Source organism: Eretmochelys imbricata, chromosome 13 (assembly GCF_965152235.1).
Source record: "Eretmochelys imbricata isolate rEreImb1 chromosome 13, rEreImb1.hap1, whole genome shotgun sequence".
Taxonomy (NCBI): Eukaryota; Metazoa; Chordata; order Testudines; family Cheloniidae; genus Eretmochelys; species Eretmochelys imbricata.
Genome location: NC_135584.1, coordinates 31,818,518 through 31,962,696, shown reverse-complemented (window position 1 = coordinate 31,962,696; position 144,179 = coordinate 31,818,518). Strand labels below are relative to the sequence as shown.

Below are 144,179 nucleotides of genomic sequence, written 5' to 3'. Positions count from 1 at the left end.
TTCCATGTGAGGAGAGTTTTAAAAGGCTGGGACTGTTCAGCTTGGAAAAGAGATGACTAAGGGGGGCTATGAGAGAGGTCTATAAAATCGTGACGGGTTTGGAGACAGTGAAAAAGGACATGTAATTTACCTTCACATAACATAAGAACCAGGGATCACCCAATGAAATGAATAGGCAGCAGGTTTAAAACAAACAAAAGGAAGTTCTTCTTCACACAATGCGCAGCCAACCTGTGGAACTCTTTGCCAGGGAGGTTGTGAAGGCCAAAACTATAATTGGGTTTGAAAAAGAATTAGATAAGTTCATGGAGGATAGACCTATCTAGCCAAGATGGTCAGGGATGCAACTCCCTGCTCTGGGTATCCCTAAACTTTTGAGTGCCAGAAGCTGGGACTGGACGACAGGGGGTGGGTCACTCAGTGATTGCCTGTTCTGTTCATTTGAAGCACCTGCCATTGGCGACTGTCAGAAGACAGGATACTGGGCTAGATGGACCATTGGTCTGACCCCGTATGGCCACTCTTATGATGCTTGCTCCAAAGTGCTGTGTAGACATACCCAAAAGATCAAGGCACCTGGGTTCTATAGAGAAGAGGGACCGAGTAAGAGGGAGACTCAGAGAGTCCCGGTGAGAATCAATCAGGAGATTGGTGAGGGTCTCTGAGGAAAGCTGTAGAGAGCAGATAACTCTGTGCAGGCCCTCCTTTGAAAGAGGGAGGAATTGGCCATGAGACTGTATGTATGGGATCTGGAAGAAGGCTGAAGGCAGAGAGCATCTAGAGAGAGCTGCCTGCTGGCACTAAGCTGGAGAGCTGGCACCAAAGGCTGAAGGCCGGGGAGCAGTGGAGGAGCTTACCTATTGACATCTCCAGGGCCAGAGAGCTGGATCTAGAGGAGTTGTGAGAGGGCCAGAGGGAGTGAAGGATGCTCCCTGGCAAGGATAGCCCTAGCAGAGAGGCTGTGGAGGTTCCCCCTAGGAAGAGTTGGGTTGTATTCCAGCTGGAAGAGCTGCAGAGGCTATGCTGGTAAAAGGACAGGAGAGGACTGTGCTGGAGAGCCAGAGCATCGTGAGGGAAGCCAGGACTGTGCTGGAGAGTTGGGCCATGGGGAGGGATGGCAGGGATGCATGTTACATGTACTTGTGGGACTATGCTCGGGGATTTTTACTCCTAGGGGAACTCTGTGCCCCTGCGGGGGCGCAGAATTCATACCTTCCACAGATTTCTTGGCTCCCCCACAGAAAAATGGGGGAGCCAAGAAATCTGTGGGGAACACACACCCCAGGCCCGGGCACGTCTGCTGGGAGCAGCCAGCAGCAGAGAGCAAATCACCGTCGGGGGGGAAGAGAGAGGCTGGGTATGCGTGTGTGCATCCCTGGAGAGACGTTAAGGGGCTGGGGCTGGGCGGGTGCCTGTGTGCGAACGGGTGAGAAGACTCACTCCGTCCCTCTTGCTCGCTGTTGCTGCATCCCGGACTTGGAGGGGTAGGGCTTTGTGAAGCAGGCTCTGTCCCTGAGGCAGAGCAGAAATGTATCAGCTAAGCAGGCAGGCTGCTAATGTTCCCATTAAAACAACAAGGAGTCTGGTGGCACCTTAAAGACTAACAGATTTATTAGGGCATAAGCTTTCGTGGGTAAAACACCACTTCTTCAGATGTTCCCATTGTTAATTAATTGTTCCCATTCTTAGTCATTTAAGGCTCTTTTACCTTGCCAGAGTGCTGGTGTAAAGGGCCTTATTGTAAATGACTGTAACGGACTCCTCAGCTAGGAAGGGCTGTGTGCTTTCTCGCTTTTTTTCCTGTGCCAAAGAGGCTCAGTGGGGTTAGATGACAGCTCAAGATCTATTTTACTTATCCATTTAAAAGAAATGCAGGAAATGATTAGCAAAACTGTCTGACTTTCATGTGTGAAAGTCTGAGCAATTTAAAGCGACCTTCTACTTTACAGAACACCAAACACCAAAATAAAAGTGATGTAATTTAAATGAAAATCCAGGATTACAACTGGTATGCAGGGTATTGGTTACCAAGTATTTGTCACTTAACTTTCATGTATTTAGGACATGCTGAACAGTTATTGTGATTATTTTTTTCTGTATGGTAGTTTAAATAAATTACCAAAATAAGTGAAACTGGTGTGATTATATTGCATTATTTTGACAAAATATGCAGAATTTTAGATTTTTTGGTGCCAAATTCTCCCAGGAGTAGATTTTGGACAAAAGTTGTGGGACTTTTGTGATATTTATGTGCATGGGACTCTTGTAATAAATGAACCCCACCAGGGCTGTTTGCCCTCAGAAAGGCTCTGTGAACTATTCCTGGGGATTCTGAAGGAGGGAAGCTGAGGCAGGTGTGTGTCATGCTGTGGCCTGCAGCAGGAGAGCTCTCATGTGGGGTCTCCAATGGCAGAAACTGAACCAAAAGAAATGCTAGGGAAAATCTGAGGCCAGCCTCTGACAAAATGAAAAGTCTGGATAGTCATATGGGGGAACTTTTAAAAGAGGGCACCTGGAGTGGTCTCACAGTCTTGGATGAAAGAGGATAGGAGCCCTAAACTGGATAAACCTTGGGAGGGACTCTATACAGTACGGACACAAAGAAATGAAGGATAGGATACAGCGGGGTCCCAGGGCTAAACCCAACATTATCCATAAGGACCATTTGTAAAGATATCAGGGGGACAGAATTTCAGTTTGACTGCCCCTGAATCTGAGGTTGTGTCTACACTACCGCCTATCTCGGCAAAATGAATAAACCACCCCCCTGAGCGACATCAGTTACACCGATATAAGCGCTAGTGTGCGCAGCGCTGTCAGCGGGAGAGCTTCTCGCGCCGACATAGCTTCTGCGGCTCGCAGGGCTGGGTTTTTACGCCAGCGGGGGAGTTCTCTCCTGTCAGCGTAAAGCGGCTTCACCAGACGTGCTGCAGTGGCGCAGCTGCATCAGGGCAGCTGCAGCGCTGCATATGTAGATGTGGCCTGAGAAAGTATCTGTGGAAGTTGAGGCTGCAAAAGTTGGTCCAGAGGTGTTTTCCCCATTGGAACAAAATGGGCAGGGTCTGAGCCAGCCAGCAATTCCCTCAGAAATAATAGATGCACCTCAGGAGCACACTGGATGGAAATCCAGTGAGAGAAAAGCCCCAATGAGATTTGGATAGAAATAAAGTTCTTTTGGGTTGGTGATATGAAAACATCTTAACAGAAAGACCCTGTATATATGTCAATAGTTAACCTTGTGTCCCTTTACATTTGTGAAACTATTTCTTTTCCTTTCTGTCTGGGTTGGGTTAGTGGTTGTCACCATTTTAGGCCTCATCAGGACCATGAGTAAAGCTGAGGTGTTGCTATGAGTTGGGGGGAACCTTGTTATGGGCTGAGTTAAGCCCCCACCTAAAACAAAAGTGTGTGAACCTGCCCTGGAGCTTTTGGCTGAGCATTGTTTAGGGTAGGTGTCAAGGGACGGGGAGGCAGAACAGAAAAGTGGGAAACAGCCTAAAGCAGCAGCTGAAAGCACAGAGGCTGACCCTGGAAGAAACCTGAGGAGAGGTTTTTGCATGAAAGGAGGAGGCTGAAAAGACTGCTCTTGGTGCTGAGAACAAAAGAAGCTGTTTCCTACTATTTGATTCCTTCTGCATTCAGTGACACGGGGCTTTGTACATTCTGTGTAAAGAAACAAAACTGCATCAAATTAAGTACCCGACTCCATCAATTCCTGCTTCCAGCTGAAACATCACCAGGGCCCCAAAACTTTCAGTAGCTGCTTGGGTCAAAAAGGGTCAACGATATGTTAGGATTAATGGTCATTTTTGCCACTATTCTTCACAAATGAAAGTTTCTTTTTCTGAAGAATGGTGTTCTACAGAAAATTCCATGAAGAACTATCCTCTTGCAAAATGGCTGCCATCTCCCATTATTCTCAATATGAATGAAACTGCCCTTAGCAACGATGCCTTCTTCAAAATGGCCACTGTTTCCAATTTATTTCCAAATGGGAATGAAGTCAAGCTGCTCTCAGGAAAGATGGTAGCCCCTGACAGCATAGTCAACCTCTTTCTTCCCTGAGGGCAGATTGGTTTCACTCCCACAGTGAGGTGGTGGCTATTTTGGAAGAGGGCACCTTAGCTATTAGTAGACTGTAGCCTTACTCCCATTTATTGAGAGTTCTAGAATCTGGAAATCTGGCCAGAACCTCTGACTGCTTTGTGCTGTTCCAGAAAGGTGTAAAATGGCCAGAATGTACCGGTGTATCTGGCTGTAAAAGTTAATATAAAAATATTTAAGGTTGCTACTTCATAGGTAACTTATTTGGATTTTTCATTTCATATATGAAATTTTCAATCATTAAAAAAATGTACAAGGAACATAATTTAAAAATATACAGATAAAATCTATGCTAAACAGGACTTAAGGTTGAGAATACATATCAGTATTTTAAGGGTAAAATCATTACAGGAATGTTATAATTATCCCAAAACCAAGCATTACAAACCTAGGGAATTCAGAGTTAAGGTTAAAGATAAAAGACATACAAATATGTTAAGGTATGGAAAAGTCATTTTAGGCACCCAAACAACCTTAACTCAGCCATAGAATGAGACCATAAAGAAAGAAAAACCCTACTATGTCTTTAAAAATAAGCTTAATCTAATCTGGGACTACAAATGCTAAAATGCATTTATTATCTTTGTATGTTAATTGCATGGCATCACTAAAGGGCAGAGTAAAGGTTTTCTTTTAAGTCTAACTTCAACTCTGCACTTCCTTGATTTGCAATGCTGTTTTGGGGAATAAGGAGAACATCCTTATGATGCTTTTTCCCTTAAATGACTCATCCTTAATTTTTATTTGGGAACACGCTTTGGACTGTTGAATGGCCTCAGTGGTGGTGGTGTAGAATATATACTATCATACAGACTTTTTACTGATGTATTGTATCTGCCATAAAGGGGTATCTGGAGCAGATCTAAGTCTCCATAATTGATTATCAGATATTTTCTGAATGGTTATGGATCATTGAAGTCTGCAGTATTATCTGCTTTTCTGAAGGTAATTCCTGTATTCCTTATATGTCTAAAGTTTTGGGAGCAAAGTAGAACCACTTCCAAAGTGAGTTGTCCATTAAATCTTTTTTGAATTTCATAACATTTTTAGTATATTTCTGTTCACAATTGTAAATCTTGCCAGGGTTTCTCATAAAAATGTGCAGTTTGAGATATTTGGAGCTAGAACAGAAACAGACATATTCCAGGCTCAAAAGTACCATTAACAGTGGCCCTCTCTCTAACTACTACAAATAATAATTATCACAGAAAAACTCAAAAATACAGTCCAGGTGGACTTCATTCAGCCAACTTCCTTTCTGAATGCAGAGGGTCAGCTCTAGGGCACCAATGTGGGAATGACGCACATGGAGAAAGACAGAAAAAAAGCAGAGGCCCTTGGAATCACAAAAACTCCACACTGTTTTTTCTACTGGTAATCCTAATACAGTGTGCAAGGCCGCTGGCACCCCTAATTATTGGTACTGTCAACGGCCCCACTTTCTGTGGGCGAACTGGCACTCGCAGACCAACGGTAAAAGCATGCAGAAACATGAGTGATAAAATAATACAGGTTAAAAATTCAACTTTCCATGTTTATGACAGCAGGTTTCACTTTCACTGAGAATGCCTCATTTGTATTTTCTTTTTAGGGTCATTATCTATCCCTGGAGAGTCTTTGTAAAGGTCCAAATTTCAAATAAACAGAACACTATAAGACAGGTATGTAAAGCTGAATTTTGTTGTATTTGGCTAAAATACGGGTACTAAGCTAATAGGTAAACATAAAAGTATGCCATTTAAAACAATGCATTCCCATTAGTGTTTGAATATGTGCCTATACTCCATGCACACTTTTACATGGTTATGTCATTTCCTGTGTAAAACGTGCTTGTTTATACAGCAGCCATATGAAAGATGCAGTAACCTGCTATGTAGGCTATTTGAAGCTGTCTTTAAGAAACATAAAAACCCCTTGACCCTTGTATAATAAAAGGTGTTAAAAGATACTGCTTTTACAACATCTTAGCCAAGCCTAATAAGAATGTACAAACCAAACAAAAAATCCGTAGTCATGGTCAATCACATGTTATTTTATGAATTACTGTTGCTGTTGGGTAGTAAAATGGTATTTTTAAAAGACAGACACAAAATTACACCAGATTTCACTGCTTCTCAACAACTTCTAATAAAGAGGGAAATCTGAATTTATTTTTGGAAGACAATTATCTACAGTAAATGCCCTTTGCTAGGTGATTAAAAGAGCCTAGTTATTTTAGAAATTATCTAAAGTTCATTTATGCATTTATCATTTTGTCTGGTGGAATTGTCCCCTTGTCCCCTGAAACCGTATATAAGAATCATACTAACTGCAGTGATAAGGGCTGAGCTGATCAAGGGCAAAGCTCCCAGACACTGGGCTCAGACAGAACCTACACCTTGACCAAAGAGCTATCCGAAAAGGAGGAGGAGGAGACTGGATAAGCAGCATCAACTGACAGACTGTGTTAGGAGAGCAACTATTTGCTGAAATCTATTACTGCAAAGTACTAATGGAAAAGATTCACCTTCCTGTGACTCAGCTGTCCAGCAAAATGATCAACAATAATAATGGGGTGACCTTCTGTCTCTAGGAACCTGAGGCCTGTCCAGATGTCCCTTTTGGTACGACACAAAATGTTATGTCCCAGATTTTGAAAGGCCTGCAGACTCTGGTGCCTTGGGTGAAGCTGCTGTCTACAGGAGCTGGTGACATTGACAACAGGGAGCTGCCAACTTTCCAAGTTCTGAAAACTGGACACCCCTGCTCTGCCCCCTCCCCCTGAGACTCCTCCCCCAGGGTGCCACCCTCCACTCACTGCCCCGGCTCCCTGCACCCAGTCCAGGGACGACAGCACTCTCCCCACCCCACCAGTTACCTGTGGGTAGGGGGAGGCTCTCTCCATAAGCCACTCACTCAAGTCACACAAGTCTGTGGAGGAGCTGGGAATAGAACCCAAGAGTCCTGGCTTCCAGCCCCTACTGCTCTAAGCTTTAGCCCCCACTCCCCTCCCAGAGCCAGGGCCCAGGGATAGAACCCAGGAGTCCTGGCTCCCAGGCACCCCACTCTAACCACAAAACACCATTCTCCTCTCTGAGCCACGAATAGAGCTCAGGAGCCCTGAGTTCCAGCATCCTGTTCTAACCCACTAGCCCCCACTCCCCTCCCAGAGCAGAAAATGGAACCCAGGAGTCCGGGCTACCAGCCCCCCCTGCTGTAACCCCTACCACCAACACCCCTCCCAGAGCCAGGGAGAGAACTCAGGAGTCCTGACTCCCAGCTCCCCTCCCCCAGCTCCTCCAGGCCCTCAACACTGAGGCCAGAGATGGTCCCAAACATGCCCAGGTGTCCCCTGCCCATCTGAGTCCGTGGAACTGGGGCAGAGGGCTGCTTGCTTCCATCTTAGGAACTTGCCCCATTGTTTGTAGCCACCCCCCCGCCCCTGGCAGCTGTGACCCGCTCATGCTGGCTGGCTCCAGAAAACTTACATGGAACTATTGGATCCGGGGTCTCCCTGCTTCTCCTGAAGAGTTTAATGAGACTTTGCTCTCGGTTCCTCTGCACCCCACAGTGAGGGGCTCTTGGAGACCCCATTCCCGGGCTATCTCAGCTCCGGCTGGGGCGAGCTGTCTGGAAAGCACCAGAGCCTGACAACTTCTGCTGCCCAGAGCAAGCGGGTGCCCGAGTTCCCAGGGAGTGGCGCCAGGGAGCAGCTGGGCTCCTACCTGGGCAGTGATTGCGCCATGCATAGAGTATGGATTGGATGAATGGACTATAAGGTGGATAGAAAGCTGGCTAGATCAGCAGGCTCAAGGGGTAGTGATCAACAGCTCTATGTCTAGTTGGCAGCCGGTATCAAGCGGAGTGCCCCCGGGGTCGGTCCTGGGGCTGGCTTTGTTCAACATCTTCATTAATGATCTGGATGATTGGATGGATTGCACCCTCAGCAAGTTTGTGGATGACACTAAGCTGGGGAGAGAGGTACATATGCTGGAGGGTAGGGAGAGAGTCCAGAGTGACCTAGACAAAGTGGAGGATTGGGCCAAAAGAAATCCAATGAGGTTCAACAAGGACAAGTGCAGAGTCCTGCACTGCTACAAGCTGGGGACCGACTGGCTAAGTGGCAGTTCTGCAGAAAAGGACCTGGGGATGACAGTGGACGAGAAGCTGGATAGGAGTCAGCAGTGTGCCCTTGTTGCCAAGAAGGCTAAGGGCATATTGGGCTGCATCAGTAAGAGTATTGCCAGCAGATGGAGGGAAGTGATTATTCCCTTCTATTTGGCACTGGTGAGGCCACATCTGGAGTATTGTGTCCTGTTTTGAGCCCCCCGCTACAGAAAGGATGCGGACAAACAGGAGAGAGTCCAGCAGAGGGCAATGAAAATGATTAGGGGGCTGGGGCACATAACTTATGAGGAGAGGCTGAGGGAACTGGACTTATTTAGAATACAGAAGAGAAGAGTGAGGGGGGATTTGATAGCAGCCTTCAACTACCTGAACAGGGGTTCCAAAGAGGATGGAGCTAGACTGTTCTCGGTGGTGGCAGATGACAGAACAAGGAGCAATGGTCTCAAGTTGCAGTGGGGGAGGTCTAGGTTGGATATTAGGAAAAACTATTTCACTAGGAGGGTGGTGAAGCACTGGAATGGGTTACCTAGGGAGGTGGTGGAATCTCCATCCTTGGAGGTTTTTAAGGCCCGGCTTGACAAAGCCCTGGCTGTGATGGGGTTGGGGTTGGTGATGCTTTGAGCAGGGTGTTGGACTAGATGACCTCCTGAGGTCTCTTCCAACCCTAATCTGCTATGATTCTATGATTGTTTTGAGACAGGAAGAACAGAAGCTCCTGATCTACCGTCTCAAGACCATCCAGTATTATATAGATTTTATGTTCTCTCAGTCATCTCTTTGTACAGTAAACAATCCCAATCTTTTCAGCCTCTTCATAGGTCTGTGGGTCTGTTGAATTTGATACACTCTGGAGCAACAATATGAAACGGTTCTTTTTGTAGTCACAACAACCAGTCTTTTGCATCAGAAATCTTCGTGAACAAGATGCATTTGTTATAGAAAATAGCTATGTCTGCAGATGCAAAGCAACTATCAGAGGCCACAGGTCTTGAACACTGTTCTACAGGAAGCATAGGTCTAACCTGCTGCTACCCAGTGTCCTGTTAATAGTTGCCAGAATAGAAGCTGAACCCTGAGAGAGGACTCCAGTCTTGGACTCTGATTGGCAAAATGCTGGGGGTCCTGATTGGTTCATAACTTCTATAAAAACCCAGTACAGGAACAGGAAGTTGTCTATGCAAGTTGTCCCTGCTTTAGGCTGCTTCTGATCTGGTAACCTGACCCTTCCTGTCTTCTGACTCCTGGTTTGCCCTCTGCCCTGCCTTAGACTCTGATCTCCCAGTATCTGACCCAGCCTGATTCCCAGCTTCTGCTCTAACCACTGGGTCAAACGGCCCACGCCCTGGGTGTGAAACCAACAGGCTTCCACAAAGCTCTAGCACATTCTTTGTCTCATTCATTTATCAGGAACCAGCCCTTGTCTGAAACTCTATAAAGCCCAGAGAGATCTAGCAGTTGAATAATACATTGAAAGTAAACGTATAATTCCAGAGGGGGAGAGAGAATGGAAGGTGGGCAGTTCTTAGCCAGGCACCCTGTCTCTTTCCCTGCCACCCTGTGGATTTGACTCTTAATGTGGGAACAGGGTGATTCAGGGACTCATGTGCTGGATTCATAAGGTCTGGAGGAGGGATGGCAGATTGTCAACATGTGGACAGGCCTGGTGGTAGGATGGCTTTCAGATGCACATGTGCTTGTCAGCCTGTTGTAGGGTTGCCAGGTGTCTGGTTTTCGACCACAAAGTCTGGAAAGACACTAAAAGTCCATTTACCAGAGTAACCGCAATCAGCCTCCCCGCCAAGAGGGCAGGAAGACCAGCAGCTGTTCAGCTGCTGACAGAGAGCCTCAGAGATCTGGGCCTCTTGCAGCCTGGGGTGGTGGCTCTGGTTGAGGAGGGGGCAGGCCCGGGGCTGGGGAAGGGGAGCACTCGCAGGTTCACACCGGCACTGCAAGCAGAGTGGGTGAGGGGAGGGCAAGCTCTGAGCACGCCAGAGAGGCCATGGAAAGGAAGGGGGCAGCCCACTACGTGCGGGGTGCGGATGTCAGGAGAGGGGGCCATTCGGAGAGCAGCCCCGGCACTGCTCCGTTTGCCCCCCGCTGGCTGCAGAGGGGCCTGGGCTCGATGCACCAAGCGGGGCCGCTTCCCCTGAAGGGCTGGGCTGGGCTACCAATCCCGGCTCCATGCATGGCGCAATCACTGCCCAGGTAGGAGCCCAGCTGCTCCCTGGCGCCACTCCCTGGGAACTCGAGCACTCGCTTGCTCTGGGCAGCAGATGTTGTCACAGCCCCTAGTTGTTTCCTCCAGCACTTGCACTAGGAAGTTGTCGCCAACACCCTCCAAAAACTTCCTGGATTGTCTGTGCACTGCTGTATTGCTCTCCCAGCAGATGTCATGGTGATTGAAGTCCCCCAGGAGAACCAGAGCCTGTGATCTGGAAACTTCTGTTAGTTGTCCAAAGAAAGCCTTGTCTACCTCATCCTCCTGGTCTGGTGGTCTATAGCAGATGCCCACCCCGACATCACCCTTGTTGCTCTCGTCTCTTAACTTAACCCAAAGACACTCAACAGTGTTTCATACTGGAGCTCTGAGCAGTCATACCGCTCTCTTACGTACAGTGCAATTCCTCCACCTTTTCTCCCCGGCCTGTCCTTCCTGAACAGTTTATACCCATCCATGACAGTGGTCCAGTCATGTGAGTTACCCCACCAAGTCTCTGTTATTCCAATCACATCATAGGTCCTTGACTGTGCCAGGACTTCCAATTCTTCCTGCTTGTTTCCCAGGCTTCTTGTGTTTGTGTAGAGGCACCTAAGATATAGCTGATTGCCCTACTTTCTCAGTATGAATCAGGAGCCCACCCCACCCCCGTTGCACACTCCTCCTTGTGTTTCCTCCCTGTATCCCACTTCCTCACTTACTTCAGGGCTTAGGTCTCCATCCCCCAGTGAGCCTAGTTTAAAGCCCTCACTAGGTTAGCAAGCCTGCCTGCAAAGATGCTCTTCCCTCCCTTCGTTAGGTGGATCCCATCTCTTCCTAGCAATCCTTCTTCCAGGAACAACATCCCATGGTCAAAGAATCCAAAGCCCTCTCTCCAACACCACCTGCGCAACCACGCATTTACCTCCACAATTCGATGGTCCCTACCTGGGACTTTTCCTTCAACAGGGAGGTTGGACAAGAACACGACTTGTGCCTCAAATTCCTTTATCCTTCTTCCCAGAGCCACATAGTCTGCAGTGACCCACTCACGGTCATTCTTGGCAGTATCATTGGTCCCTACATGGAGAAGTAGGAAGGGATAGCGGTCTGAGGGTTTGATCAGTCTTGGCAGACACTCCATCACATCTTGAATTCTAGCTCTAGGCAAACAGCACACTTCTCAAGGTCCCCCTTAGGAGGGAGTCCCCGACCACCACCACCCGTCTTCTCCTCTTGGGAGTGGTGGTCGTGGAACTCCCATCCCTAGGACAGTGCATCTCATGTCTTTCGGTTGATGCAGTCTCCTGATCCCTTCCTTCAGATGACTCTTCCAAACCATTCTCACAATGGGTGAGACAGGCTCAGGTGATGAGTCTCAGAGCCCTGTCTTGGGGGGAATGGGTGTGTAGTGGGGCAGATAATCCCCCACCAGTCAAGAAGGGGTTAAATAACCAATCAGACCAAGGCACCACACTGAAGGCTACTCTGAAACCAGCAGAGTGAGAGCCCACATCTTCCGGACTGGAGCACTGGATTATGTGATGAAAAATGGATTGAGAGCTCTGCCAGCCTAAATCCTCTGAGAAGACAAGATGTCCCAGCTTATTTCTTTTGCTGAAACCCCCAAGACTAGCTCTTGGCCTATAGCTGCACAGAAGAGTGGGAGCTGAGACATCCTGTGGAACCTGAAAGACTGCTTTCCCTCCTTGGCAAGAGGGACAGCCTGGCCCTTCACAGGCCCTGGAACTATTTTCCTTTTTGTTTGGGCTGTTTTATACCCCCCCAGAAGGAGGCAGACTTGGTAACGGGCAGTCAGAGGGCTATATTCCATAGCCTGGGATTGGACCACAGTAGGGTCGCCAACTTTCTAATCACACAAAACTGAACACCCCTGCCCCACCCCTTCTCTGATACCACCCCCCGCTCACTCCATCCCCCTCCCTCTGTTGCTTACTCTTCCCCACCCTCACTCACTTTCACTGGGCTGGGGCAGGGGGTTAGAGTGTGGGAGAGGCATGGGCTGGGGCTGCAGGCTCTGGTGTGGGGCTGGAGATGAGGGGTTTGGAGTGCAGGAAGGGGTGTGGAGTATTTGGGGGGGGTGAGGGCTCCAGCTGGGGGTGTGCACTCTGGGGTGGGGTGGGGGATGAGGGGTTGGGGGGCAGGAGGGGATTCCAGGCTGGCTGGGGGAGGGGGTTGGGGTGCGGGAGAGCATTCGAGGTCCCGGTGGTGCTTACCATGGCTCTGAGGAAGCAGCCGCCAGGTCCCTGTGGCCTCTAGGCACATGGGTGGCCGGGCAGCTTTGCATGGTGCACGCTGCCTTCGTACCTGCAGGCACCAACCCCCACAGCTTCCATTGGTCATGGTTCCCGGCCAATGGGAGCTGTGGAGCCGGTGCTGGGGGTGGAGGCAGCGCCGGAGTCTCCCAGTCCCTGGCCGCCCAGTGCCTAGAGGCCACAGAGACCTGGTGGACGCTTCTTGGACCCACGCGGAGCCAGGGCAGGTAAGGAGCCTGCCTTAACCCTGGGCCCCTGCTACACCGCTGACCGGAGCTGCCAGGGTCCCTTTCAATTGGGTGTTCCGGTCGAAAACTGGAGGCCTGACAACCCTAGACCACAGGACTGCGATCACCCAGGGAATGAAGTATGAGGTAAGTGAAGCTGTGTTCACCCTAAGGGGATAACCTCAACACATAAACTTCAACAGGGCCATTCAATGAAATTAAATGGTGGTAATTTCAAAATTGACAAAAGGAAATACTTTTTCACACAATGGATAATTACACCGTAGACCTTGTTGTCACCTAATGTCATTGAGGCCAAGAATTTTAACAAGATTCAAAAAGGGATTGAAACATTGATTAATGTTATCAATTAATAACATTAATTTAGAATATGAACTGAAACATAAGAATAGCCAGATTTATCATAATTAATGGTAAAAAAATTTTGGAAGGAATATTAAACCTCCTGCTTCAGGGTTTAAACCAGTCTCTATCCAGTAGAGACCATGACGAGACCTTCCTGAGGGCAGATCATCCCACATCTGCTACTGTGGAGTTCTTACACCTTTCTCTGAAGCAGCTGGTGCTTGCGAAAGTCCAAGACAGGATACTGAACCAGATGGACCTCAGGTCTGATCTGACCTGGCAATTTCTGTGTTTTGATTTTCGTATGAAGAGCTTTGAAGGTACAACAATAAGTTGATGTAGTGGAAGATAGGAAGCCAATGGAGTGAACTTAAAGTAGAGGTGTAACATAGTCTAAGTGACAGCCCAAGAAGATTATCTCACCCACAGTGTTTTGAATAACAAACTGTATCAAGGTATAAAAAGACAAAAGCATAGTGCGAGCCAATGGCTGGAAGCTGAAGCTAGACAATTCAGACTGGAAACAAGACATAATATTTTAACAATTTAGGGTAATTAATAGTAGCACAATTTTCCCACGGATGTGGTAGATTCTCCATCACTTGAAGACCTTGAATGCATTTTCTTTCAAAGCTCTCTTGTAGTTCAACCAGTAATAGTGGGCTTGATGCAGGAATCACTGGGTGAGATTCTCTGGCCTAAATTATGCAGCTCAGACTAGATGATCATAACCCTAGTCCTTTCATAGATTCCAAGGCCAGAAGGAACCATTGTGATCATCTAGTCTGACCTCCCCTATAGCACAGGCCAGAGAAAGGCCCCAAAATAATTCCCAGAGCAGGGGTTCTCTTTTTCTTTCTGAGACACCCCCCCCCACCCCAGCATGCTATAAACCTCCACGGCCCCCTGTGCCACAACTGTTTTTTGCATATAAAAGCCAGAGCCAGGGTTAGTGGGTAGCAACCAGGGCAATTGCTCAGGGCCCTTCACCACAGGGGGCCCTGCAAAGCTATGTTGCTCCGGCTTTGGCTTCAGGTCCGGGTGGCAGAGCTTGGAGCCCCAGGCTTCAGCCCCAGGTGGTGGGGCTTCGGCTTTCTGCCCTGGGCCCCAGCAAGTCTAATGCCAGCCCTGCTTCCGGGATCAGCGCAGAGCCATGGCAGGCAGGGAGCCTGCCTTAGCACCACTGACCAGGAGCCGCTTGAGGTAAGTGCCACCCAGCTGGAGCCCGCAACCTGAATCTCCCTGCCCTGGGTCAGAACCTTCTCCTGCACCCTAACTCCCTCCCAGGCCCTGCACCCCCACCTGCACCCCAACCCTCTGCCCCAGATTGGAACCCCCTCCTGCATCCTAACTCCCTTCCAGGCCCCACACCCCCACTTGTACCCCAACCCCCTGCCCCAGGTCAGAACCCCCTCCTGTACCCAAACACGCTCCCAGAGCCTGCACCCCAACCCCCTGCCCCAGCTCAGAACCCCCTCCTGCACCCTAACTCCATCGCAGACCCCACACTCCCACCCGCACCCCAACCCACAGCCTCAGCCCCTCTCCTACACCCAAACTCCCTCCTGGAGCCCGCACCCCCAGCTGGAGCCCTAACCCTCTCCCACACTCTAACCCCTGCTCCAGCCCAGTGAAAGTGAGTGAGGGTAGGGGAGAGTGAGCGACTAAGGGAGGGGGGCTGGAGTGAGTGTAGGATGGGGCCTCAGGGAAGGGGCAGGGCAGTGGGTGGGGCAGGGGTGTTTAGTTTTGTGAAATTAGAAAATTGACACAGCCCCAAGTTTCCCCCCCCCCGACCCCCCGCACGGGGCTGTGTGTAGCCTGTGATTTATTTTTTTCTGTGTGTCAATGGCCCCTGATAGAAAAAAGGTTCCCCACCCTTGATTTAAGAGTAGAGGTTCCATTAGAAACAAGAGCGACTGATGGAAACAAACAGTTACCATACCAAACAAAATAATAAAATGTGAATTAAAATGTATACTGTCTAATAATGTAGTGCCCCCCGCTCCCAAAACTTCAGTCCATTGCAGATCTGGCTGGCTTCTCAGCAACCAGGATCCAATTTTTCATGAAATGGTCCCGCTTAACAGGATATTTCCTCAGTGAATGAATCCAGAGGGCCTTTCCCCACTCCATGTTGTATTGAAACAGCCTTTTGTCTCTATTCCTAGACAGAGCAATCCCCTCTCTGTTGTAATGTTCCCTTTTTACCTCCAAGTGGTTTTGATTGTTTGCAGTTGTCTCTGGCACTTTGCCATTGATAGTCTTGGGATGGAGCAAAGCTAGACAATTGCATTACATCAGCGGCTAACCAGGAGGGCTGACAACTCCCTCTTGCCTGAATGAGCCATCACTGAGACATATAATCCCCCGGTGACTAACTTGTACTCCAGACCATAAAGCATAATTTCAATATAGTTACATTATTCCTTGAAATATTACTCCTCCATACATCTCTCAATGATTGAGTTTTGAAAAGTTATGAGCTTTCTGTAGATACCCTACATGTTGCCTCGTGTGGATAAATACCATGAAAGACGTGTTTGACATAGTAAGTTTGTCAGGCCTATGATGAGGGTTGTTTGCAAAGAACAGGGGACCCTTTTCCAAGAGGCCTCCGTGTCACACCTTCCCCCTGAATTTGATGCAGTAGTGGGCTAGCCACTGGCTATTCTTCAGGTGTCAGTTCTGGGTTCTCTTTTCTGGACAGGGCATCTGCAACCACATTTTCTTTCCCCTCGATGTGCACACTCCTGATTTCATGTTCCTGTCGCAGTGCAACAGCTTGGAGTTGGTACCTTTGGTTCTGTGTAAGCACACCAATGGAGAATGTTCTGGAGCCCCTAAATTTTCTGTTGAACAGATCTGTTTTAATTGTTTGATGGCCCATATGATTGTATAGCTTTCTTGCTTTGAGAAAGTAGTTTTGTTTATTGGGGGTCAGTTTTTTACTTAAGAATGCAATGGGGTTGCTCTCCCTGCCTGCACGAGAACTGCTCCCAGCCTGGTATTGGCTGCTTCTGTACACAGCTTGAGCACTTTATTAAAATCAGGACATGCCAGAACTAGCTTTTCTGACAGAAACTTTTTTTATTTTATCAAAGCCCTTTTGACAAGCTTCAGTCCAGAGTAGTCTGGTTTATTCTTTTTACACAGGTCTGTGACTGTGGATACAATTCCTGACAATCCTCTACAAACCTACAATAATAATTCCCCAAGCCTATGAAGGATTATACTTGCTTTTTAGTTTGGGGTACAGGCCAGTTGACAACAGATTCCACCTTTAGAGGATCAGGATGAATTTGGCCTTCCCTCACCCAGTGACATAGATAAAGGACTTTAGCTTCTCCTTGTCTGGGGTGGGGGTGTTTGGTGTCTGAGCCCAGCAGTACTGCCTACTGGTAATACTGTGGGCTGCGTTGCCCAGTGCTGAGAGTCAAAGTGGCCAGAGGTAGAGGAACCCAGGCCCTCCCTGTTCTACCAGATTTCAACTCAGGGTCCAAAGAAATAATAATTCAAAAATGTGTGGCCTTGGGGGTGGGTACCCCAGGCCTGCTCCCTGGGCCACTTCCTACCCCAGCTTCTGTTCCTCTGGTGGCATCCCTGGTTCACCTTTGAGTCCCTCCTGATTTTTGTGGTCTTACCAAGTGCTGCTAAAAATGGCAATATTGTCTATATGAGCATGTGCAAAGACCAGTAGTCTGTGTAACACCTGGTTAACAAGCCTCTGAAACGTGCCTTAATTAGTCCAAACAGTAATACATTGAATCCCTAGAGACCCGAATCAATTATGAAGACAGATTTTTTGATGAAAATTTTGTGCAGTACCAAGATAAATATCTTCCTGAAGTGTAAGTATGTTACATCAACACTGTTACCTTTATAAACCAAACTTGTAATCTCATAAAAAAGATCAAATTAGTTTAACAAGATCTATTCTCCATGAACCCATGTTGATTTGCATTAATTACAGTACCCTTTGGTTAGTCTCTAAGGTGCCACAAGTACTCCTTTTCTTTTTACACAAAGTAAAACTATTTCTCCTTGTTTATTTACAGTTCTTGTCAACTGCTGGAAATGGCCCACCTTGATTATCACTACAAAAGGTCTCTCCCCCCTACCCCCACCCCGCTCTCCTGATGGTAATAGCTCACCTTTCCTGATCACTCTTGTTACAGTGTTTATGGTAACACCCATTGTTTCATGTTCTCTGTGTATATAAAATCTCCCCACTCTATTTTCCACTGAATGCATCCGATGAAGTGAGCTGTAGCTCATGAAAGCTTATGCTCAGATAAATTTGTTAGTCTCTAAGGTGTTAGCTTGCTTCTAGTCTTCTGGAACTTTGCCAGTGCTCCAAGAATTATTGAAAATCAACATTAATGGTCCAGCAAGCTCCTCTTCCAGCTCTTTTAAAACTCTTGGATGCAAGTTATCTGGACCTGCAAGTTATCTTCTGATTTTAAAATGTCTAACTAGCCTTAACATCTATGAATCAATGAATGAATAGCATTTGTGATGATAACACTCATGAATCAAGGACAGTAAATTTGTAATCTATGGCTGTGATGGAGTATACAAACCCCATACTTGACAACAAGAGGTTAAGAAGCTGTTCCGGGCTCAAACAGCTCCGCCTACCACACCTGCAAGATGTACACAGGCTGGAGGAGAAGTTTAAAAGAGGAACAGAGTAGTTCACTGGTGCGCTGACCAAGGAAGAGAACAGGCCTTGAACCCTCAGCTCCAGAGGAAAGGGCTGACAGAAGGCAAAGCTTCCCTGATAACCACTGCCTGAAGATCCCTCCTGGAGGAATGGGAGGGCCCAGATCCTGATACACCCTGAGAGGAGGCATTCTGCTCTCTCTCGCTCTTACTAACTCAGTTTATTTGTGTTAATTCCCTTGTTTTTTGTTTATAGACTGCCCCAGAAGGGGAGAGACGTGGCTGGAGGACCAAGGCACAGGACGAGGCAGGCTACTGCAGAGGCAGAGCAGCCAGTGGTCACAGGCCCCACGGGAGACAGAGCTGCCATGCCACGCCTGGCCACAAGGAGGCACGAGCAGTGAGTCAACCCTTTCGCAACTGGTGGAGGACGTGGGAGAGGGGGAAGAAGCAACTGACCCAGATGGTCTAATAACCGTGACCTATAGACATGGGTTGGTAAGTCAGATAACATGGACTTAGAGCATCTTCTCAAGCGGATGAATGAGAACCAGCAGCAGGCAGCCCAGCAGCAGCAAAGCTCCTGCAACAAACAGCTGGTCTGGCACCTAGGGGCACAACAGCAGCAAAGGTTGGTCCAGCAGGTGATAGCACTGGTGCAGGGTCTCCATGGGTCTGCTACTCCAGGGGCTGTAGGCCCCGGCCCAGCAGCCCCCCCTGTGCCAGTGAAATTCGCAAAGATAGGTCCTGAGGATGGCCTGGAGGCCTTCCTGATAACATGTGAGCGAGAGGCAACAGCAGCCCAGTGGCCACCTGACCTGTGGGCCACCCTGTTGGCACCTTATCTGACAGGACCAGCATAGGCTGCATATTGGGGGCTGGATGCAGCATCTGTCCAAGACTATGGGAAGGTGAAAGCAGCCATACGCCACGACCTTGATATCATGGAGGGGACCTTCTGACAGAGGTCCTGTGGCGAGAAATAACCCTGGGAGCTGAGCCCTGCTTGGTCACCCAGAAATTAAGAGGCCTATGCTGGAGGTGGTTAAAGCCAGAGACTCGGACTGGAGTTGAGGTGGCTGAGCTCATCATGGTAAAGCAGTTCTCTCACATGCTTCTGGACGGGGGTAGGGACTAGATGCTCAACCACTGGCCAGAGTCCCTAGTCGGTGCTGTCCGGCTGACAAAAAAGTATTTAGCTGCAGAAACAGTTCTGGCAGCTTCATGTAAGCAACTCCTGAGACCAAGGGAAGGCCCAACCATGGGAACTGGCAATCAGACAGGGCAGTCTCAGAAGCACCAGGCTGCAAAGGGCCCAGCAGGCCGCTGGGACCTGGACTGGCTTCCATTGTGAAATCCCAGCCCCTCGGGCCCCAGCCCAGACAAAAGCCCTTGAGACCCGCATGGACTCCTCTGTTGGAAAGTCAGGGTGTGGGAGCAGACAAGCCACATAGGGAAGGGCTGCCTCAGACATAAAGCACAGGGCCAGTAGCCACGCAGCCAGCAGTGGAGACTTGCTTTTCATGTGGGCACCTGGGTCATTGGTATCACAAGTGCCCCTTTATGGATTGTAGTTATGGACAAATGTGGCTGGCAGAAAGCCATGCCTGTAAGTGAACCCCAGCGAAAATAACAGTCCCTGTTCAGATAAATGGAACTGATGTAATGGGCCCGGTGGATTCCAGGTGTGGGCAGACCCTAGTCCAGGATGATTTTATCCCAAACCCTGAAGCCCCTGGATAGACTTTTTTTCTACAGTATATCCCTGGAGAGGTTAGACCCTATCCCAGTGCATATGTGAGGCTTACTGTAGGGGAAAACACAAAGTCCCTTGCAGTGGGGCTGACCTCCATACTAGCCTGTGATGTTATTGACAGAATCTGTAACCATATAGATGATTGTTGCAACCAAAGTCCTGTAGTGGCACCAAATCTTGTATGAAGGGCGTCAAATAAGGTGTCTAAGACAAGGTTGTGGTTTTCTCGTTATGCTATCTGTATATGTGTATCGTTTTTGTAGTTGAAGTTATGAACATTGGCTCTGTCCGGTCTGTATTTCAAACTTATGCTATGCTTCTGGATGACACCTCAGATAAGTTGGTGTCAGCTCTGCCTCGCCTGCTTGATGGCCCATTAAGGACCATCAGCTATACAATTGACCCATTGAAAGAAGGCAGACACACCTTGGGACTCAGCAAGGTATGCAGGGACATGTCTATGGACAGAACTCTGAGGTTTCTCCATGCCATGTGATGGGCAGCTTGTCCTTGGGACAAAGAAAGCAGAGACCACATGGCAAGAGACTATAAAAAGCAGCTGCAGCTCCTCCATCTGGTCTTCAATCCTGCTTCTTACCTCTGGAGGGACTTTGCTACAAATGGAAGCTCTACCCAGAGGACTGATGACCCATCCCATCTGTGGATGTACTCCAGAGACTTGATTTGAACCTGCAGTTTATTCCATCACTGCTACAAGCCTGAACCAAGAACTTTGCCATTACTGTATGTAATCGATTCCATTTAACCATCTTGCTCTCATCTATATCTTTTTTCCTTTTATGAATAAACCTCTAGATTTTAGATTCTAAAGGACTGGCAACAGTGTGATTTGTGGGTAAGATCTGATTTGTATATTGACCTGGGTCTGGGGCTTGGTCCTTTGGGATTGAGAGAACCATTTTTCTTTTACTGGGGTATTGGTTTTCATAACCATTTGTCCCCATAATGAGTGGCACTGGTGGTGATACTGGGAAACTGGAGTGTCTAAGGGAATTGCTTGTGTGACTTGTGGTTAGCCAATGGGGCAAAACCAAAGTCTTCTCTGTTTGGCTGGTTTGGTTTGCCTTGGTGTGCATAGAAACCCCAGCCTTGGGCTGTAACTGTCCTGCATTAAGCAATTTGTCCTGAATTGGCACTCTCAGTTGGGTCCCACCAGAACCAGCATCATTACATAGCGTACCCCATTATCTTGGGTTGGGTTTGAGAGTATTTCTCTGAGGTACTTAGGGGGTTTAAACCACATCCAGAGGCCCCAGAGAGGGTAACTGAGGTGGCTCTGGGAGACAGAGTCTCAAACCTATGATGTTAGCAGGTGTAGGTGAGGCACTGGACCCTGGAGAGGGGGGATCTAGCTAAGGGGAAGCTCCTCCACCTAACAACAAAGCAATTCTGAGCCTCCCTGCAGGAGAGGGACATCCTAACTAGAGAGTTGGACTTCATAAAGGATCAGAGGAAGGACAAAACTGAGCCAGGCTTATGATAAACTTCTGGTGGTTAACGGAGAGGTGACAGACCCACAATGAGTAAAGTGGCACCCCCCTCCAGTTTGAGCTTCAGGCAGAATGACTGTACCACCTGGAGAAAGACTGACTGACGGGGGAAATTTGGTCACAACTCCTTGTTCCATGGCCTCATAGGCACAAAATCATCCTTTGGTCAGGATTTTGGATCACTTCTTTTGGCCCAGGATTCACAAAAAAGTTAAAGATTCTTACAGCTCCTTCCCCGGATGCCAACTCGTAGGACCTAATGGAGTGTCAAAAGCCCCTCTGGTCCCATTCCCCATAGTTGACATCCCATTTGAAAGGATCGGGATGGACCTTATCGGCCCCTTGGAAAAAAAGTACAGCTGGATACAAACTTGTATTAGTTAGAGCTGATTACACTGCCTGCTATCCTTAGGCAAACCCAATGTGCTACACCAGTGCAAAAACTATTGCAGCAGAAGTGCTAAATGTTTTTGCCAGAGTTGGGGTACCTCAGGAGATCCTCACTGATCAAGGCACCAACTTTGCATCTTCTGAGGGAGCATGCAACCTACCAAAAATGAAAACTTTATGTACGTCTGTTGATCATCCACAAATGGATGGTCTAGTTGAGGATTCAACCAGGCCATGAAAAGAATGTTAAAAAAGTTTAGGGCTGAGGACCCCGGTCATTGGGATCAGCTGATCCCTCCTGTTACTTGCTGTTTGAGAAGTTCCCCAATCATCTACTGGATTCTCCCCATTTGAACTCTTATACGGGAGATAACCCTGCAGAATTCTTGACCTGGTCTGAGAGATGTTATATAGTATGAACTGAAGCTTCAGGAGAGATCTTTGCCAAAGAAAACCCACTCAGTGCTCATCAGGCCCAGGAGCAATCCCATAACAAAGGGACACATACACATATAGTTAAGCGGGGCAATTGTGTGTTACTTCTACAGCTGCGTGCAGAGTCCAAGTTATTCACTAAATGGAAAGGACCATACAAAGTAGTAGGCCAAGTCAGGCCAGTTAACTATGAAATCAGGCAGTCTGAGGAGAAGAAGAAACTAACTCAAGTCTACCCTGTTAACCTTCTGAAGCCATGGAAGAAGTGAGAGAGTTTACTTTTTGCTCCTTATCCCCCTGAACCAGAACTGGGGCCCCAACTTCCCACTTCACCAGGTCCAGACCCTCTACAGATGGGAGAACATGCATCTGGAACAGAGGGCCCAGGTGAGAAGCCCTCCTCAGTGGTGTTTATCTCCTAGCTGGGGCCGACTCATCTCGTACAACACCATACCTAACGGGAACCTGGGCAACGCATCTGGAAAAATCCCTGGTCACTCCCCCCAAAAATGTGAGAGGCTGTGAGGCAAGAGGTCCGAGCAATGTTGGAACTTGTGGTTGTGGAAGAACCCTGCAGCGAATAGTGAGTCTGATCATATTGGTCCCAAAGCCAAACAGCACTATTTGGTTTGACATAGGCTTCAGAAAGGTCAATATTATCTCCATATTTGATGCCTAGCCCTTGCCTTGAGTAGATGACCTGTCAAGCTGTCTGGGTGAGGTCTGATATAGCACCATGTTAGACCTAATGAAGGGAGACTGGCAGATCCCACTCTCACCAGAATCCCAGTAGAGAAAAGCACCTTTGCCAAGTTGTTTGGCCTCTATCAATTTAAGCCTATGCCCTTTGTCCTCCATGGTGCCCCAACAACATTCCAGTGGTTCATGGATCAAGTTCTTCACCTCTGTGGCTTATATGCAGCAGTCTATTTAGATGATGTGGTCATCTACCGCCAAGATTGGGAGGAACATCTACCATAAATCACCGCCATACTTTGGTCCCTATGAGGGGCTGGACTAACTACAAATGCAGAAAGGTGTAAGATTGGGAAAAAGACCACCTACCTGGGTATTCTTTGGGGAAGGGCCTAGCCCAGCCCCTTGTGGGCAATGTCCAGGCTGTCAGGCACGGCATCCAATAATCAGGCCTAGTGGTTGGAGCATGGGCATAATTAGGCCTAGGGTGGGGCCTGGGCCAAGAGTGGTTCTGAAACTGAGATCCAGGGACAGGCTGGGGTCAAAACTAAGATCACAGTCCATAGCTTAACCTGGATCAGAACCATAGTCAGAGTCCAGGTGCAGGCCAGAGGTCAAAGCTGGGTGATCAGAGTCCAAAGACAAGTCAAGTCAATACCACAGTCAGTGTCCAGATAGGGGCTGAAGGTCGAAACCAGATAGTCAGCGTCTCAGGTTTTGGAAGGGATCAGGAGGTAGAGACAAGGCTGGAATGGGTTGGTGACGAGGCTGGAGTGAGGCTAGTGCAGGGCAAGGACACGGCTCAGGCAAGGCTAGGGCAGGAGCAGGCTGAGAGTCTCTAGAGTCTGCTGCATTGTGAGGCAGCAGGAGGGTTCCTGGCCGGATAGTGCTGTTGCTCAGACTGATTTGCAGCTCTGCTGGGGTTGTGGAAATACCTGAGTCATCTGAGCGGTCAGACTCTGCTGATGATAGCCTGCTGCTGCATGCCTGAGGGCTGACTCACTGCAGCACATCTTGAGGCTCTAGCACATCTAAAGACTGGCCCCGCAGCCTAAGGGGAGAAGCTACTGGACCCAGGACTCAAATAAGTTTTGGGCACAACAAATGGCAAAACAGGGATGGGAGTGAGGGTCATAGGGTCAAAACTAGGGATCCAGGGGGGGGACACCAAGCAGAGAACCCCAGACAGCACCCACTGCTCCTCAAAGGCATCCAGGGAGCCAGTGGACATGGCCCAGAGAGACTCTGCCTGGAGATGTGACCTAAGAAAGGAGTGGAAATAGGCCCCACAGTTGCAGAGCACATCCCCGTCCAGCTTCCTCCTGCTGGTATGGTGGATGGCCACCTTGGTCAGGAGGTCTCACAACTTCATGGGGCCGTGGACAGGGTGCGCATACAGCAGGAGGTGTGGGGACAAGTGCAGCGAGAACTTGAGGAGGAGATTCTGGAGGAGCCAGAAAAGGGGCTGCAAACTGGCGCACTCAAGATAGATCTGCACCAGGGTCTCTCTCACCGCAGAAGGGGGAGGTGGTGAACGGCGCCAGGTACATGCCTATGCTCACAGCTCTGTGAAAGAGCCACCAACTAATATCTCTGGCAGGCCGTGGGACCAGGGTGGAATACAGACTGGTCCACCAGGGCTCTTCACCCTTTGTGGGTGGTAGCAGGTCCCGCCACTTGGTGTCAGGGCGGGACACGAGGGGGAGGAAGTGAAGGGTGTGGAGCATGAGTCCATACAGCTGTTTCCTAGGCGTGGTTCAGAGGTGAGCCAGCTGCATGTTGTGCAGATGACTCAGATGGTGCGGAGGGAGCAGCTGGGGAGGCTTGGGGTCAGGGGCATGATGGTGAGGTGTGGAGGGCCAGGGATGAAGGGCAGGCAGGGAGCACCCTCCTGTAGGACCTGCTTGAGGAAAGCCTGAGAGGCAGGCAGTAAGGCCGCCCTTACCTCCTGGAGTATATGCCACGGGACACAAGGGGTGGAGTGACCCATGAGCCAGCTGCGCACAAGGGGGTCCACCCAGTCTCCAATCCTGGTGGTGCACAAAGGGGACTCCGCCACGGCACACGGAAGTGGGGGTTGTGTAGCAGGGGCTCCGCGAGGAGGTCCCCCTCCTCAGTGGCTGCAGTGGACCTGGTCACTGAGACCAGCTGGGGCGGAGAGTTACATGGGCCTGTGGTGCCCGGGCTCCAGCAATATTCAGGGCTGGGGGCCCAGCTCCACCAATGTTTGAAGCCGGATCTCTCCCCCGGCCCTGCCTGGAACATCTCTCGACACCGCCCCCCCACGCACCTCCCCCGGGCATCCCTGCCTGATTAAAAGTGGGCGGCTGCCCTGCTGCTCCGCTGCCGCCGAAGGCCAGGCCACAGCACCGGGGCAGGCTGAGGCAGCGGGCTGCTGCTGCACCGGAGGAGGGGCACACGTGACTGGCAGCCCTCCTCCCGCAGCACCCACCGAGAGGAGACACCGGAAGAGATCTCTGGACCTCACTCACCTTGAGTGCCTGACCCTGTGATCCTGCCCCCCCAGCCTGCAGCCAAGGGGCAAGGGGCAGCCCTCCCCTGCCCCCATGAGGCTATGGTGTGGGGCAGCAGGCTGCAGCAGGGGAGGAAGCCACATGTTATGGCAGCCCCCTCCCGCTCCAGCACCCACCCACCACGGGGGAGGTGAGGGGGCTCCCTAGATCTGAGCAGCTGGGGCTCGGGTGAGTATAGCGACACCCTGCACCCCCCCCCCCCCCGCCCACAGTCACCGCTTCTGCCCCACGCTGGGCAAGGGGCAGCCCCATCCCCCACCACCAGTGAGGCTACGGTGAGGGGCAGCAGCAGTGCGGGAGAGGTTTGGGTGGGAGTCCTTCTCTCTGGCCCTAGTCCCGGGACAGCCTGTCTGCCCCCAAGCTCCTCATCCCCAGCCCTGACCCACCCCAGAGCCTGTGCCCCCAGCCAGAGCCCTCACCCCCTGCACCCCAACCCTCAGCCCCAGCCCTGAGCCCCCTCCTGCACCCCTGCCACAGCCCAGACCCCGCACCGAAACTCCCTCCCAGAGCACATCCCCCACACCCACTCCTCCTGCCCCAGCCCAGACCCCACACCCCAACTCCTTCCTAGAGCCTACCCCCCGCACCCAAACACCTTCCCAGAGCGTACTCCCTGCCGCAGCCTAGAGCCCACACCCAAACTTCCTCCCAGACCTTTAGGGAGGTGTGTGTGTCGGGGGAAACGGGGGGCGCACGACTTGGACCCGTTCTGGACACCACCAAAAATTATACAAACCTGCTGCCCCTGAGACCAGCTTCCAGGTCCTGAGGAGGTCCTGATAAAAGACCAGCAGCTTGGAGAGGTTTCACGGGAGACCTCTCATATGGAGGTAGAAGAGCTGCCAGTCATATCGGAGCCCTTGGAGATGGTGGAGGAAGGCATGTTCCAGCATGCTCCATGCCAGACTACCTGCACCATAAACAAGTCTCTGCAGGGCCTGGAGGTGGAAAGTGTGGACCTAGCTGCAGAGGTAGAGCAGGCCCTGTCCACCCTCCTCCAGGGAGAGGCTCAGGACACCCACAAAGACCCAGTGTATCCCCGGCCAGAAGAACTCCAGGATTTTCTTCTGGAGATGGGCCAGGCTACCCGTGGCTGGGCTCAGGGTGTTGATCAGGTGCTAGAGCATGGACAGGACTAGCTGGTTGAGCACCAGTGCCCTTCCCCGCAGGGAAAGGCACTGGAGCAGCCCTGTCCATCTCTGTAGCTGCTCAGCCACCATGCCCTCCAAATCATGCCAGTTCTCCAGCAGGGAGGGATGGGCGGTGGAAAGGTAAATGCTCACATAGAGCAGCGGACCCCGCTCCACCGGATGGCCTGGAGGGTGGGTGGGAGGAGCTTGCTTGCCACCTGTCCCTGACCATCAGGCAGAGCTCTTGACCCAATTGACCCAGGCAGAGGAAGCTTCCTAATAGATGGCTTGGCAAGCCTCCACCTGCACCAGGTCACCTGGATCCTGGACTGTGAGGAGCTCGTTGCTGGCATATGCTGACAGGACAACCCGCAATTCCGGCTCATGGAGCATGAACCCCATCGACCTCCTGTGGAGGAATGGTTTAATGGCAAGGGTGTAAAGCTTGCCAGACAGCAGGCAGCCCAGATGCACCCCTTGTCTGAAGATGATGGGTTCAGTCAGGGTCCAGTTGGGCTTGACCAAACACTCTGCAGAGGTGTAGAGCACCTGGAGAAAGCGCACAAAGGGAGGCCCAAAGCCGAACGCCAGCAGAGTGCCCAGGAGACTTGTGGTCCACCCTTTTGAACACGTTCTCCTGGTCCAGAGACAGGAGGGGGAATGACAGGGGCCACCCTATACCTGAGCTGGAGGAGGTCTGACAGGGACCACCTTTAAAATCTACTAATATTCTTACTAAGCAGCAGCTGACCAACAGAGAGCCACAAGCCCGCTCATACACACACTTCCTGATCCTGCTCACACTAAAGTCAATGGTAAAAAATACTATTGATATCAGTGAAAACAGGATCGGGCCCATAACTAATCTTAACCAAAATAGCTAATACGTTTGCTTAACTATTTTCTTCAAGCAGCGCTCTCCTTTCAAGGAGACTGAATCCATCTCTCCCTGGAGTTTTATAAGGCAGTCTATCACTGAAGTGTGTGGGAGGAAGATTTTCAAAGGTGTTACAGGTACCTACAGATGCAGTTAGGTGCCTAATAGGACTTTCAAAGTGCCTGACCAGGTTCAGTATCTAAATCCAATTGATTCTGAATGGGAGTGAGGTGCTTTGGAAGATCCCAAATTTCTTCACGCTTAGCAGAAACATTCTCTTTGGCCTGCAGAGTAAACCTGGCAACATTCAGGTCAAACCAATTTTTTAAGGCAGAGTTCTAGGACGGCTAAACTAGGACTTTTAATGGAAGTTTGCTGCATTATTAACTATTGAAAGAAGCTCCTGTCTCTCCATAATGTTGTATAATCAACATACAGGGCCGGTGTGAGTACTGTACTTAATACTGCCAGCTTCCTAAGCTGGAAGTTTATATTAAAAAACAACAACAAATGGAGCATTATTTACAAGGACTTAGAGACTGCGCTTGCTTTCAAAAACCTACAAATAGTGCTATTAACTCTATAAACTGGAATCACTTAGCTAGAAACCACTTTACTCCCTGATCTGCTTCTCTCTTGCATCCCTTACAAGCTCTGCAGTTGGGGTTGAAGCAAAGCTGGATTTTATTCTATTTAGATGGTTATACCATGCGCATTACCATAGGATCTGATCAGAGCAGGGTTCCGTCTGGCACACCTTACCAAGTCATTTGAGGCTAAGCCTTCAAAACTTTACCCCCTCAAAATGAATGCTTCAGAAAAGTAGGAGGAAGTGAAAAACATAAGGTTAGAATGGAAATTGGGACCCACCATTACATCTCTTGGCAGTTTCTGCTGCTGTCCAATGAAATGGTAAACAACCACATTTGTTTACTTTAGCTGATCATCTGCAGTTGTTCCATTTGCTACTGCCTGCTCCCCATGTTGCCCTGGCATCCTCTCCCCACATGCCCACTTCTGAATGTACTTTGGTACTATGCCGAGTTGGGAGCCTTGAAGGCTGGAGCAGACAGCTCCAGGAACAAGACACCACAGTAGTTCAGCTGCCTTTACTTCATGAGTTTTTCTTCTCATCTGTGTGCTTTTTGAAGAAGAAAATGTTTGCTGGTCAGAGAGGTTTTCCATTTGTGCCTCTTGCAGCTTTCCATTCCCAGTAAGAGGTTAGACTGGGCACAGTGCTTTACACTGAAAAGCACTCTATGCACAGGAGGTGTTTAGACTTAATTTATTCCCTGCTCCTGGATAAAGATTATTGCAGCTGTGTGTTTTGGAAAACTATCAATGAAGGGAGTTCAGCTCCTACAACACACTTTGAATGGAGTACTGTACTCTGTATTTCCAGGTTCTGTTTTAATTACACTTGCATATTACCTTGGAGGAAGCTGAAATCTGGAAAATGTTTTCTCATATATGGTACTTCAACCTTCCTGACCTTCTATTTTATACCAAGTACATTCATGTGTGCAAACGAGATCATCTAGTGTGGGGGCAGGGTCTGACTATCAGAAGCAGATGTGTTGCTGAGAGCTACCCAAGAAAGTGCACATTTGCCCTTGTGGGGTTCCACAGAGAGGTGACCTTCACCCCTCCTGCTGTGTGTGAGGAAGTTACAGGAGATAGTGAGAGGAGGTAGACTCTGGTGTCATCACTGTGTGAATGACAGCTCTATAGCACTGTTATGAACTGGGTAAAACCTTGTTATGGGTTGAGTTAAAACCTTGCCGAGAGTGAGGTATGTGAATGCACCCTTTAGCTTATCCTTACAGTTGTATTAATTTATCACAAGCCCTCACCTAAGATAAAAAGAGGTTGTGAACCCACCCAAGAGTTCTGCACTGTGGGGGTAGAGGACTTTTTGCTGAGTGGTGTGTGGGTGAGAGAGAGAGAAAGATACAGGAAGGAAGGCAGGATACAGAACCAGACAGATAGCAAGAAATTTAAGGAGCTGCCTATAAGTACTGGGAGAAGCCTAGAGATACATGGGATAGCAGTACAGTTTGCTTGCGGTGAGCCCAGGAGCTATGGTGTCTGCTCTTCCAGTGCCTGGCCAATAGCGAGACTGGACTGAGTGTGAATTGGTTGTGAGAGAAACACATGTAGGTTCCACTTGCTCTTCAGGAGCAGACTACAGCACCCCACAGCGCTGAAATAGAGAGGACACAGCAGAGATATCAGCATGGGGCACAGTATGGGCTCTGTTCCCATCTAAATCAGCCCCAAAGAAGAACACTTAGGCCCATACTGCACCACCCTGTTCCTCCCAGCCTTCAGGTGGCTCCATGTGGGGGATGGGGAACTGGCTGGGCACCATGAAGGAGGCAGTCCAGTAGCCTATTCTCCGGCAGAGACAGGTGCTGACAGCTCCAAACAATCCTAGAATGAGAAACAGAGAGAGAACAGCACAGAACACCAGGGAGTTTCACCCAGGTGACTGAGAACACAACATTCAACAGCAAGGATGGCAAGACTGGAAGAACATGCTCTTCCGACCTCCTTGAGCACTAGCACCCCTAAGGTGCTGTTTGTCATTGCACCCCCTCTCTCACCAGGCTGAAGCAGTCAAGCAGAGGCTCTTTGCTGCAGTGTCCTGGCCTGTGAGGGTGAAGCAGAGTGGAGCAGGGCAGTGGCAGTGCCTCCAATCGTAAGCATGTAGCACATCGGGCAGGAGTGTTTCATTAGAGGCTGACGGTGGGACAAAACAAACTGATGAACCCCAGCTGATATCTTCTACAGACCCTGGCTACGACTGTACCAAGAGCAGAGCAGGCCAGTGATGGGAGTGGACAATAAGCCACAGACTTTGCCCATGATTATGTGGAGAAAAGCTGGGGAGGGGGGCAAAATGGAGAATGGGGAGTAACAGGAGGTGCAGGAAGGTTACCCTCAGCAAAGTGGACTGGACTGGCAGGACAGCAAGCTCCACCATCAGGCACCTGCTGTAGCAGTGACCTTCCACAAGCAGCCTTCCATGTTTTCCTTAAATCCATGCCACAGCAGATGCCTAGCAGAACCCACAACAGCAATGGCCTCGTCAAGAATACAGATCCACTGTCTCTGTATGCGATCACCAAGCACACTTCCAGTTCTTTCCCCAACCAGTGTATCCAGGATGAGCACATCACTGTCACTCTTCCTGAGGCTGCCCTGCTTTTGTCCTTTGGTGAAGGTCTCAGCCCCAGTGACAATGCAATCAAAGACAGCATGGTACAATGGCTGGGGCACTGGACTGGCAATCAGGGACTGGGTTCTCTTCTGACCTCTACACTGACCTGATGTGTGACCTAGTGCATTCACTTCTGCTCTCTGTGCTTCAGCTTCCCAAAACCTGTGGAAGGGGGATAATGATGTGTACTCCATGTGGATTTAAGGAGTGGCACGCCACGTGGATTTAAGGAGATCAGGTCTCCTTACATTTTTTAAGAGATTAAGATGCATTTCAATGCAGCCACATGCAAGGTCATATATCTAGGAAAAGAATGTTGGTTATACTTTTAAGATGAGGGACTGTCATCATGAGTAGGTCAGAATATGAACAAGAGGCTGCTAGGCAGCTCTCCAACACCACATTCTACAAGCCATTACCCTCTGATCCCACTGAGGGTTACCAAAAGAAACTACACCATCTGCTCAAGAAACTCCCTGAAAAAGCACAAGAACAAATCCGCACAGACACACCCCTGGAACCCTGACCCGGGGTATTATATCTGCTATCCAAGATCCATAAACCTGGAAATCCTGGGCGCCCCATCATCTCAGGCATTGGCACCCTGACAGCAGGATTGTCTGGGTATGTAGACTCCCTCCTTAGGCCCTACGCTACCAGCACTCCTAGCTATCTTCAAGACACCACTGACTTCCTGAGGAAACTACAATCTATCGGTGATCTTCCTGAAAACACCATTTTAGCCACTATGGATGTAGAAGCCCTCTACACCAACATTCCACACAAAGATGGACTACAAGCCATCAGGAACAGTATTGCCAATAATGTCACGGCAAACCGGGTGGCTGAACTTTGTGACTTTGTCCTCACCCATAACTATTTCACATTTGGGGACAATGCATACCTTCAAATCAGCGGCACTGCTATGGGCCCACAGTATGCCAATATTTTTATGGCTGACTTAGAACAACGCTTCCTCAGTTCTCATCCCCTAATGCCCCTACTCTACTTGATGACATCTTCATCATCTGGCCCCATGGAAAAGAAGCCCTTGAGGAATTCCACCATGATTTCAACAATTTCCATCCCACCATCAACCTCAGCCTGGACCAGTCCACACAAGAGATCCACTTCCTGGACACTACAGTGCTAATAAGCAATGGTCACATAAACACCACCCTATACTGGAAACCTACTGACTGCTATACTTACCTACATGCCTCCAGCTTTCATCCAGACCACACCACACGATCCATTGTCTACAGCCAATCTCTACGATACAACTGCATTTGCTCCAACCCCTCAGACAGAGACAAACACCTACAAGATCTCTATCAAGCGTTCTTACAACTACAATGCCCACCTGCTGAAGTGAAGAAACAGGCCTGCCTTTTATACTTCCTGTTCCACCCACTGACTTCTTTTGGGAGGGGTGATTGCAGCCTGGCTTCGCCCACCAGGGTTCACGGAGTGGTCCCTTCCCCTCTGGCTCAGTGGGAGGCCACTCCACCTCACTACAGTGGGGAAAAAAGCAGGATGATATATTTAAAGCAGCTAAATGTAAATATATACATCTAGGAACAAAGAATGTAGTCCATGATTACATGATGGGGGATTTTATCCTGGAAAGTCGTGACTCTGAAAAAGATTTGGGGGTCATTATGGATAATCAGCTGAACATGTGCTCCCATTGCAACATTGTGGCTAAAAGTGCTAATGTGATCCTTGGAGACGTAAACTGGGGACTCTCAAGTAGGAGTAGTGAGGTTATTTTACCTCTGCATTTGGCACTGGTGTGACTGCTGCTGGAATACTGTGTCCAGCTCTGGTGCCCACTATTCAAGAAGGATGTTGATAAATTGGAGAGGGTTCAGAGAAGAGCCACAAGAATGATTAAAGGATTAGAAAACCTGCCTTATCGACTCAAGGAGTGAATTTATTTAGTGTAACAAAGAGAAGAGATGGCTTGATTACAGTCTATAAGTACATACATGGGAGACAATTATTTAATAATGGGCTCTTTAACCTAGCAGAGAGAGGTATAACACAATTCAATGGCTGGAAATTTACATTAGGCAAATTCAGACTGGAAATAAGGCACAAATCCTGCATCTGGCAGGGGATTAGACTAGATGACCCTTGCAGTACCTTCTAACCCTCTGGTTCTACGATTCTATACATTTTTAAGAATGAGAGTAATTAACTATGGGAACAAATTACCAAGGGTCATGGTGGATTCTCCATCACTGGCCATTTTTAAGTCAAGATTAGATGTTTTTCTAAGAGATCGGTGCTAGAAATCATTTTGGGGCAGTTCTCTGGCCTGTGTGATACAGGTCAGACCCAATAATCAGAATGGTCCTTTCTGGCCTTGGGATATGAATCCATATATATCATACAGTGATAATGGAATACTTCTCATCCCAAGTATGGAGGTAGGATGTTGAACAGCATCTATTATAGTTAGGTTTCAGAGTAGCAGCCGTGTTAGTCTGTATCCGCAAAAAGAAAAGGAGTACTTGTGGCACCTTAGAGACTAACAAATTTATTTGAGCATAAGCTTTTGTGAGCTACAGCTCACTTCATCGGATGCATGCAGTGGAAAATAGAGTGGGGATATTTTATATACACAGAGAACACGAAACAATGGGTGTTACCATACAGACTGTAACGAGAGTGATCAGGTAAGGTGAGCTATTACCAGCAGGAGGAAAAAAAAACCTTTAGTAGTGATAATCAAGGTGGGCCATTTCCCACAGTTGACAAGAACGTGTGAGGAACAGTAGGGGGGAAAATTAACATGGGGAAATAGTTTTACTTTGTGTAATGACCCATCCACTCCCAGTCTTTATTCAAGCCTAAGTTAATTGTATCCAGTTTGCAAATTAATTCCAATTCAGTAGTCTCTCATTGGAGTCTGGTTTTGAAGGTTTTTTGTTGTAGAATTGCCACTCTTAGGTCTGTAATCGAGTGACCAGAGAGATTGAAGTGTTCTTCGACTGGTTTTGAATGTTATAATTCTTGATGTCTGACTTGTGTCCATTTATTCTTTTACGTAGAGACTGTCCGGTTTGGCCAATGTACATGGCAGAGGGGCATTGCTGGCACATGATGGCATATATCACATTGGTAGATGTGCAGGTGAATGAGCCTCTGATAGTGTGACTGATGTGATTAGGTCCTAACAGCTGTTTTGCAGCGCTTAGGACTTTCTGGGAGGGAGGGGGCGGAGTGGAGGTGCAGCGCTTCCCCGCTCCTCCCCCTCCTTCCCAGAAAGTCCTAAGCACTGCCGAACAGCTATTTAGCGGTAGGGGAAGTGCTGGAATGGGGGAGGAGGCAGAGAAGAGGAACTTGGGCAATGCTCCCTTATAAAGTCTCTGCTCTTCCACAAAATCTTACATGCAGTGAACAGAGCAGGCAGCCATACAACGTTATAAGGGAGCATTGAACAACTTTAAACGAACATGTTTCCTAATTGAGCAGCAACGTAACTTTGAAACATTAAGCGGGAGGAAGTTAAGTGAGGAGTTACTATATGACATAACTGGAATATGTTTTATGCTACATATGCCATGTAACATAACTATGTAAAGGTTATAATCTACTGAATCTATTCATCCTATTAGTATGCATGTATCATTTTTGTATTCGAAATTATGAATAGTGGCTGTGTACTTGCTTGATTTTTAAGTAGCCTTAGTAAAGTATTTGGTCAGCTTCTTGAGAAAGGAATGTGAAAATTAAGTGCCCAGTCAAGAAGCATTTAACGGACAATGGATCTTGGAAGGCTCCAATCCACATAAGAACTCTACATGAGTACGTTCAAAGTAGCATGTAAACCATGGCTACTACCTGTAAGTTCTGAGTCATGCATGGACATATGACTTGCCCATGTGACTCCAAAACTCCATCTTGTAGCTGGAATTCCACACAGGGGGAGGGAGGGGTATCCACCCACAAGAGAAAGTCTATTTAAACCCCTGGGAGACCCCTCCATTTTGTCTACAGCTGGCTCAAGAGATAGCCTCTCCACCCCCAAGGATACCTGAAAGAAACTGGAACAAAGGACAGTAACTACAGGGGGTGTGAGTGATTGCTGGACCCAGACTAGAAGGAGACTAGACTGTAAAAGGAAGCTTACTGGAACTCCTCTGAGGGTAGGGTTTTATCTATATTCAGTTTTCTTACTCTATTAGGCATAGACTTGCGGGTTTTATTTTATTTTACTTGGTAATTCACTTTGTTCTGTCTGTTACTACTTGGAACCACTTAAATCCTACTTTCTGTATTCAATAAAATCACTTTTTACTTATTAATTAACCCAGAGTATGTATTAATACCTGGTGGGGGGGAGGGGGAAACAGCTGTCCATACCTCTCTATCAGTGTTATAGAGGGCAAACAATTTATGAGTTTACCCTGTATAAGCTTTATACAGGGTAAAATGGATTTATTTGGGGTTTGGACCCCATTGGGAGTTGGGCATCTGAGTGTTAAAGACAGGAACACTTCCCAAGCTTCTTTCAATTAAGCCTACAGCTGTTAGGGGACGTGGTTCAGACTTGGGTCTGAGTTTGCAGCAGGCTAGTGGGTCTGGCTCAAACCAGGCAGGGCACTGAAGTCCCAAGCTGCCAGGGCAGGAAAGCAGGAGCAGAAGTAGTCTTGGCACATCAGTTGGCAGGCCCAAGGAGGTTTCTGTGATCCAACCCGTCACAAATATCTCCACACTGCTGGCTGTGGGACACGGAGACCAAACCCAACCAACGCAACCTGACTTATCCCCAACTAAAATCTGTCATATTCTGTTGTGTTGTGTCCAGGACAATTCTGTATCAACATTCCTCTCCATACACTGTTACTGATCACTGTGATAGATATAGGTGTCATGATGTAGGAGTTAGTTGCAGCAAGTTATCAGATCTTCCACGGCGATCTGAGGATAGGTGCAACTGCAGCTAGAGGGAGCTGGGAGCAGGTCTGAGCAGATGATCCGAAGGGCCTGTCTTGGCTCTAAAATAGAGGAATGTTTGAATGAGTTGTAAAAACTACTGCAGAGTCTCAGGGCCATTAGAACATCTGCACCACCCTCTGTGGCAGCTGATACTCCACTAGGTACGTCAGGAAACAGGAATAGAAGAGTGCTTCCCTCCATTCTGACACTCTGCTGCATGCTGTCGGTGCCTACCTGAACTCCACTTCTGCCCTGGCATTCACACTCTGCCATGCAGCCTCTCTGCTCTGTGTGCTGCACCGTTGCCCTGGGAAGCTCTAGCAGGCTGTTGGCATACACCACACTGCATCACAAGGCTCAGTCGGAGCAGCCGAAGGGGATGTCCTAGAGGGAATGCACAGGATAAGGATGAGCAGGTGCCAACAGCTGGAATGTCTGGAAAAGGTGACATAGTCAAGTGTATTACGCTTAAATAGCTTGTGTTTGCTAAGCCCAAGCTAATGTTGTCTTTTATTGTAATTGAGAGAAGGCCTAAGGAATTCTCTCACACACTATTCTTGTGTACTTTCCTCACTGTCCTCCACTTGTCCATGAAAGATATAGTCCTATGGTTTCTGACAGGGATATGGCTCAAAGGGAGCAGAGTTAAGACTGTGTAGGGGCAGTTAACAGACACCAAGGTCAAAAGGGACCATTGTGATAATCTAATCCGACCTCTTGTTTAACACAGGCCATAGATCTTCCCCAAAATACTTTTTTGGGGGGGACTAAATGTGGTGTGGGAGGCATTACCTTAAAACTAGGCATTACCTGGTTTTCAGAGGTTTACTGTAATCACCTTCCATGATCTGGAAGGGAACAAGGCATAAGATAATCTTAACTCTCCATTAACAAAGTGAATATTTATTGAACACGTCAGCATTTTCTTCATTGTTATTGACAACTATACTATCTCTTTCTGGTAATGGACCTATACCATCACTAGGATTTTTTGGTGTTGTTCCTGATATACTTTAAAATTCCCTCTTATATCTGTTAACCCCATTGACAATAGATTTTTCATTGATACCTTTAGCTTCCCTTACCAATTATCTGCACATCCTAACATCTCTATCTAATGCCCTTTATTTTCCCATTTATTATTACTTTTTTTGATACTTTCATTTCCCTTCTTCTTAACCAGTATGGGTTTTTAGCTGAAGAAACTTTTTATGGCCATGGAGATGCAGTGGTTTTGTTTTTTATCTTGGCATCTAGTAAAATGTTTCTAAATAATTCCCTATTATCATTGAAATTTTTCTGTTTATTCCCCCTGCCCCAATCAATTTTGTTCATAATTGTTTTTAGCTTTGAAAAATTGACTCTTTAAAATGCCTAGTATATAGATACAAGTTGGGACAGTATTTTGTTTGCACATAATGAATGCTATTAGGTTGTTTCAGATGAAGCCTTTCACCCATTTCTGAGAACAAGATTAGGGGAAAATATGTTCTGCCCATATTAAACATTCTTACCACCATTTCATTAATCCACTCCAATGTCTTCAGAGCACAGATCTGAAATTTGACAATGGGGAAATGTCACATTGGGCCAGGCATGGGCCTTTTGTAATCCCTGTGAAAATCTTACCAAATTTGGCCAAATTATAAGTGTGTGAAAAATCTCAGTTTACACATGTTCAGAAGAGGTTTGTTATTCTCTTATGAGTCCATCTGCACTGAGCACACATGCTCCACCCCCACTCATATCCTACATGCCAACCAGACTCCACATGCACCATTCCTACAGAGTAACTGAGCATGCTCCATCCTTTGGCCGAGTTAAACTCCCTGTAATTGCTCCTCACTGGAACTGAGAGTATGGAGACAGTCTCTCCTATGCTCTCAACACCCTCTGCCTCCCACTAGTGCCCAGGAAACATGGAGAATGAGGAGGAAGCAGTCTGACCCAAATGGAAAGGGATGAAGAGCAGAGGGTGGGGAGAACAAGAGTAGACTGGAATCGATAGGAGCAGAGAGAAACAGGGACAGAGGGACAAAAGACTGACTGGGGAGACAGAGGCATAATCATTAACTCATATTGCCACCCAGAATCTGAAAATGAACCCAGGATTCCTGAGTCTCACCCTTCCTCTCCTGTCTGCGAAACCCCTGGCAAAATATGTGCTCCTTCCCCTTGTCATGGTTGGTCTACAAGAGGATAACAGCCTACTACTGTTGTTAGTGCAATGGAGTGTTGTGAAGGCTGCTGAGTTGTTAATGCTGCTAGTGCTGTCCGGCGTTAGCTGCACCAGCAGAGAGTGCAGCTTGCTGAGCCAGCAGACCTCGCTGTTTTTCATAAAGAAAGACCACAGGCTCGGTTCAGTGGTGAAGGTGCTTGGCCAGGTTTATTGTCAACAAAGCATGGCACTATTGCCCGATAGGAGCTACAGGTACACTAACACATGCATGCCTACGACAATGGTGATGGTTCAATCAACACACCAGGATTCTGCCCCCTAGACCAGCACAAAGATATCCCTCCTATGACTTCTCCTTTTATACACTGATACAAACAAGTTATGGATCACACTCCAGATGATGTTAGGTACTACCCTTATCCTCGTACCTGCTAGTTTATCCATTATCATGTGATCCCCTCCTCATCTTTTGAGGGGTTGGTGTTGTGACACTGCACCCCATATTCTTCATAATTGTATGATTATATGATTACATAATTATGATGCATCTGGTACAAGATATGTCTTGTGAGGTGTCATTGGAAAAGTTTGATTTGCTGAATATGGTTCTCCTATTTGTAGGAATGTATCATTTTTGTATCTGAATTTATGAATATTGACTATGTATCTGCATTTCAAATGTGGTTACACTGGGGTAACATCCACTAGGCAAAAAGCTTCCAGTCTAGACCGCTGGTTGTGAAGGGCCTATTCGGGGTAATGGGCCATTAGGGGAAACAACAGGCCTTAGGAGAAGCTTTTCCTCCACCTGGTGAGCCTTCCTGAGAACACTCTAGACAGCCTCTGAGTAATGGCTGCTAAGACTCAGCAGGGCATGTGACCAGACCATATGACACTGAACTCCATTTTGTTACCTGTATTTTTCCAGAGGCTGGCCTGGGAACTGAGTTTGGAACAAAGGGTTCCCACCCTATGGAAAAGCTACATAAGGTGAAATGTGACATCATCTTATGGCCTCACTCTCCACACAAGAGAACTCCTGGAACCACCTGAAGAACAAAGACTGAACTGGGGGAAGTGCTGGTCCCAGGCTAAAGGGATTTCTAGCCTGTGTATGGAAACTTGGTGGACTGCTTATATCTTCAGTCACAGTGAGAAATTGCTAATTCAAATCCCATTCATCTAGTATGTTAGACTTAGTTTGCGTTTTTGTTTATTTGCTAGGTAATCTGCTTTGATCTGTTTGCTATCACTTATAATCACTTAAAATCTATCTTTCTGTAGTTAATAAACTTATTTTATGCTTTATCTAAACCAGTGTGCCTTTAAGTGAAGTGTCTGAGGGAAAATCTCAGCTCAGGTAACATAGACATTGTGCTTATTCTCTCCACATCGAGGGAGGGACAAACTGCGTAATAAATTCATACTGGGCAGGTTTTTGACCAGGACAGAATGGTACAGTTCTGGGGTCCTAGGCTGGGGAGCTGGGGGTGCTTTGGCTGTAGCCTCTCTATTGTGGTTCATGCAGTGGCTGGCCAGAGCCTGCAATTAACTGCAGCTGGGTGTGTCCTTGCCTGTGTGAATGCTGGTGGGAGTGTAGGACTGGGAGTGGTCTGCAGCTTGTCACAGCAGCACAATGTGAGAGGGTGCCCAAGCTGGTGAGTCAGGAAGCTCTGTGGTACTCCAGTTCCAGGTGGCACCCCAGGGGGCAGGGAAACCCATCACAGGTGTGTTCTTGTACCATCTCTTAGGAATATGTATTTACTTGAGATCTGTGTATTTTTGTACAATCCTCTCTGGTCAGGAATGTGCTTACTTCGTTAGCGGATACCTAATGTGTTACTATTCTGCCAAGACCAGGCCTACTCTGTTCACACTGCTAGTTATGCTTAGGGTTCCAGCAAGACCTACAACTACCTCTAGCAAATATCTCAAGTGGCAGAAGTCTGTGGTGTGGATCTAAAGGCCACAACCCTGCTGTATGTCTAATATAGGAGTTAATATGGTTCCAAATTCTGTATTTCAGGATAGATGCTAAATTACATACAAAACTACATTGAAATATAATTAAGGTTGCAAAGTAAAGCCCTCAAAAGTCAGGAAACACCAGACTTTAGACTGACTGGGCAACCTTACTTTGCCCCCCTTGTGCACGTGCATTTTGATACAATCTTTCATTACAAGCTCACACCCTATCTTTTTCCCACAGGACCCCAGCATCAGTCAGTGCACAGGATGGACATTACTTAGAGAACGAATCAAGATAGTGTCCTCCCTCATCTCACAGGAGTGTTGTGAGAATATGTTCATTAATATTTGTGAAGCACCCAAAGCATAGCAACGACCGGCACAGAGAATTCCATGAAGAAATTAATACTCCTTTAGTCAGAGCATGGTTTGAGGAGCATGCAGTAAATAAGATCTAGAGCCAGACGCTGACCAATGAATAGCAAGAGAAATATTGAATAGCTGCTCATTGAGTGAGCACTGTCCACCCTTCTTTAGAGAGATGGTTGGCCTGTTAGAGCTAAAATTAGTCTTTAGGAATTGTTATGCTAATTTTGTCTTTATGATGGATTGCATTTTTAAAACAACTGCGAAGGGCACCTGGAGATTAGGGATTGTCACTTCTCTCTTTTTTGGCTGCACTTAGAAACCTAAATAAAAAGAAATATATACAAATATTCCAGGGCTTCCAGACTCCTAAACTAGCTGGCTCTCTGGGATGCCAACACAGGCTACTAGCACTGGTAAAACTGACAAGAATGTCAATTTCACTTAGCTGCTGTTGGGGTCCCAGGGAGCAGATTTAATTTTGGAAACACCAGGTTTTGGTGTTTCTGAAAACAAAACTATTTGGGGATTTCTCATTTGCAATTTTTCCCATGAACCAGAAATCCCATGTTTTGGTGAGTTCTAACTGTAACCTCTGAGCCTGCTGTTGGCATAAGATACAAGTCTCTGAATGCCTATGTGAAGGGGGATGCTTACCACCTGTGCTGCCTAGTGGTTGGATAGGGGTGTAGCAGGTTGTCTTGCTCCTGGGCATCTCCGTTTCTTACTGCCACTCCTCAGTGGTCTGTCCTTCCAGTGACAGTCCAGGTCATGTGTTCAAGTCTGTCCTTTTCAGGGTATAAATAGAGGAAGAGCCTTCAAGATTAAGCAGGGGACTCAAGGCTCCCCCGCACTTGGGTCAAGATCTCCCAGTCTGCACCCGTTTATGTTCTAGGTTTTCTCCCCCAACTAGGGTCCCTGCATCAGGGTTGTCCTCCTTTCAGGGTTGATAGTGGAGCCCAGGCCTATCCTCTCCACTGGGCTCTGATCCAGGGCCCAACAGTAGGCAGCCAAGTCCTGCACCCTGGGGTGGTATGCAGCTGCCTCCCCAGACCACATCCTACCAGTCCCCTCTCTTCCCACATGGTAAAGTAAGGAACTAAAACATAAAGATAAGTCTCTAACCCCCAGACGGTCACAGGTGCCTTCTCAATAGACTTGGTCAGATTACAATAGCCAAGTCCCAGGAGCTCAGAATCTGCGTCAGCTCATCTCCACTGTCTACCCAGCAGTAAGCCACTCTGCTTCCCTTTTTAAGTTTCTCCTCCAGCCTATCCAGGCTTTGTAGGTGCCAGAGGCGCCAACTTCACCAGTTCGTGGGGGGTGCTTGACCCCTGCTCCACCCCAGGCCCCATCCTGCCCCTTCCCCAAAGTCCCCCCCACCCCTTCCTGCCCTCTCCCTACCTCAGCCCCTCCTGCACGCTGCTGAACAGCTGATCACGGTGTGCAGAAGGCACTGGGACAGAGGAGGAGGAGCTGATCCGCAGGGCTGCTTGTGGGTGCTGAGTATCCACTATTTTTTTTTCCATGGGTGCTCCAGACCCCATGGAGTCAGCGCCTATGTTAGGTACCATGGAATGGGGCCTCCTGGGCCCAGAGCAGTTCTTCAACTCCTTCTTTTCCAGTGTGGGGTTTATGCATCCCATCACAGCCTCCCAAAGATTACTCCATCTAGGTATTCCTTATTTAAGAGTGCCTTAAATCCAAAATTTCTGCACTAGAATAATGGTATCCCCTCACTTTAAGTTTTCTGGGGGAAAAACCTCAAACTTTAATCAATATTCCACTATTTTTAATATAACATACTTACATGCCCCATTATCATAGACCTGAACCCTTCACACTCTTTAATGTATTGACTCTCACAACGCCCCTGTAAGGTAGGATAGTTCTATCTTCCCATTTTACAGATAGGAAACTGAGGCACAGAGACTATATGACTTGCCCAAGATAAAAAAAAAATTGTGCACAGCAGAGACTTGAACTGGGGCCTCAAGTTGCTGGCAAATGCCCCAACCACTGGACCATCCTTCCTCTAAATTAGCAATTTTATTTGCATTTCTCTTCTGTTTGCTGCTTTTTAATTTTGCTCTGCTAGTGAATGGCAGCTTCATCCGTTTCTTTGAAACTTATCTCTGACAGGACCACTCGTTCACCAATTTCTGCAATCACAAAGTTTTCATCAGTGATAGTTCTGCACATATATCTTGTCTGTTTGAGACACCTGGATCCTCAAGGCCCTCTTACCCTGGCTTCTGCTATGGTCTCTTACAGCAGCTTCTCCTCACTCACTCCCCACCTCAAAGCCCACACAGCAAGGGATGATCATCCTCTCCTGCTGGTTCCAAACACTGTCTACTGTCCTTTCTCCTACTTTGAACAGCATTTCATGCAACTCTTCTGTCCTCCATGTAGTCACCTACCTGATTCCTCCTCAGCCACCTTCCTTGCTGATTTTGACTCTTAGCTCTCCTTATTTTCAACTCCCATATATAGATGTCCCATCTGATCCTTTAGCTTCCTACTTTCTTCTCCTCACCTCATTTGACCTGCAATGCTCAGTCAAGTCTCCCACACACCCAAATGGTGACTCACTCTTTACTAAACACGTGTACCTCTCTAATCTTTCCAATAACCAAATTTCTTGTCTCCAACCACTGACTCACTTCCTCCAACTTGTCTCCCTCACACCACTCTGCCTTCCAATCCATCAGGGTGGATAAAAATCAAGGATTTAAAAAAAAAATTTTTTTAAATCCGACTTTTTTGATTTAAAGTGGATTTTTGAGGAAAAAACCTATCTAAAGATAGTTTTAATTAAGATACATTATAGCGCAAAGATATCTCATAATGGAATATGGATTATAAATTCTAATTCTATAGTATGAGACAATATATTCATGTAATGTTTAAGAAAAGTTTTGTAAATGAATTCCAATAGTTCATGGATTAGGGACCCAGTCTTATGGGGTTCCAGGGGCTTCTGTATAGCTTGTTTCGGTTAATCTTTCTATCTACCCAATGGACTCAGAGCTCAGTCTAGAAGATACCATCAGAGATGCTTAGTTTTGCAGTTCTCAAACTGTGGATTTGTGTCTCCAGAGATAACATGCTTGTTAACAGCAAAAATGTTTTAAATAAGTAAATATATAGAGGTGAGAAATAATAGACCTCAACCCTTAATAATATCTATGAATATCTATTGTCCCTCTGCAAATTTGTGTACACAGAGTCAATCCCTTACCTCTCTAAAAGTGCAAAGTTTCAAAAAGTTCAATGAATAGAAGATTGTTGGGGGCGGAATAGATCTGGATAAGGAGAAGACGTCTGGAGATAAATGTGAGAAGGGAGGGACAGGCAGCAGAAACAAAAGTGAAACTATTTGAGCAGCATATTCCAGAAGTCTTGAGGTCTTTCTGAGTGTAGCCTTCATTGATTTGAGATCTATCATACCATTCTCTCACTAGAAGGGAAAACCTATAATGGCAGCAGGCCATAAAAGAGACCCAGTTTGGGAATATTTTAATTAAGTTCCTCTACCTGTGGGTAAGACAGGCATGCATGCAAAATGCAAACAGTGCAACAAAGAAATGCAAGGCCTGGTTGCCCGAATGAAACCATATCATGAGAAGTGTTCCTTCTCAGGAGGAAGCCGCGTTGAAGATGATGAAAGGAACATGTCTGAACGTGCAGGATCTTCAGGTTGGTAACAACCTACAAGAATGCACTTTTATGTAGAAATCCATGATTAAATCGAGTCTTCCTGACTAGTGATTTAAATCAAATCCACCCTGCAATCCATCAACATGCCCAACTCCTCAGGCCCCTTATCTATCTCCTTCTTCACTGTCTTCCTTTGATTCATTTATGTCGTCCACAACATGATTTTCTCCATCATCAATTCATTTCCTCATCTCTTTCTCCACAAGATACTTTTCACCAATCCCCAGCTCTGGTTTATTTAACATTCACGTCTTCCATTCTTGCTGTCATGTAGCTAAATGTCTCTGGGGAAAATCCTGCAATGTTACAGAATTACTCCATCACACATTTGTTCTTTCCTCTTTCAGCTCTGCCATTTTCCAGGTCAAGCAGCACAACTTTCCACCGTCATTGATTTCACACCTATTCCTCGCCTCTTGCCACCTGTAACTCATTTCTAACCCCTCCCTCCCAACACCTTGCAGGATATTTCCACATTTTTCAAAGATGAATAAAATCTGATTATCTTCATGCTCCTTCTTAAACCCAGTCACCAACACTTAAGTGTGTCACCACTCTCCACCTCTAATTCTTCCACTTGCTCCAAGAAGCCTGGAAAACAAGCATGGAGAACTGGAAGTCCTGGCACAGTCAAGGAATGATGTGATTGGAATAACAGAGACTTGGTGGGTTAACTCACATGACTGGAGTACTGTCATGGATGGATATAAACTGTTCAGGAAGGACAGGCAGGGCAGAAAAGGTGGGGGAGTTGCAGTATGACTGCTCAGAGCTCCAGTATGAAACTGCAGAAAAACCTGAGAGTCTCTGGATTAAGTTTAGAAGTGTGAGCAACAAGGGTGATTTCGTGGTGGGAGTCTGCCAGACCAGGGGGATGAGGTGGATGAGGCTTTCTTCCGGCAACTAATGGAAGTTACTAGATCGCAGGCCCCGGTTCTCATGGGAGACAGCAATCACCCTGATATCTGCTGGGAGAACAATACAGCAGTGCACAGACAATCCAAGAAGTTTTTGGAAAGTGTAGGGGACAATTTCCTGGTGCAAGTGCTGGAGGAACCAACTGGGGCAGAGCTCTTCTTGACCTGCTGCTCACAAACCGGGAAGAATTAGGAGGGGAAGCAAAAGTGGATGGGAACCTGGGAGGCAGTGACCATGAGATGGTTGAGTTCAGGATCCTGACACAAGGAAGAAAGGAGAGCAGCGGAATACGGACCCTGGACTTCAGAAAAGCAGACTTTCACTCCCCCAGGGAACTGATGGGCAAGATCGCCTGGGAGAATAACATGAGGGGGAAAGGAGTCCAGGAGAGCTGGCTGTATTTTAAGGAATCCTTATTGAGGTTACAGGAACAAACCATCCTGATGTGTAGAAAGAATAGTAAATATGGCAGGCGACCAGCTTGGCTTAACAGTGAAATCCTTGTTGATCTTAAACACAAAAAAGAAGCTCACAAGAAGTGGAAGATTGGACAAATGACCAGGGAGGAGTATAAAAATATTGCTCAGGCATGCAGAAGTGAAATCAGGAAGGCCAAATAACACTTGGGAGTTGCAGCTAGCAAGAGATGTTAAGAGTAACAAGAAGGGTTTCTTCAGGTATGTTAGCAACAAGAAGAAAGTCAAGGAAAGTGTGGGCCCCTTACTGAATAATGGAAGCAATCTAGTGACAGAGGATGTGGAAAAAGCTAATGTACTCAATGCTTTTTTTGCCTGTCTTCACGAACAAGGTCAGCTCCCAGACTGCCGCAGTGGGCAGCACAGAATGGGGAGGAGGTGACCAGCCCTCCATGGAGAAAGAAGTGGTTCGGGACTATTTAGAAAAGCTGGACAAGCAAAAGTCAATGGGGCCGGATGCACTGCATCCAAGACAGCTAAAGGAGTTGGCGGATGTGGTTGCAGAGCCATTGGCCATTATTTTTGAAAACTTGTGGCGATCGGGGGAGGTCCCGGACGACTGGAAAAAGGCTAATGTAATGCCCATCTTTAAAAAAGGGAAGAAGGAGGATCCGGGGAACTACAGGCCAGTCAACCTCACCTCAATCCCAGGACAAATCATGAAGCAGGTCCTCAAGGAATCAATTCTGAGGCACTTTCATGAGAGGAAAGTGATCAGGAACAGTCAGCATGGATTTACCAAGGGCAAGTCATGCCTGACTAATCTAATTGCCTTCAATGATGAGATAACTGGCTCTGTGGATGAGGGGAAAGCAGTGGGCGTGTTATTCCTTGACTTTAGCAAAGCTTTTGATACGGTCTCCCACAGTATTCTTGCCAGCAAGTTAAAGAGGTATGGGCTGGATGAATGGACTGTACGGTGGATAGAAAGCTGGCTAGATCATCAGGCTCAATGGGTAGTGATCAATGGCTCCATGTCTAGTTGGCAGCCGGTATCAAGTGGAGTGCCCCAGGGGTCGGTCCTGGGGCCGGTTTTGTTCAATATCTTCATTAACGATCTGGAGGATGGTGTGGATTGCACCCTCAGCAAGTTTGCAGATGACACGAACCTGAGAGGAGCGGTAGATACACTGGATGGTAGGGATAGGATACAGAGGGACCTAGACAAATTAGAGGATTGGGCCGAAAGAAATCTGACGAGGTTCAATAAGGACAAGTGCAGAGTCCTGCACTTAGAACAGAAGAATCCCATACACCGCTACAGACTAGGGACCGAATGGCTAGGCAGCAGTTCTGCAGAAAAGGACCTAGGGGTTGCAGGTTTCAGAGTAGCAGCCATGTTAGACTGTATTCGCGAAAAGGAGTACTTGTGGCACCTTAGAGACTAACAAATTTATTTAAGGTGCCACAAGTATTCCTTTTCTTTCTAGGGGTTACAGTGGACAAGAAGCTGGATATGAGTCGACAGTGTGCCCTTGTTGCCAAGAAGGACAATGGCATTTTGGGATGTATACGTAGGGGCATTGCCAGCAGATCGAGGGACGTGATTCAACATTGGTGAGGCCTCATCTGGAGTACTGTGTCCAGTTTTGGGCCCCACACTACAAGAAGGATGTGGATAAATTGGAGAGAGTCCAGCGAAGGGCAACAAAAATGATTAGGGGACTGGAACACATGACTTATGAGGAGAGGCTGAGGGAACTGGGATTGTTTAGTCTGCAGAAGAGAAGAATGAGGGGGGATTTGATAGCTGCTTTCAACTACCTGAGAGGTGGTTCCAGAGAGGATGGTTCTAGACTATTCTCAAAAAGAAAAGGAGTACTTGTGGCACCTTAGAGACTAACCAATTTATTTGAGCATGAGCTTTCGTGGATGAAGTGAGCTGTAGCTCATGAAAGCTCATGCTCAAGTAAATTGGTTAGTCTCTAAGGTGCCACAAGTCCTCCTTTTCTTTTTGCGAATACAGATTAATACGGCTGTTACTCTGAAACCAGACTATTCTCAGTGGTAGAAGAGGACAGGACAAGGAGTAATGGTCTCAAGTTGCAGTGGGGGAGGTTTAGGTTGGATATTAGGAAAAACTTTTTCACTAGGAGGGTGGTGAAACACTGGAAAGCGTTACCTAGGGAGGTGGTGGAATCTCCTTCATTAGAGCTTTGAGGAAGCCCTGGCTGGGATGGTTTAGTTGGGGACTGGTCCTGCTTTGAGCAGGGGGTTGGACTAGATGACCTCTTGAGGGCCCTTCCGACCCTGATAGTCTATGATTGAGTCTACGCTGCCCCTTACTCCTGGGCTTTCCCAGGGAGCCCCCCCGCCACGCGGCTCAGGGAGCGACTCTGTGGGGCCGGGCGCAGGGAGGGGGACAGGCTGTTCCCAGAGCGGCGCCAGCGCCCTCCCCCCGAGGGAGGCGCTAAGACCGGGGCCGGCGCGAGCCGGTGGCGCAGCGCCCCTCGTGCGCAGTAGCAGGCCAGAACGGGGGCTGCTAGGCAGGGTAGGGCACTGATACCCGCTTCCGCCCCGACACGTGACGTATAGTGACCATGCGCGGAACGGTTCTTGCTCTCCAAGCGCGCGCGAAGTAAGGGGACCTAGTAGGGAACTGTCTGCGCACGCGCAGTTGTGATTTCAGCCCCCAACTCGGTTGTGAGAAGCGGAAGTAGTTACCATGTTCCGGAAGTGCTTCTGTGTGTCATGGCGGCGTTGGTGAGAGCCGTGGTAAGCGAAGGGAGGGGTCAGACCTGGAGCCCGAGCCACGGCGCCGGTGTCTGTGTCCGGCCGGGTTCGGAGCCTCCCTGCAGCGCCGGCGGTCTGGCTCAGGAGCCGCCGACAGATGCACCGGGTGGCTGCGGTCTGCGCGGGGTGACCGGGCCTGGGAGTGGTGGCCCCCGGCTCCGTTTTGCTGGGGGCGGGTTTGGCGGGGCGCGTCTGGCACCTTCCCAGCGGTGTTGTAGCGTCACCGAAGGTGGATCCGGAGCCCTGGCCCCGCGCGGTGTCCCGCTGTGCGCGGCGATGTGCGTGGTGCATGCGGCTGGGCGGGGAGCCCAGGGTGGCAGCGTCTGGGATACCCCAGCCCGGCGCTTCCACGCTCTCCAGTAGCGCAGTGATTCGTCTGTCGCAAAGATTCTGAATTAGGAATCTTTACTCTGGATTCCTTCGTTCCATCTGGTGGTTTTTCAACAGCCACTCAGACTCCTCTTTTCCCCCACCCCTCCAAAACACCGATCTGCTTGCACTTTACATGTGTTTTGTCCTTGATCTTTATTCAAGAACAGGAGCATCAAACGTGTTCCACATCAGAGGCTTTGAATCCTTCTTTAGCCATTCTTTGTAGAAAATTCTGATTTTTATTTCATGATCTTTTCATTTGGAAGCTGTGTGTCAGGACACTTACTTCAAGAATTACTGTTTGTAGTCCTCTGTGACCTGCTGAGCTAACTTCCTGAAAGTTAAACTTCTATTCATTCAGTATTTTGCCAGTCATTGTTGCAGTTTGTCCAATTAGCATCACACACAAAAATTTGTTCTTCTAACACTTTGGTACATAGAGAAGGCACATCTTAACTTGCACATGCTTCTGAAAGCGGTGAAAGTGCATGCCTGAGTCTCTGCTCTTATTCGCAAAAAGAAAAGGAGTACTTGTGGCACCTTAGAGACTAACCAATAATCTGCTCTTATTATTAATCATATTTATTGTGGTAGTGCCTCGGGACCAACTAAGAGTTGTACCATATCTAGCACAATGGTGTACACGCAAAAAGTAGTAGAAGTCAGAAAATACTGGAGGTGAAATGTTGGTTGTATGTCTGGTATGAAGCTTAAGGCTTTGGTTATGTTGAAGCTTTGGGGATATGTTCCAGTGGGAGAGGTAGTTGTATGAGTGGGATAGCCTGCATCTCACTGGGATGGAGGGAGTGCTAATGTTCTCAGTTGGAGAATAGCTGGATCAGCCAGGAGGCTGTTAAACTACCAATGCAAGGGGAGGGTGGTAAGGAGGAAAATATTGTATAAACTGGAACTTGGAATGTCAGAAACAAATTGGTTCAACATGAAAGAAGAATTTTTTCAATGGCTTATATACCTTTGCTGGGAGTCTGAGTTGATTAGAAGAAATTTGATAGGCAGTACTGAAATTTGCATGGTTGGAAAGTTAAGTCACTTGTTATAACCTGTACAGGAAGGTTAGAGCAGGTGAAAGAAATAGCCTTGGCACTCTACATTAAAGACATCATTATCTGTTTTACAGTTATAGGTAACTCAGAACCACAGGAACTTTGATCCATATGCATTCATGTGCTAACAAAGTGCAGGAAGGAGTGCTGGTGAGGAGTCTGTTACAGACCACCAAATCAAGCAGGGACATGATGGAAAGAAAAATTGTGTTATGAGGGACTTCAGTTTGGGAGACAAATACTGCCGTTCTCCTGCAGCCAGTAGTAAATCATGATTAGGGTTTCTAAAAACGTATAGATGGGAATTTTTTAATGCAAAAGGTATTGCACCCCATCACAAAATAACTATTTTATCCTCATGATAGGCAAAGATGAATATAGATTCCAAGGCTAGAAGGGATCACTGTGGTCATCTAATCTGACCATCTGTATAACACACAGAACTTCCCTAAAATAATTCTGAGAGCAGATCTTTTAGAAAAAAATCCAAACTTGATTTAAAGATTGTCATTCATGGCGAATCCATCTCAACCCTTGGTAAATTGTTCCAAGGGTTAATTACTGTCCTTGTTAAAAATTTACAGCTTATTTCCAATCTGAATTTGTCTAGCTTAAATTTAGATCCGTTTGATCCTGTCTGACCTTTCTTTGCTAGATTAAAGAGCCCATTATTAAATATTTGTTCCCTAAGTAGATACTTATCGACTATAATCAAGTTACCACTTTACCTTTTAAAATATATTAGGATCAAAAGTTTCAGAGAAGTAGCCGTGTTAGTCTGTCTTTGCAAAAAGAAAAGGAGTACTTGTGGCACCTTAGAGACTAACCAATTTATTTGAGCATGAGCTTTCGTGAGCTACAGCTCACTTCATCGGATGCAACAAAAGAGATGGAAAAGGATCAAGAGAGACTCAAAAGCACTGGTATAGACCCATTACTAGCTGGAGATGGTAAAGTTGATGTTGATGTAGAAAAGGCAAGAGTGACCAACAGATATTTCTGTTCTGTATTTGGTAAGAAGCAGGCTGATGTACTCTGATCACAAGAGGATGATTAACTACTTTCCAATCCATTAGTAACTAAGGATGACGTTAGACAACATAGAATAATAGGACTGGAAGGGACCTCGAGAGGTCATCTAGTCCAGTCCCCTGCATTCATGGCAGGACTAAGCATTATCTAGACAATCCCTGACAGGTGTTTGTCTAACCTGCTCTTAAATATCTCCAATGATGGAGATTCCACAACCTCCTTAGGCTATTTATTCCAGTGCTTAACCACCCTGACAGTTAAGAAGTTTTTTTTAATGTTCAACCTAAACCTCTCTTGCTGCAACTTAACCCCATTGCTTCTTGTCCTATTCTCGGAGGTTAAGAGCAATTCTTCTCCCTTCTCCTTGTAACAACCTTTTATGTACTTGAAAACTGTTATGATGTCCCCTCTCAGTCCTCTCCTTTCCAGACTAAACAAACCCAATTTTTTCAATCTGCCCTCATAGGTCATGTTTTCTAGACCTTTAATCATTTTTGTTGCTCTTCTCTGGACTTTCTCCAATTTGTCCACATCTTTCCTGAAATGTGGCACCCAGAACTGGACACAATACTCCAGTTGAGGCCTAATCAGCGCGGAGTAGAGCGGAAGAATTACTTCTCGTGTCTTGCTTACAACACTCCTGCTAATACATCCCAGAATGATGTTCGCTTTTTTTTTTTTTTTTTTTGAAACAGTGTTACATTGTTGACTCATATTTAACTTGTGGTCCACTATGACCCCCAGATACCTTTTCGCAGTACTCCTTCCTAGGCAGTCATTTCCCATTTTGTATGTGTGCAACTGATTGTTCCTTCCTGAGTGGAGCACTTTGCATCAGTCCTTATCAAATTTTATCCTATTTACTTCAGACCATTTCTCCAGTTTGTCCAGACCATTTTGAATTTTAATCCTATCCTTCAAAGCATTTGCAACCCCTCCCACCTTGGTATTGTGCGCAAACTTTATAAGTGTACTGTCTATGCCATTATCTGAATCATTTATAAAGATATTGAACAGAACCGGACCCAGAACTGATCCCTGCGGGACCCCGCTTCTTATGCCCTTCCAGCATGACTGAACCACTGATGATTGAATGGTTTTCCAACCAGTTTTGCACCCACTTTATAGTAGCTCCATCTAGGTTGCATTTCCCTAGTTTGTTTATGGGAAGGTCATGTGAGACCATTTCAAAAGCTTTACTAAAGTCAAGATATATCACATCTACTGCTTTCCCCTGCCATCCACAAGGCTTATTACCCTATCAGAGAAAGCTATCAGGTTGGTTTGACAAGATTTGTTCTTGACCAATCCATGCTGACTGTTACTTGTACTAGTACTACATGTCCTAATGATAAACATTTAAAAATCAGTAGTCCCAAGAATCCTAACAGAGTTGGCTGAGGACATCTCTGGCTAAGTGATGTTACTTTTTAAGAAATCTTGGAATGCTTGGGAAATTGAAAACTCATGGCAATCAGGGGAGATCCCAGATGACTGGAAAAAGGGTAATGTAGTACCCATCTTTAAAAAGGGGAAGGAGGAGGATCCGGGGAATTACAGGCCAGTCAGCCTCACCTCAGTCCCTGGAAAAATCATGGAGCAGGTCTTCAAGGAATCAATTCTGAAGCACTTAGAGGAGAGGAAAGTGATCAGGAATGACTAGCATGGATTCACCAAGGGCAAGTCATGCCTGACTAATCTAATTGGCTTTAATGATGAGATAACTGGCTCTGTGGATGAGGGGAAAGCAGTGGGCGTGTTATTCCTTGACTTTAGTAAAGCTTTTGATACGGTCTCCCCCCGTATTCTTGCCAGCAAGTTAAAGAGGTATGGGCTGGATGAATGTACTATAAGGTCGTCGGGCTCAACGGGTAGTGGTCAATGACTCCATGTCTAGTTGGCAGCCGGTATCAAGCGGAGTGCCCCAAGGGCTGGTCCTGGGGCCGGTTTTGTTCTATATATTCATTAATGATCTGGAGGATGGCATGGATTGCACCCTCAGCAAGTTTGTAGATGACACTAAACTGAGAGGAGTGGTAAAAAGATACAGCGGGACCTAGACAAATTAGAGGATTGGGCCAAAAGAAATCTGATGAGGTTCAACAAGGACAAGTGCAGAGTCCTGCACTTAGGATGGAAGAATCTCATGCACTGCTACAGACTAGGGACCGAATGGCTAGGCAGCAGTTCTGCAGAAAAGGACCAAGGGGTTACAGTGGACGAGAAGCTGGATATGAGTCAACAGTGTGCCCTTGTTGCCAAGAAGGCTAACGGCATTTTGGGCTGTATAAGTAGGAGCATTGCCAGCAGATCGAGGGACGTGATCATTTTCCTCTATTCAACATTGGTGAGGCCTCATCTGGAGTACCGTGTCCAGTTTTGGGCCCCACACTACAAGAAGGATGTGGAAAAATTGGAAGAGTCCAGCGGAGAGCAACAAAAATGAATAGGGGGCAGGAGCACATGGTTGATGAGGAGAGGCAGAGGGAACTGGGATTATTTAGTCTGCAGAAGAGAAGAATGAGAGCTGCTTTCAACTACCTGAAAGGAGACTCCAAAGTGGATGGATCTAGACTGTTCTCGGTGGTAGCAGATGACAGAACAAGGAGTAATGGTCTCAAGTTGCTGTGGGGGAGGTTTAGGTTGAATTTTAGGAAAAACTTTTTCACTAGGAGGGTGGTGAAGCACTGGAATGCGTTACCTAGGAAGGTGGTAGAATCTCCTTCCTTAGAAGTTTTTAAGGTCAGGCTTGACAAAGCCCTGGCTGGGATGATTTAGTTGGGGATTGGTCCTGCTTTGAGCAGGGGGTTGGAATAGATCAGTGCTACTCAAAGTGATGGTCCACGGACCAGTGCCGGTCTGCGAGCCATCGGCTGCCGGTCTGCGCGCACATTGGAAAAAAAAAATTGCCGGTCCCCCACATCAGATAGCTTGAGAAGCACTGGACTGGGGTCGCTTGCAACCCTGATATTCTGTGAAATTCTATAAGTCTGTAAAAGTGCTTATTTTATGCCAATATTCAAAAAGGGTGAGTGGGATGATCCAGATAACTATAAGCCAGTTAGCTTGACTTCAGCCCCAGGCAAAATAATGGAAAAGCTCATGCAGAATACAGTCAAAGAGTAAAGTATGGGAATATAATTAATGCCAGTCAACATGGTTTTGTGGCAAATAAATCTTATTAAACAAACCTGATCTCATTCTTTGAGATTACAAGTTTGATGATACAGGTAACTGGGTAGTTGTAATATACTTATACTTTTGTAAGGTGTTAGACTTATACAGTACAACGTTCTGATTAAAAAAATTAACCTATACAGTATCTTTAAACGGATTAGGAACTGACTGATAGATCTCAAGAAGTAGGTGCTAATGGGGAATCATCATCGAATGGGCATGCTTTTATTGGTTCTGCAGGGATTGATATGAGGTCCAGTACTATTCAGCACTTTCATCAGTGATCTGGAAGTAAATATAAAATGACTTCTGATAGAATTTGTGGATCAGAAAGATTGGTGGAGTGGTAAATAATGATGAGTACATGGAAATGTCACAGACTGGCCTGGGTCTCTTGATAAACTGTGCCTACTCAAACAAAATATTTTAATGCAGCCAAATACAAAGTTATACATCTAGGGAGGAGGATTGTAGGCCATAGGTATAGAATGGGGGACTGTATCAATCTGTTTAGCTTATCAAAAAGAAGTTGAAGAGGTGACCTGATTACTGTATAAGTACCTTCACAGGTTAAAAATATTCTGTTCCAAAGGGCTCTTTAATCTATCAGATAAAAGCATAAGAAAAAACAGTGACTTTGTATCCGATGAAGTGAGCTGTAGCTCCCAAAAGCTTATGCTCAAATAAATTTGTTCGTCTCTAAGGTGCCACAGGTACTCCTTTTCTTTTTGCTTTGCAGGTTAAAAGCAAGTGCACCAAGTCCCTGAGTCCCTTTGAAGCATTCCCGTGTAGTGTCAAGTCCCTTATTCACTGAACACTCACAGAAATACCAGGTCTGCTGTCCCCAAAGGAACAATATACAGACCAACTTGTCAGATGCAGCTTTGCTCTGCAGACCAGCAGATTGCTTAACATCACAGCACCACTGATAAACTTATTGTTTTCACTATAAATGTATATCAGACTAGAGATTCAAAAGATAGTGAGTAAGGATATTGGAAACGTGGTTATGTATAAAACAAAATCATAACATGCTTTATAGCAGTAATTCTCAAACTTTACTAGTGATCCCCTTCACATAGGAAGCCTCTGAGTGTGATTCCCCCCCTTATAAATTAAAAACACTGTTTTCATATAATTAACACCATTCTAAATGCTGGAGGCAAAGCGGGGCCTGGGGTGGAGACTGACAGCTCGTGACCCCCCATGTAATACCCTTGCGACCCACTGAGGGGTCCCAATACCCAGTTTGAGAACCCCTGCTTTATAGAGACTAAATTTAATTAACAAGTTAACCTCTTGTCTAAAGAAGTTTCTCACCCAAAATCATCTTTAGCGTTATCAGGCAAGGTTGGCTGACATCCCATTTTCATGAATATATATCCATTGCCCATTTACTTCCTCAGTGCTTTGCCTCTGATATATACCCCCGAAGTTCATTGTCTGTACTCAGAGACAGGATAACAACCCATGGCTTGTTTTTCCTGTTTGCTGCTTCCCTGTTGACTTCACATTTCTTTGTTAACATTTGACTTTGTGTGTAAATAGGCATCCAGTGTGTTAGTTTACAATGTTTAATTTACATCCTCAGAGAGAGAGGAAGGGACATTTCTTACCTCCTGTCTGGAGAAAAACCTGTTTTTCATCTCTGCTAGTGACCAGCACCTTGATACAGACTTTAAAAACCATTTTAAGTGTATATACAAAACTCCTTCCATAGTATCTGCACATACATTAAACAACGTATAAGTAGGGGCATTGCCAGCAGATCGAGGGATGTGATCGTTCCCCTCTAGTTGACATTGGTGAGGCCCCATCTGGAGTACTGTGTCCAGTTTTGGGCCCTATGCTACAAGAAGGATGTGGAAAAATTGGAAAGTGTCCAGCGGAGGTCAACAAAAATGATTAGGGGACTGGAACACATGACTTATGAAGGGAGGCTGAGGGAGCTGGGATTGTTTAGCCTGCAGAAGAGAAGAATGAGGGGGGATTTGATAGCTGCTTTCAACTACCTGAAAGGGGATTCCAAAGAGGATGGATCTAGACTGTTCTCAGTGGTAGAAGAGGACAGGACAAGGAGTAATGGTCTCAAGTTGCAGTGGGGGAGGTTTAGGTTGGATATTAGGAAAAACTTTTTCACTAGGAGGGTTGTGAAACACTGGAATGCGTTACCTAGGGAGGTGGTGAAATCTCCTTCCTTAGAGGTTTTTAAGGTCAGGCTTGACAAAGCCGTGGCTGGGATGATTTAGTTGCGGTTGGTCCTGCTTTGAGCAGGGGGTTGGATTAGATGACCTCCTGAGGTCCCTTCCAACCCTAATATTTTATGAACGATATTAATGACCAGTTTGATACCAGCTTTCATTTGAGATCTCACATGACATTTGTTGGCGAATCAGAATGTACATACCAGAATCAGTATATTTCTGTAACCCTCTTACCAGTTGGCATTACGGGGTTCTTAGGTCAAAGTGTGAGTTAAAAACAGCATAGGGTATTCCTGTGTGAATTTGTTATGGATGACCATCAAGTTGATAGGAATAGCTGCCTTTGCATTGTTTTGATTTTCTTGGATGCCTACAACTAATAGTTATAATGTAGCTGGAAATTCCAGCAGTCTTCTCTTTTTGCTGGTTTCCAGTAGAATATGTGAATCCCCTTCACTGCTGGTTACTGTGTGCATGCTGATCTCTCTGTTCTAGAAGTGCCAGACTGGAATGCCTCAATGGATTACAGTATGCAGTGGATTAATACAGTCAACCTTGCCCCAAGCACAGTGGGATAGAATGCTCTATGGCACTCTTCAGGTAGGATATTTTGTTATCCTAAAGTGTGTAAGAATTGGGGATTTGCGTAGGTCCTCACATATGAAATAAAAGGTCACAGTCTTCTAGCATATGAGGGTGGTGGGAACAATCTTTGCCAGTGCTGCTACCTGGGCGTCTAGAAAAAGGGATCTTGTAAAACCGAAACGAAAGCCCTGGCTGGGATGATTTAGGTGGGGTTGGACCTGCTTTGAGCAGGGGGTTGGACTAGATGACCTCCTGAGGTCTCTTTCAACCATAATCTTCTGTGATTCTATAATTAAGAGAGCTGAAATAATCTCAGACAGTTCTTCTGACTTTCCCCCAACACACAGTCATTACTTCTGTTCAAGCCCATGTCTCTTAGCCCTGGTCTACACTGTGAGTTTATGTCGAATTTAGCAGCGTTAGGTCGATTTAACCCTGCACCCATCCACACGACCAAGCCTGTTTTGTCGGCTTAAAGGGCTCTTAAAATCGATTTCTGTACTCCTCCCCGACGAGGGGATTAGTGCTGAAATCGACATCACCGGGTCGAATTTAGGTTAGTGTGGACGCAATTTGATGGTAGTGGCCTCCGGGAGCTATCCCAGAGTGCTCCATTGTGACTGCTCTGGACAGCACTCTCAACTCAGATGCGCTGGCCAGGTAGACAGGAAAAGCCCTGGGAACTTCTGAATTTCATTTCCTGTTTGGCCAGCATGGCGAGCTGATCAGCACAGGTGACTATGCAGAACTCATCAGCACAGGTGACCATGGAGTCCCAGAATCGCAAAAGAGCTCCAGCATGGACCGAAAGGGAGGTACTGGATCTGATTGCTGTATGGGGAGAAGAATCTGTGCAGGCAAATCTCCGTTCCAAAAGACGAAATGCCAGTATATTTGGCAAAATCTCCAAGGGCATGATGGATAGAGGCTGCAACAGGGACACACAGCAGTGCCGCGTGAAAGTTAAGGAGCTGAGGCAAGCCTACCAAAAAACAAAGGATGCAAATGGTCGCTCCGGGTCAGAGCCCCATACCTTTGTTCTCTAAAATATATCTTTTTAAATATTACTCTCCCTTTTTTCCTCCCGCAGCTGAAAATGTTTCTACGCTCCCCCTATCATCTCCGTCTCAGAGGCTAGCGCAGATTAGAAGGTGAAAAAAACACACTCGCGATGAAATGTTCTCAGAGCTCATGCAGTCCTCCCGCACTGAAAGAGCTCAGCAGAATGCGTGGAGGCAAACAATGGCAGAGTCCAGGAAGGCGTTAAATGAGCGCAATGAGGGGAGGCAGGAGTGAGATGAAAGGAGGCAGGATGCAATGCTGAGTCTAATGGGGGAGCACACTGACATGCTCAGGCATCTGGTGGAGCTGCAGAAAAGGCAGCAGGAGCACAGACCACCATTGCAGCCCGTGTATAACCGCCTGCCCTCCTCCCCAAGTTCCATATCCTCCTCACCCAGATGCCCAAGAACGCGGGGTGGCAGTCTACGGGCACCCAGCCACTCTACCCCAGGGGATTGCCCAAGCAACAGAAGACTGGCATTCAATAAGTTTTGAACTGTAGTGTGGACTTGTCCTTCCCGCCTCCCCCCATCCACCACCCCTCCCGGGTTACCTTGCGAGTTTTTCCTCCTATTTGTGTGATGTATTAATAAAGAATGCATGATTCTGAAACAATAACGACTTTATTGCCTCTGAAAGTGGTGATCGAAGGGGGGAGGTCGGTTGGCTTACAGGGAAGTAGAGTCAACCAAGGGGGCGGGTTTTCATCAAGGAGAAACAAACAGAACTGTCACACTGTAGCCTGGCCAGTCATGAAACTGGTTTTCAAAGCTTCTCTGATGCGCAGGGTGCCCAGCTGTGATCTTCTAATTGCCCTGGTGTCTGGCTGTGTGTAATTGGCCGCCAGGCGATTTGCCTCAACCTCCCACCCCGCCATAAGCGTTTTCCCCCTTACTCTCACAGATATTATGGAGCAAACAGCAATAACAATGGGAATATTGGTTTCGCGGAGGTCTAGCCTTGTCAGTAAACTGTGCCAGTGAGCTTCTAAATGTCCACATTCTATCACCATTCTGCACTTGCTCAGCCTATAGTTGAACTGCTCCTTACTACTGTCCAGGGTGCCTGTGTACGGCTTCATGAGCCATGGCATTAAGGGGTAGGCTGGGTCCCCAAGGATAACTATAGGCATTTCAACATCCCCAGTGGTAATTTTCTGGTCTGGGAAGTAAGTTCCTTCCTGCAGCTGTGCAAACAGACCAGAGTTCCTGAAGATGCGAGCATCATGCACCTTTCCCAGCCATCCCACGTTGATATTGGTGAAACGTCCCTTGTGATCCACCAGTACTCGCAGCACCATTGAAAAGTACCCCTTGCGGTTTACATACTGGCTGCCAAGGTGGTCCGATCCCAAGATAGGGATATGTGTTCCGTCTATCGCCCCACCACAGTTAGGGAATCCCATTGCAGCAAAGACATCCACTATGACTCTCACATTTCCCAGAGTCACTACCCTTGATAGCAGCAGCTCAGTGATTGCATTGGCTACTTGGATCACAGCAGCCCCCACAGTAGATTTACCCACTCCAAATTGATTCCCGACTGACCAGTAGCTGTCTGGCTTTGCTACCTTCCAGAGGGCTATCACCACTCACTTCTCAACTATGAGGGCTGCTCTCATCTTGGTATTCTTGCCCTTCAGGTCAGGGGAAAGCAAGTCACAAAGTTCAATGAAAGTGCCCTTACACATGCGAAAGTTTTGCAGCCACTGGGAATCATCCCAGACCCACAACACTATGAGGTCCCACCAGTCTGTGCTTGTTTCCCGGGCCCAGAATCGGCGTTCCACTGCATGAACCTGCCCCATTACCACCATGATGTCCAAATTGCCAGGGCCCGTGCTTTGAGAGAAGTCTGTCCATGTTCTCATCACTATCGTGATCGCACTGTCGTCACCTCCTTGCCTGCTTTTGCAGGTTCTGCACGTGCTGCAAGATAATGTGCAAGGTGTTTGCAATGCTCACAACAACAGTGGTGAGCTGAGCGGGCTCCATGCTTGTCGTGGTATGGCGTCTGCAGGAAAGCAGGAGAGCAGAGTTGCAGCGGAAGTGGTGGATGACGACGGATGCCACGAGAATAGATATTTATACAGAGCGACGAGAGGACCTGCGAGGTGGATTCATGGCACCAGGAGAGCAGAGTTGCAGCGGAAGCAGTGGATGACTACAACGGTTAACAGTCCTACTGCACTGTCTGCTGACAGCAGTATGGCGGCTGCACGGAAAAAAGGCACGAAACGATTGTCTACCGTTGCTTTCGTGGAGGGAGGGGCGACTGAAGACGTACCCAAAACCACCCACGACAATGTTTTTGCCCCATCAGGCATTTGGAGCTCAACCCAGAATTCCAACGGGCAGCGGAGACTGCGGGAGCTGTGGGATAGCTACCCACAGTGCAACGCTCCAAAAGTCGACGCTAGCCACAGTAGTGAGGACGCAGTCCGCTGACTTAATGTGCTTAGTGTGGACATATGCAATCGACTGTATAAAATCGATTTCTAAAAATCGACTTCTATAAGATCAACCTAATTTCATAGTGTAGACATACCCTTAGACGCTTGATATCTGGCTGAACCACTTCAGCTAGATAAGATGGTGGAGATATAAATCTGTCATGCAGGCCATGAAGACGCCACAGCCCATATTTGTTTACTAATTGTATTAATCATAAGAGCTAAATAGCTTGGCTAAGCAGTAATTGTTCAAGAGTGGGGGTGACCTGATTATCTAACCTGGTGTATCATTTGTATAGGACTCAGATAACTATAGTATCAAATTACCAATCCATATAAAATGTCTTTGAAAGGATGTTAACATCAAGGAGAGAGAGGAATTATTTACTGTTGTACAAGGAGGTATAACTAGGATTAATGGAACAAAAATGTGAGAGAAATCTAGATTAAATTTCAGAACAAATTTCGTGATATTAAGATGCATGAAACTGCCAGCCCATTCCATAGGATATTCAAAATATTAGCAAATGTACAGTAGGGAACAAACCTGTATTGGGCCCAGAGAGATGGGTTTGGTGACCTAATAGGCCTTTTTCATCTGTAACTTCTATGACTGTAAATTAGTGAATGTTTGAATGTAACACAGTTTTAGTGCTTATTCCTCAACACTGTTCTCACTTCTCTTTTGTCACTTTAACCAGAGGCATGAGACTGGCCGACCCCAGTTGAATAAAGTATGTGGTGGATTGATACAAACCAGTGGTGCAATAACACAGCAAAGGAGAATGCTTCACAGCACTGATCAGGTTAGAATAGTTTGATATTTGTTTATTATCAGACGCTTTGTTGTTGCAATCACTGTTCAGACACCTTTAACTTGTGACAGGGTAACTTTGATAGCGTTACTGGCCTAGTGGACAAGGAGAAGCAGTAGATGTGCTACATCTTGATTTTAGTAACGCATTTAACACAGTCCCACATGACATTCTCATAAGCAAACTAGGAAAATGTGCTGGAGATGAAATTACTATAAGGTGGGTGCATAACTGGTTGAAAGACTGATAACTACTCTGAGTACGATGTAAGACGTGGCAGGTAATTGTCCTGCTCTACTCAGCACTGGTGAGGCCTCCGCTGGAGTAGTGTGTCCAGTTTTGGGTGCCACACTTTAGGAAAGATGTAGACAAATTGAAGAGAGTCCAGAGGAGAGCAACAAAAATGATAAAAGGTTTAGAAAACCTGCCCTATGAGGAAAGATTAAAAAAACTGGGCATGTTTAGTCTTGAGAAAAGAAGACTTAGGAGGGACCTGATAAGTCTTCAAATATGTTAAGGGTTGTTATAAAGAGGACAATGATCAATTGTTCTCCATGTCCGCTGAAGGTAGAACAAGAAATAATGGGCTAAATTGGCAGCAAGGTAAATTTAGGTTAGATATTAGGAAAAACTTTCTAACTATAAGGATAGTTAAGATTTAGAATAGGCTTTCAAAGAAGATTGTGGAATCTCCATTATTGGAGGTTTTGAAGAATAGTTTGGACAAACACTTATCAGGGACAGTCGAGGTTTACTTGGTCCTGCCTCAGAGCAGAGGGGTGGACTTAATGACTTCTTAAGGTCCTTTCTAGCCCTATGTTTATATGTTTCTAAGTGATGATTTTTTTAAACAGTCTAGGAGATGAACTTACTCAATCGGAACATTAAATGTTATAGAGTAGATATTATCATAGTCCAAGACCAGTGATTTGAGAGCTGCAAGGTATCCCTTCAGAAGGCAGAGCACTAAAAGTGTCATGTTCCCTTCCCTCTCCCCAACTGGGTGACAGGGAGCTGCTGGGAAAGGTCCAACAAAAGGCCTGTGAGGGTTGGGGCTGAGATGGGAAGAGAAGTAATAATAGGGGGCAGATTTTTCCTTGTCTCCATCTGGAGAAAAGAAACGGAAGTGTTGCCCCCACTTTTAAAGGGGACGAGGATGCTTCCCCTCTCTGGTGTGTGGGGGGGAGAGGGAATGATGGGAGGTATAGCAAATTTTGCTATTCACCAAATGCTTAATACTGTCAGACTAAATATTAATAGTGGTAACTAATGATGGTGTGCTGTGAACACAGTGTATCCTGCTGACCAGTATTGTTTTGTTTTCTTTTCTCCCCGCGTCTGTTGTGGCCTCTTGTCTTATACTTGGACTGTAATCTCATTGGGGCAGAATCCATCTCTGTTATGTTTTTGTTCAGTGCCTAGCACAATGGGTCCTTGTCTTTGGTGATAGCCTCTAGGCATTACCATAATACAAATAATAACTGTGGTGGTCCTTGTTCCACAGAGCTTGCAGACTAAGAAAATGACAAAATACAACAGGTGCACAAGATACAGAAGGGGAGTGGGTTGGAGAATGAAGGAACAATAACATTCATATACAAAGCCTGACAACAATCCCAGCTTGCTACTGGCCTAGGCTAGATCAGATGGCAATGGTTTGTAGGCATTATGACAGAGCTAAATTCTAAAGAGGGATTTGAAAGAGAACAAGGTAGTGGCTTTACAGATTTTTACAGTGTCTTTCCCCGGTATAAGGGAAAGGCAGTATGAAAGAAAACATGGAGGTATACGTGGGAGAAATGGAGTAGCCGTCAAGACAGGCATCGCGTCTCAAACAAATCTGGGGCACAACAGTATAAGATAATAGATCTTACAGGTAGGTGACTAATCATGAAAAGGTAAGGACAAGAAGCTTTGGTAGCAATTGAGGAATATGAAGAGGCAGGTGACATGGACAGAGCAATGAGTCACTTCTCCCCAGCACTGCACACAGGCCTGTCTAGATGGCTCGAGAGATCCGCAACCTTTGCACCTGGCAGGCAATTCACAATGAGGTTTTCCCAGTCATCATAAAGCCCGTTATCTATATTTCTAATGAATGAATCCCCCATTATTATCTGTTTCTTTCTAATAACTGGGATTCCCTTCCCCGGAGAGAGATTCTCAGTGCGAGAGCACACCATGACATAATCTCGAAGGAGGGTTCCAGTTGTGAGATTGCTTCTCTTTGATGCTCTCCTTCCCTGAGACACACATCTTTCTCAACAGCACATAGGCTGCAGACTTGGGGTGGGACCACTCTACTGTGTCCCGGAAATTCTCATCTGTGTACCTCTTTGTCTCAGCTCCTCCAGTTCAGCCACTCTGGTCTCCAGAGCCCATACTTGGTCTCTGAGGGTCATGAGCTGCTTGCAACAAATGCACGTGTATGCCACCCACGCACAAGGCATGCGTTATACATGCTGCATTCAGTGCAATAAACTGGAAAGCCCCCACCCTGCTGCAGGACTTCTGCCTGCATTCTTTTTACTCCTGCAGCTTTTTTTGGTTTTGGGAGAGAGGGGTATTCACTGGCCTAAGTGTAGAGAATGTTAATCAGGTGTATTTGGCTCTCATGTTCCTTCTCTAAAGTCCCTCACAAAACTCCCGTTAGCTGTTCCTGGTTGCTTGCTCCTCTGGCTGCTTTGGAGCTGGTTTTTAAAGGCCTGTTCTCCTTGAGTGTCTCCTGGGTAGCTGTGCCTCCTGGTTTACGTTGAGTGGGTGCTAAAGGGATTAGGGATGAAAGCTTTGTTAAGAAGCTCTCAGCCTTGCCTGGCAGGCTGCTAGGCTCAGCGCACAGCCCCCCAAACAGACCACAATGTATAGGTCAGTCAAGCAGCAAACAGACAGACAACAGCAAGGGCCACATAGTCCCTTCTCCTTCACCTGGAGAACTCCCTCGCAAAATTCTCCTGTTAGCTGTTTCTGTTCTCTAGCAACTCTTGAAGCCAATGTCCTGTTGTTATTATTAGGGAAGCAGGCAATGTGGTACTGCAAACCGACACCAGTTACGCAGCCCATGGACAACACAGGCTACTAGGAACAAACACAGCTCCTCCCTGCTATACCCTTGCAGCACTGCTCCCAGAGTCTATTCCCCTCCCAGGGCCCAGCTCAGTGAACCAAGAACAGTGGCATCTAGGACCCCAGCTCTTCTGAGCCCCCTACTGTCCCTAGTAACTACGAGCCTCAGGGCTCTATGCCAGAAGGCCCACGAACCAGAAGAGGCAGGGCCAAAATGTATGCTTGCCTTTGACTTTAAGCTCACTCCATGCGTTGTGCATTGCACTGCGCTGTTTAGTTTCATTGCTGGTTTAATGTAGTTCCTAGTAGTTAGACAATGGATTGTTTGATTTTTATAATTAATAGTCATTTTTTCATTTCAGTGGAAGGTTTCTGTTTGTGACATAATAGGTTGTTTAATCATAAAAGCCTTTAACATTACATTCATAAGGAGTCAACAGTTCATTTTACACAGAAAATAATTACATTTGCACTAATTCATAAGGTTTCACAAACACATACAGGCAAAGACACACAGTGCAATAGGGATTGCCACAACGTTGGATGTCCACCGCCCGTAAACAACACTGAGCTGCACAAAAAACTCACCTGCACTATTTCAGGCCTGAGAATCAAAATAAGAGCAATGGGTATCCCTGACAACATTGCCCTTGCTGTTTGCACTTCGTATTGGATGCTTTGCTGGCTGCTCAAACTGTTGAGCAAGTGTTTACGCCTCAGCCTCCCACCCATTGCCATTGATTTTTCCTCTCTTACTCTCACAAATATTGTGCAAAATATAACATGCCGCTATAATCTTTGGGATATTTTTTTTGACTGCTTCCAACCTGTTCCCAGGCAGTGCCATCTCCCTTTTAGATGGCCCAGTGCACGTTCCACTGTCACTCTGCTGCTACTGAGGCGGTAGTTGAACAGTCCCGTCTGTCCAAGCAGCCTATGAATGGCTTCATGAACCAGGGAAGCAGAGCGTAAGCCCAGGCTCCCAAGATAAATGGAGCAATGTCCACACCATTCACTGTCCTTTCCCCATTATGGTAAATAGAGTTGAGTTCTGAAAGAGCCTAATATGATGGAGCCTTCCAGACCACCCTGCATTTATGTCTGTAAGCCTGCCACAGTGGTTGTAAACCCACAAGCCTTTGGAGCACAGTGGAGAAATACCCTTTTCTGTATAAGAATTCTGAGCCCTGATGGAGTGGGCAAATAATAGGCACACGGTCCCATCAGTTGTCCCAATACAGTTAGGGAATCTCATGCATACAAAACCATCAGTAACTTTGTGAGCATCACCAAACTTTATAACTTGTTGCAACAGTACTTTTTCTTTGGCATTGCGTTTCATACCTGCATGACAGTGGCCCCAGTGATTGATCTCCCCACAACGAGTTGTTTCGCTATGGACCAGTAGCATTCTGGGGTGGCCAGCTTCTAGATGACAGTTGTGACTCGCTTGCCCATGGTTATGGGGCACCGCATGTTTGTATGCTGCTGCTGTAGAGCTGAGGTCAACACAGATCTCTAGAAAGGTTGCCTTTCCCATGAAAGTCTCTCATAAGAACAGCCAAACTGGGTCAGACCAATGGTCCATCTATCCCAGTATCCTCTCTTCTGACAGTGGTTACGGCCAGGTGCTTCAGGGGGAATGAACAGAACAGGCAAACATCAAGTGATCCATCCCCTTTTGTCCACTCCCAGCTTCTAGCAAACAGCTGCTAGGAACACTCAGAGCATGGGGTTGCAGCCCTGCACACGTTGGCTAAAAGCCATTGATGGACATATCCTCCGTGAAAGTATCTAATTCTTTGTTGAACGCTGTTATAGTTTTGGCCTTCACAACATCCCCTGGCAATGAGTTCCAGAGGTTCACTGTGTGTTGAATAAAGAAATACTTCCTTTTGCTGCCTATTAATTTCATTGGGTAACCCCTAGTTCGTATGTTATGTGAAAGAATAAATAACATTTCCTTATTCACTTTCTCCACACCTGTCAAAATTTTATAGCCCTTTATCATATCCTCCCATTAATCATCTCTTTTCCAAGCTGAAAAATCCCAGTTTTTTAATCCCTTGTATGGAAGCTGTACCATACCCATATTAATTTTGGTTCCTTTTCCAATTCCAATAGATCTTTTTTTGAGATGGGGTGACCACTTCTGCACACAGTATTCAAGATGTGGGTGTACCATGGATTTATATAGCAGCATAATAATATTTTCGGTCTTATCTATCCCTGTCCTAGTGATTCCCAACATTGTTAGCTTTTTAGACTGCCACTGCACATTCAAGTGGATGTTTTCAGAGAACTATCCACTATGACTCCAAGATCTCTTTCTTGCATGGTAACAGCTAATTTAGACCCCATCATTTTGTATATATAGTTGGGATTATATTTTCCATTGTGCATTACTTTGTTTATCATTTATCAACATTGAATTTAATCTGCGAATTTGTTGCCCAGACACCCAGATTTGTGAGAGCCCTTTGTAACGCTTTGCAGTCTGCTTTGGACTTAGCCATCTTGAGTAATTTTGTATAATCTGCAAATGTTTACCCCTCCCTCCAGATCATTTGTGAATATGTTGAACAGTACTGGTCCCCGTACAGACCCCTTGGGGACACCACTATTTACCTCTCTCCATTCTGAAATGGACCATTTATTTCTACTCTTTTCTTCCTGTCTTTTAACCAGTTACTGATCCATGAGAGGACCTTCCCTATTGTTCCATGAATGCTTACTTTGCTTTAGAGCCTTTGGTAAGGGACCTTGTCAAAGGCTTTCTGAAAGTCTAAGTACACTATATCCACTGGATCACCATTGTGCTCATGTTTATTGGCCCCCATCAAAGAGTTCTAATAGATTGGTGAGGCATGATTTCCCTTTACAAAAGCCTTGTTGACTTGTCCCCAGCAAATTGTGTTCATCTATGTGTCTGATAATTACGTTCTTTTGTATAGTTTCAACCAATTTTCCTGATATTGAAGTTAGGCTTACTGGCCTGTAATTGCTGGGATTGCCTCTGGAGCCTTTTTTAAATACTGGCATCCCCTTAACTACCCTCCAGTCATCTGGTACAGAAGCTGATTGAAATGATAGGTTCCATACCAGTTAGTAGTTCTCGCCACTGCTGGTCATCCCAGGTCTTTCCCACCAATCCATGCTGGTTTCCTGAACCCAGAGATAGCGCTGCATGTTGTAAACCTGCCCCAGGAACTGGCCTTTTCCTGTCGGTTGCTCTTTTTCTTTGTCTGCTTCCTGGTTCCACTGCTGTAGAAGACCTGCTGCTCCTGGAGGAGCTGTTGTTGCTGCCAAATCATCTGACTTTGAGTGCTGACGTATAGCTGAGCCCAGGCAGCCTTTGCATAGTCAAGGTTGTCAGCATAGCAGCCCAGAGCATTAAGGAGTATAGGAATAAACAGGAAGAACTATAAGTACTAGTGAATAATCACAGCTGTGACATAGTTGGCATCATAGAGACTTGGTAGGATAATACACATGACTGGAATACTGGTATAGAAGGGTACAGAATATGTAGGCAGATTTCTGCACTATACCTGTTAGAAATGGTGACCTAAAACAAACATTAAAAAGGTACACATTTTTATCAGATAAATTAATCACTGGAACATCTTACCAAGTTATATGATGGATTCTCCATCAGTTGATGTATTTAAATGAAGATTGGGTGTCCTCCTAAAAATACACTGGAGCTCAATCACAATTTATAAGCTTGTTGCAGGAATTATTAGGTAAAATTCTATTATCTGTGCAATAGAGGAGGTCAGACTAGAAGACCATTAAAGGTCTTTTCTGCCTTAAAATATATAAATATGTATACATAAGGCAACGAAATTCACATTGCAAGAATATTCTGTCATTTTCTAACTTTTGAGTAATTGTCTTTCAGTTGTTCTAATGTGATTTAGCATGTCTATATCTGGGCAATCTTTAATGTTGGTACAGTTCTACTTTAATTTATTGGTTAGGCCCCCATAAACTAGGCTGGACGTGTGTATACAGATTCTTATCACTCGAAATAAAATGAATCAGTGAGTAATCTGTGTATAGGTGTACTGTGTTCTCAGGAGTGCTGGTATGTCAGTTTTGTGCAGTGCATTAGTTATAAAGATAACTTACAATGGAAGTTAAAATTTCAGATTTATTTTTTATTTGTCGAAAATGATCAGATTGAATTGCTAGGATAAGGACATGTGGTTCTGTGTTTTATTAGATTTTATCTTGTTTTACCTTACAGTTTCTTGCTGCAAAAGATTCCCTGCAGCCATCTGAAGAGAAAGTGAGTGCCTTCACAAAGATAATAGAAGCAATGGGATTCACAGGACCACTGAAATATAACAAATGGGTAAAGCAATTATTTTGGTAGTCTTAATATTTTCCTGTAGTTGGTTACTTTACATCTGTTTTGAAAACTAGGTTCTTTGTGACATGGGAGGGATATGTATGTGCACAGTCCCATTCATATTACCCATATAAAGTCCTCTCACACAACATGGAGAATAATAACCCAAGGCTTTAACCTGCCTTGATATATGCACAGGGCCTCCATTGACACAAGTAGGAGTTTTATTATTTTGGTGTGTAAATGAGTGTGAAGGCCATTTGGATTCCCAAAAATTATTTCCTCACTTTATTCATCCATCAAAGTTCCCACACCACAGTTACCCTCCAGCAATGGAAGCTGGCAGCAGTTCCCTTTGGGTGCTTGTGAACACCACTCCAAGTTGTCCAGAGGGTTTTGTTGAAGAGCATTGCATGTTGCTTTCTCTCTTGGTCCCAACAAAGGCTGACCACACTGCCTCTGCTTTGTTATCACTTGCTTTTGGTCCAGGGACTTGGGCTTACAGGGATGATGGATTTTGTGGTTATGAGTCTAGATTGGGACTCTACAGACCTGGGTTCATTTCGTGGGTTTGCCACAGGCTCCTTGTATGACCTTGGGTAAATCACTTAATCTTTCTGTTCCCCACCTGTAAAATTTCATCCACCCTTTGCCTTCCTTATTTAGACCGTACGCTCTCCAGGGCAGGGACTGTCTTTCACTGTGTGTTTGTACAGTGCCTAGCACTAAGGGCCCTGATCTTGTTGGGGTCTCTAGGTGCTATAATGATAGCAATAAAAATGAAAATAAGAATTTGAGTGCTGAGCATCTCGTGACAGTTCTTGTGCTAATCTTACATTGATTTGAAATCTGAGTTAAGTTTGTGTGTAACTCAACTTCCCTTATATATAGTAACTGAGTTGTGTCCTCCTTTAAAGATCTAAATGTGTGTATCTGATCTTCTTGAGTGGTTATTGGTGTCTGTGCATGTGTTTGGGATGATGCATGTTATTTAGAGAGAGGCTTGTTTCTTTTCAGTTTTTCTTCAAGAGAATATATGTTCTGCTCAGTTCTCTCCGGATAACACACTGAATTAATAAAGAATGAGGATGTTCCAATAACGGGCAGTTAACATTGCGTATGGCAAATGCTGGAGATCTCTGCTATAGATTTCCTCTGTCATCCTGGATCAAATCACTTAATCTTTGTGCCTCAGTTTCTCCCATCCCTAAAATAGTGATTATGCTACTCTGTCTCACAGGGATGTTGGGAGGATAATTTCATGTAATATGTTCAGGTACTATGGTGAAAAGGGTCATTAAAAAGACTATAAATAAAACAAAGGAAAATGGATTATATATTTTATGGAGGATTATAAAGTCAGGATGAAAATTAATTGAGACTGAGCCCATACTAACAATATTGGTTTCAGTCATTGTGCAGAGGTAACAATACACCAGAACAAAATTTCCATAAAATTTAACTGAAATAATTTTGCATTGACAATCTCTCATTGTATCGGTGTTGTCACAAAGTCTGAACTCAAGTGGTGCATTTTCAATTGTAATTGTAATGGCGCTTAAGAGTTTAGGCATAATTCTGATTAAGAGAGCTTTGGATGTCAAAATCTTCCATTTTTCTGGCAGAACTTCAAGACTACTGAATGAGGAGAACAATTGTGCCTTAAAGCTGTTCTCCTCCTTTGGAAATTATTTCCCTAGTTTCCTTGTAGTGAGATCAGACTTAAATTCACCTTTTGGTATTTTGATGTGCTGTCTTAAAATGCAGAGGGCACACATTCTGATTAGGTGGTCTACCAGTGCAGTGGGTTTATGGTTCACTTTGAGGTGGGTTCACCTAAAATGGTGGGCTCATTGTTCCCTAGCAGTCCCAAAGACAGGTGGAGGGAGAGTGCTGTGAATTCCCTACTTCTCCCAGTCCCTTCCCAAAGGTGAATGGAGGGGAGCAGTTAAGAGTTTTCCTCTTCTGTCTCTGATTTGTATACAGGCAGTCCTCGGATTTACAACACAATTGGTTCCTTACAATTGCGTCGGAATGTCGGAACTCGGAACTGCAGTCTATTCCATTCTGGGATCGAGCGTCGTAAACTCGAAACCTATAGTCATAAGTCGAATCAGAGTGTCAATGTAGAAGCGTCGTAAGTGCCGTTCCTTGTAACTTGAACATCGTAAAGTCGAGGACTGCCTGTATCCTATTTTTAAAAAATGTAATGAACAGGCTAGTGTTGCACTGGAAGGCAGTAAACAAGACTACCAAGTCTTGGGGCACGTTAAATCTATATCACCAAGGTCTTTGTCTGAGATTTTCTTTTAGCACCTTAAACTTGCTTGTTCTATTAGTGTATTTGAAGCTAAAAAGAGAAATTTTGATGAGTCTTTGGCACATCAATGGTTTATTTTTAAAAATATTTAAAAATTGACTTGTGCAAAATTCATCTCAGAATAGTATAAATCAACACTGAGAGATATTGGAGGAAATCATAAAAGACAAAACAGGCCCATCTGCACATGTTTCTTTTTGAAATGCTTTGGGATGGCTTTAAGGAGGGGCATTAAAATGAGTGTCTAATCCAACACATGGATACACGTATCTGATCATAGAAGAGCACTGAGTACGCTTGTGTAACTTATCCAGACTTGTTAGCGACCTTTTAGTGAGTACTACATGTGTTGTGTTTTCTCTCTCTCTAGAAGATTAAGATAGCGGCTCTGCGCATGTACACTTGCTGTGTGGAGAGAACTGACTACGAGGAATTCTTTCACAGTAAGTTATTGTTCTCTAGGATACTAGAACCTGGAGTGTGCCCCAGATGAGGTTGGGGCTGGCTAGAACCTGGACTACCCAGTGCCTGTGACAGGTTGGTCTGGCTGGAAATCAAACGCGTCCCCCTGTGTAGTGGGGGTAGGGCTGTATAGAACTGTCCTGCCCTAAGAGCAGTGCCCCATGCCTCCCTTATGAAGCTGGGTCAGACTACGGAAAATGAATTTGCTGCTGCCGTCTCATTCTCCTACACCTTCTGCACTGGGGGGAGGGAGGGTGAGAATTCCAAGATGTGGCCAGACAGAACCCAGCGTGATCCACCCATGAGGGCTGTCTACAACCTGAAGATGCCCCTCCCCTGTGGCCAAGGTAGGGCAGGCTGAAATCTGTATTCTCAGCCTTTCCGTATTTGTGGTATAGCTGGCTGGCTACAGCATGCCCCTGGCATTCTACCCAGCACTGTGATAGGGCCATCTGGAGTGTGCATGCATGCACACAGACACACACACACAACCCCACCCCCTGAGCTCTTGTCAAGGGCAGGGCCACCTAGAACCCAGAGACACACTCCTCTCCTTTCCACGTTTCAGGAGCACGGCTGGCTAGAACATAAACAGGCTCTGCATCCTACTCACCCATACCCTGTCTTGGCACATGGGTCTAGAACTGGGACAAGCCCCTGGATAGAGGGGAGGGTCTTACTACAACCAGAACACCCTTTCCCCTTGATGTATGGGAGTGTCTTGGACTGGGAAGACCCTTCTCCACTGTTGTGGGGGTGGGAGAGCTAGCTCCTGGAGACACAACTCCCTTTCTCCAGCCACGCAACAGGGCTGGCTGGCTGTCAGTGTGGGAAGCGTGGCATTTTTTTCATGCTTATTTGAATTGTCAAAAAACCTGATGGAAATTACATATGAATTTCCTAAGAACTAAGATTCACCATTAGCTCTGAAAATCTGGGACCTTTTCCTTTATGCACAAACATTCTCTTGGCTAATTTCTCTTTAGTTTTGGTATTTTATATGTGCTCATGACCAGGGTTTTCCGTTTCATTTTTAATTGGGTCTCTGACTCTATTTAGCAGAACATTTACAGTGATGATAGTGGTAAAAATTTAGAAAAAAAAATCAGAACACAACTAATATTAATATTAGTAAGTGAAGACCTCGGTACCTTTCATCACAATGTAATTTTGACAGGTTTCCATGCCCTCTTCTATGTCCTGCCCCAGTCTTATTGTTGGACAGTTACACTTTTGGCATAGCAGCCATTTTGAATTTAGTTTTAACTGGGGAGCATTAGGATTAAATGTATAAATAGTGTTTGTGCTGTTTTTTTTAATATATTTAGTGTCATTTTAAGGTATTTTTAAATAGGCTACTAACATTAAGAAGCATTAAGCACTTTTTAAATAATTTACAAAACAGAGGATTATCAGAAAATAAGAGTTAGTTACATGGACAGGAAAAAAGACAGAAAATAACGGGGATTAAACAAGACAAAATGAAAGAGAAATTTAAAACAGCAAGACAAGGAAAAAAGGCAAAAAAAAAAAGAGAGAATTAAGTGGAATATTACAAGTGAGAAAGTTTTAAAACTGCAAGAAAGGAAAAAAAGCCCCATAGCCTGTTACAGGTCAAATGGCAGAAAGAGGGAAAATAGAGCAGAGTAAACAAAGTGATAGAGAGTTTTAAAATAACAAAAAAGGAAAAAAGCCTCTCACTGGTTGAATAGCAGAGAGAGAAATTAAAGTGGATTATCACAGGGAGAGCGAGCTTTAAAATAGAAATAAAAAAGCATCTGACCCCAATGGCTGTCACTAGTTAAATACCAGCAATTCCGGGACAATCAGCCGTGAACAAGCCACACCTTTTGACTGAGCCAATCAGAAGATATTCTTCAGACACGTCATAGAATATTAAAATGAATGCATTTTCCTGAACCAGTGAAAAGTTTGTCTAAAGCCATTGCCTTTTAGGGACTTGTGCCAGGAGTCTTGATTTTCCTGACTCACTATGAACACAGCAGGTTTTTGCATAAGGATGTATCAGAGCTGAAGCAGTATGCCCCTTCCCGCAATAAACGAACTGTTTAAATTCTAGAATTAGAACTGAAATGTCATACCCCAGATAGAGAGATTTCAGTAATATTTTCTTTAAACAAATGAATGAGATTAAAAAATGCAAGTTTTTGAGATAGTGATATTGTGTAGAAAGACCCCAAACTTTTTTTTTAAATAGTGCTTTTAAAAGTTTGCCTAAATGAATTGCCCACTGTGCAAAAGCATCCCCAACCAAAAACTGCTCCAAAGACTTATTACTGTATGTAAAACACAGTCGAATTTGAAGTTTCAGAGTAGCAGCCGTGTTAGTCTGTATCCGCAAAAAGAAAAGGAGGACTTGTGGCACCTTAGAGACTAACAAATTTATTTGAGCATAAGCTTTCGTGAGCTACAGCTCACTTCATTGGATGTATCTCATTTGGATTAGTCTAATTTGAGAGGCTAGTTGAAATGAATTTGTGAGAGTTGCTAACACTTTACCAGAGATAAGAGTGCTATTTCTTCCTGACTTTAAAAAAATTTAGATTTTTTTTTTAACATAGTCACGCCAAGTACAGTTTTACAAATAAACTTAAAAGATTAGCATAAAAAGCAGGGCATTAATAAGTGCTTTGTAGCACACACTTCTAAAGGTAATGGGGGAAAACGGCATTGTTAAATGTAAGTGAAGCAGCTTTGTAGATGTGTCACACACAAATTTTTAAAGGTAAAATAACCAAAATCCATGTCTTAAGGATATTTTTGTAGAGGGCTAGTGAAATAAAAATGACATTTTACAGAGGCTTATCATTTGTATATTGTGAAGAAACCCTTTGTGAGAGATACTTTTTCCTTTTGCTAAAGAATTGTGTAACTTCAATAAGGGGGTGTTGTGGCATAGCTGAAGAAATGTGCCCCTCCTTTCTTCTAAAAAACTAACAGTTGCAACAAGAGTATTTTTAATCATAGGATTAAAATTTCTGTAACATCAGTTTACAGGGTATTTGTAAAATGAAGATTTTGGGGGGTAGTATAATATCACTTATGTTTACAGATGAAATATAAACGTTTTTTAAAAAGACAAGCTATAGCTTTATAACTGCATAAAGGAAGGAGATAAGGACTATTCCTATCTTAAGAAACATATCCCCTCCTCCTTTTGTCTAAAACAACTGTCTTTTGCAGCGAAATTTTTTTAATCACAAGATTAAAATTAAATAAAATGAGAATTGAAATAAAGTGTTAGTATGAATTTTAATGACAAATTTTAAAAAGGCTCGACTGGTTCATTGCATTTGTGGTAATTAAATCTGCACTGGATCCCAGCATTACACAATGTCCAGCAAGAACATTCATTGAGTTTTCTACCTTGTTTGTGGCTTTCTAGTGAAAACCAGTGTAGCCAGATATTTGCCTTTTCAGGGCAATGCAGATCACAGTCAAAGTAAATCTACAACTTCTTAGGATCCAGTTACAAATTCTGTCAGTTTTCACATGCTTAAATCATTAACTACTTCTTTAACTTTGAGTACCTATTTATCACATAATTCGTTTTGGTTTGGGTTTTAATTCTGTAAGAGAACTGACTCAGGAAAGTTTGAGATATAAAAATAATACAAAACTAAGTGTGCAACAGCCCCTGTTCTCCTATTCCCTTAAACAGAAGTTCCTCCTTATTTAGGGAGGAAGACCAACAGACTTTTGAAGTGCTAGCCCTAAACTATTGGCTAAGAAAGTATTGTGTAAAAAAGGATAAGAACAGACCTGTTGATTAAAGATGGAAGCACCTTGAAGCATGCCTCACCAACACCATCAGTCAAGCAGCTCATGAAGAGACGTTATACGAGCGAAGCTGAAGGACTTGAACACACATCCCAGTGACACAAATGATGTTTGAGACATGGCATGGGAGTAGAGCAACAGGGATAGTTGCTGATAAACAACATGGGCAAAGGGACAATGTAGAGGGGAAGCATGAGGCAAGACCACTGACCCAAGTTTTGTTTGAGACTCTGGACCCCAACCAGAAGACCCCAAAAGATTCAAATAGTGAGTTGTACAGAGATGAGTTATAGGTATGTTGCATGTAAGAATGGTTAGGTGCTTGGAGGGGACCTGGCCATGGTAGCTTAATTTGCTAGAGCCTTTTGGATTGAGACCATACAGAGGCAATGTTCTTTGAAACTGCAAACTGAAGAGGTCTCTTGACACGCAAAGTAAAATGTTTTAAAAGTACATTATTAAAAAAAGTACATTGATACTTTAAATTTTTCAGCATTTGAGCATTGGTTTTTCAGATACTGTGGAGAATCTGGACACTGACAGCTACAAAGGAGCAAATGGATTGGGCCTGATCTGATCTTACCCAGACCCAAACAAGATGCTCAATAGGATGTTGAAAGAGAAGGGGATATTTATTCAATAGGCATGTACTAGCTAACATTGACGAACAAATATGGTATCGAGCCTGTAAGCCTAAAATCATTATGCAAGCAGTTGTACAAGTTGATGTCAGGGAATCATCAAGCACTGTCTGAAAGAGAAGCAATTTAAGCACTGCCCAGGGGCTGTCATAGAACCCCCAGCTAGAGGAGTCATGACTGTGTGAACTGGACTGTAGATGATGTGAACTATAAAATCAAAGAGAACAGTAATAGAAATATGTCAATGTTTCTTCAGCTGTGTCCAGATTTCTCTCTCTCTATATATCCCAACTTCTCAAAAAATGGTATTGAAAATTAATCCATACAGGGGTCCCCAAAACTAGTTTTTAAATTAAAAAAAAACAAACCCTGCATTTGACAATTTTGATGAATACCCCATTATAAAACATGCTAACACATTTTTAATTTACAAAAACTAGTATAGTTCATTTTGTAAAACTTTTTCATTAATCCTTTGTTAAAAACAGTTGCTTGAGCAAAAGAATGTCACTACATAACAAGTTTTGAAATTTTCTCAGATCCTTTAAATTATAATGCACACATTTGTGTGTGAAATTCTGCTGTTCATTTGTTTAAAGAAAAAATTACTGAAAATTCTCTAACTGGATTAAAACTAAAGGATGCCTCTGTGTTACAAAATGATGCATTAACTGTGTTCTTAATGTCATGTTTAGATCCACTATAAAAACATGTTACTATAGCTTTATTTCTAATTAAAGTTCTTTTGTTGCAGAGGGCAGGGAGGGGCAGATTTATTCAGATATGCCCTGGCTCTGTTTTACTGCAGTTTCACAATTCTTTAGCAGATGGAAAGAATGGCTGTCATAAAGGCATTGCCTCCCCATAATTTACAAACGATAAACCTGTGCAAACTGTCCTTTTTATTTCACTAGCCTGCTACAAAATATCCCGAACTCATGGATTTTGATATCTTTAAAAGTGTGTATGTGACGGCTACAAAGCCATTACCATGCCTGAAGAAGAGCTCTGTAGGTTGAAAGCTTGTCTCTCGCCAACACAAGTTGGTCCAGTAAAAGATGATACCTCACCCACTGTGTCTTTCTAAGCACTTTGTACATTTAGTTCTAATGCTCCCCATTAATTTTTTTTTAAATGGCCATCAAACCAAAAGTGTACACATCCAAAAATGAGAGGGGCGTGGAACATAAACTAAGAAGGGGGCTTGGAAACTTGTCAGAATTATATGGTGATGAAAGTTATAAAGGTCTCCACTTCTAATATTAAACATAAGGACGTTTCAGAAAATAACTGTTGCCCCGTTGACATGAGCAGTTAGCCAAAAACCAGGGCCTAGCAAAGTTGATTCCATTAGGATGAGAAATCAGTGTTACGAGTCAGGTGTATTCTGGGTGTAATCTTGTTTACAAAAAAAATACACACTGTCACCGTTGGCTTGATCACAATACAGATATAGTAAGCAGTTTCCTTGCCCAGAAATGCCTGCGTCTGCCACTCTAATGAACTCTGGGCCCACAAATCTCTGTCTCTGCTTCCTCTCAGGTTTACGCTCACCATTCCTCCTGGCTTTCTATCTCTTTCCCATGCACAGGCTGCAACCAGTCTTCTAGGCGCTGTGTTTGCAGCCACGGAAGGCCATTTATCTATCTGGGTCAGCTCATGCTTGATTTTGCAGTTTAGGGACTTGGTGGTAGTTTTCAGTGTCTGCAGCTGTGTTTATTACATAAAGGGACTTGGCTGCTCCTTTTGTTGAACCTGAAAAAGTGCTTGGCATACCCATTGGCTTTAATGAGGTCTGTTATTGTATCTAAGACCTTCTCCCTGCCCCCATCATGGCAGCACAAGAAGTTCTCATTTTTCATTGTACCTGACTGATAGCGCTCAGCCTACAGTAACTACACCAGACTTTACAGCATCCCACAGAGCTTTCTTTTTCATTCCTCTTATGAGCTGCATGTTTGTTTGGTTTCTTTGGCTGAAAAGGAACTGACAGCTGGAGGCTGTGCAATTCTAGTGATCCCTCTTCACATGATGCTCACTCCTGAGAGGTGTAATGCTTTGACTTACTAGTTGGCTTCTGAATCTCGTCTTAAGCTGCAGGAGAAATTGTCTATAACCTTTACCTTGGAAATAAAGTTTAATGTTTTGAAAACTGTTATATCCGACTGAGCATTTTGGTGGGGTCGGAAAGGTAGCAGGGTGTTGCTCTGTGAGTTGAAATTCAGCTGAATTTTTTTTAGCCATCTGTAAGGTTCCTAGGTCATGGTATAATCCTTAACCAAACACTTGACCGGTAGGTGGCAAGATTCCTTTCTGTTGTGGACAGCTTTGCTTGAAAAAGGACAATAAGTTTAGCTGCTTTGAAATCTTAGCCCATGGCATTCTTGCTAGCTGCAAATTGGGAGATCTGATTTTTCCAAAATTCTGGGTGTCTTTCAGTTTTTGCATGATTTTGGTTTTTTTGGGTAAGTTTGTCACATTTAACAGCTTGAAATTCCACTGTCTTGCCCTTCCTTTATAACTTTTTAGTTAGCCCTGCAATTTGGTAGCCTTAGCCTCACATGAGGTTATGGGAGATAGCAAATGGTCAGCTTGTACCTGTAGAGAGTAAAATAGTTTTTTTAATAAAGTTACCCCTTGCGCAAGGGTCAGCAGTGGGAAATAGTACCAGGAATCTGAAAAGGTGTCTGCTTCATGTAGCTTATCATGCACAGCAAAGGAAGCTAATTGCACATTTTATTATAATTTATTGGAGGGTAGCTTTATTTTCCACTGATTTTTTTTTAAAACCTTTCTGATTAAAAGAAAAACACATTTAGCACTCTTTCCGAAGTTTTTCTGTTACATCCAACATAAATATTCCAGTTTCATGTGTTTTAGTGGTTGCTAGATGGCAGATCCTCCTAGTACTATATTTGATGCTATGAAGTAAAACTTGCACAGAACCTTAATATTCATAGAATCATAGAATATCAGGGTTGGAAGGGACCCCTGAAGGTCATCTAGTCCAACCCCCTGCTCGAAGCAGGACCAATTCCCAGTTAAATCATCCCAGCCAGGGCTTTGTCAAGCCTGACCTTAAAAACTTCCAAGGAAGGAGATTCCACCACCTCCCTAGGCAATGCATTCCAGTGTTTCACCACCCTCTTAGTGAAAAAGTTTTTCCTAATATCCAATCTAAACCTCCCCCACTGCAACTTGAGGCCATTACTCCTCGTTCTGTCATCTGCTACCATTGAGAACAGTCTAGAGCCATCCTCTTTGGAACCCCCTTTCAGGTAGTTGAAAGCAGCTATCAAATCCCCCCTCATTCTTCTCTTCTGCAGGCTAAACAATCCCAGCTCCCTCAGCCTCTCCTCATAAGTCATGTGTTCTAGACCCCTAATCATTTTTGTTGCCCTTCGCTGGACTCTCTCCAATTTATCCACATCCTTCTTGTAGTGTGGGGCCCAAAACTGGACACAGTACTCCAGATGAGGCCTCACCAATGTCGAATAGAGGGGGACGATCACGTCCCTCGATCTGCTCGCTATGCCCCTACTTATACATCCCAAAATGCCATTGGCCTTCTTGGCAACAAGGGCACACTGCTGACTCATATCCAGCTTCTCGTCCACTGTCACCCCTAGGTCCTTTTCCGCAGAACTGCTGCCTAGCCATTCTATTGCATAATTGAGTATATACAATGTATGCGAGTTGACATTGCTGTGAGACCTGCTCATTTAAAAAATGTGTATAGTAGATGTTGATTAACATGAAGTTGCATATCAGCCAGATCTTAGTTTTCCAAATGCAATAGTGGCTCACCAAAGTCTTTTTTTTAATGTCATCTTCAACAATTTATTTTCTTTGATACTAGTTCTCCAAGGTACTCAGATTTTTCCACTTGTTCTAGTTCTTTGTCTCCAACTTTGATCTTTTCTTCTTGTCTTCCAGTTGCCATACTTTTTTGGCTTCTCTTCTTCATGCTCTGTTTGGATTTGGTAAGCCCTGGAAAGCCAAAGACATTTTGATAAAAACAAAAATCAGTGTACAGAGACAGTTGTCTTACCAGTACTGCTATACGTGTTGAAACGTTGGAGTATGAGGAAGGCCAATGGATGTTAGATATTGACTGCAGAAATGAACTGGCTGAGGGAAATACTGAGAGTTTCAAGATTGCAGAAAATAAAAAATGAAGTGATAAGAAAATGGCTATAGCAGGAAATAACACTGTTACAGAAGTTTCAAGGAAGCTGACTGCGATGGTTTGGACAAGAATGGACCTGGAAAAGATCTCATACATGCCACTACATATCAGTGTGCAAGGAACTAAAAATAGAGGAAGACTGAGGATGCGTTGAATAGGCACGATGGAGAATGACCTAGCGCAAAAAGGTTTAAAGATAAATGAAGCCGTGAAGTTGGTACGAGACAAAGTGGTGGAAAGATTTCATTTGGCCCTATTGTTGCTGAGCTGATGGATGGACATCAAGAAGCAGATCAGCCAGAATGCAATTAGCCCAGCTTTTGCCATTGCCCACCAACAACAAAAGAAGCAAACCTAGTGAACAATGAACAGTTGTGAACCTAGTGAGCAGTGAACAAAGGAGAAACAAACAGAGGGAGTATGCCTGGGATCTCACCTAGGGAGAGAGACCACAGAGTTTTTGCCTTTCAGGCTTCTGGGAACAGTAAATACATCGTCTGAAAAGGCTCTTGATACCGTACAAGGAAGAAAATATGGATTGTGATGGATCAGCTGTTTGTCTTTCTACTGGAGGACAGAAGCGACTTCGTCTGTACAAAATGCAAGCTGGTCTCCATCCTGAAAGAAAAGGTCAAAGGACTGAAGGCCCAAGTATCGACCCTGCATTGCATCAGAAAAAATGAAGACTTCCTGAATAGAAATCAGGATTTGTGTAGCCTGATTTATGGATTATAGATTAATTATATTGATTACTTAAGAATTCCCAGTTATTACTCTGAGGTTTGACTTATTCTTGTCCCAAGATCAGGCCCAGTATTATCAAAATTATTGTTCCTTTGGGAACCCTGATGTGCACAGTTGCAACACTCACACTTTAGAAACCTTTCTGTATTTGTAATAGTTTATTAATACATTTAGGAAAGTCACAAGCACTCTAACCCAGCAAGGTAGCAATAACACAGAATACACATCTCTATATACTCACTCCATCCCTTTCAGAACAACCTGAAATGTTAGCCATTATCTTCTTCATTACCATCACCTTCCTCGTCATCACCAGTGGCCATCATCCTGGCACCTGCCAAGGGCTACATCTCTCTCTCCTGCTCAGAGGCTGGGAGACCATTTTTATAATACGTTATGTTGAGGCCCAACGTAGTTATACATAGGCCACTATGCCTAATGCATATTCAGTGCGGGTATTTCCTCTCTTCCTTATTTGTATTTCCTCACCTTACTAATGTTGGGGTGCCCTTCTACAGGATAGTACAGCGGTTCTCAAACTTCATTGCACTGCAACCCCCTTCCGACAAGAAAAATTGCTATATGACCCCAGGAGCAGAGACCGAAGCCTGAGTTTGCCCAAGCCCCGCTGCCCCAGGCAGTGGGGCGCCAAAGCTGTAACTCAAGGGCTTCAGCCCTGGTCTTGGGGATCTGAGTCCCGCCACCCAGGGCTGAAGCCGAAGCCTGAGCCCCACTGCTCAGGGCTGAAGCTCTTGGGTTTTGGCGTCAGCCCCAGGAAGTGGGGTTCAGGTTTTGGCTTTGGTCCTGGGTGGCAGGGCTCAGGTTACAGGCCCCCGTGCCCAGGCTTCAGCCCTGGGCCCTACCATCTCTAATGCCAGCCCTGGTGACCCCATTAAATAGGGTCACAACCCACTCTGGGGTCTCAAGCAATAGTTTGAGAACCGCTGGGTTAATATATTAATATCATCTTATTATCAAATACATCAGTTTGTTGCCGTGGCATTCTTTTCAGAGTAACAGCCGTGTTAGTCTGTATTCGCAAAAAGAAAAGGAGTACTTGTGGCACCTTAGAGACTAACCAATTTATCTGAGCATGAGCTTTCGTGAGCTACAGCTCACTTCATCGGATGCATCCGATGAAGTGAGCTGTAGCTCACGAAAGCTCATGCTCAAATAAATTGGTTAGTCTCTAAGGTGCCACAAGTACTCCTTTTCTTCATGGCATTCTTGTGGTCAGACATCTGCAGAGGTTCCTATCTTAAAGTAGCCAAAAGCTGGCGTTAGCTCATATTCCTGTGGTTGCCTGGTGTCAGTATGTACAAACTTCCCCCTTAAACACACTATTCCCAGGTCCCCAAAACTTAGTTGGGCCATTGATCTGTGCCAAAGTTCATAGGCCTCAAGCTTTATGCTAACTGCTAAAAGCCAATGTCTTACAGGAGACAGACCTGCTAAATAAAATAAATGCTAAAGCTAGGTCTATGGGCCACATTCTGGTGTTGCGGGCACAGCATGCCAAAGAATTGGAGAGGGCAGTGCAATGGGGACTGAAGAACAGGGAAGAAAACTGGCAGCATGTGACCTTCTGAAGGAGGAGGAGGAGAACCAGTATACCCCCAACACAGATAGAGATAAGCAACTGCTTTCAGGCTCTCTGCACAGGTAATACTGTTGATAATGCCTTGGAAAAGTCATCTGAGGAAGGGGTTAGAAGGGATGGGAGTTTCGTGACCAACACTTCCAAAAGGAGGAGCAGGGTGGTGGTGGTCGGGGACTGAGTCCTCTATCTGCTGCCCAGACTGAGAATCCCTAGAAGTGTGCTGCTTACCTGGAGCTAGAATTCAGGATGTGACAGAGTCTGCCAAGACTCAAGTCCTCTGAAATTCTCACCTAAGGTGCATTGGTTTCCATCTGAGCCAGTATATTCATCTACCAATATTTTTTCCTAAACCAAATAAATCTTAGCATGAGACCTCCTTTCATATGTTAGATGTAAGTCGGACTTTGGCCTTTTACCTGAATAGAACCAAGCAATTTTGGATATTGCCTAAACTGTTTGTCTCCATCGCAGAAAGATCTAGGGGGTACACGATTATTTCACAGAGACTGTTAAGATGGTTGTCTGGATATATTACTTCTTGCTATAATGCAGCTGGTGCTTTGCCTCCCCAGAGGATAACAGCACACTCTGCCAGATCGCAGGCAGCTTCCACAGCATTACTCCAAATCATTCCAATATCTGAGATATGCGTAGCTGCTACATGGGCCTCAGTGCATCCCTTTTCGAAACGCTATGCTTTCGTCCACGCCGCCGGATGTGATGCTGCACTTGGTAATGCAGTGCTGTCTTCAGTCTTGGACTTGATTCTGAAACGCCCTCCTCCCTGTGAGGATACTGTTTGGGAGTCACCTGAGGTGGAGCACCCAGAGGGGCACTACTTGGAGAAGAAAGGGTTACTTGCTTTGTTCAGTAACTGTGGTTCTTCGAGATGTGTGTCCCTATGCATGCTCCGCTACCTGCCCTCCCTCCCCTCTGCTTTGGACTGTACTTCGTTGGACATTTGGACAGAGAAGGAACTGGGGGCGGTTCACCCCTGCAGCCCGGGGTACCCTCAGAGCATGCCATGAGGTTGCACAGAGCTCATGCACGGGCCAAATGGACACTGCTAATGAAAAATTTCCTATCAAGGTACATGCACACCTGAAGCGGAGCATCTACAGGGAGACATCTTGAAGAACCACAATTACAGCACAAGGTGAGTAACCCTTTCTTCTCTTGTTGAGAGAAACTGGCCATACTGGTGTGTTGCAGTTTTTGTTATGATTGTGGTTTTAATCATGTGGAGAACTTGATCCTGCTCACGTTTGTCAATGGCAAAATTCCAGCTCACTTAAATAGTACAGGATCAGTCTCCTAGAGACCTTAGATGAGCATCTCATGTCTTTCTGTGTACTTAAATCAAACCAAATAAATAAAGAATAGTCTAGTTAAAGGGAAATTTACAACAGGTTATTTGAGCCATCCTTTAGAAAATGCAAATCCAGCCCTAGTGAAGCCAGTAAAAAGGAACATAAGCAATGGCAGATAGTTGTAAAGTGGGAATTAAAAATAGGGAGCGAAGAGGGATATTGAAGAGCAAATAGAGAGAGACATAAAAACATAACAAGAAATTCTTTAAGTACATGAGAAGCAGGAAGTCTGTGAGAGTATTGATGGGTGCGCTGGACCACTAGTGGGTAAAGGGAGCAACTAAGGAGGACAAGGACATTGCCGAGAAGCTAAATGATTTCTTTGCATGTCTTCCCCACAACTAATACTAGAGAGATACCAACCAGGACCTATTCTTCAAGTAAAAATTAGAGGACACTTTCAGAGACTGAAGTGTTACGAGCATATGCTAGAACAAATTGATACATTTTCAGAACAGCAAGTCACTAGGACCGGATGGTATCCACCGAAGAGTCTGTGGGAATCAAGTGTTTGAGGAATCAAGTGCTTGAGCTGCCTCGAGATTGAACTGCCGTGCATTTGGCTGTACGTAAACATGTTTGTTGTTGTATTTGTTTTTCTGTAGCACTTAGTCTCAGGGCATGGCTACGCTGGAAACTTCAAAGCGCTGTCGAGGGAGCGCTCCCGTGGCAGTGCTTTGAAGCGTGAGTATGGTCACGCGCGAGCGCTGGGAGAACTCCTGGTAATCCACCTCCACGAGGGGGTTAGCTCCAAGCGCTGGGAGCGCGGCTCCCACTGCTCGGAGCCTGTTTAAGTAGCTCTTTAAAGCACTCAGACTTGCTGCACTCGCGGGTGATTTTTCACATCCCTGAGCCAGCAAGTTAGAGCGCTATAAAATGTAAAAAGAAAAGGAGTACTTGTGGCACCTTAGAGACTAACATGAGCTTTCGTGAGCTACAGCTCACTTCATCGGATGCATACCGTGGAAACTGCAGCAGACTTTATATACACACAGAGAACATGAAACAATACCTCCTCCCACCCCGCTGTCCTGCTGGTAATAGCTTATCTAAAGTGATCATCAAGTTGGGCCATTTCCAGCACAAATCCAGGTTTTCTCACCCTCCACCCCCCCACACACAAACTCACTCTCCTGCTGGTCATAGCCCATCCAAAGTGACAACTCTCTACACAGTGTGCATGATAATCAGGTTGGGCCATTTCCTGCACAAATCCAGGTTCTCTCACCCCCTCACCCCCCTCCAAAAAACACACACACAAACTCACTATCCTGCTGGTAATAGCTCATCCAAAGTGACTCATCGGTATGCATCTGATGAAGTGAGCTGTAGCTCACGAAAGCTCATGCTCAAATAAATTGGTTAGTCTCTAAGGTGCCACAAGTACTCCTTTTCTTTTTGCGAATACAGACTAACACGGCTGTTACTCTGAAACCTATAAAATGTAAGTGTAGCCAAGCCCTCAGTGATGGGCCAGGACCATCTTGTGCTAGGCATGTGCAAACACATAGATACAGAAAGACAAGGGGAGCACAAGCAAACAATGAGACAACATTGGTCAGTATGATGGGCAGCTTCTCAGCCTACCAGCTGCCTATCTGTTTGCTTTTTTGTAAGCAACATGGCAGAGGAGAGTTTTAAGGAGGACAGTGAGGTAGTTTTGTACGTTTACAGGGAGCTCCTCTGATGTGTTAGGGGCAACATGGAAGACAGCATGAAAGTGCTAGTTTGAAAATTTAACTAGTCGCTGGGAGCTGCCATCTTGCTATCAGGAGTAGATGTTTGATTGTGACCAGTTTACCAAGCAGTGGGTGATCCTGGGAATTGCAAACCCATAAGCCTACTTCAGCATCAACTAAAATTGGTTAAAACTAGAATTCTAAAATATAAAATTTCTTCAGATATGATATGAACAAACCAGCAACAGCATCTGTAAAGGAAAACTGCCTCTCTAATCAACTAGAATTCTTTAAGTACATCAGCAAAGTAGGGGATAATGGAGAAACAGATGTTGTAAATGACTTAGAATTCTTTTAAAAATGGCAAAGTCCTCAGATGGCACAAAATATTTAGGTTAGTCAAGATTTGAGAAATCTGTGGGGAACCTCTGAGGGACATAGCCAAGGTAGGAAAATGGGCAGCATGAAGGCAAATGAAATTCAGTGTTGATAAGTGCCAAGTTAGTGCGCATTGGAAGGAATAATTTAAATTTATCATATGCATTGTTGGTTTCTGAATTAACTGTAGACACTCATGATAAAATTCAAGGTATCATTGTGGACGGCTCAATTTAAAACCTTTGTGCAATGTGCAGCAGTGATCAAAAAAATAAGTAATATTGAAAATATTATCATTCCATTATATAAATTGATGATAGTGCCTCACCTGGAATATTATTTTCTGTTCTAGTGTTATAAGAGCAGAAATAGAAGGGGTCCAAATACAGGTAGTGAACATTATTAGACACATGGAGAAACTTCCATATGAAGAGAGAGTGAAAAGATTGAGACTCTTTACCTTCTGGGGATGAAAAGAGGGAAAATGGTATAAGTATGCAAAAAATAAACACTATAGCGAAGTTAATTAGAGCTCTTCTAGTTTCCCTCAACTAAGGGGTTGTCCATTTTGGATCTGCTTTTGACCAACAGGGATGAATTAGTTGTGAATGTAAGGTGGTCGGGAACTTGGGAGGAAGTGATCATAATCTGATAGAATTCAAGATCCTATGGAAAGGAGGGCATGAGAACAGCAAAACAAAGAAACTGGACTTCAGAAAGGTGGATTTCAACTGACTCAGAGAAATAGTAGGCAAGGTCCCATGGAAAGACCAATTAAGAAGAAAAGGAGTCGAGTGGGGCTGGCAGTTCTTAAAAGATGTAATATTAGAGACTCAACATCAAGCTATTCCGTTACAGAGGAAAGATAAGAAGAGCCAGTGTGGCTGCATAAGTAGCTTTTTGGCTATCTAAAACCCCAAAGGGATGCATACGGGAAATGGAAGGAGGGGCATGTCACCAAGGAAGTGCACTATTCCCATGTATAAGTATGTAGGGCCAAAATCAGGAAAGCCAAGGCAAAGAATGAGTTACAGCTGGCAAGGAATGCTAGAGACAACAGGAGGGGGTTATTCAAATATGTTCAGACCAAAAAAACAGAAAGATCAAAGACAGTGTGGGTCCGCTGGTTAACGGAGAAGGTGAGGTGGTAACAGAAGATGATAGGAAGGTGGAGCTTCTCAGTGCCTACTTTGTTTCCGTCTTCTCATAAAAAATGTGATCGGATGACTAGCAAAGTTACCATAGATGATAAAGGGGAAAGGATGCAGATCGGGATAAGTAAAGAACACATCAGAGATCTTCTGACCAGTTAGAATGAATTCAGATCAGCAAGGCCTGATGCTGTTCACCTGAGGGTACTGAAGGAATTAGCTGAAGAAAGCTTGGAGCCCCTGGCACAAATATATACAAACTCCTGGATGACAGGAGAGGTCCTGAAAGATTGGAGAAGGGTTCTACATTTGCCCATCTTTAACTGGTTGTGGGGGGGAGAGAGAGGAGGAGGAGCTGGGGAACTATAGACCAGTCAACCTGACCTCGATACCTGGGAAGCTAATAGAGCAATGTGTAGAACATTCAATTTGCCAATACCCTGGAGGATGAAGGGGGTGATCACTAGTAGCCAGCTTGGATTTACCAAGAACAAATCCATTTCAAACCAGCGTGAGTTCCTTCTTAGACAGGGCAGCTGATTTGGTGGATAAGAGGAATGCTGTGGACATAATATTCCTGGACTTCAGCAAGACTTTTGACACCATCGAACATGACATTCTGATAAGTAAGCTGGAGAAATGTGGGCTTGTCAGAACTGTTGTTAAGTGGACACATAATTGGTTAAACAACCACAAAGGAAGAGTAGCTATTAATGGTATGATGGATTGGAGGGAGGTCTCAAGTGGAGTTCCACAGGGATCTGTTCTGGGTCCGTGTTAACATCTTTATTAATAACCTGGATGTAGGAATAGAGAGCACGCTGATCAAGTTTGCAGATGAGACAAAGCTGGGGGGGGTTGCCAACACTTTGGAGGAGAGAGCTAAAATTCAGAGGGATTTTGATAAATTGGAGAACTGGGCAATACACAACAAAATGAAATTCATAAAAGACAAACGTTAAGGTGCTACACTTAGGGAAGAAAAACCAAATGTACAAATACAGAATGGAGAAAAACTAGCTTGGCAGCAGTACTACTGAAAAAGATCTGGAAGTTGCGGCTCGCAACCTCAACGTGATGCGATGCTGTTGCAAAAAAAGCGAATGCCGTTTCAGTTTACATTAACAGAAGCATAGCCTGCAAGTCACAGGAGGTGATAGTACCACTCTTCTTAGTGCTAGTTAGGCCTCAGATGGAGCACTGTGTCCAGTTTTGGTCACTAATGTATAGAAAGGATGAAGAGAAACCAGAAAGAATCCAGAAGTGAGTGACAAAGATGATCAAAGGGATGGAATGCAAGCCATCTGAGCAAAGGCTGAAGGAACTGGATATGTTTAGTTTGGAAAAGAGGAGATTAAAGGGGGATATGATAGCGGTCTTGAAATAGCTGAAAGGCTGCCATAAAAAAGCTGGAGAAAAGTTGTTCTCTTTTGCCAGAGAGGGCAAGACAAGATGTAATGGGTTCAATCTACTGCATAGCAGATTTAGATTAAATCTCAGGAAAAACTTCTTAACTGTAAGAACAGTAGGACAATAGAACAGACTGCCTCAGGAGGTTGTGGCAGCTTCTTCACTGGAGGTTTTCCAAAGGAGGCTGGATAGCCGTCTGTCTTGGATGGTTTAGACACAACAAATCCTACATTGTGGTAGGGGTTAGACTAGATGACCCTTACAATCCCTTCTAACCCTATGATTCTATCATGCAAGAACAAAGGGTCAAAAAAATTTGAAGGCAACACATTTAAAACTGTAAATTTTTTATTTATTTATTTTTTACAAAACACATATTTAATTTGTGGCATTCATTGCCACGAGGCATCATTGAAGCCAAAAGGTTTGTAGGAGTCAAAAGAGGATTAGACATTTGTCTGTCTCTCTCATTCTCTCTCTCTCATCCTGGAACATCTTTGCAGAGTTGGGGAGCAGTACAATGTCACCACTCATTCCTGTCCATGGCTTGTTCCTCCATTAAACCCAGCCTGGTTATGTCTCTGCATATGATGTCCTGCCATCTAGCTGGTAGTCGACTTCTAGGTGGGACTGACCTTGGTTGTGCTTGCATTATTTTGTTTGGCATCTTGTCATCTGCAATGTCCCCCCATTGTAATCTTTTCGATTTGTAACCAATCTTATACCCTGATTTCACAACCTACTCTCCTTCTAACTTCTTCATTGGTCTTAAATTCATTCCATTTTACACCTGCCATCTTTTGAAGAACTCTCTGCCTTCAGCCTTGTGATGGCTGCTTCCAGACCCTAGAGTAATACTGTTAGATATTTATACAGATAATGAAAACATACTCAGTTACATTAGATACAATGAAAATGAATTGCAGCCTTTGGGCATCTATCTGTACAGGATCAAGGATATAAGAATAGTCCCAGTAAACAAGTTGTTGAGTTAGTTTTGTAATGTATGTGGCATATACAGAATACATGGCAGTGTGGTATGGCATAAAGGTTTTATTGGCATTCATTTGGGATTGGCTGATATTGAAAACTCATGTTGATAAAATCTTTATACTACATCATTCTATATTCTCTACATAATATATGGTATGCACAAGTGAACAAAAATATATGAAAGATTGCATTTAACAAGGAAAGCAGAATACGTATTTTCAGCTTGGCCAAATTAACACAGCAGAAAGAACCTTTAAATTTTGGAATTCCTTAATTGAATGCTTGGTTCCACAACCTGAATGTTGCATTAACATTAGCTTTTTGCACTTAATATAGAAAGGCGCCTAGTGTATCAGCAGGTCAGGTTGTTAATTTGCATGTGATTAGTCGCTGTGCTTCTAAAACTCCCAGCTGTTTACTTTAATTTTCCCAGTTTATAGACTGGCTGTTAGGATCTCTGGGCATATGAACAATGAAGGATTTAAAATACCCAAATAGTAAATAAACAAATTAACATTATGTCAGAGATGACACTTAAAGGACCTCCATAGCCTAATGAACTCCTTTTTTCCCACCCCTTCAGAAAAACTTGAGAGTGAAATTCTCCCTTGTGCAGAGACCTACATGAGATCTGTGCCTCTTTGACTTACAAGGTGCATAGGCTTTGTGTGGCCCGCTTTATAGAGTTGAACTTTGTCTTGGGTAAACAGAAGAGCCTGTCAGTATTCTCTGAATGTCAACATATTCTTCCTCTGTCAGACCAAGGGAGGAAATCTGTTCCAGAACAGGAGGGGACTTGACATATGCAGACAGGCAAAAGAAGGAACTGGTAGCAAATCTGTCGTAACTGATCTCAACAGTCAGGTTAAAGCATGAAGAGTGAGACAGTTTCTGAATTAGCAGGTGTGAGGTCTGAACGCAGATCAGATTAAGAGGTATGGTATGGATAGAAGTCTTCTCTGTGCTAAGAGAGCTAGACGTGGAAAGAGAAATGGGACTTCCTTATTATTATTTTGTTTTAACACTTAGAATGTGTAGCACCTAGAGGCTAGCCAGTCTAGGTGCTGTCCAAACATACAGTAAATGACAATTCCTTCCCCAAAGAGTTTGCAGTCTAAAGGTGAGGGAAAAAATGGTTTTCGGAGCTCTCTGTGGAGTAAAACACAAATTTCTGGAAGTAGACTAAGCAGGATCTTCTGATATATGTTTAGTGTATGAAACAAGTTGAAGTACAAAAATATATTTAAAGTAAGAACTTTTCTTTAAAATGTAAAAATCAATGGAAAACATCATGCAATTTTTTTGTGTTTAGTTGTGTTTTGTTTTTCTCCTAGGGTGCCATATGCCTGATACATTGAACTCTTGGTTTCTAGTAGCCCAGCTTCATGTCTGGTAAGTGAAAGTTATAATAATTTTTTTTTATTTTCATGATGCAGACTGAAGCAGTCCTGTCAGGTCAAAAAGCAGTTCCATGGTTATTGACAAGAAATATTCTATTTGTTTTGTTAGCTTGTTTGTTTTAGCAAATTTTTATTAAAGGTCAAACAGACCCAAAGAAACTAATATTTGTAGTATTCTCAAAAATCCTCAGTAGCAGAAAGAGCATTGCCATGAGCTTATCAAAAAGCCTCACTCAGACTGGATGGAAAACTCTCATTTAGCTGTTTTAGGAAAAGTTTACATTTACGTAAAAGTGGTTTAAATTGTGAGAATTTGTGGTGATTTTAATTGCTGGCTGTCAGAAACCTTTAGCAAATTATAGCACTGACATTTACACTTGCACCTCTAAAATGGCCATGCAAGTTCAGTAAATGCCAGATTGGGTGCATGTAAAAATATTTAATGCCATAAGCAATATTTTTTTCTTCATTTGTGAAATAAGTAGCCAAAAAAAATCTAATTTTCATCTAACATAACACATTTGAAAAGGTCAGAGGGACGTAGCAGGGGGACACAAGGGAATACAGTATTTTCCAGACTGCCAGTTCTCTTAGGAGCCTAATGTCTGAAGAATTAAGTTTACTACTGTAACCTATAGGAGCTATCCACAGGCCAAAAGGAATTTCTGGGAAGAAATAGTCACTTGGCCCAGCAACCCTGTCCCCCTCATTTTTCTGCATCTCTTATTTCTCTTTTTTCCCCCTTAATTTCCAGACTCTGAAATGTATTGAGAGTCTTTGCATCTTACTTCTTTGGCAGCTTATTCCACTCAAAAAATTCTTAACATAACATTTGAAACCTGAAGTGGATATATATGAATATGCTGTGTGATTATTTAATGAAAGGCCCTATTGTATTGTATCTTTTTGGTCACAGAGTTGGGATTAGTGTGAGCACCTTAAATAATAATTTCCTGACTATTTGGGTTTAAATTTTCAACCTAAAACTATGTTTGTACTCTATTCCCTTGCTTTTTAAGTATGTGTGAATCAGACTGAGAAACAACTTTGGTCTTAAAGAAACCCCAAAAATATTTAATGGAAATATTAAAATTGCCTCTGTTTGCCCTTCCCTTAATTTCCCTTCTGTTACCTCACTGAAAGATTCATTCCCCCTAACAACATAAACAGAACCTCTTGCAATTATCTGTGTGGGTAGCCAAAGTGCTGGAAAGAGTGTATCTTCAAAGGTAAGGCTGCTACTGCTCCAAATAGCCTGTTATTACTTGCAGCTAACCATAGGCACACGTGGCCTCCCAGATCTTCACCCAGTCACGTGCTTCTCCTTTTCACTTCCAGTCCAGGTTCTGCTGTACCCTAAGATGTTTGCTGTTCTTTCTGAAGAGATATTGGCAATTTCTTATATCCTTCTATTTTAGAGGAAGGGGAGTTCATGGTGCTTTAATGTATGTCTTGCATTGTCCATCAGCCTTCTTTAATATTTCTTTCCATTGCATCTTCATTAGATTTAGTTCCTTAAAACCTGCTTTCCTTATATCTAATGGTCTTATTTTGCTGCACATTCTCCTCCTTGGTCCATTCCTATCCCCTAATTATATACAACTCTAAACAAAGTTTTTTTCTTTTTCAAGTACTTCAGGAAAATTATGTATGCTGCTTAGCAATGATTTGGCCAAACAATGCATATTTAGCTACTTTAATCTTTCCTCCTAATTAATTGCCTTCAGCCCTCTGGTAATTTTCGTTGCTGGTTTCAGATTTCTTTCCAGTCTTTTGACATCTTTCTGTTGTTGGAGTTCCCACAACTGAAGACAATATTCCAAGGAGGGTGATGAGCTATTTATGCTAAGGGACTATGTTGGCAGAAGCCAAAATGGGTATAAATTGGCCATTCGTTCCTGGATAAATGTTTGATTATACCCAAAGTCTATGAGGGCCAGTGTCTTTTCACCCTCTTCATCTGAGATGGTGAGTTTCTTCAGGCCCTATTCTCTCCAGTTCAGAACTGCCCAAAGTTATACTCCTTGTAGTGGCAGTCGCGGAATCAGTGCCCCTGTTGTCCGCAGGAGTCATTAGGTCTGTCCCTTGTCTTCTGGCAGCTGTGTTACCTTCTTTCTGAATAGCAGCGAGCCCTTGCTCCTATGTAGGTTTGAGACGAGGGCACTTAAGCGTATATGTGACGGGTTGGATCACAGAAACCCCCTCGGGACTGCCACCTGATGTGCCAAGACTACTTCTGCTCCTGCTTTTCTGCCCTTCCTGAGCCAGACCCGCTAGCCTGCTGCAAACCCAGACCCAGGTCTGAACCACGTTCCCTAACAGTTGTAGGCTTAATTGAAAGCAGCTTGGGAAGTGTTCCTGTCTTTAACACTCAGATGCTCAACTCTCAATGGGGTCCAAACCCCAAATAAATCCATTTTACCCTATATAAAGCTTATACAGGGTAAACTCATAAATTGTTCACCCTCTATAACGCTGATAAAGAGAGATGCACAGCTGTTTGCCCCCCCCAGGTATTAATACATACTCTCGGTTAATTAATAAGTAAAAAGTGGTTTTATTAAATACAGAAAGTAGGATTTAAGTGGTTCCAAGTAGTAACAAACAGAACAAAGTGAATTACCAAGCAAAATAAAATAAAACATTGAAGTGTAAGCCTAGTACAGTAATAAAACTGAATACAGATAAAATCTCACCCTCAGAGATGTTTCAATAAGTTTCTTTCACTGGACGCCTTCCTAGTCTGGGCAAAATCCTTTCCCCTGGTACAGTCCTTTTTCCAGCTCAGGTGGTAGCTAGGGGATTTCTCATGATGGCTGCCCGCTTTGTTCTGTTCCACCCACTTGTATGTCTTTTGCATAAGCCGGGAATCCTTTGTCCCTCTCTGGGTTCCCACCCCTCCTTCTCAATGGAAAAACACCAGGTTAAAGATGGATTCCAGTTCAGGTGACATGATCACATGTCACTGTAAGACTTCATTACTCACTTGCCAGCACACATGTATACATGAAGACTTACAAGTAAAACAGAGCCATCCACAGTCAATTGTCCTGGTTAATGGGAGCCATCAAGATTCCAAAGCACCATTAATGGCCCACACTTTGCATAATTACAATAGGCCCTCAGAGTTATATTTCGTATTTCTAGTTTCATATACAAGAATGATACATTCATACAGATAGGATGAACACATTCAGTAGATTATAAGCTTTGTAATGATACCTTTCAAGAGACCTTTTGCATGAAGCATATTTCAGTTACATTATATTCACACTCATTAGCGTATTTTTATAAAAGCATATAGAGTGCAACATCACAGCATAAGCCTATTGTCACAGAGAAATCTGACCCATGGACCTGGAGGTGTGTTCCTGTCCCTCATGCTGCCGGTTGCTTGGATAACAGTCTGCATTTTCTATCACCACTTTTGGGTCCTTGGCTTATTTCCTTTTCTAGCATATCAGGAGCCATCATTCCCTTCGTAGAGGGCCCCTGAATGGCTTGAGTTACCAGATAGTCCTCCATGAGATATGTGGCCTCAGCTAGGGTTACTGGCCATTATCTGCAAACCCAGTCTAGACCAGCAGACAGAAGAATCTGTATGAACTGTTATAGGACTATGAGTTCAGCTACCTGGAGTCAATATAAAATCCCAGGCAAAAACTTCAGTGAGATAGATTTTAAGTTCTAAATATTATATCTATTAATTTAAAGCATTGTATATATTAAAATAAAAACACAATATTCTTCTCTTTGAAAGTCAAGGAATTCAAAGTTAAAGTTATAAAACCAACATTTTGAAAGTGAGAAAACCTTTGGCTTGGAAAGCTTGGGAATATTCAAATACAATTTAACAATAGCTTTAACTCTGCCACTTCACTCTTACTTATTTTCACTGTACTCATGGGAAAACCCCACAAGTTGTTACACAAACCGAAGTCTGTCTTGTTTTATATGGATTGCAATAGGATTTTTTGTTGTATGATGAAGTAATAGGCTAGAGGGTGGATCACATCTCAGGCTCATTGGATGTGTAAGGTGTTGATTGCTCTGACTGGTATAGTCAGGGTAACATGGAAGAAGATGGTCTCTGGCCTGTGTCCAAAGCCCAGTATGGGAGGATGAAAGAAAGGGTACTCATCAACTGTTATTCTTTGAGAGTCTGCACTTGCCCTACCTGGCCACTTTCCACAGCCCTCCAGCGCAGACGCACCAAAGTGAGAGCTGCACTGACAGTTGAGAAGTGAGTGTCAATTGCACTGCGGAAGCTCACGCCAGTTTGCAACTGGTTAGTTGGGAATCAATTTGGATCAGGAAATCCACTGTGGAGGCAGTTGTCATGCAAGTGTGCAGGGCAATTAATCACCTTCTGTAACATAGGACTGTGACTCTGGACAATGGGCAGTATATAGTGCATGGTTCTGCAGCAGTGGGATTCCCGAACTGGGGTGGGGAGATGGATGGCACACACATCCCTATTTTAACATCAAACTACCTTGGCACAGAAGACGTCAACAGAAAGGACTACTTTTCTATGAAGAGTGGAAACTGCAGCAGACTTTATATATACACAGAGAATATGAAACAATACCTCCTCCCACCCCACTGTCCTGCTGGTAATAGCTTATCTAAAGTGAGCATCAGGTTAGGCCATTTCCAGCACAAATCCAGGTTTTCTCACCCTCCACCCCCCCACACAAATTCACTCTCCTGCTGGTGATAGCCCATTCAAAGTGACAACTCTTTACACAATGTGCATGATAATGAAGTTAGGCCATTTCCTGCACAAATCCAGGTTCTCTCACTCCCTCACCCCCCTCCAAAAACCCACCCCCATACACACACAGACTCACTCTCCTGCTGGTAATAGCTCATCCAAACTGACCACTCTCCAAGTTTAAAACCAAGTTAAACCAGAACATCTGGGGGGGGGGGGGGTAGGAAAAAACAAGAGGAAATAGGCTACCTTGCATAATGACTTAGCCACTCCCAGTCTCTATTTAAGCCTAAATTAATAGTATCCAATTTGCAAAGATAAGCTATTACCAGCAGGACAGTGGGGTGGGAGGAGGTATTGTTTCATATTCTCTGTGTATATATAAAGTCTGCTGCAGTTTCCACGGTATGCATCTGATGAAGTGAGCTGTAGCTCACGAAAGCTCATGCTCAAATAAATTGGTTAGTCTCTAAGGTGCCACAAGGACTCCTTTTCTTTTTGCGAATACAGACTAACACGGCTGTTACTCTGAAACCATACTTTTCTATGGTAATGCAAGCACTGGTGGATCACCAGGGACATCAGTGTGGACTGGTCAGGAAAGGTGCATGGTGCACCCATCTTTAAGAACACGGAACTATTCAGAAAGCTGCAAGAAGGGATTTTCTTTCCCAACTGGCGGATTACCACTGGGAATGTTGCAATGCCAATAGTGATTGTGGGAGACCCAGCCTTCCCGTTGTTCCCATAGCTCATGAAGCCATACGCTGGCCACCTCGACAGCACCAAGGAGCGCGTCAGCTATCAGTTCAGTAGGTGCAGAATGACAGTTGAATGTGCCTTTGGTTGTTTGAATGGTTGCTGGCATTGTTTACTAACAAGATTGGACCGCTGAGGGAAAAAAAAATCTACATATAGCTGTCTGCTATGTCCTGCATAATATCTGTGATACAAAGGGGGAAAAGTTTCTGCCAGGTGGAAGTGGAGTGTCTGTCTGCTGGTTTTGAACAGCCAAATACCAGGGCTATAAGAAGAGCTCAACCATTGAAAAACCATTTTAATAGTGAGCAGTGTGTGTTGCTGTCGTGTGCTCTACCTCGCCTTGCTCTTTTGCAGCGTGGTATGAATCTTGTAGTGATTGCTGTGTACATAGGAATATAATGTTGTCAGTGTTCCTATTGTCTGTGAATGATGCTATGGGTTCTATGACAAAATGAAGTAACAGTAAATTGGTGGGTATCAGACCTGCTCAGCACCAGACAGCATATGTTGTGAAGTATAAAGATTAATTTTGTTCCAAAAAAATAGAATCTTATTCTGTAACATGAACCAGATAATTAAAAAAACATTTAAAACGTAACAAATTAAAGGAACAGAACTTATGAAAGGGAAAGAACACTCCATTTCAGGTACAAAACTTCAAAAATTTGTGGGCCTCTAAAGGGGAGGAGGTCGTCCTGTCTATCTGACCCCTCAGCAGCAGAGTTCAAAATGGTGACCAGAGCAGTCAATGTTGGGCATTGTTGGAGAGCTTCTGAAGGCCAATAAAAGTAGATCTAAGTAACACAGTGTCTACACTATCACTGCATTGACCTAACTATATCGACTGTGGCTCTACGCCTCTCAGGAAGATGGTGTTAGTATGTCAATATAGGGGGCACTTACTTTGGCGGGAGTCAAATATAAGTGAAGACACATCTACAGCTAGGTTGATGTAAGCTGTGCCTTGCATCGACCTAGCCGTGTAGTTTAGACCAGGCCTTGGTGTATTCGTCAAATAAGTCCTTAAACTGGTGCTTTGGTGGTCATATGTGAAATGACTGTTACTTAATTTGAAACTATTAGTTTAACTGCTGATTAGTAGTGTGAAATTTAATTTGTATCTGTCAAGGTTCCTTCCCCACTCTGAACTCTAGAGTACAGATGTGGGGACCTGCATGAAAACCCCCTAAGCTTATTCTTACCAGCTTAGGTTAAACGCTGCCACCACCAAAGTGTTACACAAAGAACAGGGGAAGTGCCCACTTGGAAATGTCTCCCCTCCCCGCCCCCATATCCCCCCAAGCACTACACCCCCTTTCCTAGGGAAGGCTTAATAAAAATCCTCACCAATTTGCATAGGTGAACACAGACCCAAACCCTTGGATCTTAAGAACAATTAAAAAGAAATCAGGTTCTTAAAAGAAGAATTTTAATTAAAGAAAAAGTAAAAGAATCACCTCAGTAAAATCAGGATGGTAAATACTTTACAGGGTAATCAGATTCAAAACATAGAGAATCCCTCTAGGCAAAACCTTAAGTTACAAAAAGACACAAATACATTCCCTCCAGCCCAGCTATTTTCTCAGCCATTTAAACAAAACATCTAACTAGATTGCTTACAAACTCTTTACAGGAGTTCTGACATGCATTCCTGCTCCGGTCCTGGCAAAAGCATCACACAGATAGAGAGAACCCTTTGTTTCTCCCCTCCTCCCCCAGCTTTGAAAGTATCTTATCTCCTCATTGCTCATTTTGGTCAGGTGCCAGCGAGGTTACCTTAGCTTCTTAACCCTTTACAGGTGAAAGGGTTTTTCCTCTGGCCAGGAGGGATTTAAAGATGTTTACCCTTCCCTTTATATTTAGGACAGTATCGCATAGTTTAATGGTGATTAGTCAGGTATAAAATCAAAGTTATTGTCTTTTAATAAGATTAAAGAGTGGCTAGCTGTATTTCACTCGCTGGGAAATGCAATTTTAAATGTATTTTTGTGTTAGAATTGCGTGGTTGTTCTAATCCGCTTTATTATTTGGCTGTAATAAAAGTTTTGCAGTACAATTATTTCTTCATTGTATTCATCTATTTTTTTTTTTGTCAGGCAGTATGATTTTGCCTAGTTTCCTTACTACTAATTTCAGGATATTGCACTGGAAACAATCTGTTGGATCATTGCATTTTATTAGCAACTTTGGGCCAAATTCTGCTCTTGGATCCACCTGTAGGATACTTACTGATTTTAAAAAGGGTGCCCCTGCTTGTGCATATGAAGACAGAATTTGTCCCTTAGAGTTGATTTCAATGTACGTATAGCATAAAGGATCCAATCTGACTCTAACTGGTTAAAAATGCAAGTATTTTAACTGACTGTGGGTACTATTTGCTTTTTCCACCACCAGTGCAGAACAGTGATTGTTTTAGGTAACCAGATAAAAACACAATATTCATAAGATATTTTAAGCTTCAAAATATCATAGTTTTAAAGTAATGATGCAAACAACTTTTTAAAACCAGTAATCTGAGTGTGGAACAGTTTCACCTTAGTGGTGTGACAAAGATGAGTCAGTAGTTGAATGGACTACAGAATGTGTTCCGTAGTGAAAAAGTAAAACATTTCATACCGTGTTAATCTAGGTATAAAGTTTATAGTCTAAGAAAATCTGTGTCTTTTAAACCTCAGATGGCAGGTGTAGTAACAAACTACCAAATTTTCAAATAAACTGCATAATTCCATGACCTCACTCTTGGTGCTGCTGAACTGCTCTATGACAGAACTATGCATCCAAACACACAGCGTCCATTCAGGCTTCAAGAGCAACAAGGTTTACTCTGAAAACTACTCCATTCTTGCATTACTAGTGATGGATTGTAATTATTGGTCTGTTGCGCTCTGCCTTCTACCATGACACCACTGAGGGATACTGCAGCTTGAATTGGAAGCAACATTTGTACTGAGGGAATCTCTTGCCAGGGCTCCTTGCTTTCTTTCTTGGCTTGACTACCCAGGCTGTAACGTATAAAACCATTTTCTTATCCAGAGTTGGGCTCCCAAACATGGTCTTTCGTTATCTGTCTTAGTAGGCGTGCGGAAAGCAATGGGATTCCAGGATTATTACTGATTATAGTGTTTGTATGGGCAGGACTTTGCAATCAAAATACACAGGACAGATGAATGATGGGTAAAAGGGTGCATTATCCTCATTTTACACATGGAGCTGATGCACAGAGGGTGTTTAAGCCAAAGGTTATACAGAAAGTTTGTGCCAGGACTGGGAATTGGATCTATATCTCCCAAGTCCCAGCCCAGTTCTTTAACTGCAGGATTGTCCTTCCTCTCTGGATGGGTATGATGCACTCTGTGTCACTCTATAACCCTCCCTATTCTCCACCACCTGCCAGGGCTGAAGGAAGGATGGTACTGTCAGGCTATGGAGGGATCATCGGTCCATCCTCACAACCACTCTGGAAGTCACCACATGAGCCTTGGGAACACCACGCAGCTCCAGAGCATTTTCCAAAAAGAAAACCTGACACATTTTTAGGGAATTTCCCCGTCCCTCTGTCTTCCCTAAGCCTCTCTGACTCTGCCCCATCCTCACCCCCTCTTTTACCCTTTCCTCTCTCCAGGTCTTTCTAGCCATCTCTATTGCACTCCCTCCCCACTTATCCCTCTACTTTATACTCACTCTCATTCTGTCTTCCTTCAGCCCTTCTACCCTTCATCTCCCACTTTGCCCCTATCTCTGTCTTCCCCTTCCCCTTTGGCACTGCTCCCCGAGTCCCTCCATCCTTCCTATATCACTTTTCCCCCATTTGTCTTTCTTCCCTCTGCTCCTCCTATGACCCTTGCTTCTCCTCCCCCTCTTGCTCTAAATCAAGGGGCTCATCAAATGCCCTGAACCACACTGAGGGTCTAATGGGGCTAATGAAACCTCCACTGTCAGCGCTGGTAGCTACTGCCAGACATTAGAATGAAGTTTTACGTTTGCTGTGAAGTGCCCTGGGCTACTCAGCAAAGCTTTCAGGTGCACTTCCCCTGAGCTGGAGCACCCAGTACCCTCCAGTCCGAAAGCACAAGCCCAAGAAGTACAAAACCATGCAAGAAAGAAAAAAGAGGGCAGGAGGCCAGAGGCAGAAGGTGTTAACAGAGAGCTGCCTTAACCTTCCCGTCCCTATCCCAAGTGCTCCATAACCAGATCCAGCCAATCAACACTCACCATTTCCAGATGTCCTCCATCAAAAAATTAGGTCCATGAGATGTTTTTCATCTCTAATTTCTAAGTTTAAAACAAACACTTGTGTGCAGTTTGGAAAATGTGGCTCTATTCTGAAAAGTGTCTTGGTACAAATGGCTTCATGGGGCTCTAGTTTTATTGTCCATCAGTAACTCACCTCCAGAGTAATTTTTGCTCCATTTACAAGAAAAATATGTTTTTTCTAATGGTCAGGACCCTGTCTGGAATCTAAGATATAAATTGTTTTATTTCCTTTTTGCACATCATTCCCAATAATAAAGATTCTGCCGCTAATTTATTTTTCTACTGAGGCAGCATCCACAATGTGGTAAGCATTCTCAACGTGCATAGGTTGACACAGGTCTTGTGTACACTAGAGAAACACACAGATCTAAGCACCATTTTAATCTCCTAATCTATGTTCTTTGCACTCACACATGAAAGTGCTCCAAATGGTTTATAAGCACACTACAAACCAAGCAGAGTAGAATATGTTTTATTGGGGCTAAATACCAGTTTAGCCTGAGCTGTTTTAATGCCAATTTTGATGCAGAGAAGCTGAAACAGTTCAACCCTGTTCTCCTACTAATGTCCCACAGTGCACTTGGAGCCTTGCAAAATCTCCCAGAATGCACTGGTCTGGAGAATGGGTTCATTGCAGCTGAAACAGTTTAGGTACGTGCTAGGGTTTGTCTGCATGAACACTTAGTTCATGGCAAGCTGAGCTGTAAATCTGCCACGCGCTGAGTTTCCGTGGGTATGCGTGGACTCTGCTGCTGTGAACTAAAAGTTTCCTAGTGCACTTTAATCTACTCCCATTTCAAAGCAAGGTAGATCAAAGCTTTTTGTGCACTGTAGCAGGGTCCATGTAGACATTTAGTGCACAGCAGGTTACAAAATAAGTGGCAATGTGGGGTGTACAGAAATCCTTAGGCTATGTCTGCACTACAAAGTACCTTGATTATCACTACAAAAGGTGTCGTCATTGTCGTCTTCTTCTCCCCCCCTCCCCCCCCCCTCCCCCCCCCCCCCCGGCTCTCCTGCTGGTAATAGCTCACCTTACCTGATCACTCTTGTTACAGTATGTTCACCCATTGTTCCATGTTCTCTATGTATATAAATCTCCCCACTGTATTTTCCACTGAATGCATCCGATGAAGTGAGCTGTAGCTCACGAAAGCTTATGCTCAAATAAATTTGTTAGTCTCTAAGGTGCCACAAGTACTCCTTTTCTTTTTGCAGATACAGGCTAACACGGCTGCTACTCTGAAAACTACATACTATGAGTCTCAGCTTGCACAGACGTACCCATACTAGCTCTCATGTGAGCTAATATGCTAAAAACAGTAGTATGGCTGTGGTAGCATGGACAATGGAAGCGGTGGTAGCAGGAGCTAGCCATCCTGAGTACATACCCTCCTGAACCCCATGGGTATGTACTTGAGGCAGCCAGTCCATTCCACTGCTTCCCATGCTACCACAGCTTCCCTATTTGTAGTGTTCTAGTTCAGATGAGAGCTAGCATGAGTATGTCTACACAAGCAGGGAATCACACCGCTAGCTCATAGTATAGACACAGCCTTAGTGTGGACATGATTCAAACCTGCAGCGATTCTTAAACTGATACAGCATGGCTAATGAGGACACAGAGGCAGTTCAGTACAGTCAGTTTAATTACAACAGGTTCAGTTCCCTGAAGTAGAGAAATGAGCTTGGACAGACTCCAGTGCTGCCTTCTGTATCCGGTGTGGCTCTGCAAGGCTTACAGGAATAAAAAACAATACAAACATATTGTCACCAAGGCTTTATCTACATTTGGGACATTTTTCCCAAAATTCAGTCTGGTTTTAAAACTGATTGGAACTGCAGTGGCTCCAGCAGGCAGAGGCATTTTTATAACCTGCTTTCTGAGGGCTTCACTAATTTGAAGAATGATTCACCTACGGTAGCCTCGTCTGTGCTGCAGCTCCAGCCATTTTTGAAACAGTTTTAATATTCAGGTAGATTTCTCCACTGTAGACTAGTCTGAAATCCAGCAGATCAGACTTTAAATACACAGAAGGCAAGTTTTGTGAAAGTAAAATTGTGCCATTTTTATTGAGGAACTTTTCTAACCAGAGCAGAATATTATTTATACTTATAGCACTTTCCATGCTGTAGTGAGATTTGTAAGGAATTTAAAATAAAAATAGGTTTTTTTACTCTTTTAAGGTCTGAAGAAGCCATTGGAAATCAAACCAACTTCTCTGGTGCTTGTTCTCTTGCAGGATGTGTCTGGTACGAATGAAACAGGAGGGTCGAGCTGGGAAATACATGTGTCGCTATATAGTTCATTCTATGTGGGAAGACGTTGAACAGCGTGGTAAGGTGATGGGGGTAAGTCATCTTTGTCTAGTGTTGACTTTCTTGATTATTTTGATGACCCAAACCATGTAATATTTTGTGACCTGGGACATATTAGAACAGTGGCTGTGGGATTAAGGTGGTGCAAGACTTGGTCTGACTGGTTTCAGCTGGGATTTCAGTATTCCATGTACCTAGGACAGTGGATGGGAACGGGGAGAGAGGACAGAGTTTCTACATAATGCTTTAACTAACCACAAGTACAATCTACAGTTTGGATTCTCTGCATATCTGGTCCTGATCTCAGAAGGGAGCTTATAAAGGAACAAACTTATAAAGGAACTTCAGGGGCAGTTCAGTCACAAGTTAAGGGCTTAATGCAGGAAGCACTGAGTGAGGTTCTTTAGCCTGTACTGTGCAGAAGGTCACCCAAGGTAATCACAATGGTCCCTTCTGGCCTTAAAGTCTTCGAATCAGAGTGTGCCACTGCATACCAGCATTGGTATGGGGCCTCAGAGATCACAATGCATGGGGCAGCAGCACTAGGAGATGACCTTCACAAACCTTGAAGTATAGTGACCTCTGCAGGGCTGATGGAAATGAATGTCCTTGTCTTCACAGGACTCCAGTACTTCTGCAGGCAATGGTTGGACGGGGAGGCAATGCCTATTGTGACTTGTATTGGGAAAAGAGGGAACTGCTGTTATGCTATTGCTGGAAAAAAAGGGGATTGTTTAGGATTAAAGTAAACAGAACAAATAGAAAACCTAGAAGGGTTAATATACCAGTGCCCCAGTTACTAAAGAAACAAGAAGCCAAGGCAGGGTCAGCTAGGGAGCTGGGTCAAGTAACATTCAAAAGAGGGAATATTAACCATAGGTCAGAAGTAATCTTGTCTCCTTTCTCCCACGCTCCCTTTTGTTTCTAAATTGCACTAATTGTATTGTGAGCTCTTTGGGCAGCCCTCTCTTCTGTATGTGCAATGGGTCCACAACACTTTCAGATACTGCTAATGAGAGTGTGCAAGGGAGTGTCTCTCTATTAGGTGTACAGTCTTCTCTTTTCATTGCTCAGAGAGTCCTGGGAAGTGTTGATTCTGGGAGATTTCAGTTGCTCCCTCAGTGACAACTATTCTTTTTTTTTTTTTAGTTGCCTGAAACTTTCTGAGAACTCTGCTGTCCAGGTGCTTTACTCAGTTAGTTACAGAAAGTGCACACAAGGCAGCCCCCTGTTGGATCTAGTCTTTGGAATAGATCTGAATTTAGGAGTTTCTGTGTCTCCTGTAAATCATGCTATCCCCATTCCCTGCAAAGCTCCCCTTGAAGACTTAGAAAGAATCTTCAGAAATCAGTCTTATCTAATCAGGGACCGCACTAAAATGTATAAATACACTAAAATGTATTCAGCGTGGTTGTGTGGTTACTGTATGATGTCAGTACCAACCAGAGTTAAAGTTGTGTGTGTGACCTAACTGTATGTTTCCATACCTCAGCATGTTTAGATTTCTTTTAACCTTAATTCTGAATTTCCTAGGTTTATGTCGCTTGGTTTGTGATAATGACAGCATCCCTATAATGTATTTGCCTCTAAGTTACTTTAGATGTGTTCTCAGCTGTAACTCCATTTTACCATAGCTTTTGTCTGGGAACACCAAATATTTAAAGAGAACACTTGTATGTATCTACAGGCTTGATCCCACAGACTGCTCCTTTAAGAACATAAGAAGGGCCATACTGGGTCAGACCAAAGGTCTGTCTAGCCCAGTATCTTGTCTTCCGACAGTGGCCAATGCCAGGTGCCCCAGAGGGAATGAACAGAACAGATAATCATCTAGTGATCCATCCCCTGTTGCCCATTCCCAGCTTCTGGAAAACAGAGGCTAGGGACACCATCCCTGTTCATCCTGGCTAATAGCCATTGATGGACCTATCCTACATGAACTTATCTAGTTCTTTTTAGAACTCTGTTATAGTTTTGGCCTTCACAACATCCTTTGGCAAGGAGTTCCACAGGTTGACTGCATTTTGTGAAAAAATGCTTCCTTTTTGTTTGTTTTAAATCTGCTGCCTATTAATTTCATTTGGTGACCCTTAGTTTTTGTGTTATGAGGAGTAAATAATAGTTCCTTGTTTACTTTCTCCACACCAGTCATGATTTTATAGACCTCTGTCGTATCCCCCCCTTAGTTGTTGTCTCTTTTCCAAGCTGAAAAGTCCCAGTCTTATTAATCTCTCCTCATATTGCAGCCGTTCCATACCCTTAATCATTTTTGTTGCCCTTTTCTGAATCTTTTCCAATTCCAATAAAACTTGTTCGAGATGGGGCGACCATATCTGCATGCAGTATTCAGCATGTGTGGGCGTACCATGGATTTATATAGAGGCAATATGATATTTTCTGTCTTATTATCTATCCCTTTTTTAGTGATTCCCAACAGTCTGTTCGTTTTTTTGACTGCCTTTGCACATTGACTGGGTGTTTTCAGAGAACTATCCACAATGACTCCAAGATCTCTTTCTTGAGTGGTAACAGCTAATTTAGACCCTATCATTTTATATGTATAGTTGAGATTATGTTTTCCAATGTGCATTACTTTGCAGTCATCAACATTGAATTTCATCTGCCATTTTATTGCCCAGTCACTCACTTTTGAGAGATCCTTTTGTAGCGCTTCGCAGTCTGCTTTGGACTTAACTATACTGAGTAGTTTTGTATCAGCTGCAATTTTGCCACCTCACTGTTTACCCCTTTTCCCAGATCATTTATGAATATGTTGAATAGGACTGGTCCCAGTACAGACCCCTGGGGGACACCACTGTTTACCTCTCTCCATTCTGAAAATTGACCATTTATTCCTATCTTTTGTTACCTATCTTTTAACCAGTTACTGATCCATGAGAGGACCTTCCCTTTGTCCCACAACAGCTTACTTTGCTTAAGAGCCTTTGGTGAGGGACCTTGTCAAAGGCTTTCAGAAAATCTAAGTAAACTATATCCACTGGATCCCCCTTGTCCACATGCTTGTTTAGCCCCCTCAAAGAATTCTAGTAGATTGATGAGGCATGATTTCCCTTTACAAAAACCATGTTGACTCTTCTCCAACAAATTATGTTAATCTGTGTGCCTGACAATTTTGTTCTTTAGCAGGCTTCCTGCTTCTGATGTACTTAACGTTTTTTTGCTATTACTTTTTGAGTCTTTGGCTAGCTGTTCTTCAAATTCCTTTTTGGCCTTCCTAATTATATTTTTACACTTCATATTTGTCAGAGTTTATGCTCCTTTCTATCTTCCTCACTAGGATTTAACTTCCACTTTCTAAAGGATGCCTTTTTGCCTCTCACTGCTTCTTTTACTTTGTTATTTAGCCACAGTGGCACTTTTTTGGTTCTTTTACTGTGTATTTTAATTTGGGGTATACATTTAAGTTGAGCCTCTATTATGGTGTCTTTTAAAAGTTTCCATTCAGCTTGCAGGGATTTCACTTTTTGCGCTGTACCTTTTAATTTCAGTTAATATTGTTTGTTGGACTTGTGGTGAAATATAGATGTTTCTAAGATCTTAGGATTTCTTTTGCTCCTATTCATTGCTTCATTTGGGCATGTAACTCATCTCAGATAGTCTTGTCAATTTATCCCCTCCTCTCTGCCAGTGTTGCCAGCCTAATACACTCTTTTACCCCTCCTCCCACAGTTGACTGTGTGATTTCTTACAACACCTGCTAAGCATGGACCTCCACCTCTGAGCTGATCTTTCCCTTAGGGCTCCGTTATGCTGAAACACCTACAAGAAATTAGCTAAACAATGGCTAGAAGAGGGGCAGCTGGGACAGTCCTTAGTATTTTGCCTGCTGCTACACACACGCACCTAAAATTGTGCTCAAGGCTTCATTAAGGTGAGCTTTGTGGAATGATCTGCCTTCTGCTTATCACCCAGGCACTACGTTCAGCCAGTTAGCTGATCCAAAATGGGCACCCAGATCTTCTCTCCAGTAGTCCAGTCCATCTCTAATTAATCTACATTCTGCCTTTGAGAGATAAGGCTATGTGTGCAGTACAGCTTATGTTGGCGTAACTCATGTCGCTAAGGGATGTGAATAAACCACCCCCTGTGCGACGTAAGTTACACCAACCTAAGCGCTGCTGTGGACAGCAGTATGTCAGTTGGAGAGCTTCTGCCACTGACGTAGCTTCTGCCATTCATGAAGGTGGTTTTATTATGCCGACAGTAGAGCTCTCTCCTATCAGCATATAGCGTCTTGACCAGATGTGCTGCAGCAGCGCCGCTGCGGTGCTGTGGCAGGCTCATTCTGCCGATTTTGCCACCTGGGTGAGAGGGCAGTGGGGGAAAGGGAGGAGCTCTTTCTCATCTTGTCACACACCTCTTCGAAGGCTCTGTGGAGGAACTCTCTAAAGTAAGGATAGAGAGGTTCAGAGGGTTTCTGTCCCCACTTACGATGGTGCATGTTCTGGGCTAAACCTTTACCTTGCTTCCTCAGGAGTTTGAGGTTTCTAACTTGGAGCCATTGCAACAGCTGAGAATAGCCAGAGCCTAGTGGTACTGTGGCCATGTCCCTTCCCCTCCAACAATGCTCCTGAAACCCTCCAATGCTGTGAGAGAGTGATATACAGCTGGTACACCAACTCTGTGGCACACTGGTAAATCTCCTCCACCAGCAATGTTCTTCAATGGCCTGATCTGCTGTTTTTATGACCCCTTCATTCTGCCAGAGCAGGGTAAAAAGGCCATTGTTTTCCAGGTGGAATCCGAGGTTTTTTTCACCAGCCTCCATAAGGCAGTTCTTTCATTGCTTGTACTCACTATGGGATTGGAAGTCAGGGTTGCCTCTTGGGGATCTTCATTAGCGGGTGGTCATTTTTAAAGTCTGGGAGCCCTAGTTCACTCTCAACCTAATCAAGCCATTTGAACTAGGTCGGAAAAGAAATTTTTCAGATCATCTTGCATGGGGTCAAATTTATCTCAGTATCTGGGTCAAATTATATCTGAAAGTATGGTTCATGAAAAATGTCTCTTAGATATTAGGGAGTCTTAAATATGGACATTGGTCTGAACTCCCATAAGCCTGCTATCTCTAATCCATACTCCCATCCTTAGAACTTTTTCTCTAAAAGGTGCTCTTGCAGGGCATGCAAGGTTGGTCTTGTTCTGTTTCCCAAGTTCTGGAGTTCCTCCAGGAGGAAGTGGAGAATGAAGTCAGTCTTGAGAAACCACAAGGACCAAGTTTTGACCTTAGGGACTATTGGAGGAGATGCTGAAAATTCTTTTATTGGATTGCACTGCTTAATTCCAAGATGCTGTCCAGCCAAAGCAAATCTCCTGGTCAGGCCTGAGTCAATTGTCTTGTCCTAGGCTGTTTAATCTGCTCTTTCTACCAGCTTTCTCTTTCCCTATTGGAGCTTCTAGCTTCTGTTAGCTTTTTCTGAGTGTCATTGGAAGCCACCAAAAATATAATTACCAGGGCAGCCCTCCTCGTTAAATATTCCTTTCTGATTTCTGAGTAGCTACTTCCTAGATGAATTTCAGATTCTGGCTTTTGTCCTGCCTTACTTCAGATAAAGGGAAGATCACAGCATGCTTTTAGGTCCTTGAAGTATCTCATGCACTGCTCCCAGGAGGTTAAGAAATCCAGTTTGTTCTGGTCTAGACATATAAGAAAGGTCTAGAGGGTCAGGTTCTCATTCTCAAACAGATGGATTCATTCCTGTACTAAGGAGGCATAAATGGCGGGAAGGTCTCCACTACCTCTTAGGAATTAAAGCTCATGAGAGAGTATGGTTTCCTGGGCCAAAAGAGAATCTGCATCTGTATGAAATTTGCTAGTCCACCTTTGTGCAGCCCTGAAGAGAAAAGGAAACTGTTTCTGTCTTAAAAACTGGATTTCTGCAAGGGAATCCACCAGTCTGAACTTCCACTGGGTTGCGTAAAGAGTTCAGTAAATTATAGCTGCTAAGGTAGTTTTTGTATGCAGTGTTGTTGTAGCTGTGTCGGTCCCACGATATTAGAGAGACAAGGTGGATGAGGTAATGTCTTTTACTGGACCAACTTCTGTTGGTGAGAGAGACAACCTTTGAAGCTACAAGGAACAAGATCTTCTTCGGGGCTGGGACATACTCAGAGGGTATGTCTACACTGCCATTAGACACCCGCAGCTGCCTGTGCCAGCTGACTCTCACTAAGGGGCTGTTTAATTATCGTATAGACATTTGGGCTAGGGCTGCAGCCTGAGTTTTGGGACCTTATCAGAGGCTCCAGATAGTTTAGCATAAGTAGTTAGCACCTATTCTATGGGATAATTCAAGGTAAAGTGGGTCATTAACACCCCAGCAGTCATAGGACAAAAATGGGGGGTTAGTGGGTTACAGATTGTTGTAATAAGCCAGTGTCTTTATTAAAACCATATCAAAGTTATAAATTTAAGCTCCGAGACTCATCTTTTGAAAGGATTATGTATGTTTCCTTTGAGGATGAGGACTGATAGGTCAGATATGTAGTGATCACTTTGTGAAAGGTGTTCACCCACAAGTGTATGGTATTGTTTTCTTTTATCATTTTCCTGTGGGAGTTCATTTGAGAGTGTAGTGATTGTCCGTCTGGTTTCACCCACACAGTTGTTGTTGTGGCGGCATTTAGTGCACTGGATGAGGTACAGCACATGTTGTGATAGGTATGAGTAGGACCCATGGATCTTGAAAGGTGTTTTGTGGGGAGTGTTGATCATACAGCAATCTGTAACACATTAACCCCCCTTTTTGTCCTATGACTATAGTGTGTTAATGGGCCACTTCACCTTGAAAAGTAAGAGCAGTAGGACAAGGGAACAGACTGTTTGGGGAGGTTGTGTAAGCTCCTTCACTGAAGGTTTTCAGAAGGAGGCTGGAGAGCCATCTGTCAGGGATGGTTTAGACACAACAAATCCTGCATCTTGGCACGGGGTGAGACTAGATGATCCTTGTGGTCCCTTCTAGCCTTGTGGTTCTAATTGTCCCTTAGGCTTAGAGTATGTACTAAATATCTGTTCGATCTTCTGTTTAGCTGTGACCATTCTCAGTATCATTCCCAGATCTGAAGAAGAGCTCTGTGTAGCTCAAAAGCTTGTGTCTCTCACCAGTAGAAGTTGGACCAGTAAATATATTCCCTCACATACCTTGTCTCTCTAAGGTAGTTTTTGATTGGTTAGAGAAGGCTGAGGAGAGCTGGGTACAAATTTCTGGAGTAGGTGATTGATGTAGCTACCTGACTGATAAGCAGAAAGCAGAGCAGTTCATTAATTTAATCTTGGACATTTTTAACTGTATTCTTCTGTTAAGAGGCTTTCAGGCATGTGCACTCATTAAAATATAAAAATCTTCCATTGGTCAGGTTATTTTTAAAAGGCAGTTTGTCTAAAATCAGTAAGAGGTAAGGTACATTTTGAGAGAGGACGTTCAGGGGTCCAACCCCCTTTCATGTATCGTAACCTGTAGTTAATACAGCTGATGCAGAAAGTGGACATTAAGTTTTATATTTCAGAATTGTCATCAATGTATTTAGAATTTGCTGTCTGCTCTTAAAAATGCTGGATCATTGCTGTTAAATTAATACGTGTTGCATTTTTACTACTAATTTATATCAGCTCCAACTCCAGTTTGATTTTGTATTATTTCATAAACTGATAGTTAAATCTCTGAGATCTGAATCTCAGCTGCAAAGTTTTGGGACCCTGGAGCCTGGGCTCCTTCAGCACTCCAGAGTGTCAGCAAGAGTCAGGAATCAAAACATGACACAGCTGTAAAAACAGACAGAGAGCTTTTGGCCTCAGCAATTCTACTGGTGCAGGCAGATTTCAGATATAAATTTTACTCTGCTGCTGCTAGTACTAATGAAGTCAGTTTCTTTTGGTGGGTTTGCAGCCAGGTGTGTCCAGTTCTGTGGCTAACCAATGCTCTTTACTTAATTTTTCCACTTGTGACATTTCTACCAAACTTAAAAAACAAACATAAAAATTGGCTTGATGCAATGGCTCAAAGTGTTAATAGTAACATTAGGCTGGGTAAAAGACTTCCTTACGATCCTGCTCTGCCAGAGATCTCCATCTTGTGGCTTACACTGAACAAGTTTAAATTATGCAAACTGGCAGCTGCTTAATCAGTTTGTAAGGGGGAGCCAGAGTCAGTACTAGAAATTGCAACTGTTTTTCTTCCTATCAGAGGACCTTGGCAACAAAGATATTAGGTTCGCTTGCACATTGTGTTTTGGTAAATCTAGCTTTAAAAAGCAGGACTGTGGTGTCTTGAGTGTATTCTCATACTCCTGAATCAGGGTGCAGTGGAGTCGATCGTTAGGACTCCATACCATGGAATTTAGAGAAGGGGAGACCTCAGAAAATTCCTTTTCCTTAATCTTAGATCTTCCCTGGTAATATTGAGATTCACTACCATTACTCTACATAAATTGTACTCTATCTAAACATATGCATCAGGGACTGATTTGAAATAAACATTCCTAATTCAAATAAGTTTCTTTTTAACAAGGATGTTTCTGTTATATGCAGGGATACTATATGTCTGAAATGTACAAGATTTGCTTGTTCGCTACAAAATCCTGATTTGTATCAGTGCATGTTTTAAAAGTCGTAAGAGATGATAGGAACAGGAAGGGACTGTCCAGCACAACATGGGAACCCTGTCTAATTTATCTTAATCCCACCTTCTTGCTTTCCCACCAGACCACTCAAACCCCTACTTCTAGATGTCTTTTGAATTTGTTTATTGCCACTGCCTTGCATAGCACAATACAGCCTTTGTTATGCTTTCAGCTAGAGCTATTTATACACAGTGGCCCATATTTGCTCTCAGTCACACTGGTGTGAATATAAAGTAACACCATTAAAATCACTGGCATTACTCCACATTTACATCAGTGTAACAGAACAGAATCTGGCTCAGAAACTTTGAGCACAGATTTCTGCCTTGTTCTGCCACTGTTAGAATCTGTTTTAAAAGAAAACAAATCCAGCCTTGTCCTACATTAGCCACATTCTGACTATTGGAAACCAATTTGGGATTCATTTTGGGATTATTCACGTCATGTATTACGTTTTCTTAAATTTGCAACAGGTCAGTTCCAAAAGAAGCTATTCCTCCTAGTGGAGGATAAAAGATGCATGAGGTTGCCCAAGGAGTCAAGAAGCATGATCAGAATCAAGACAAGGAGAGCAGGCAGTATAGGAGTCAGGATGAGAAGTATATAATAGAAAACAAGTGTTTTATGGGAAGAGGCTGTGGATTGGGGCAGGAGGAGAGTGAGTGGCCCATGAATGGGCGTGCATTGCATGGGAGGGAGTCTCATGTGACATGAAGGAAGCTTACTGGGGAAGAGGACAGGAAGGTGGAGGTCTTGGGTGGATTGGGGTGGAAGGAACAGGAAAGTTATGATTTGTTCCAGACTCTTCATTTTAGTGAGGATGAAAAAGTCTGATAAAAATTCTGTTTTGAGTTAGAGGATTATTTGTATTTTGTGAAATGTTTGAATTTTCTAGGATATTTTAAAGGGAAAGTTCCACCCCCGCACCCCAGGAGATTTATAACTATTTAAAAATCACCTTATGACAATTTTGCGGTGTCATTTTATTCAGACCCTTTTAAAAACATCTGAAGGCAATCAGAGGTATGACATTAATGTGTGTGGTTCTTTGCTTTGAATAGTTTGGACAAATGTGTATTAAAAGTTGCAGCAACATGTTTTGTGTGACTACTTTTTAAACCCTAAAAAGGAAACGTTTTAAGTGTCAAAAAAGATACAAGGTGAGGAAGGGCTCTGTGCAGCTCGAAAGTTTGTCTCTTTCACCAACAGAAGTTGGTCCAATAAAAGATGCTACCTAGCCTTTCTTGTCTCTCTAGTGTCCTGTGACCAACATAGCGACAATGCATTAAGAATATTACAGACATAAGAATTACAGTGGCACAATATTACAGATGACCTAAATTAGGATAATGGAGTGTTACAGTTCTTTTCCCACAGGAGTTATGACATGAGATGACTTCAGAAGATGCAAGTGTAACCCACGCTAACATCATGGGGATAGACCACATATAGAGGTTTCAGTGTGCTGCTGTTTCTGAGCAAATGGAACTAGTCCTCTAGTGTTTTTAGATACAGAGGTCCTGTGTTCAGACCCTACAAACCTGTACCGGGATTTGAACTACTGTGGGATGAGCTTTCTTGGCAAGGAGGAATGTGTAACCCACGGTAATGAATTATGCCTTTTCTAATGGCTGGACCATTTGCAGCAGTGACCTTAGTTGGGTTGTCTGGATCTAAAAGCATAAGTCTCTGCTGCTTGAGCTGAAGCACCAGGGCCACTCATGCATAGGCTTTAGCAGAAGTATAAACATCCAGCCATGACACCATATTAGTGTGGGTTACACAATGTTTTCAGTAGAGGAGTATGGGATGTTAGGCTCCCCAGATGTGCTGATGATTCAGGGGAAGGATGTCAGCTGGATGTCATGTTGGGTGACAAGGGGGTGTGTGCGGGGGGACTTTTGAAAGGATTATGAGGGCGGCTCTCGCAGCACTATAGTTAAGACTGAGCAGAGCTTTGTGTTCAGAGCTGAATTTTCAAAGTACTCTACAATCCCCATGTATACTTGTATTGGCCCTCAAAATTGCTTACACCACTCGAAATCTTAAGGTAGAGTTAGCAGTGCATGTTTAGGCTCATTAGGTCAATGGATTCCTGAGATATATTCCTCCTAAAAATCACCTCATTTTAAAATTTCCTGGTTCTTATAATGTATTTTTGTCCATAGCTAGGGACTGTCCTGTGTTCATCCATATAGGCAAATGGTCTTGAAAACAACTATGCCTCACTGGGCTCCAGAATAGATGGTAGATTATATGGTGCAAGTTTGGAGTTTTTGGTCTAGGGATTTCTGAGATAAAGTCCCTCCCTCAGATGACCTGTTTTAGTTTTCTAAGGGCTGAGGAATCAGGCACACAGCAGTGAAACAGCCAGGTAGCTGCAATTGAACCTGTTTGGGTGCATGCCATAGGTACATGGTGTTGAGACCAAAGGAGAGTTGCGATCATAGAAACTGTGCTCAGGCTCAGCTCACTGGCCTGCCCTGAAGCTTATTTAGTGTACTAGGAGCTGGTATAAATTGCCCAGATGTGTTAGGTTCTGATAAGGGCAAGCAGTCTGGGGCTCTCCTTGGGGCCTATAGCTGGTAGCTCAGAGGCTCTAAGAAGTGCCCAGGAAACCTCCTTACAGCACCCCCTTATTCCCACAATCTCCCCTCCCAGAAATGCCCTTCTCACTACCCTTTCTCAAAAACAATGGGAAAAGTCATATGCGAAATCCATTGTTACAGTGGAGGGAAGGTTGCTGGCACTCAGCACTGCCCTGTGCTCCTTGAGCCCTTTGAGAATGCAAGAATTTAAATCCCAAAAGTCATATGTTGTCAAACTAGGAATGACCGAGCTAAGGTGATACTTCCCACACAACACAGCCACACAACCTTAACTCTGCCACATGAGGATGGCAATAGATATGGGATATAACAGCACTGTACCCATCCGTAACCAAACCTGTCATTGTCAATGTGCTCAGCACAATTCCATATAGCAGTCCTACTCTTCTGTCCAGTGGCCCCTCACTTGTACTCCGTGCCTCCCTTACCAGGCTTTCTATTATTGTGTCTGGCATCAATATCAGAACTCATGGTTATCAGAGGAGGCCTTCCAGACAGTTAAATTGAAGGTCACGGCCCTTCAGCACAGGTCCACATTAGCTGCCATTCTGGCCTTCCGCTTGTTGTCAGAGATACACCACAAGTTCAAGATCCCCTGTACGTAGCGTATGTTGATCTTAAGGCTGCGTTTGATTCCATTGACCAAGTCGCACTATGGAAGGCCTTCAAGGGCATAGATGTCCTAACCACTCTGCTGGACTTAATTAGCAAGCTGCATAATGGAACTATGCTACTTAATCGGATGGCAGCACCTTTTAAATCAGTATCTGCTGTCAGGCAGGGGTGTATCTTCACCCCTGCACTCTTTTGTTGGGCAGTGGATTTCATAATGCAACATTCCGTCAGGTTCATAGGCTTTTAGATCGGTGATCTCTCTCTCTCTCTCAGACCTTGACTATGCTGATGACATTCTTCTAGTACAGAGCCCCAACAGGTTTTGTGAGGCACTCCAGCAAATGGAGGAGGAGTCAGCTAAGGTTGGCCTCCATGTTTCGTGTTCAAAGACAAAGTTGCAAAATCTAGGATCAGGTCCACCCATGACCCAAATCTCTTTGAATAATGAAACTGTCAAAGCAGTCTCCATTTTTTGCTATTTGGGTTCTATACTCACCAGTTCCTCCAACTATTACATGAACGTTCTCCAACGGATTGACATCGCAGAGTCTGCCATGGGTCATCTACAACAAATATGGAATCAACATCGTTTCAGCATGACAACCAAGTTCAGGATCTGTTTGAGCTGTATCCTCTCTGTATTGCCATACAGTTGTGAAACATGGACTCTATGCCGCTCAGGCTGAGCAAAGCTGGAGGCTTTCCACACAAAATGCCAATGTTGTATATTGGGCATAAAGTGGAATGACTTAATTTGTAATGCAGATGTTTACAGTTGCTCCAGCCTACTGATGACTTGGGCCATTGTCCACAGGTGGTGTCTTACGCTTTTCGGACATGTCGCCAAAATGCCGCAAGACATTCTGGTGAACGCTGTTCTCCGGGTGGCTTGTAACATCTGGGATAAAATTCCACCAACTGTGAGGGGTGCAGGCAGCCCAGAGTCAGACCTCCTATTACATGGGTGCATCAAGTCTATTCCAGTGTTCGACTCTTGGCCCATCAAGCCCTTGCAGCTGCACAGGAACGGACTCAATAATGAATGATTACTAAGACCGACCATTCTGCTAAGCATTGAAGAAGACGACGATCAATATCAGGCTAACCAGCCTGTAGTTACCGCAGTCATTTTGAATATTGGCACAGCATTAGCTGTTCCAGTCTTCTGGAACTTCCTCGGTATTCCATGATTTGTTTAATATCAACATCAAATATTACATAGTCCTGCCTTGAGTGCAGGGGACTGGACTAGATGACCTCTTGACGTCCCTTCCAGTCCTACACGTCTATGATTCTATCAGTAGTGCAGAGGGCTCCTTGGTGAATTCTTTTAAAATTCTTGGGTGTTTTAAAAGTTTAACTTTAAGCTGCTGTTTAACATCCTCCCTAATTATTACTGGATTAGAAAATATTTATCACTGTAAGAAATGAATACATCATCCAACTTCATTCAAATACAGAATAAAAATATTTATTGAACATTTTTGCCTCTTTCTGAATTATTTTTAACAATTTTACCATCTTTATCTAATAATGAACCTATACGATTTCTAAATTCTCTTTTTCCTGATTTATTTTTAAACGTCCTTCCTGTTGTCTTTGGTTATAGAATTTTCATTGATATCTTTAGCTTCCCTTATCAATTGTCTGTATTTCCTAACTGATAATTTATAATCAATGTGATCAACTACTCCCTTTTTGTGTGTGTTATATATTGGTTCAAAGACAAATTATTCCCATTTTCACTTCTCTTCCTAATCAGGATTGTTTTAACCAAAAAGCCTCCTTTTGTGATTGTGAAATTTTGTTTTGTAAACATCTAGTAAAATATTCTTAAACAATTCACAATTATTTTTCAAATTTTTAAGTTTAAATTTGTTCTCCCAATCAAGTTTGCTCATATTTATTTTAAGGTTTTTGGTTATTGGAAATTTGAAAGCACTCCATATGGGTTGTGTGTGCATATTACTGGTCAGGATTATATTCTGAATGTAATTAGGTTGTGGTAACTTGTACCTAGGCAACCGTTAATTTTTATTTCACTGATCAATCCATCGTAGCCATCAGAATAAGGTCTAATATAGAATTACTACATGTTGGTTGTAATATTTTGTGTATTGGAAAGTTATCACCTGTAATTTTTATGAACTCCAAAGATGTTCTTCTAGTGGTAGCCTGAGTCTTATAGACTGTGTCCCCCAGATTGAAATCCCGCATGATAATGCAGATTTTCTTTCTGCATCTTAGATGTTTAAGGAGCTTCTCACCCTGTTCCTTCTTCTGATTTGAAGTCTATACTGGACCCCCGGCAGTATCCATCTTATGATATATTGGTTAGATCATAAATCTATAAGCAGTCCAGCTCTAGTGCCTCTGAGTTGTCAGATCAATCAATGATACACAGTTTACCTGGGGTTGAGTACAAAATCCACACAGAAACTTCAGCTTGTACAAAATGCAGCAGCTTGCTTTCTTAACAATAGTTTGACAAGAGCACATCACACTGGTGCCTCTCACACTCAGCAGGCTTCCCATTAGTTACCCAAAACAATACTACTGGCTACACTAAGGAATGGTTGAGAATAAAATCTTCTGAGCAAATTTAGCATGTTCCTTAAGATTTGTATGCAGTGGTAAAGCAGCACAGCAATCTGGTTCATAACTGGTTCACTGTATATTTAATTTTTTGCTTAATTTACTTAACTTTTGACTCCCCAATTAACAGTTTGTTGTGCACAGCCAATTATTTATGACCCTCCATTTCTTACTATGGCTCTCATCTCACCCATTCTATGCATACTTTTCTCTCCTCCTCACACCCTCCCTCACTCAATCCCTTTCCTCCTCTCTGCTACCCTCCCTCTTGACAGCTCACACCGCTTGACCTTCTCCCCTCTCCCACTCCTTTCATATCACCCACCACCTTTTACTCCTCCCCCCCCCCACATCCGTATCTCACACTTTCCTCTGCTGATGTCTCCATACCTCTGGTGATATCAACCCCAACACTGGTCCTCCCTGCCGACCCTCTCCTTTCCCCATCATCACTTCCATCTCAGTAGTTCCTTTTAAATCTCACACTTGGCCCATCCTCTCCCTCCTCCTCTTCTCCTGCTCCTTCTGGATCACCTACTCGATTTCCAAAAACACCACCACTACGCCATGACTACTTCATCTCCCACTCCCTCTATCTCCTGGCACTAAGGGTCTCTTCCTCTAGGACCATCTCTGCAGATGCCCTCTAATACAGTGGCCTTTTGTTCTGTCCTAGTCCCCATTCTAAATGAGAACCTAAAGAACAGGAGGGAATCACAGAATCATAGAAATGTAGGCCTAGAAGGGACCTTGAGAAGTCATCAAGTCCAGCCCCTGTGCTGAGGCAGGACCACATAAACTTAGACCCATCCCTGACAAGTGCTTATCCAACCTCGAGTGATGGGGATTTCAGTACCTCTCTTGGAAGCCTATTTCAGAGCTTAACTACCCTTATAATTAGGTTTTCCTCATATCTAACCTAAATCTCCCTTGCTGCCAATTAATCCATTATTTCTTGTCCTATCTGCAGTAGGACATGGAAAATGGTTACCATCCTCTTTATAACAGCCCTTAACGTATTTGAAGACTATTATCAGGTCTCCCCATAGTCATCTTTTCTCCAGACTAAACATGCCCAGTTTTTTTAACCTTTCCTCACAGGTCAGGTTTTTAAACATTTTATCATTTTTGTTGGTCTCTTATGGACTCTCTCCGTTTTGTCCACATCTTTCTTAAACTGTCAGAATTGGACACAGTACTCCAGCTGAGGCCTTACCAGCGCTCAGTAGAATGGGCCAGTTACCTCACATGACTGTCCTGTTACTACACCCAGAATATTAGCCCATTTTGCAGCTGCATCACATTGATTCATATTTAATTTGTGATCCACTATAATCCCCAGATTCTTTTCATCAGTATTGCCACATAGACAGTTTTTCCCTATTTTGTAGTTGTGCATTTGATTTTTCCTCTCTAAGGGTAATACTTTGCACTTGTCTTTATCAAATTTCACTTTGTTGATTTCAGATCAATTCTCTAATTTATCAAGGTAATTTTTAATTCTAATCCTAATCTTGTTCTCCAAAGTGCTTGTAACCCCTCCCAGTTTGGTGTCGTCTGCAAGTTTTGTAATCATACTCTCCTCTTCATTATCAAGTCTTCAGTGAAAATATTGAAGAGTACCAGACCCAGGACTGACCCTGGTGGAATCCCACTTGCTATGTACTCCCAGTTTGATAGCAAACCATTGATAACTACTTTGAGTACAGTCTTCCAACCAGTTGTACACCCACTTTATAGTAATTTCATCTAGAGCACATTTTCCTTGTTTGCTTATGAGACTCTCATGTGGGACTGTGTTAAAAGCCTTACTAAAACCAAGATATATCCTATCTCTGGCATCCCCCATCCACTAGGCCAGTAACCCAGTCAAAGAAGAAAATTAGGTTGGTTTGGCCTGATTTGTTCTTGACAAATCCATGTTGGCTATTCCTTATAACCCTATTATCTGCTAAATGCTTACAAATTGATGGTTAAATAATTTGTTCCAGTATCTTTCCAGGTATCAAAGTTAGCTGACTGGTCTATAATTCTCAAGGTCCTCTTTTTTTCCCCTTTATAAAAAGACAGGTACTATGTCAAGTCCTCTGGAACCTCACCCATCCTCCATGAGTTCTTGAAGATAATTGCTAACAGTTCCAAGGTTGCTTCAGGTAGTTCCTTAAGTACTCTAGGATGAATTTCATCAGACCCGACCAACATGAATACATCTAACTTTATCTTAAATATTCTTTAACCTGTTCTTTTCCTATTTTGGTTTGCGTTCCTTGTGTTGAGTATCTGGTCACCATTAACCTTTTTAGTGCAGGAGGAAGCAAAATAGGCATTAAACACCTCACCCTTCTTGAGGTCATCAGTTATTGTCCAGTGTTATATTGTCTCTTTCTTTGCTCCCTACATTTTTATCTCCATCCTTTTTACTCCTACTGTATTCTACAGCTTATTTACGGTCTTCCTCCATTCCTCCTTCTTGTCTTTCTAATAGCACTTAGCATTGCTATTTAGCAGCATTAACTAGTTAATTGTCACTACACTCCTGTAAGTAGCTGAGTAGCATTATTCCCATTTTACAAATATAAAAACAAGTAACGAAAAATGAAATGATGTGACCGAAACCACAGCATGTCAGAACTGGGATTAGAACACAGGGGTTTCTTGCATTCCTGTACTTAGTTTATAGGATCTGTACCATGATGCCGTCTATTCTGTTCTGTTCTGTTCAGCCTAGAGGCTGCAGTGGCTGCTAATTAAAGGAGCCATCTCAGCTGCATGCAGCTAGCTAGTGTGTGACTAGAAGATAGGGCTTTCACAACCTAGTTTAGTTGGAAGCCGTCCGGATGGCACCTCCACCTGGAGCAACAAATTGGGTTGGGACCTTCAGAAACATGAGAACTGATCTCATGACTCCAAAGATCAGTCCTATGTGGCAGAAGAATGATTGTGAATAATCAATGGTTTTTAGGGGAAATCACCATGAGTGGCAATTGGTTTATGTCTTGTTGATTACAATAAAAAGGGCTAACAGCTCTCTTTTTATACATGAAAGCCTAACTTAGTCTAGACATTTATGGAGCCCCCAAAATCAAGAGGGGTCTTGCCTATGGGTCTTGAAAGCCAGATCTGCATGTCAAGGAGCTAGAAAGCAGTGTGTGAGACTCAAGATGTCCTAAATATGTCCTTTTGTGTTTCATAGTAGACTAGACCAGTGTTTTTCAATCTGTGGGTCGAGACCCAGTACTGGGTCGTGGCATGTAAGGCGCTGGGTCACCTTGCTCTGGTCAGCACTGCCGACCGGGACGTTAAAAGTCCAGCTAACACAGGCTAGTGCCTACCTTTTCTGACACCGCGCTGTGCCCTGTAAGCGGCCAGCAGCAGTCCGGCATCTAGGCTAGGGTGACCAGATAGCAAGTATGAATAATTGGGACAGTGAGTGGGGGGTAATAGGCACCTAGAAAAATCCCCAGATATCGGGACTGTCCCAATAAAATCGGGACATCTGGTCACCCTGTTCTAGTCAGGGGGGCCACGGGGCTCTCTGTGTGCTGTCCCCGCCCCGAGCACTGGCTCCGCACTCCCATTGGCCTCTGCCTAGGAGCCAGACCCCGCTGCTGGCTGCTTCCGGGGTGCAGCGTGGCCCGCAGTGCATCCTGACTACGCCGCTGAGCTGCCGAAGGTAAGTTTGTGCCTGCACCCCAATCCCCTGCCTGAGGCACCCCCCAAATCCAGAGCCCCTCCTGAACCCCAACACCCTCCTCCCCAGCCCAGAGCCCTGACCCCCTCCTGCACCACAACCCTGTGCCCCCCTCATTCCCGGCTGCATCCCCACAGCCCTCACCCTCGCACCCCAACCCTCTGCCCCAGGCCTGAGCCCCTCCCATGCCCCAAACCCCTCCTCCCCAGCTCCGTTGGGTCGCAGGCATCAACAATTTTCTTCAACTGAGTCCCCAGAAAAAAAGTTTGAAAACCACTGGACGAGACCATCTTTTTCTGTGCTTGGGCTAGAGGAAGAGAATGTTTCCCGGTCCAGGTTTAATCTACATCTTTTGGTCCTTTTCAGTAAACGGTGTGTAAAAAGACTTTAACCCTTTATATCCCTGATCATTTATTTAGGAGCCTTTGGAGTTTGCTTATTCACAACAGAACCAAGTCTGAATGAAATACAGGAGTTATATTGGAAACTTCAGTATTTTCTATGATTATGATAAATGCTGTCTTTGAAACAACCTGTTTGAACAAGCCATCCCCAGCATTCTGGAGCTCTTACTGTGCAACTTTCTTCAGGATTCACTTTCCTCCCTTGCCTTTTACTTGAGGGCAGAACTAGGGAAGAGAAATAATTTTTTATTCACTTCAGAAAGGTTACAGTAATAAAGAAACTCTTGTTAACATCAGAGAACATGGCAGCCAGGAGTTTTCACAGTCTGGCATTGTTTATTTTACCAGCAATTTGGAACCTTCTGCACTCTTAAAATACTGGCAAGAAAATATTTAACTGTTAACTGTTCTGTGGCTTGCATATGTGTGATACTCTGGGGAGGAGAAGTGCTTAGGGAAATCAGGTTTTTCTCTGCCTATGAGTGAAACTGAAAAGTGCAAACTATCAGTGTACAGAAACTGAAATCAGTGTGATGATTCAGATGATGAAGTCTCAAGTCTGGCACACATACAGAACTCATGGTAGGCTTTGTGATGGGAGGCCCAATGGGTCACAACTGACAGGACAGGTATGGTAGGATGTGTGATGGGAGGCCCAGTGGGTCACGCCTGGACAGGGCAGGCACGGTCGGATGTGTGCTGGGAGGCCCAGTGGGCCAAGTATGGATACAGTAGATAGGTCGTGGTGGCTGCAGTGATGATTTTCAAAATTAGGTATTCTTAATGGCATAGAATTTGCCCAGGCCTGAGTCATCTGATAAAGGTCAGAGCAGCAGTAGAGGTCCCCATCATGAAGCAGGCACATGGATTACTCATTAATTGCCATGACATTTGGCAGTTTTTACCCCATTCTGGATTTGTCTAAAGTAAACTCCCTTCTCTGGGAGTTGAACTGTTGGATGAAAACCTTGCAGTCAGTCTGGATGACTTCCTGTTCCTAACCAGTATCATCTCATCTATCCAGTCCACCAGATATTTCTTTGATTCTAGATTCTGGGTAAGAACTAGTGATTGTTTCCTTCTGAAGGGTTGTGGTGTCCTGCCATTTACTAATGCCGTGGCTCGAGCTTCAGCTTCTTGAAGCGAGCATCTCTTCATCCACCTTTATCTGGATACTTGGTTGGTATGAGCAGTCAAAGAGGAATCAGTCCTGCCAGTGAGGAAGGTGCTGTTGTTTCTAGAAACTCATGGGTTGGTTATAAACTGTGCCAAAGGCAGCATTTTCTTTCACTCAGATTAGTCTATCCTGATCCAGTTTTGATGCTCAGGTCAGTAGTGTGATCTGTGTTACTTCAGATCATCCACTAGCCCAGGGGTGAGCAAACTTTTTGGGCCGAGGGCCACATCTGGGTGGGGAAATTGTATGCAGGGCTGGGGCAGGGGGTTGGGGTGTGGGAGGGAGGGGGTGTGGTGTGCAGGAACGGGCTCAGGGCAGGGATTAGGGCAGAGGGCGGTGTGGGGTATATGAGGGGGCTCAGGGAAGGGATTTGGGGTGCAGGAGAGGTGCGGACTGCGGGAGGGAGCTCAGGACAGGGGGTTGGGGTGCAGGAGTGCAACGGGGGCTCAGGGCAGGGAGTTGGGGTGCATGGGGATGCAGGATGCAGCAGGGGGCTCAGGGCAGGGAGTTGGAGTGCACGAGGGGTGCGGGGCACAGGCAGGGAGTTGGGGGGCTGGGTGCAGGAGGGTTTGGGCTCCGGCCTGGTGCCACTTACCTAAAGCAGCTTCAGGGTGGCAGCAGCACATGCCGGGACCAGGGTAGGCTCCCTGCATGCGTGCCCTGGCCCCACGCCACGCCGGGAAGCAGCCAGAACCACGTCCCTGCGCGGCCCCTGGGGGGGGTGTTGGCACAGGGCTCTGTGCGCTGCCCATGCCATGCCTGCAGGTACCTCCCCCGAAGCTCCCATTGGCCGCAATTCCCCGTTCCCGGCCAATGGGAGCTGTGGGGGGCAGTGCCTGGTGGCGGGGGCAGTGCCTGGTGGCAAGGGCAATGCACGAAGCCCTCTGCCTACCCCCCTTCCGCCCCAGGGATGTCATGCTGGCCGCTTCTGAGAGTGGCGCGGGGCCGGGGGTTCCGTGGGGGGCAATCCCGTGGGCTGGATCCAAAGCCCTGAGGGGCCGGATAGTTTGCCAACCCCTGCATTAGCCTATATCTGTCCCCGGTACAAATCAGAACAGGAAGAACTGTACAAGGAAGGAACCAATCCATACCTGGAAAGATCAGCAGACAACTAGTTACAATTGAGCATACTAAGCAAACAGCCAACTCATGGACATTGAGATAAAGTTGGAACAGAGAAGACCTCAGCCTCATGCGGATCAAAACAACATCCATGAATAGTCTCTCCACAATCATATTACCAATGGGTCACCCATCCTGGTCTGTATCTTAGAAACCTTGTTGACACTGCAGGCCAAGTGCTAGCTCATCTTGCACTCTCAGGCTACTATGTACACCGCAGATGCAGGCCTGAGAAATTATTGTGTATTCCCGTCGAGGTTCAGAGGAAGAAAGGATTTACTTAGTGGCATGAAGGGCAAAAATATGAAACACCTGTGTCTTTGAAACTGAGTTTAATCTAATCTGAGACCACAAGCATTTAAAATGTCTTAATCATTATGGCATCACTACGGGGCAGAGTAAATTGTGTTTTTGTACCTTAATTGTGTATTTCCATACCTTAAAATATTTGTATTCATTTTAAGTGTAACCTTAACTCAGCGTTTCTTGGGTTTGTAAAGTTTGGTTTGGGGATAAGTGCAATATCCCTGTAATGTTTAGATTTGTTTCAATATTAAATTTCATTATGATGGATAAAGATGAAGTGATTACTCAACAAAATATTAGTGGTTGCCTAGATACATGTGATCAGGACCTGGTAGACTCATTTTGTGCAAACAGAATACAGTCCCCCTATATTTGTGCCAAAAAGAATAATGAGCAAAATGTGTTTGGGGGAAAAAATAAAACTGAAAAGTATGAACAAAAATTTGGAGTTGTTTAAGAATTTTGCTCGATGCCCAAAAAGCCACAATTCCTTAGCCAGAAAAAAAAAACGGCTATTTCAGTGTATAAAATAAATCTGCTTAAGCAGATGTGAAAGGTGTACTAAAGAACAATAAATCGTTATATAGCAGACGGGGGGAAGAGGAGGAAGATGGCAATTAATGTAAATCTAAAGTTAAGAAATGCAGGGTAGACAAAAAGTTAAAGGTATCAATGAAATATCTATGTAGAGTTAAAGACAAGGTTTTTAAGGCATATCGGGGGGCAAAGGGGAGGAATCGTAGTAATGGTGTAGCTCCATTATTTTATGGGAATGGTAAAATTGTCAATAATGGTGCAGAAAATCCAGGTGTATTCAATAAATATTTCAGTTCTGCATATGGAACCCAAATGGATGATCTGTCCGTACCATTGTGGTGGGGTGACTGAGCCACCATCGTTAAAGTTGCTCAGTGATTTTCATTTTAACAGAGGTGAAAACAAATTCTGTAAAATCTGTTTTGAATTATAGTGTCAATTTCAAATGCTTATTTTTGTTTATGAACTGCTTGAATTTTGAAACCCAGTCTGACACTTGCTGTAACGAGTTCAAAAAGCATCACATGACCACAGTTATTCCAGTTTCTCATTTCTCTTCAGACTCCTTTAAAAAAATAAAAAAGCCTTAGAGCAGTCTGAAGTAGGAAATTAAATGTGTGTTATTCTTCGCTATGAGTAGTTGGCAAGAATATTGGTTAAAAGTTGCAACATGTTTTTATTAATAGTTATTAAGGTTTAAGAAGTTACTATTTTTGGATGTCAGCATCACAGGTATATTGACACAATGTTACTGATGGCATAAGCTATGATGATGGCATAATATTTATGTCAACACAATGACAGAGTTTTTTTAGATGGCATACTGTTACCGCTTACTATTCTGTGATGCTAGAAGACTTTTGAAAATGCAGTTATATCCCATGTTAACACAGTGAATTATTTTTGCCACTCTCTAAGGGATAGACCATAGACAGTGGTTTATGGGTCTGCTGCAGCATCTGAACTAATGGATAGTTGGCTCTGAAAGCATTGGCCACTACTGCTTGAGCTAAAGAACTAGAGCCATTAGCTCAGGGACAGGAGTTGACTCCTAAAGCTCTGTACATGGTCTAACTGTTTCAGGGGGACAAAGAGCCCCAGTGTGTCAGTGAGGTTTATACAGTGTTTCCAGTAGAAGAAGAGGTACTGGACAATTTGGAATAACCATTATATCTTATAGTGGTGGAATACAAAATGTCAGTATAGTAAATCTTGCTCACATCACTGAGACATGGTTCAAGGCCGCCTTCTATTATACCCTAACATGCTTGGTTCCACAGGATACTCTATATATCCCAAAGCAAGAAAGATTCCAGAATGCACCAGGAAAAAAAAGAAAGAGGAGGCAGAGTAGTAATCCTGTTCCCCTCCAGTCTGAGATGCGGAAGATGCTCCCCCTAGAAACAAAACGTGATCTGTGGGGCAAAGGACAGAAAGGTTCCTAGGACTCTTAGTGGTGAAAGACCCTCAGCTGGGAACCCTGTCAGCTTTCTGGAGGAACTTACAGAGCTGCTGCCCATCATAGTACTGGAATCCCACAGATTCTCTCCTCTCAGGGACTTCAACTTTCACATAGACAGTGCAAAGGACACGGTAGTACTTAATTTCATGTCCCATGTAGAAATCATGGGGTTCTCCCAGGCAGTCTCTGGACCCACACATATAGCAAGACATATGCTAGATCCTGGCATCAGCCTAAGAGTGGATATTGGAGAAATTACTAACATACCATGCTACTGGTCTCATGCTGGCAGAGATCAGACTTCTGTCCTTCCCACTACAGTAGCGAACAACCAAAGCTTGTCCTTCCCCAAGACTCCTGTACCTCTGGGTTTAAAACTCACTGTAGGAGAACAAACTACCCAAATAGAAGGTGCCGATGAATTAGTATAACAGTATAATCACCTGATGTCCATTACCATCAATGCCTTGGTCTTGTCCTGCCCATTCTCCCCTCACCAGTGGAGAAGATCACCATGGTACACAGAAGAGCAACAGTAGATGAGGCAGAGGCAGAAAGTTAGAATGCCAGTGGCACAAAAAGGATTCTGAATCTATCCACCACAAATAGCTCTTACAGAACTTTTGCCACTGCAATAAAGGAGCAAAATGAGCCTTCTACTTCTCTGCAATTGATGCAGCACAGTCACGGTCAGCAGGGCTATTTCAGTCACGCAGACTGCACAGCCCAGATGGCAGCCCCAAGCGTCAACTGCTGTGAAGAGCTGTCAGCGTATTTTACTGATAAGATCAACTGAATATGTATGGAGCTAAGTGGGAAAGAAAATTCCATCCCGGACCCGATTGTATTATCTACCCTACCAACCCTGAATGAGTTTGGCCCCATCACACATGCCAAAGCTCAGGAAACCCTGAAAAATATTACAGCCACAATCTATGAATCCGTGCACCTACTAGCTGGTGAAAGCCAGTGAAGAGCAACTATGTACACTATTAATGGAAATAATCAGTGCCTTCTTCAGAGAAGGACACGTACCAAACTCCATGAAAGGTACAACAATAGTTTCTCCTGTAGTCAAGAAACTAACCTTTGGAGAACACTCCAACTACTGTCCTGTCTCTAACCTCCCAGTCCTGGGCAAGATAATTGAGAACGTAGTAACCGCTAAGCTCCAAAATGTGAGATCAGCCACTCACAATCAGTGTTCAGACCAGAGCATAGCACAAAGATGACTCTAGTGATACTGAAAGATGATCTCATGGCAGTAGACACAGGTAAGTTCTCCATGCTCATACTGCTGGACCTCTCTGTAGCCTGTGAAACAGTGAACTGCAAGGTTCTACTAACCCACTTACGTGACATAGCAGGAATACATAATACAGCACTACAGTGACTCCAGTCATTCCTTCCCAGTAGAGTTTAGAGAGTTGTGATTGGTATGTGGGCCATGAGTAATGAAGGCTCTAACCTGCAGGGTCCCACAGAGAACCATACAATCCCTTTGTCTTTTTGATAGCTACATGAGACCACTGGGAGGGAGGAACGCTGCCAGTGGTATGCAGTTACCACCACTACTTAGATGGCAGACTATGTCTACAAGAGATCAGCTCTTGGATGAGGATCAGCTGGTTCAAGCTGCGCCGAGGCAAGATTGAAATGCTGCTATTCGGAAAGGGGAAACACTTTGAAGAACTAGCTAAGACATTATCTCCATTTCCACTGAAGGCTCACAGCCCCTGTTCATCTAAGTGGTGCAAAGATCCAGGTTATTGTTCAGAGATTCCAAGGCCAGAAGGAACCATTGTGATCATCTAGTCTGGCCTCCTGCATAATACAGGCCAGAGAACACCGCCAAAATTATTCCTAGAGTAGATCTTTTAGCAAAACATCCAATATTGATTTTTAAATTGTCAGTGATGGAGAATCCACCACAACCCTTGGTAAGTTGTTCCAACGGTTAATCACTCTCACGGTTAAACATTTACATCTTATTTCCAGTCTGAATTTGTCTAATTTCAATTTCCAGCCATTGGATCTCTGCTAGATTGAAGAGCCCATTATTAAATATTTGTTTCCCATGCAGATACTTATAGACTGTAATCAAGTCACCCTTTAACCTCCTCTTTGTTAAGCTGTATAGAATGAGCTCTTTTAGTCTATTGCTATAATGTCACTAAAGGGCAGTACCCATTAACACAAACTCATAACAGCAAGGGCATGTCCAGTTTAAAAAACTCTTCATGTACTTCTTTAACCTCCACACATTATGTTCAGTTTCACTTTGAAATTGTGCCCCTCTATGAACAATTTCAATGCACCTTCAGCACATACAATAACACAATACACTCCACACATTCCTAACCATCAAACTAGAATGCAAAACCTTACCTCTGTCATACTTCTCCCTAGGAAAGTCATAGAACTGGTACATAGAATCATACACTCTACCAATGCTTGGATGTCTAACAGTATGTATGTTAATGTTGCTGAAGCTGGAGTTAAGGTTTTGCATTCTAGTGTGTGAGTGAGGAATGTGGTATGTATATTGTGTTACTGTATATGCTGAAGATATAAGGGAGTTGTTAATAAAGGGAGCAGTCTTTCAGCAAAAGTGGTGAATATGATGTTAAAGCAGGATACCTTAGCTGGATATTGCCTTATTTTTAAGCATCTGTGTAGATGTGGGGGACACCCAAGCTTTCTTAATTTGTTTTGAACACAGATTTTTATTTGTGAGTATACAGGCATTAGTGCATGGATGGCCTGATTCTGGTAACTGCTCTGAGATGGGACACTCCAGCGGGTGAAAGAGCCATACCCCAGGAGAACTCCGGTGTTTTTGTTGTTTGTTGTTTTTATAAATTTTTAACTCATTTGAAATTCTCTAGCAGCTTTGCTGTTTGAGACTGGAGTGCAAAAGAGTCCTTGCAGTCATCATGGTCAAAAGCCAGACTGTGAAGTTTGCCAGTGGTGAGAAAGCAGATAAGATCAAGAAGGGAATGGTTTCCAAAGAGCGCTGATTTCGATTTACTTGCTTCCCTTGTTTTGTAAGAGAGGCTGTTTCTCCAGCTTTTTGTAGTTATGCATTGTTGGCTACATTCCTCAAAAACAGTATGATAGCCCTTTAAATGTAATTTTATTGCCTAAGATATTCCCCCATCCTCAGTCATATTTCATATTTCAAAATGTTTGTCTCTAAGATGTACTTATTGCCATGTTTGCTTAACTTTATCTCCTTCGTTAATCCATTTCTTACTAACCTAAAGCCACTGCTTTTGGTTTTTAATATAGTAAGTTGCTTCCCTGGGGATGTTTAGTCCAGGACTTGTCCCTGTAATGGGACTGTTTGTTTTCTTTACCCCTTTGCAATTGCCTGCTGTAACATTTGTAGTATGTGTTAAGTAATCCTTAAGGTAACATTTTTATTATGTCATTAAAAGTGCATGGCAAATATATTATAACTCATGGAATTTGTTTGTTTTAAAATGGAAGGATAATTTATTGAGTGTGTTACATGAGACCTGCTCCCCTATTAGAGTGTAGAAGTGCTGCTTATTTAGAAGTATGTTCTATTGAGAAAAACCACGGCCTCTGGCATGCATAGAAAGTATGAGTGTGGTTGGCTAGAAGTGACATCATAGTTTATGTACTCCATAAAAATTTAATTAAGTCATTACTGGAGTTGCAGTCATCATTTAGCCCTCTGATTTCTTCTGTTTAGTTTTTTATTAAACATTCAGTAATAGCCAGTCACCAAATCTTGATGGCCTATAAAATATCTGCATGAATTTTAATAGCTCCTTTAAATGGAAAAATATGAGTAACTGACATAAAAGGAACATTTTCCTTGTGGTTGCACTACATGTATTCTTATAAAAATCAAATTATGAAAAAGGATAGTGATTTAATGAAAGAGTATATAAACAATAGATTTGATGGCATTATATAAAATAATTAAGAGTTTTGAGAGAGCAACTATTACATAGGCACAACCACTAAGGTTATAGGGATATTATGGGGATTTTGGTGACATTTTTGATGAAACTCCAGCAGTCTGTGCTGCTATCAGAGTTCTGAGATTTTCTTGAAGCTGTATTCATAATTTTTCTTTGCTGTGTAGTGTCTGTATTTGACATGGTGTTGCAACCCCCAAAACAGCAATGCTCTTTCTATAGTAAACACAATTTTTTAAACACTGTACTGATCCCCAACATCTTTTTAAAAAATCCTCGCATCTATATTCAGTGTCACGCATGGTGGGGGGGGGGGGGGCATTTATTTTATTTATTTATTTAAGACAGTTTTGAAGATAATTAAATGAGACATTTTTAGATGTGAGCGTTTGGAAACTGCCTGGACTGGGCAGAACACAGGAGAATATCCCAGAACACTGGCCATACATAGGCTGTCTCAGGTGTTTGTGACTGAGGTTGGAGGGATGCAAATAAGCAGAGACCATATGGGGCTCTTTTGGTCCCTCTCGCCACATACTGTCAATGGGCCCTGTCAGAGCTCCTTCTGAGAACAAGTGCTCAGTGTCCCTTAAATCTGTCATATGGGTCCAATATAGGAAAGAATCTTTCCCAAGTCCTTGCCAGTTAAAATGCAGCTATATCTATGTGAAGAAAATGTTTTAGTTCTAAATTGTTTGGGGCAATTTGTATTGACAAAAAGCAAAGTACAGATGAAGTAAGTATTTTGTAGGCCAGCATGAGTCTGATTTAGCCATCCCTCTGAGTGTCTGGCAATCTAGCTCTCCCTAGCACATTTAGGCAGCTCATAGCTCTGCTGACACAGGGCTCAATCCTGCAAGCTGATGAGCAGCTATGCCCAAACTAGCAATTATTTAGGAATCTGATTAAATTTAGCCTGTGGGTATCCCCAGTGACTGTAGGGTACCTACTCACCTGCTTAAAATTTAACAGATTCTTAAGTGCTTTGTTTGGTCACTCCAGAACTCTTAGCACCTTGTAGAATTGAGCTCATATATGTTAGTTTTAGTTTGATTGCACAGTCTCAGACAGTAGCAGAGCCACCTCATTCAGTCTGCAAATCTATGAGGCAGAGACAAAGCAAAAAAGGAGGATCAGAGAAACTGAACAACCCAGTAACTTGCACCCAAGAGTTTTTAAAAATTGGCCAAGTAGCTCTCTGAGCCATTGATGCTAATATTTAACAAATCTTGGAATACTGCGGAAGCCCAAGAGGACAGGGGGGAAAACTAATGTTGAGGCAATAATGTACAAGGATAACCTGGGCAATATCATAGAAAGTCTGACATGGAAGCACCCAGTATTAATGAAATGATGGTAGCACAATTAATGCCAATCAGCATGGCACTTGTCAAAGAAACCAATGTTAATTTTGATCAGATTACTGGGTGAAATTCTGTGACTTGTGTTTATGCAGGAGGTCAGACTAGGTGATGCTAATGGCTTTAATATCTGTTAATCTGTGGAAGCAACAGAAACTGGCAGTATGGGGCCAGGGAGGAGTTGACAGGAATTGGGAGGAACGTGAGACTAATGAGAGAGCATCCCAGGCTGGGGACTCTCCTACCCTCTGAGCACACAGGGCAGATACTTATGATAGTTTTCATTTCTACAAAGTCCGTGCTAGCTTCTAATGCATATACCTCTCCACCCCGCAGCCTACATGAACCACACTGCTCACACCCCAATCCCGCCCCTCACAGACTGCACTGCTCTATCTCCTCCCACCCCACGACCCACACTGCTCTCACCTTCCCTCTGCCCCGACCCCCACGGACCGCACTGCTCTCACTGCTCCCATCTCTCAGGACCTGTACAAATTATGTTGTTATTTTATTTTTCAGATTGATTCTGTTACTCTAAAAGAAAGTATGAGAAGCATGACAGAAAATTTCTATGCAGCTATATTTGGATATGATGAGGTAAGAGCATACAGTCGACCCTGCCTACAGACCAGGTGGCAGACGGCATAGACCGTCTAGTGCACTGTTTTCTCCAGTGGCGCTGAAAGCTGGGTGCTTCACAGGAAGGAGTAAAACACCCAGACTACACATCAGAGCGCAACGGGGACAGAATTCTTCCTGACGCAGCTGTTGTGATCGGTTTGACCTTTGAAACCTGACTAATGAGAGCCCTTCTAGGAGAGACAGCATGGTCTGCTGGCTGAGGCACACAACTGAGGCTATGTCTACGCTGCCACGTATGTCAGTAAAAGTTGTGTTGCTCAGGGGTGTGAATAAGCCACCCCACCTCCACAAGTGACATAAATTACACCGACCTAAGTGCCAGTGTGGACAGCACTGTCAGCAGGAGAGTTTCTCCCGCTGACATAGCTACTGCTGCTCGTTGGGGGTGGATTAATTAAGTCGACAGCTTAGAGCAGCTATACAGAGAACTTGCATCAGTGCAGCTGCACCGCTCTCTAGTGTAGCCATAGCCTGAGTGGCAGGAGGTCTAGGTTCTCTTCTTGGCTCTGCCACAGACTTACTGTCTAACCTTGTGCAAGTCACTTCCCCCCTCAGTGCCTTAGCTGATCCAGATGTACAGTGGATATGCTATTTATCGAGCCTGTCTAATGACCCAGAAGGGTAAAAATGCCCTGATGTGTGTAAGGGCTGTGTGACTCTCCGAAGGCACTACGTTAAGGGCAAAGTGTGTTATTTCTTTTGCCTGAACTGATGTCACTGCAGGTGCTGTACTCATTCACATAATCATTTACTTTAGTTTTTTATTTTGCTGTTTGCCTTATAAACAGTGAGTTTCACAACGTATTGGGCAGCAGGATGCTTCAAGATCAAGGCAAATATTGGTCTTTAATGTTAAGGTAATTTTTGCCTAATGCACGCCTGATGGGAGCACTCAGCAGAGGACAGGCATTCAGATGTTGCAGGGATGGTCACCATATAATCTAGACAGACAGCAGAGGTTATGACGAACACAGACAAAGAAGTGTTACAGATCTGAATCCAGCAAAGACATCTGTCAGTGAAAATTAACTAAAAAAATCCAGATAAGCCTAAATGTCATGGAATTACCCTGTGGTCTTGCATCACAGGCTGAGGTGAACAGCAGCACCTTAGTGGCCTTCTCTGCAACAGTTATGTTATATGCCCTTTAGCTCCTGTCCTTGCCAAAAGTTATCACGCTCCCCCCGCCCCCCCCATACTGTGCAGCAATGGTCTCTAGTCTCATAAGGAGTAAGGCTTCGCGCCAGTGATCCAAAGAGAGAGAAAACTGGTTTACCAACGCGTGTTTTCTCCAGAATCCACTCATCCAGCCATTTCTTTTGGACTGTTGTGTTGAGACGCTACACAAGCCTCAGGGAGAGGCAGATGTGTGGTGTATATTGCAGTGTATATTTTAGCTGTGTTGGACTCAACGCTCGGAATGTGAAAAAGATGCGAAAAAGAGACTGCAACTCCAACAGCATGGGGCTGTAAGAGATGTGTAATAAACTGAAAAGATCTGGTCAGACAACAGGTAGTTAAATATCACTCAGGTTTTCTGCTTGTTGTTTACATTCTCGCCGTGAACAGTGTCCAATCCTTCTCTCTCGCTCCTTTTTTTAGGGGATTTTGTCTGATGACCATGTACTGGCAGCAGCCCTTTGGAGAAACTTTTTCAACAAGCACTGTGAGGACCCCAAGCAGCTGGAACTGCTAGTGGAGTATGTGCGCAAGCAGGTGGGCAGTAGTTCAGAGCAGAGCCTCTCTTACTGTTCCTAGGAAAGTAAACTTTGTATTGCTTGCTTACCAAACAACATTGCACAGGGCTGATTACAGAAATGAGATTGACCAAGAGTTTCATAAAATCCTGTTCCAGTTTCCCTCCCCAGTGACAATGTCTTAATCCCGTCCCTCTACTGGAGCTTGGTGCCTTGGGTCTCTCCCTGGAAGATTTGCTTTCTTATGCTGGAGTTGGTCACAGCTTCAGAGTTAAGGTTGAGGTAGAGGTTTTCAGTTTAGCAGGAATTTTAAACCTTTAGTTTCTAAAACACCTATACAAGTGGCAAAATAATGGAATTAAGGATGTGAACTTTGGCTGGTATTTCAGTTGTTCATGGTGGTTTGATAAAAATGGATTGAGACTGAAAGAATAATAAGAGATCCAGAATAATCTCTTTCCATATTTCTCACGAGATTGTCTCACGTTTTTGGACCCATTTTACAAGAAATCTGAAACACTCTGGGCTTTACTACACATACAGCTGCTCGTAATGAGAAATCAGCTTTTAAAACATTGTTTGTACTTAAAAGACATAATAATCCATGAATTATGGTGTGGCACACCAAAATACAGGTTTCCACATTTCACCAATTCATGACACATGTGACTTGCCGATACATATGTTTCACACAGGCAGGGTGGAAACCATAAGGACAGAAAGCACAGCAGGCAGAATTGCTGCTGTAGCTGCTCCTGCTGCCCCTAATCTCCAGAAGTCCATGAAACGCTCCAGCATATTTTCAGAAGTGAGTGACCATATAGACTTTTTTTTACAAAGATTCCCTTCCACTGTTATGGCAAGTTGTCCTTGCCATAGCTACTTTCAGTTTTAAATGGGCATAAAATGCTGTTGACACAAAGAGCCTTCTGAAGCCCACCACAGCTTCTCACTCTTTTCAGGAAGGTTGAGACCACCAGGAGCAGAGTAAGCATTGCAGTTTATCCCTCTCATTTTGAGGAAGATCCACTTTCAGAGAATCATAGAAAATTAGGGTTGGAAGAGACCTCAGGAGGTCATCTAGTCCAACCCTCTGCTCAAAGCAGGACCAACCCCAACGACATCATCCCAGCCAGGGCTCTGTCAAGCTGGGCCTTAAAAACCTCTAAGGATGGAGATTCCACCACATCCCTAGGTAACCCATTCCAGTGCTTCATCACGCTCCTAGTGAAATAGTTTTTCCTAATATCCAACCTAGACCTCCCCCACTGCAACTTGAGACCATTGCTCCTCATTCTGTCATCTGCCACCACTGAGAACAGCCAGGCTCCATTCTCTTTGGAACCCCCCTTTAGGTAGTTGAAGGCTGCTATCAAATCCCCCCTCACTCTTCTTTTCCGGCCCCTTGGACTTGTGCAAGTCCAGCCTTTCTAAATAGTCCTTAACCTGTTCTTTCACCTGCTCACCTCCTCCCCATATTGTGCTGCCCAGTGCAGCAGTCTGGGAGCTGACATTGTCTGTGAAGACTGAGACAAAAAAAGCATAGCGTACTTCAGCTTTTTCCACATCATCTGTCACTAGGTTGCCTCCCCCATTCAGTAAGGGGCCCACACTTTCCCTGACCTTCTTGTTGCTAACATACCTGTAGAAACCCCTCTTGTTACCTTTCACATCCCTTGCTAGCTGCAACTCCATTGTGCTTTAACCTTCCTGATGACACCCCTGCATGTTCAAGCAATACTTTTGTACTCCTCCCTAGTCATCTGTCCAAGTTTCCACTTCTTGTAAGCTTCCTTTTTGTGTTTAAGCTCTGTTTTTTCTGTTAAGCCAAGCTGGTAGCCTGCGATATTTGCTATTCTTTCTGCACATCGGGATGGTTTGTTCCTGCGCCCTCAATCAGGCTTCTTTAAAATACAGCCAGCTTTCCTTGACTCCTTTCCCCCTCATATTAGCCTCCCAGGGGATCCTGCCCATCAGTTTCCTGAGGGAGTGAAAGTCTTTCTGAAGTCCAGGGTCCGTATTCTGCTGCTTTCCTTTCTTCCTTTTGTCAAGATCCTGAACTCAACCATCACTGGTCACTGCTGCCCAGGTTGCCACACGCTTCTATTTCCCCTACCAATTCTTCCCTGTTTGTGAGCAGCAGGTCAAGAGGAGCACAGCCCCTAGTTGATTCCTCCAGCACTTGCACCAGGAAGTTGTACCCAACACTCCCCAAAAACTTCCTGGATTTTCTGTGCATTGCTGTATTGCTCTCCCAGCAGATATCAGGGTGATTGAAGTCTCCCATGAGAACCAGGGCCTGTTATCTGGAAACTTCTGTTAGTTGTCCATAGAAAGCCTCATCTACCTCATCCTCCTAGTCTAGCAGTCTATAGCAGATTCCCACCATGACATCACTCGTGTTGATCTTGCCTCTAAACTTAACTCAAAGTCTCTCAACAGGCTTTTCTCCAGTTTCATACTGGAGCTCTGAGCAGTCAAACTGCTCTCTTACATGCAGTGCAACTCTTCCACCTTTTCTCTCCCACCTTTCCTTCCTGAACAGTTTATACCCATCCATGACAGTGCTCCAGTCATGTGAGTTACCCCACCAAGTCTCTGTTATTCCAGTCACATCATAGTTCCTTGACTGTGCCAGGACTTCCAATTCTTCCTGCTTGTTTCCCAGGCTTCTTGTGTTCGTGTACAGGCACCTAAGATAACTAGCCGATTGCCCTACTTTCTCAGTATGAATCAGGCGGCCTCCTCTGTTGCACCCTCCTCCTTGTGTTTCCTCCCAGTATCCTCCTTCCCCACTTACCTCAGGGCTTAGGTCTCCATCCCCCGGCAAGCCTAGTTTAAAGCCCTCCTCATTAGGTTAGCAAGCCTGCCTGCAAAGATGCTCTTTCCTCTCTTCCTTAGGTGGATCCCATCTCTTCCTAGGAATCCTTCTTCCGGGAACATCCCATGGTCAAAGAATCCAAAGCCCTCTCTCCAACACCACCTGGGCAACCACACATTTACCTCCACAATTCGATGGTCCCTACCTGGGCCTTTTCCTTCAACAGGGAGGATGGACGAGAACACGACTTGCACCTCAAACTCCTTTATCCTTGTTCCCAGAGCCAGATAGTCTGCAGTGACCCGCTCTAGGTCATTCTTGTCAGTATCACTGGTGCCAACATGGAGAAGTAGGAAGGGATAGTGGTCCAAGGACTTGATCAGTCTCGGCAGACACGCTGTCACATCCTGAATTCTAGCACCAAGCAAGCAGCACACTTCTCGAGTTTCCCGGTCTGAATGGCAGATGGATGTCTCTGTCCCCCTTAGGAGGGAGTCCCCGACCACCACCACCCATCTCCTCCTCTTGGGAGTGGTGGTCGTAGAACCCCCATCTCTAGGACAGTGCATCCCATTCCTTTCGGTCGATGATGTCTCCTTCTCATCCCTTCCGTCAGATGGCTCTTCCAAACCATTCTCCACCATAGTACCTGTGCAGAAAGCCTGAAAACAGTTTTTTACCTGTATCTGCACTGGGGGTACATGGGTTCTCCTCTTTCTTCTTCTGGAAGTCACGTGCTGCTAGTTTTATTCCCCATTCTGAACTGCCCTCTCTGATTCTTCATCATGCTGTGCCTGCAGTACCAAACGCTGACGTCTGTCCAGAAAGTCTTCATTTTCTCTGATGCAATGCGGGGTTGATACTTGGGTCTCTAGCCCTTTAACCTTCTCTTTCAATACAGAGACCAGCTTGCACTTCGTACAGACGAAGTCGCTTCTATTCTCTGGAAGAAAGAAAAACATGGCACATCCTGTGCAGGTCACAACAGCTGATAGCTTACTATCCATATTGCCTTCCTCCTTAGAGTCTCTTCAGATGTTGTATTTACTGCTCACAGAAGCCTGAAAGGCAAAAACTCTGTGGGAACTTTCCCCAGGCAAACTCCCTCTCTTTGCTTCTCCTGTTTCCCTCCTTCCTTGATCCCTAGGACCTACCCATTGAGGTACGTCACCCTTGTATAAAAACTAGAGAACTAACCGAAACAATACCTTCATTTAGCGACGGTAAGACCCTTAGAGACCCTCCATTCCCCTGATCATCCTAATAGCTCTTCTCTGCACCTGTTTGACTCTTGAAATAGTTTTACTGGAACATGGGTGACCAGAATTGTACACAGTATTCCAAATGAGGTCTTACTAGTGCCTTGTACAATGACGTTAATACTTCTCTCTGTCTGGTGGAAATGCCTCCCTGATACATTCTAGGAACACATTTGCCTTTTTCATAGTCGCATCACATTTGGTGCTCATAGTCATTCTGTGATCAGCTTATACACACAGGTCTCTCTCCTCCTCTGTCACTTCAGCTGATGAGCCCCCACTTTATAGCAAAAGTTTTTATTTTTAGATCCTATGTGCATGACCTTGTACTTTGTACTATTAAATTTAATCTCATTTCTTTTACTTCAGCTTCCAGTTCTTCCTGTTTAATATTCTGATCCTCCTCTGTATGAATGGTGCCTCCCAACTTTGTATCATCAGCAAATCTCATTAGCACACTCCTACTTTTTGTGCCAAGGTCATTAATATTAAATAGGATCAGTCCCAAGATCGATCCTTGAGGAACTCCATTACTAACCTCCCTCCAGTCCAGCCTTCTGCTCATTAATCAGTTCCTTACCCACCTTAAAATTCTTGTACTAATCACCATCTTCTCTAATTTTATTAATAATTTCCCATACCATGTCCAATGCTTTACTGAAGTCGAAGTGTACAAGATTGACTGCATGTCCCCCATCTAAAAAATCAGTTTTCTTCTCAAAGAAGGATATTGGGTTAATCTGGCATGATCTAACTTTGGCAAATGCATGTTGCATTTCCATTTACCTATTTGCATACAAGAGTTTTAAAAGAGCTGGCGGAGGGGCTCATTGGATGGTTAATATTGAAAATCAACAAGTCTTGGGGGGAGGGATAGCTCAGTGGTTTGAGCATTGGCCTGCTAAACCCAGAGTTGTGAGTTCAATCCTTGAAGGGGCCATTTAGGGAACTGGGGCAAAAATTGGGGATTGGTCCTGCTTTGAGCAGGGGGTTGGACTAGATGACCTCCTGAGGTCCCTTCCAACCCTGATATTCTATGATTCTAAGAACACTGAGGAAGTTCTAGAAGACTAGAAAAAAGCTAATGTTGTGCCAGTATTCAAAAGGGGTAATTATAGGCCTGTCAGCCTGACATCAATCCCAGGCAAAATAATAGAACAGCTGATACAGGACTCAATTAATAAAGAATTAAAGGAAGATAATATAATTGTCAATCAACATGGATTTATGGAAAATATACCCTGTCAAACTACCTTGATATAATTTTTTTTTAATGAGATTACATTTGGTTGATAAAGATAACAGTAATAGTGTAATATACTTAGACTGCTGAAAGGCACTTGACTTTATACCATTCAAAATGATGCTTAAAAATCTAGAACAATACAAATTAATGTGACACACTAAATGTATTAAAACTGGCTAATTGACCGGTCTCAGAATGTAATTGTAAATGAGGAATCATCAAGCAAGTGTGTTTCTAGCAGGGATCGGGTCTTGGCCCTATGCTATTTAACATTTTAATCAATGACCTGGAAGTAAATGCAAAATCATTCCTGATAAAGTTTGCAGATAATACCAAAACCTGGGGGAGTGGTAAATAATAAAAAGGACAGGTCATTGATTCAGAGTGATCTGGATTACTTGGTAAACTGGGCACAAGCAAACAATATGCACTTTAATACAGCCAGATGTAAAGTTATACACCCAGGAACAAAGAGTATAGGCCACACTTACAGAATGGGTGACTCTATCTTGAGAAGCAGTGACTCTGAAAAATACTTGGGGTGAGGGTCATGCTGGATAATCAGCTGAACATGAAATCCTAGTGCAAAGCTGTGACCAAAGGGGCTAATTTGATCCTTGGATGCATACATCAGAATCTTGAGTAGGAGAAGGAAGAAGGCAGTGGTGTGACTGCTGCTGGAATACTGGGTTTAGTTTTGGTGACTACAGTTCAAAAAGGATGTTGATAAGCTGGACAGGATTCAGAGAAGAGCTATGAGACTGATTAAAGGATGGAAAAACTTCTTATAGTGATAGACTCAAGGAACTCCATCTATTTAGCTTAACAAAGAGGAGGTTATGGATCACAGTGTATAAGTACCTACACATGGAATAAATATTTGACAATGAGCTCTTCAGTACAGCAGACAAAGGTATAACAAGATCCAATGGCTGGAAGTTGAAATTTGACAAATTCAGACTGGAAATGAGGTGTAATTTTTAAACAGGAACAGTAATTAACCATTGGAACAATTTATCAAGCATGGTGGTGGATTCTCCATCACTGTCTATTTTAAAATCAAGATTGGATGTTTTTCTAAAATATATGCTGTAGTTCAAACAGGAATTAATTCAGGAATGTGCTCTGGCCTGTGTTAACGCAGGAAGTCAGACTAGATGATCACAATGGTCCCTTCTGGTTTTATAATCTGTAAAACGTGGCAAGGATTATCTCCACCCCTCTTCGTGAGACACGTGTCTACCATTTGTTACTGGAATTTGTAGTCTGGGGGTATTACGGGATTCCTAGCTGCTGTTAGACCGTCACAGAGCTGCAGTGATCAAGCGGCTTTTCTCAATTTATGTCAGGCCAGGAGACTGTGGCTATTTATTTTGGATGTGGGCTGGGTTATGTTAATTCATTCCGTTGTCACCTCAAGATGGCAATGTGCCCTGCATGGGACCTCACCTTAAATTAGCTTGGAAATTGAAGCTGGTGCAGCCTGCATGGCTTAGCAAGTAGTGCATCTCACCAGAAAAAACATGACACCAGTGGTCCCAGATCTGCATTGACTGCTGGGTACAGGGTAAGGTGGTGGTTTTACCATGAAAGCTCTAAATAGCCTGAGACATGCCTACTCAAGGGACACCTCCCTCCCCGTACTGTACTGCCACAGCTTGTAGGCAGGAGAAGCAACTGAGCTGGAGCCCCCTTGGCAGAAGAGAGGGAGTTGCTGACAGGGCTTTCTCCATGAGGGACCCTTAACTTCAGAATTTACTCCCTCTTCCCCACCTCCTTGGTCCAAAATGGACCAAATGTGATTACCTTTATGGCAGGTGCAAAGCCCATCTTTTTACCCAGTCTGATGGTAAAGACAGCTTTTTGCAGGGCCAGGTGAGAACTGTTTTATTTGCTGTTATCACTGGTTCTTTTTGGTTCTGGGGGAAGAGGAGCTGTGAATTTTTTAGCTTATGTGAAGTCTGGTCTTGTGGCTAAGGCTGAGATTCATGAGATCTGGGTTCAGTTCCTGGCTCTGCCACATCCTGCCTGTGTGACCTTGAGCAGGGCACTGGGCCCCAGTTCTTCATCTACGTTGCGGGGGTAGTGCTTCCTTCCTCCAACCCATAGCTTGTCTTGTGTTTTCATATAAACCTTTGGGGATAGGAGCTGTCTCCTACTGTGTGTGTACAGATCTTCAGGCACTACCAATAACAGCAGCAGTCATTTAAGATTGGTGGTAGAGGCACTTAGTACTTGGGATAGTGGTTTTTTTGTATAGGTAGAAATGAATAGTCTCACTTCTTTATTCATATCACTCACCAGGACAGTCTCAGCCAGCTGTGGATTAAGTACCTCTCCACTTCATTTTTCAAGCTTGTGGGACTGGTCCAATACACTGGTTACAGGCCAAAGTTTCCTCAGCACACTGCCCTCTTCTTTGCCCCACTGTCAGGATTTTCAGAGACCATTTTATTTCAGGCATTAGAAGACCTTTTGTTAGACTCAAACCTTCTATAGCTCTTTGTCTTCTAGCCCCTTTGAGAAGCACTTTCAGCCATTTACCCCTTCCTTCTAGTCCTCTTCTACTCAGTGCTAAAGATTCAAAACAATCCCACAGTTCTACTTCCTTTCTTCAAAACATGCTACTTACATGAACTCTTGGTGAGTTTGGAATTGTCGGGGGAGATCTTCAGGCTATCTTTATTTCTTCCAATGAGTTCAAGTCAGAAATACATTATTTCCTTGTGAATTTCAGATGCAGTACCTGGATGCTATAAATGGAGAGGACCTGCTACTGGCTGGTGAAGTGACTTGGCGCCCTCTTGTGGAGAGTAATGCCCAAAGCATCCTGAGGCCAACTCCCCCAACGTATAATGATGAAGGACTCTGAGACCTTCATCAGTCAATGAACAATGTGTTAAATCAGCTTGTACCTAAAAGTGAGGTTATCTCATTCTGTGGGGTACCCAAGAAGGGAAGGAATAAATATTTGCCGTTGAAAGAATATGTTAAAATAAATAGCCTTTTTTATATTGATTTACATGTTGGTAAACCTGACAGCAGTACTCTTTTGAATATTCTGTCTAGGATTAGATGCTGCTAGCTCAGTTGAGGAATGCCTGGCTGTTGCAGAAGTATAAAGTTGACCCTGTAGGTAGGTTCTGAGAGACAGCGTCCATCTTTTGAAAACCAAATATCTTCCCAAAAGTGATAGGTACCTCAAGAACAGGGTTCTCTGCTCTTTAATTGGCAAGAGGGGAGCTGCTTCACACAGATACAATGACATTACTTTCTGCGCCATGAAAAGTTGCTAAGCACAAGGCTGAGTTCTGTGTGTTCTCAGTGTTGATATACCTCTATCCTGGCTTTGGGGGATATAGTGTATTTTTGCATTAAAATGCTTGGGAATTGGCTGAGAAAATCAAAAATCATTTCAAGATCAAAGCCCAGTTCAGGGTCAGACTGTGACTGGCCTCTTGCACAGATGCACAAGGAGAGGTAGGTGCAAGGAGCTGGAGCCAGGGCCAGGCATGTTCACAGTCCTTGCTAACCTCCTTGGGTACTAGCCAGCTAGAGAGGGAGGGGACAGGGCCATGGGGGGGTTATGGCTAAAAGCCACTTTAGAGAACTTATTGTTTCAAAGTAGCTGTATCTTCCTGATATGCTTATATTCTTTCTAGAGCTGTGCTCTAGTGATTGCTGCAGTAGAGTAACATCTGAATGGTCTATTCATGTTCTCGATGGGATAAAACTATGCTCTGCCCAAAAGAAGAGGTTCAAGACCTTTTTTAGTTAACATTTTAAATAGTTAAGCAGGCAACAGTTACCCCTAAAGAATAATTAAATGAAAACGTGCACCAAATAAATCAACAGAAAGTAGGACTTTATTGCACAAACTAAAGGTCAACATGGGGTTTCTAGTTCAGTGACTGAAACTGGTTTTATTTCTCTCGTGTACAAAATCTTCATAGGAAACCATGTGACCAAGTAATAGAACTGTACTAGTTTTGTGTACTTTGTAATGCCTTTGCTGAGAATGAGACGAATGGTGCCCTGTCATGTCAGGATATAGTCCTAATAAACCAATTCACCAAATATATAGATGAGTCATCTTTAATGTGTGATCACTCTAACATGCCACAAATGTTCTTATTTCTGGTGTAAAGTCTGATGTCTTCTGTAGCTGCCCTGGACTGTGGATGTTCCTGCTCCTAGTGCCAACTTTTCTAGGCAATTTGCATCAGTGTTAGACATCACCTTTCCTGTCAGTGACAAATGGGATCCAGAACATGATCTCCGAAACACGGGCAAATGCTTCTTAGCCTTTGTTTAGGGAGCAACTACGAGTGAGTTTTTCTGTGTGTGTGTGTGTTCACATAGATATATAAAGTAATTTTGTTAGTTTTTTCAAAAGCAAACTTCCTCAGTTTAAGTTGTTATAAAATGAGTCATGTAAAGAAACCTTATATGTGTGAGGTATATCCCACTTCTGTAAAAACATTACAAACCAAACAACTTTCTCTCAGTTTATTTAAGATGCTTTTGTTGCAAGCTGAGCTAAGGAGAGAAACCTCTTATGTGTGAAGTATTATGCAGTATGTGTGAGATAATAACACCTTGTAATTCATTACAGCTGTGTTGTATTTACGTAAAAGAAGGCTTAGCCGTGTAGGAATTTGCTGATTAATTTATTTTTAATGGGAGTGAAGTATACCAAGTACCAAAATAAACTTTACTGTGTGTATCTTACTGCTCCTGGAATAGATGGAAAAATTAATGGTAGATATTTTGGCTCAAAACTACCTACATTAATTCATAAACAAAATAGTCATTTAAACTTTAACCCCTTTCCTGCTATGTCATTTAAACCTTGACTCATGCTTTAGTACCTGTTGTGTCTCCCAGGCCACGAAAACACAGGACTAAAAGCATGGCACTACTCATGCCATAGGAACCTAGTGGACACAGGAATGGGGCCACAGACCTTGCCATACCACAGATATGCAAGACCTACAGACCAGAGTCCATCATGCCTTTTATGCAGTGGGGCTGCAGGTGTGGGATCACATTCCGTCTGATACTGTGAATATGTGGAGTCCACAGGACCCTTACTTTAGCCCTTCCCACCATAGGAATGGAGAGTCTACAGAGACCATGGTGCCTTCCAGGCCACAGGTATGGGAGTGCCACAGATTCATTTGGGAGCATACACGTGTGTACCTTCCAAGGATATGGGAACTGGAAGATTGGCGGCCATGACAGCTTCCCTGGTTCAAGAAATGCCCCCGTATGTTCTGTCACTGCAGAGTGAGCCAACAGTGAGGATGTATAGGTGAGGAAAGGAGTGGATGGAGCAGATAAGATTGGGCAGATAGGACAGATACATACTCATATAAATTATGAGCACTATCAGAACTAAAGAGAACGCACAAGGGCTGGAACTGGGCAGGGGAGGAACTTGTCTTTCCAGCCCTGGATTCTCTGCGGATAAAGGATGTGGAGTGGCTTTTTCTTTGAGCATAGGAGATCCCTTAACCTCCCTTATTCTCAGATGTATAAGCTCCAATAGGACACACACACACCATATTTGCAATATATCTTTGCATCCAGGCTCACCAGAAAGAGCGTTGTTATGATGGAAGATGCCACCTCCATTATGAACATAGATGGACAAGCGCATGGAACAGTTTCTCAAAAAAAATAAAACCTCTGTCTCTTCTATTAAAAGACTCAGCTCTCATAGATCTGACAAGCATGCAGAGCAAAAAGCTCCATGCACTCATGAGCTTGCTGTGACCTTCCACCCAATTCCCCAAAGGTTCTGCTGCTTCAGCCTGGGCCAGGACTGTTTTCAGGGTGTAGTTTTCCCTTTTGGCTTCT

The 144,179-nt window shown here is 44.3% G+C and overlaps 1 protein-coding gene across 1 annotated transcript; it reads left to right on the top strand.

Moving 5' to 3' along the window:
• The first annotated feature begins 47,666 nt into the window (after positions 1 to 47,666).
• UQCC1 (ubiquinol-cytochrome c reductase complex assembly factor 1) lies at positions 47,667 to 142,396 on the top strand. Its single transcript, XM_077831869.1, has 10 exons — positions 47,667 to 47,786; positions 56,149 to 56,253; positions 60,454 to 60,558; positions 67,883 to 67,990; positions 70,678 to 70,750; positions 90,060 to 90,117; positions 102,102 to 102,210; positions 131,172 to 131,249; positions 132,897 to 133,010; positions 141,055 to 142,396. The coding sequence occupies exons 1-10, from the start codon at positions 47,763 to 47,765 to the stop codon at positions 141,187 to 141,189; spliced, it is 909 nt and encodes a 302-aa protein (XP_077687995.1). The 5' UTR covers positions 47,667 to 47,762; the 3' UTR covers positions 141,190 to 142,396.
• Positions 142,397 to 144,179: the final 1,783 nt, after the last annotated feature.

What these genes read in the sequence shown, in the direction of transcription:
- UQCC1 (XM_077831869.1), top strand. Translation starts at nt 47,763, where the DNA reads ATGGCGGCGTTGGTGAGAGCCGTG. An exon ending in TGCTCTATGGCACTCTTCAG is followed by an intron (nt 56,254 to 60,453) that starts GTAGGATATTTT and finishes CACTTTAACCAG; the next exon opens with AGGCATGAGACTGGCCGACC. An exon ending in CTACGAGGAATTCTTTCACA is followed by an intron (nt 70,751 to 90,059) that starts GTAAGTTATTGT and finishes TTTTTCTCCTAG; the next exon opens with GGTGCCATATGCCTGATACA.